Here is a 139,669-nt window from a genome sequence, read left to right as displayed (position 1 = left end):
GATAGTTGAAGTTCTGATGAAGGTCACAGAACAAACTGATCTTCAGGAGGAAGAACGGCAGAACCTGTGACTGATGGAGACGTCATGGCCTCTGTTCTCCAGTTGAGTATTCACTGCCCTGCAGCTTTACTTCTGTTTATGACAACAAGAGACTTTAGGGTTAAAAATTAATCACTCAAGAAAAACATAAATATGATACACTTTTATTATTTTACAATACATACAGACTACAGATTAGAGGTTCTGAATTATTTTACATTTCATACAATAGCAGATCTATATATTAATTGTATGTACAAAGACGTACAGAGTCGTGCTACAAAGCGGAGGGTTACAAAGCGTTGCTGTCATTAACTGAGCTTTTTTTCCTTTGGACCTGCTGTTCCATGTTTATCTCCACGACGATTCCCGGGATGTCAGGACTGCAAGACACAAAAAAAGGTGGGGATGATCTTCCCTTTGTTTGGGGGAAAAAGACACATCGCCTGGATAACTGGCACACACCACCAGACACGCTCCAGGAGGTTTTTAATGAAGGCACTGCGATGTCTTTAGCCAAGACAACAGCTTATGACCTGAAGGGACACTCCACACTCCATGTACTCCACAAAACCAAAGGACTTGTGCCACTTTGATCCGTCAGTTCGAAATGGGAGGATCATGGAAAAACAGCATGAGGGCTTTAATCTAGTGATTACTGATTCAGGTGGCGTGGATATCATCTGTGGACAATTATTTACAGATTAGGGCACATAGTGTCCAGCTGGCAGGTCGGGTGACTGGTGACGAGAAAAGAACAAAATGCATGATCCCAGAAGAGGAAGAGACAAGCAAAGTAGGTATGAAATACCTGCTGAAGGGGGGGCAGACTTTTTGAAAAAACACAGAGCAACTCACAGAGCAATCCCAATGTCATTCCTTGGAATACAGACAGACAGCCGGCATTGATTGGTTATTGGTTTCTAGGGACGGCCGCTTTTGACTGAGACTTGGGAAAAGAGTTAGCACCATTTCCCACTAACAAAAGAGGAAAACTAAGAGTCACACAAAACCCAAATAATCCCCAGAGAATTAAAGCAAAGAGGGACGAAAGAATCTCAGCAGAAGACTTAGATAAAAATCTTCCAATGGAAAATACAAGGCAAGTGGGCGTGGCACCCAGGGTTGGACAGCAGGGTCTCACACATACACACCCTCAGGGTTGAGACTGGACACTAGAGGGTTTTGCAGGTTTCTCGGGTGTCCCAGAAACTGTTTAGCGGTGGGGCGAGGTGGACTCTCCCCTGGAGTTACACTCTGACCTGGGAGATGAAGACAGATATCTTTTGAGAGAGGGTCGACTTAGCGGCGTTCCGGGAGAAAACAGTTGTGGTCTCAACATTACCATCTTGGAGGCTGTCCTGCAGAAGGTGTGTTAGTTCCAGTTGCTCCTGCAGGTCTGAGCGAGCCTGAGATGGTAGCACCCCGGTCTGCTGGATAAACTGCTGCAGGTTACACTGTCTCAGCTCCTTGTTTAATTCCTCCACCTCCTCATTTTTTGCCTGAAATGCAGAAAACATTGATGGGTCCATCAACCAGTGATTATGAGCCAGACTCCAGAGCATCGACTCGCTGAAGAGTAATGCTCAGGTTAGACGACTGATCCTTTTTTAATCCATGCATATTTTGGATTAGTATGATTACATTAATAGCTTTATACTAGTCATTACACACACCACAAGGGGGCAGTAGAGTCAAGTGTAAAATGGTTCAAAGTGTTATAAAGCCATTTTAAAGTGTTATAAAGCCATTTTAAAGTGTTGTAAAGCCATTTTAAAGTGTTAAAAAGCCGTTTTAAAGTGTTAAAAAGCATTTTCTAAGTGTCATACAGCCATTTCTAAGTGTTATGAAGTAGTTTTAATGTGTTATAAAGCCGTTTTAATGTGTTTTAAAGCCGTTTCTAAGTGTGGTTTTTGTGTGGTTCTACACCGTAGTGAGGTGAACAGGCTCTTGTCTGCCCCCCAATAGGACAGAGGCTGGTGTCCCTGATCCCCGTCTTACCTGCAGGACAGACTCCGCCTTCCCCAGAGCCTTCTCGGTTTCAGAGAGCTGCTCTCCCAGTTCTATCACACGTTTCTCTTGGCTTCGTAGTTTAGCCTTCACAGCTTCGACGGTGTCTTGTGGTCCGTGGCTTTTGTCTTTGGCCTGACTCTCCTGCTGGACCTCTTTCTCCAGCTGAGCAGACCTGACAGACAGTTCGTGGAGCTGCCGCCCACAGTCGTCCAGTTGGGCTTGGAGCTGCCCCAGTTTGTGCCTCATTTCCTGATCTTTCTCCACCTCTGACTGAAGTTCATCCTCCCAGTATTTCTCAAAGGCAAGCTCGTCCTGTTTTTTTTGCATTTCTTGCTCCAAAAAATGGATCTCTTCTGTCAATTGTCCATTAGAGACTGGGGAGGGACACGGGGATGGATAGGAGCACTTCCAGGTGTGCGAATCCTTCTCAACAGATTCCAGCTGGGCCTCAATGGCCCTCAGTCTCTCCTGCTGCTGAAGAACTTTCTTGAAGACCTCGTTTTTGGAAGGTCTAACGGAGGGTGAATGACCGGGCTTTGTCCCGTGAGGGGACTCAGGGTGGGGTGAAGGGGAGCTTCTTTGCTCTGGAGAGTCCCGGGGAGACCTGCTAACCTGTTTGGGCGTGCTTTTTGGTGAAGTGGATGGTCCTAAGTTAAAGGTCAGCGCTTTCTTAGGCTGGTTGCGTTTTAAAGGCTCTGGCTCGGGATGTTTGGGCAGCGAGTTTTGAGCTGTTTTGTCGTTCTTTGAACTACATCCATCGCTGCTGCTGGGGCCTGTACGGCGCAGGAAGAACTGCACTTCACCGCCATGTTGGCCTAACTTGGCCAAAGACTCCAGAGGCCTCTCTGTGGCCAGCAGCTGCCGTTCCGTGTCCCGCAGGCGCTGGATGAGAACATATCGGCCTGTCTGACCTAGGGTTCAAAACCATCAATGATTACAGACCTAAAACTCAAACACCCAAGCTATTATTTGCATTTTTATTTTATTACAGTTCTATTGCCGATGAATACAAAATGGAGGGAGTTCAGCACAGTTAGGAATATTTTAACAGATTTTTCTGATGATCTTCTCAGTGCAGTACTCACCGATGGCCTGAGCCAGAGCAATGACCACATCCTGACAAGACGTTTCCTCAGACAGGCCACACACCACCCGCACCGCTCCATCTACCCATACTTTGAGCTCCATCAAGCCCGAAGGGGTGAGAGTCTTCTGAACACAGCAGCCGAGCCGACCGAACAGTCACCGGGCCTCAGCTCACCGCAGCATGACCGAGCCTCCAGAGCACTTCAGCTGCAGAGAGAAAGCAGAAGCATTTCTGAGCAGGATGATGATAATAATAATTATACATTTTAAAATGTAAAAAGCGCCTTTCGGAACACCCAAAGACAGTGTAAAGATTCAAAAGAAAACAAAATAAAATCACATGTTAAAAACAATAAATAAGGGAAAATCATTAATAAAGCAGATGAAAAATAGTGATCTAAAATTGAATCTCAAATTTAAACAGGTTTCAATTCTGTATTTAAAAATTAAAAAGGATTCAATGTTACGGAGGTCTGGGGGGAGAGAGTTCCAGAGTTGAGGAGCCGAGCGGCTGAAGGCACGGCTCCCCATGGTGACCATACGGGCCGGAGGGACGCAAAGCTGAAGGGAGGAAGAAGACCGAAGAGAGCGAGAGGGAGTGTTAATGTGAGGAGATTAGAGGCGGCCAGGTGGAGGACTTTGAACGTGTAGAGAAGGAGTTTAAATTGAATCCTGAAAGCTACTGGAAGCCAGTGCAGCTGCTGGAGAACGGGAGTGATGTGATGGAAGGAGGGGGTTCTGGTGATGATGTGGGCTGCTGAGTTCTGGACCAACTGAAGCTTATTCAGAGTTTTATTGGGAAGACCAGAGAGAAGTGGACATTTTATCAAGTAGAACTTCATCTCTGATAGCTGGGTGGTACATATATATGAAGCACAGAAAACAGTGGAAGGGGATTTTTAAAGCTGTCAAAATAAAAGAAAATAGCTAAAGAACACAAAGGAATATATACATATATAGGATATGTGTAACCCAGGTGATTTTCAGCCGTTTTCTTTTTCTCCTGCCCTCCCTCTGTCCGTCCTACTATCGACATATGAGTTATCAGGAGACTTGCATGCTCCCGAGATTTCCCACGAGACTTCATGGCTCTGCCCCTTTAAAAATGGCGCGGTTCGGTCTGTCATGGGTACTTGTGGGGAAGCTAGAAAGAGCAGCGGCTAAGGTACGCTATTTTCGCTGTCTCAAACCATACTTTGACCTTTTGCTGAGACTGATATGGTTTCAACTAGGGATGGGAATTGAAGCCCCATGAAGCTTCCTTTGGGGTTCATGTAATTGTGCCAGAAAAATGAACCACCCATTCAGTGCTTTGAAACTACACAGAACAGCGGCATCTGGTGGTGGACTGGACATATATCATATGCTTCAACTAAGCTCCTTGTAACAACTCAATGTGGAAATGATGATGAAAAAACGTGAAAACAAAACAACGTTGTTAATGATTATTAAAAAGAACAACGTAAAACAACACAACATGTGACGTTTTCTGTGCTTTCTGTTGCTTGACAGCAAAACACACATCACATGAAGAAAAAAAACGCAAGCAAAAAAAAACTTGTAAATTTCTGGCCTTGAACCCAGGATCCTTGGATGCGACTTCCATCGACCGTTCCACTGAGCTATCGCTGCTGACATTAATTTTGTCTTCCCATCATAAATTTATTGAAGTATTTTTTTATACATGACGTTCATAGTGCATTGTTTTATTAGGAGAAATCGAGTAGAAACGATCTTGAGCCACAGTATGTTTCTTACTAGGAGCCATGGTAAAGTGCAATGAACTGATGCTGATTCTGATACTGGGGAAACACTAAACTGGTCGGGAAACGTTCGGGATTCATTTCGCATTTCTAGAGAATAGCGCCCCCAACTGTTCGAAACGCAAGTGACATCTGAAGCGTGGTTCGACCAAACCAAGCATTTGGCGCGTCATACGTCATCCACCACGTGATCTGCGCTAGTTGACACACGCCCCGAAACATTGTGCCGAAACAGTCTGTTTCACGAAGGTGAAACGCGCGCCAAAGCGCCGTGTCAAACGGGCCATCCCTAGTTTCAACTTTTAGGCACCTCTGTCTGTATGTCCAGACATGACGTAATAAGGATTTATGTGCAACTTCAAGAGGGAACTGCTAATTTCTGTCTTTGTTTACGTTTTTCGGAGCTAGCATGCTAGCGCTAGGCTCCAAGCTTAACCAATGTTGTTTTGTATTTTTTTTTGTGTCAAAGCTTATTTTTGTAAAGTCTGAACTTTATACCGAAATGTTTAAACATTATCATTATTGCATCCAAATTTATGGTGTAGTATTTATTTGAATTATGAGTACTCTGATGAATTATTTAAAATGTACATGTACTGAATGATTTAATAATTGAAACTGGATACTTGAATGAAACTATTTATGTGAACATGACACATGTCTATACTGGTCCTGTCCCCAAACAGGCCAGGTTCCATTTCCATCTCTGTCTTTATCCCTTTCCCTTGATGGCGAGCTGCCCGAACGAAAAGAACCAACTGGAACTTCCAAATAACACCTGTGTGTTGAGAGGCGCAGTAGCCCTGTCCTTTCCCCACTCAACAATCATACATTGCCTTCATCAAAGGCACAGTGCCTTTGTTTCTTCCTGGACAATCCAACCCGGAAGAAATCTTGAAAGTACAGCGACGTGCTGTTAGGAAATCATGAAATATTCATCTTGCAGTCTTTGTAAATGTGTATATATTGTAAATGTCTTTGTTTGGGGTTAAATACATAAATATTCACTTCTTGCACCATAGCCTTTGTCTTTGTGTGTTGTTTAAGCTCTTCACCTCCCTCCCTGAGACAAACCCTAGATCTTCGAACACTAGGCTAAACTCAAAAATCTCCTAATTAAATTAATTAAATAAAATCTGTGTGTGTTTATTTACTCAGCCACCAATTGTGCAAATTCTCAGCATTCTTTCTCCTCCAAACACGACGAGTAGAGTTCTATTGTGATTTCATCTGACCATAGGACATTCTCCCAATCCTCTTCTGGATCCTCCAAATGCTCTCTAGCAGACTGTAGACGGACCTGCACATGTACCGGCTTTAGCAGGGGGACACGTCTGGCCCTGCAGGGTTTGAGTCCCTGGTGGTGTAGTGTGTTACTGATGGTAGCCTTTGTTACTTTGGTCCCCGTTCTCTGCAGGTTATTCACTAGGTCCCCCGTGGAATTCTGGGATTTTTGCTCACCGTTCTTGGGATCATTGTGACCCCACGGGGTGAGATCTTGGGGGGAGCCCCAGATGGAGGGAGATCATCAGTGGTCTTGTATGTCTTCCATTTCCTAATAATTGATTTATTCACTCCAAGCGGCTCACCTGTTGCAGATTCAGTCTCCCAATCTGGTGCAGGTCAACAATCTGGTTTCTGGTGTCCTCAGACAGCTCTTTGGTCTCCATAATGGAGTTTAGAGTGTTACTGTCTGAGGTTGTGGACAGGTGTCTTTCTATAGATGACCAGTTCAAACAGGTGACATTAATACAGGTAAGGAGTGGAGGACAGAGGATCCTCTACAGAAGAAGTTACAGGTCTGGCTTGTTTGCAGGAGACCAAATATTTATTTTCCACCATAAGTTACAAATAAATTCTTTAAAAATCAGACAATTTTCTGATTTTTTTTCTCATTCAGTCTCATGGTTGAAGTTTACCTGTGATATAAATTACAGGCCTCTCATCTTTTTAAGAGGGAGAACTGGCACAGATGGTGGCTGATTGAATACTTATTTCCCCTACTGTACATATGCACACACACAAAAAGCTGCTAAATTCTGCTTCACTCACAAAGCTTCTAAGAATATTTTTGGTCTTTAGTGGAGTTTGGAGTGTGGGTAAAAGCCCCCCCCCAGCCTGAACCACCATGCCTCCGTCACTCCCTCCTCAGAGCCCAAACACCAACATCGCTGGAGGACGAGTGTCTGATTTGGCAACAACGTGGTACAGACCATCTTGGATGTGAGCGTTGTCCCGGGAAACAAGTGGGAGGTCATGAGCGATGACCTCATGCTGCAGGAATGCGGCGTCTCCTGAGGCCGACACTGCCGTGCTTTTCCAAACCAAAGTTCAGCTGAAGAGTTGAAGGATTATGTCCGCCATGCCACTAAAAACGAAAATATGATCAACTATGAAGCTCACAGTGGACGTAAGATCCAGATAATATTCAAGAACAGACTTTTGTTTAGCATTAAATGCCCTCTTCGGACCTTTGGTTTGGTTTCTTTGGTCTTTTGTTTTCGGGCTGGTCTCGTGTCAGTTTTGCTCTCAGAGAAGTTCAGCGACTGCTCGCCGCTTCCCTGTCAGCACGTCGCTTTTATCTCCCATTTTGTGCTTCCTGGTTTTATGAGTTTGTTGTGTTCAAGTTCATTAAAGTTTCTGCCAAAAGCCGGAGCCATGATAGCCAGAAGGCCACACCCCAAAACTAGAGCTCAACCACAGCTGGCCTTTATATACCCCCCCCCCAAGAGTTTCAGCTAAGACTCCACCCCTTAGAAATGTCCAGGTAAGACAAAAAAAATTAGGGATCTATAGAGGGGAAGTAGGGTGGACATGCCAGCCCCTCACCCCTTCCTCTCCGTCATCACCCTCCATCTCCCCTCAGGGTCCGTGGTGATAGTGTCAAAGGTGGTGTTGGGTGGTTGTGTTGTGCTGTTGTGTTTTTCTGACGCGTGCATGCGGTTTAATTGTTTGGATCATGGACCTGGTTGCACACACCTGGACCTCATTGGGCAGAACTCCTCACCACTGCTTAAATCAGAGGTGGGCACTGAGGGCCGCATTCCTGCATGTTTTCCAGCATACCCTGCTCTGGCATGTTCTGATTGGCTGGACACACCTGAACCAGGTAATCAGCCATGAGTAGGGCAAGGATGTCTGGAAATCATGCAGACACACCGGCCCTCGAGGCCTGGAATTGCCCACCCCTGGCTTAAATGGAACTCTGAGCCGTTGCCCTGGAGTCAAACGAACAAGAACCTGAGGCAGACGCGCACAGCGCAGCTGAAGCGTGCCGTAAGGAAGGAAACTCCGGGTGAGAGCAGAGGAAGGGCGGACCAGCTGATCGCCAGCCCGACGCCGATATTGTGGACGCAGGGGGAGCCTTGTGAGACGGGGGCGTTGACCGTGCGGAGGAACGCCGGGGCCGACCGGAAAGCTGCATGCGGGACCTGAAGGCATGACAATGGGTGAATAAAGGAAGGTCTGCTCTCCTGATCTGCCTGGATGCGTGTGGCTGAGGTCAGTGCAGCACCCTGAAGCATGCTGGTCTTCCCCCTCCACGGCCGGTTTCAACGGTGGACCTTTGGGGGGCGGCTTTGGACTGGACTTTTTTTAACCTGTTGATACTGTCTTTAGATTACCATTTATTACATCCATTTTTAAACGTTTAATTGTTTTTAGTAATTTTTGCACAGTATTTTATTGAGCTGATTCAATCATCAGTGCGACAATGGGATGGTCCATCATGCATGGGGGGCACAATAAGCCTGTGCTGTCCGAGCTGCAAGGTGACCAAACCTTTTGGAGTATCTTATGTGAAACAGTAACACAGACTGTTGGGAGATGGGGGGGGGGCACTTCTCAAAAGAAGGGAGCCTTTTGGTCTGACAGGCCTCGAACCTTGAACCTCCTTTCTGAGGGTTAATCTGAGTTCTTCATAAAGGCCGTCCTCGGCGCCTCACCTGCCTGTTGAAATGCTCAAACTGTCTTTGTCTGAGGATGTCCTCAGCAACAGAGGCCAGGGACGTCTTGCAGGGAGATCAAGTATCCTAGCAACGAGGCTAACAAACAGCCGTTCTGATAGTTAGCCTGACGTCAGCGAAGACCCCACTGTAGCTGCAGAATAAGCAGCATCTGTTCCACACAGACGTGTCCGTGTCAGGCTGGCACCAAGCATGCTCCACTCATCTGCACAAACACGGATTGTCTTTTCATTTGTCTTCGTGGCTGAAACGTTCTCAGCAGGGCGGCTCTGCAGATTCCTGATGGTCCATCTCTGGAAATGCCAGCTAAAGGGCCAACAGACACCTGAGATTTACCTGCCTAGTCACCTGTTTGATTCTTGACCAAACCTCCTTCCTGTTTCCCTGTTGAGTCATGTTTCCTCTTGATCTCAGTACCAAAGTTTTCAGGAAATAAGATAAGCTCCCACATTAATGCTTTAACTTCACTACAGATTTCCTGATGTTTTTAAGGTTCGGTTGTTTGCTTCCTGCTGTTCCTAAAAGATCTTTGAAGTCCAGTTATTCCTGTTCTCTCACTGCTGCAATAATAAACTCATTTTTCTGCCCTGAAACAATGTTCTAAGGGTTCGGAAGCGGTTCCATTCTCTTTTAGTAAGGTTGCTTTCAATGCTTTCGTGTGCTCATGCTGTAGCCATCTTATTTCTTTTTTTATTTTTTTATTTTTTATTTTTATTTTTTTTAACTTGTCCTGTCCAACAGCTAGCCAAACAGATGAGAGCTGAGGGCCTCTCATCTTATTTCTAATGCTTTTATATAGATTTATTCTTGTTTTTAATGCTGTTTATAATCCTATTGTTGTTGTCAATGCTTTTGTTGTGTTGTTTTCATGCTTTTCCAGTGTTTTGATTATGATTTAGTCATATTGTTGACAAATGATTCCAAAGGTGTTGTGTGTAGTTGTGTTGCTGCAGCAGCCTGGTGCTTGAATGTTCTCAGTGTGCGTTTTGAGCAGATTCGGTCGGGCTGACTACACCTACAGCGGACACGATCGCCTCCAAACCAGATTAGGTTACGAAGGACGCGTGACAAGCTTTGGACAGTGTGACTGAAGGGGGGGTTTTTCCTCCACACGTGACGATGCCTCAGAGGTCTAAGGGGCTTTTTAGTTGTAGAAAGCCAACCAGTACACACCAATGATCACCGGGGGGATGGTTGGCATGGAAACACAAACACTACTGATTGAATGACGATGCTGCGTTTACATGCGGGGCTGTGTTGCACCCCCCCCCCCCCCCCCAAGAGGATGCATATAGATACAGGTCAGGCTTTCTCAAAGGAACCTGCATTGATCTGGATCCTGGAAAAGCCAGGAGTCCAAACGCTGCCACAGGCAACCCGATGTCATAAAAGGAAGACAGAAACGCTGACAACAGATGAAATGAAAACCAGATGAGATTTTGAGGTGGAGGGAAAAATATTCCACCCGAAAACAGAATTTGATCCGAAGAAACAACAAAACAAAGACGTCCTCTCAGAACATCCACCTGTCTGCTCCATCTGTAAGGTGGGGAGGGTCCTAAGCACATCTGAATCACTTCCTGTTTGGTGTCCTGACCCTGCCGGCTCTGTTGGGCCTCTTAACGCACAACAGTCCCAGAAAAGCATGGAACGTCTTCAGGTGGGGGAAGGAACGTTGCAGTGATGCGTGAATAAAGACCCCCAAGTGTTTTCTCCTGAGATCAAGCCAGAAACAGTACGAAAAATGACAAGACCCCCCCCATCCCCCCAGAGACATAACTCTAACCCTAACCCCACACACACACACACACCACCACTGCTAAGTAATTATAGTCTGTGAGCTGCAAACCTACAGCATGTTGTCTTCTCAGATGAGACAAGTGGCGGTTCGCTGGGCTGCATGCCAGTCTGGGACTGGTTTAGCAAGCTTGGTAAATACTGACAAAAGAGGCAAACTAAAGACTGCTCTTCTGTGTGTGGGGGGGTGGGGGTGGGGTGGGGGGTCTGTTTCAACACTTTGATAAAAGTCAGGTGATGTGGGAGGAAGTTATGAGGGACATGAATGTGATGCGGAGGACTGGGTGGAGCTTTGATTACGCTCTCCTGCCAGCTTTCATCCCTGATGACCCTGGCAGGAGCGCGGCGTCACTTCCCTTCTCGTCGTGCTCAGACCCAGCACGGCCATAAAAGTGACCAATGGTCAGTGGGAGCTGCTAGATTAGACCACTGGTTACTGACTGAGACGATGCCAGACAAAAATGACCAGAAACAACAGAAACGAGCTCAAGAAGAACTGGAGCTGAGCTGATCCAGGTTTGGTTATCTTCTGATGGTCCTTTATCAGAGGTGGGACCAAGTCATTGTTTTGCAAGTTTCAAGTAACTCTCAAGTCTTTGTCCAAGCCAAGTCCCATGTCAAGACCAACAACGGCTGGGTAGCTCAGTTGGTAAGGTGAAAGATTACCACGCAGGAAACCAGGGTTTGTTTCCCGCAGGGGAATAAACAATGGTAATGGGGCAATTACCATATCACTGTGTGACAGATAGTCAAACTTTAACTTTTTAACAAGTCTCAAGTCAAGTCCAATATCTGTAGTTGAATGTTTCAATTCCTTCAATATTATTTACCCAGACCAATGTGGGCTTTAGAACCTGTATTTATTGATCAAATGTTTGCCAGCATATTAGATCATTTGCCTTTGAACACATGCTACCCACTTGAAAAATCCAAAACGATTTCTCTACATCCAAATCCCAGTTTACCACGTTCATAACCCAGAGATAGAGTTAAAGTTCCACTATCTGTTACACAGCTAGGTGTGTGATTTGTTCTCCACATTTGACACCCCCCCCCCCCCCCCCCCCCCCCCCCCATGGGGAGCGGCGAGCTGCAAACAGAGCTGCACTTGGGAATGCTGAGTGCCAGGCAGGGAGGGATCGGGTCCCATATTTACAGTCTTTGCTATGACTCGGCCTGGATTTGAACCAGTCACAGGGCGGACACTCTCCCACATGGCCACGAGCTGGAGAAGAACCAGGCTAAAGGTAAAAATCCCATCACTACAGACCAGTGATGGGCAGTTACGTTTGTGACCGATGAGGCTCTGGCTCTTTTAGAGTCCGATTTACAAACACATGAGCCCAAATAAATTAACCAACCACTGGTAGTGTTTCATGTCAGCATCCTTTTACAAACATAGCAGATACTCATTGGACCGAGGGAGAATGTAAAATATGTAGCAGCTCAGTGTGATTCCAAAAAACAAAAAAGGCAAATACGTTTCATTTTAGGTATAACCTTTCTGTTGTGAATACGACTTTTCTTTGTCTTGAATATGAAATTTCTTGAAGCTAACTGTCTAATATACATTACAAGCAAATATATATTTTTGACAGTAAGTGAACACTGAAATATATTGTTGTTGTTTCTCTGTCGGCTTTTCCCATCAGGGGTCGCCACAGCGAATGAGTCGCATGGTAAACTTGGCAATGTTTTACGCCGGATGCCCTTCCTGACGCAACCCTCTCAAAGCAACCAGGCTTGGGACCGGCACAGAAGTAGAGAAGGGAACAGGGAGCAGCCCGGATTTGAACCCTGGTTTCACAGACGGAAGGTGCCGCAAACCAGCACGAGCTAAACCAGCTCCGAACACTGAAATATATTATTGGTGATAAAAAAAAAGTCATGTTCAAACAGAAATGTTAAACAAAATGTTGTTTTTTTGCAAAGTTGTGTACAAAGTATTACTTTATGCTTTTCCAGAGGCTCAAAGTTCCTCCAATGTGTCCATCATTCATTCATACTTGGTGACGGTAACTACTGTTGTACCACAGCTGTCCTGGGGCAGAATGACAGGGGCGTGGATACCAGTTGGCGCCTACTGCCGCTCTGACCATCACCAGGACATTTAAGCATATTCACACCAGTTGAGCCACACTGGAGGCAGGAGGGGGTAGTGTTTTGCCCAAGGACACAACAACAATTGACTGGGGGGGAACAGGGATTGAATCACTGCCGCTTTGATTAATTGGCCGACCTGCTCGACCGCCTGAGCCACTGCCACCCAAACACACCACCACAAAGCAAAATGAGCACAAAAAAGCTCCACCCACAAGCCGCCGAGACTGAACAAGGAAACAACAATAATTTACAATACATAGAACAATGTCCCAATGATTCCAGGGGGTGTGGGGGAAATAAAACTAAAACTAAAGAAATAAAATACAACTAAAGAAAATAAAGAAATAAAACTAAAGCCTAGCTTTAGTCTGGCCGCCCTGCTAACAGCCCTGCCAGTGGTCCTGAATGCATCCTGTGTTCCTGTCCCGCCGTGATCGCTAGCGTCCGTTCTCCAGTCAATGCCCACATCGTTGAGACTCTATGAGAAGAGCCAGACCCTTACCTACCGCAGGTAACGGTCTGGGCGGTGGAAATGTCTAAATCACCTGAGGCTTGGCTGCGAGTACACCGAGCTGCCTGCACACCCACAGAACGTAACAGAGAGTTTATGGTCTCATTCATTTAACTGTAGCTAGCGGTTAGCCAATACATTAGCGTCACTCTTTCATTCAGAACTTTCGGGTCTTTGTGTAACTTCAAGAGTTGGATAAAGGTGGTTGTTGTTGAGTCTCTGGTAGTCATCCTTTTATCCGCATGCTCTGCAAACTGCAAACCGCTTTTGTTGACAACCTCATTACTACAATACGGTAAACCCTCGTTTTTCGCGGGGGTTACGTTCCAAAAAGAACCCGTGATAGGCAAAATCCGTGAAGTAGAAACCTTTTTTTTTCTTACAATTAATATACAATTAAATACTCTATTATACATTGAAAAGAAACAACAAACCATTTTACAGGCTCAAGCATTTGTTTCACAAATAAAAGTACTTTAGAAACAAATAACTTCTGTACTGTACTGTCAAATAATAATTTTAATCATCGATGTGAACAGAAGGCTTCAAATTGCGGAGATTAGCCCCGCCCACCGCGACCCGAGTAATTGGATTAAACGGGAGAAAATTTAAAATGATTATGAAAAAAATACAAAGTACAGTTGGACAAATAGTGACTCAGGTGTATTTTACTGCTCTTCAGACTGAGCCGCTGCATCCTGACTCCGCTCTGCAGTGTTTTCTTCTTTTGAAGCCCGCAGTGCAGCTGTGTTTGTTCTGGAGAAGAACATAGTGATTGGCAGTTGCTGTCGCTCTTTTTTCTACGGGTTTTAGAGAAACTCGAAATTGCAAGAAAATTTGCACGTACGTAATGTAAATTTGGCAAGCTGTTTTACGTACGTGTACATATTAAACTGCAACATTATTGACGCACAGGTAGAGAAGAAGCGGAGTGACTTTTTAGCCAATCAGAATGCAGAACACAATGCACGATGCAAATCCGTGAAGTAGCGAAACCGTGAAAAGTAAATCGCGTTATGGCAAAGGATCACTGTACCGCAACTAATAACTCTGGCAAACAGGAACTGGTGCTTTGGCTGACAGATTGCCTACATTGGAGTTTGATTGGTTGTGTTGTCGGATTAAACCAACGTGGACCTAATTTGATTGGACGTTGTGCCGACAAATACACACACAGACGCACAAACACAGAGACAGTCTAAAGTAGTCTGAAGTCATCATATTCACGACTCGACTCTGGTTCAAGCAGTGATGTGCGGTGAGGTTGATGGCTGGTGAGGCACCGACTCCTCTGGAGACAGATTTACCATGAAATAACTAAATATTTCAGCATCCATCCAACAGCAGCTAACAGCTTATACAATACACACAAGAACACATTTGTCCAACAGAGAATATTTCTGTCATAGACATGAATAGAACACTCTTCTTGTGTATAAATTATTCATATGAACTGTAAACAAATTAAAGTATACAGATGTGTTCAGCACACATTTGACCCTCAGGAACAATTTCTGGTATTTTTCCAACTTTAAATTCTGGAGCATTAATCAGTTATCAAATGTTGTCTGTGGAAATGACCATAAAAATAAAATGAATTATTTTACTTACATTTTTTTCACACTTACTCCCATGTTATTTAAAAAAAATAAAACATTGAAAAATACGTTTTACTTTTTGAGTCCATGTGTCGATCCTTCTCCACAAAAATCTCTATGATCTGTTGGAAGGTCTTCCTGGTTTTCCTTTATTTTACATGAGTTTCTGTTTCCACGGTATCAGTGTAGCTACAAAGCAGCGTTCAGCTCACGTCTGCCCCCCGCTGGTGAGGCATGTCTCTGTTAACATCGAGTCCTGCCGTCAGACATGAGGCAAAGCGCTTCAGAGCCTCACCAGGAGTTTCAGCTCAGTATGTGATCGCAACACTCAAATTCAACGATTTTAACCCCAGAAACTGTGGAAAACGTGTTGAGTCGACTGAAAATGTATATTTAACACAGATCACTGGAAAATAATATTAACTTAATTTACTTTTTTCTATTTTATCACGATTATGACAGGTAAGGCTCACTTGCCTCACCTGACCGCGCGTCACTGGGCTCAAGTCCAAGTCATGTGACTTGAGTCCACACCTTTGTCCTCTTGGTTCTGCAGGTGTGAAAGACCACCTGAACTCTGGTTTTGGACCAAACAAGAAAACTCTACAGAACAATGGTCTCTGTTGACTTGGAGCTGACCTGTAGTGTGGACCTGGTCTGTTCTAAACAAGTCAATGGAACTGTCCCAGCAAGGAAGAGGCGGTACTAGAACAGCTTCCTATCCTGACTGACCTTCATGGAAACCAGTTCAAACAGACATGTAACCCTTTGGTAAACAGAAAGAGTTCACGTTCTACAAAGGAGGGCTTTTGGTCACAGTCTTATATAAGAACGGAGTCCGGAGAAGCTCCAAACTTGGACTGTTCAGTGGTTAGTCCGTACTTATAAGCGTTGAAAAGGACATCAAACACAGCAGGAGCGTTTATCTTTGCTTTGGAACATTTGAATAAATTAACCTTTAACTTTCATGACTAAGCAGACCTGCTGCTTGTATGGCTGAGGTCAAAATGAACAGAGAACCTGATCTGAGAATGGAGATGTTACAGAGTCAAGTTCCCCTCAAACAGGTTTGGTCGTTTCAGACTGTGCTGCAGGAAAGGTCTTGCTTCAACAGGTACAGACAGTTCAGATTAGCAGCAGCGTCTCAGCACAGCCACAGAGGACTCCCAAAACAGCTCTTACTCACCATCGGGGGGCTCTCGGCTCCTGAAACTCTACCCCTTCTGCCTTTTCTCTTCCTTGGGGAGCGGGGCCCGGCGTGGGGCTCGAGCGGGGGTCAGAACCAGTCCAATTCAAAGGTGCTCAGGCAGTGTTCCTGCCGTTGTGCCGGCTCAGCACTGCCGTCCGCCCCGTCCGTCTCTGCACCACTTCTCCTTTCTGCCTCCCTCCCCCACACAAACACACCCTTCCAGTTGCTCTTCTGCCCCCCCACCCACCCCCGCTGCTGTAATGACAGATCAGCTCTTGTGAAAGCAGCTCTTCTTTTCTATCTCCATTTTTTAGGTTTTCTATGTTTACTGTCAATGAAAGAAAATGAGCTGCAATGTGTGAAAAGACATGCAGCGGCTGAGCAGATGATTAAACAAATGAGTCTGTCGGGTGACTCTGTTCCTTTTCCTGGAATGAGCTCATAGTCCAGGTTCACCTGGTAGGAGGGCTGGACACCGCCCTTCTCCTAAAGCTCTTTGTTCAGTCCACAGAGGCAGATCTGTGTCAGACTAAAAACTCTAAACGAAGTTTACATCCTCATGGTCAAATCTGTGTGGATTTGATGCTAGCATAGCAATGAGGCAAAGGAAACGCATGAGCGTCAGTCAAGAACTGAAACTTCCACTGAAGTTGATAACAACTGTACATCAACGAAGGAGCACCTCCCCCCTGTGCGTGGATGTTGCCCCTCACGTGGTGCGACTGTCTACCCCTAGCCCTCCACTTGCTGCTCACACTGCGACTCTCCCCTCTTTTCATTTTTCAAGGAGGTTCTCGCCAGAATCGGGTTTTCAATAATCATGTGATGTTTGCATCTGAGCTTAGAGGATGAGTTTGTTTCAGCATTTATGTGAACGTATAAACTCCGGAGGAAGGAAAAAAGAACGAAATAAAGAACAAGTCTATTCCCGTTGTTCACATTACTGAGCCGTTCCAAAGATTCAATTCGTTCATGAACATCACATCATAACTGCATTGTGCCAAATGTGAAATTTGGTGGACTTGGACTTGACCCCTTAGTTCCAGTGACAGGAACTCTGAATGCTTCAGGATACCAAAACATTTTGGACTATGCTCCCAACCTTGTGGGAACAGTTTGGAGCGACCCCTTCCTCTTCCAACACGGTCCATGAAGACATGGAGGACATAGCCTGGTGTGATGACCTGGATGGCCTGCAGAGAGTCCTGACCTGAACCCCATAGAACACCTTTGGGATGAATTAGAGCAGAGACTGAGAGCCAGGCCTTCTCCACCAACATCAGAGTGTGACCTCACCAATGACCTTCTGGAAGAACGGTCAGAAATTCCTAGAAACACTCCTGAACCTCGAGGACAGCCTTCCCAGAAGTGTTGAAGCGGTAAAAGCTGCAGAAGGTGGATCCACATCGTACTGAACTCTGCAGGTTAGGAATGGGACGGACCTTCACTTCCAATGTGAGTCAAGGCAGGTGAGTGAATACTTTGGTAATATCGAGTTGGAAGAGTGAACAATAGAATATACATCTCAGAATAACAAACAAATGCCAGCAGGCAGTAAGATGGACATATCATTCAAAATCAGCCAGCGGGAAAATGTCAGACATAAGGCGACTGAGATGAAACCATTCAGAAATTATTCTCTAGTCTTGGACTGAAGTTCCGGAGGAAGAGCAGCTTACAGGTTTGTTTTCTGTGGCTTCACTGCATCATAGCAAAGCAGCTTCATTATGGCAAAAATTGAATGTGTGCACAGACAAACCCCCCCCCCCCCCCCCCCTGCATGATGGTGTTGGAATCTACCAATCAACAGCAACATCATCATAAAGACAAATGAGTTGAACCGAACTTGAAGTACTGCAGATGTCCTGAATTTGAATGTGGAGGATGGGACCATCGTCCTCGTCTCATCTCAGGTTCAAGAGTGTGTGAGTGTGCAGTGAAGGGATCGTATGCATGAGTCTGAATTAATCATGTCTTTGTGTGAGGATGTGCCAGATTATTCATCAGCTCTCAGACAAGGCCACATTTATGCAAACTCCTGCCCACATGGCTGCAGAAGAATCCTCTCAGTAAGGATGTCTACGTTATTGGCTCAGCCATGGTGGTGTGGCTGCAACGACCAGGACTGTGCAGCAGTGGCTGCAGCATCAGCAGCAGCAACCCTGAGAACTTAGAACCCTGTTTAAACAATCCAGAGTCCCTCTGAGCTCATCTTGGTGCTCCATGGCTACAGTTTTCTAGACTGAGTTAATGATGCGCAATGACTCGGCACTGTTAAGAATATGTCACTTTTTCAGCAGCAGCGCCGTTCCAGCAAACAATCAGGCTAAAGTTGGAAGCAAGCAGGTCATGGGGAACTTCTTCCAGCATCTTTACTGCAGACCCGTTAAATAACGTCAACAAGTGATGAGGCGGAACATTGGCTGAACTCTGATAGTTCTGCTGGAACGCTGGAGTTTTTCTGTCTTAACAAAAACAACAGCAGCCAGACGAACGCTCAGATCCCAGAAAACAGCAACTAGTTGCTCTTACCTTCACCGTGACAGAGCTGCCGTGTTCACATGATACCTGATCTGCCTGAGTCAGGAGGGAGGAGCCGTCGCCCGGGAAACCAGCACTCTGTCAGACTACCAACAGCACGCCGCCACAATTGTGATCAGACAAAAGGTCACATGATCTCCCCTCCCCCCATCCACATGGGAAAAAGGAGAACGAAGGAAGGGTGATGGTGGGAGGCGGAGAGGGAAAAAAGTACAGAACATTTTAGACATGGATTTTATTCAAGCAGATCAAACCTTACAAGGACTTTTCTACTTTCTTGGAAGTCAGTACTTTCAAATAAAATGCATCTGAAGGAAACGCCAAGAACGTCTTGTGTGACGTCCTGGTGATTTAGTTCAGACTGGAAATGTATTTCTGTCACCATGTAGCAGAGATTTACTACCATTTATAAATTGTTTGAATTGGGCCCCCAACAGGACTAATCTGGAACAAAATGATCGACGAATTACATTCTCAACTTTAAAATTTGATAGTCTAACATGCTCCCACTCCCCAGTAAACCAAACCCTGAACACCTCAACCCTTCGTTTCCGATTGGACTGAGCTCCACTTTGTTCTGACTTTCCTCAGTCTGAATAGGCTCCACGCTCTGAGTGGAACAACTCAGCGTTCCTTCTTAGCCGTCATCTCCTCAGTAACCGTCGTGCAGCATGACTCCGCTGTATCAAAGGAAAAAGTGCTGCACCTGACGTTGATACAGACGTTCAAATTGGTCAGTGAATTATCAAGTTTGAATCAGTAAACCATCCCGACAAGGACTGCTAAGCACAGGACTGCCATTATTCCTTGTTTTGAAACAGAAATGTCCAATAGACAGCTGTCTGAGCACAGACCAAGTAAGGTTCAGGACTCGGTCCGGACCAATGGACTTTTCCAGTCTGAATACACCCTTAATCATAGAAAAAAAAAGTCCTAAGTAAGTATATGACATATACCATTTTACTTTTGAGTAAATAAATAAAAATCAAAATAAATTTTACAAATAAACTCCGCCCAGAAAAACACATTTCCACCAAAGTGAGTTATATACATTTTTTTTTACTTGTCCTGTCCAACAGCTAGGCAGGCAGATGAGAGCTGAGGGCCTCTTGTGTTGGACATATTTTACTTTAACAAGAGGGGTTATTAATCTTCAGACAAACCAAAGGTATGTCTGAATAAACCCCTTTTGGAATTGAGGCCAAACTTTATTAATTTCAATCATGTTTGAAAATCTTTGGTGTTGGACCGGACGGAAAAGGAAAGAGGGGAAGAAGAGAGAGGGATGTTAGAGAGAGGGGGGGGGGTAGGAGGGTGATAATAGGAGGGGAAGGGGGGTAAGACCATGAAGCAGCATACAGCAGACAGGTTTACTGGTTGTTTATCATTACGGTACGGTTCAAATGTAGTACAAAAAGGGCGGGGCCTATCCACACACACACTCAAATGTTATCAACACACCTGCTAGCTGCAAAAATGTCCACATGTCAACATGTACACAAAACAGATAGTGTTCACGAACGCATACTTATGCCTTTAAACCAACTAGTGTGAAATCTTTCATTCATTCAATCATGCAAACTATTAGTGCAAAGGTGAGCTAACACCTGTGCTCAGGTGAGTGTTTATGTTCTTCTAAAATGGATGGTGGAATGTGAAAAGAAGGAGGAGGAGCGCCCAGCCACCCCCACACCAAGACCCCCGCCCCAGGAGAGCTCTGGTCAGGCCTCGACGGGACCGAGGCAGCCAACCAGCCGGGGCAACCGACGTTGTGAGTTATATTTTAATGAACTTTCTTCTTTATTTAGGCAGTAATGAAGAGAAAACAACAGAGACAAAGTAAACTTAACAGAAGGTGGTTTGTAGAGCTAGTTGATTCTTTATAACACAACATAAAGGCTTAGGGTTCATTTAATTACAAAGACAGAAAAATTGGCTGTTTTTACTCAAACTGTGCTCCAACACAAAACACTTTTGTCACCCTTAAAGGTACTAGCTGAGGAAAGATGGTGCTGCGGTCTTCCGTGGACAAGCACCAAAGACTATTGATGGCTCCGGTTCTTCCTCTGGGTGGTGGACCTAAAGGGAAGGGTATACCACAAAGTCATTTTGGGCAGTCTGGTAACGTCCAATGAGACGAGGCCTCAGCTTCAGTTTTATTTTCCAAAGTAACTGCTCATAGCCTGTTTTGTCGGATTGGACCTGTCTACCATGGGAGACCCTCAAGGCCAGAGCCCCAAGGACCAGTCAAATTCTCACACCCCCACTACGAGAAAGTTGCAGTTCATAGAGAGGTGTAGCTCAGAATGAAAAAGAATTTCTAACCATCATGAAGGACCTTCTGAACCTCATCAGATAAAAACTTCATCATTAAAACTAAAACCATAAGAAGAATAAAAAACACAAAAAAGTTATTATTTCCAACCAAGTTAGACAAACTTTTCATATCAAAGAATAACTTCTTACAGTGTGTTAGGTTAAAAGTCATTTAACCTAAACCTAACCTAAACAAAGCCAACCCTTGGTATCAAGCTTATGGAAGATGACTGGATCATGTTTTATGAACTAACTGAAAGCTCTATGTACAAATAAAGAACATCTACTGCATTACACTACAGAAAGAGAAGCCAGGAAGTTTTTTGAATTAAGGTGATGCTGAATCAAGCAGAAGTTACAGAAATATGACAGTTCAGTGTTCAAGGCAAACATGTATTCACTCCTTCAGGGTTTGGCTTAGGAGAAAGAACTGGAAAGATCGATCTGATGAGGCAGAATTCTAACTTCACATTCATCCGGTTTCCTGCCAGCAGTTCTCTGCAGCACAGCGCCTGATTTTTATCAGTACAAAAGGCAAACCAGGAAAAAAGAGGAAGGCACATCACAACGAGGAACTAAAAGAGAACTGTAACATTAGGCTGAAGAATGGAGGAAGATAAAGAAAATGATCAGGAGGAAATATACAACTTCTCGAAAACAGCAAAAAGCTGAACAGCAGATTATTATATGTCTGTTTGGAATCATGAAAAGTATTTTGAGCTCACATTGAGGGAACATGGGAAAGAACCAGTTTATTTACCAAGAAAGAAATCTGGTCCCATGGTAAAAGGTACATTCCTGGTAAAAGGTATGTTCCTACGATAAAAGGTACATTCTGATGGTAAAAAGTATGTTTTTATGGTAGAAAGTGTGTGATAGATTGATGTGTGTGCAGGTGTCACATGTTTTTGAGTGGAAAAACAGATGTTTTGTTCCTTTTTTATGGAGTTAATTCAGTTTCAATCAGAAATACACACAACCTGTTTCACAAATACACACACTCTGATTCACAACTGTAATTTTATGCAAACGTGCAATATTAATTTGGAAATGCACACGTTGTGTTTCACAAACACACACTAAATGAAAATTATGCCTTCAGAAAAACAAACTGCTGAGCACATGAACAATTGTTAGAACAATAGCCCGGCGCGGCGACCACCTCAGCCCGGCGTTCACCAAAGCCCGGCGCGGTGTCCACCTCAGCCCGGCGCGGTGTCCACCTCAGCCCGGCGCCGCGTCCACCTCAGCCCGGCGCCGCGTTCACCAAAGCCCGGCGCGGCATGTGGATTACACTGATCACACTTTACAGAACATGGAATATGACATTGACCCAATCAACCATTTCATCTCTGCTGTCACAGATAATTGCAGTTACTACACTGAAGAGCATTATAACGTCAACATTAAATGTAAAGATAAGTTTTCACTTGTTCATTTCAATAGCAGGAGCATGTATGCAAATTTTGATAACATTAAGGAATACTTATGCAATTTTTCACAACGATTTAGTGTGATAGCAATTTCAGAAACATGGTTCAATGCAGAGAAGGGAGTTGAAAACTTTAATTTGGAGGGTTATGAACTCAGATACTGTAATAGACTAAACAAAGGTGGTGGAGGAGTTGCTCTATATGTGGATAAAACTTTGCATTTCAGAGTAGTGACTAGCATGACAGCTGTTGTTTACAATATGCTTGAATGTTTAACGAAATCTCTCAAGAATATCAAAAAAATATAGTTGTCAGTTGTATTTACAGAACACCTGGCTCTAATATGGATATGTTTACAGGCTGGATGGAGAAAATGTTTGTGAATAAAAATAAGGTAATGTTTTGTATGTTGGGATTTTAACATTGACCTTTTGAAATCTCATAAGATTAAAGCAGTTGAATAATTTATTAATACCATGTACAGCATTAGCTTATTTCCAAAAATTACAAAACCAAGTAGGTTAACTGCAAGTTGTGCAACATCAATTGATAATATATTCTCCAATGACATTGAAAATAAAACGGGTACCTAATTTCCACAAATACTTTCTTGCAAATAGATTACAATACATCTTAAAATGGTTAAAAAATAATCCAGAAACCAACTCATGGTTAGACTTGGAACAGGTGTTATGTGGAAAGATCAACCTGTCAGATCTTCCATTTATTAGCCAAACAGTTAAAAAACAGGATTGTTTCAAAAGTATTAATATAAATGCCACTTTAACAGCCTGGTGGGAATTTCTCAAAATATCAAAATCATCAATTCAACCGTGCAAAATGACACCCATCTGGAACAACCCAGACATCCTTATTAACAAAAAAATGATTCACTTCCCAGCTTGGCAAGCAGGGGCATAAAACAACTAGAGCACATAATTATTGATAGAAGATTCATAACTCCCCAGGAACTTCAAGACAAACATGAAATAAATAACTTGTTGGAATATCAGCAACTTAAATCAAGTATTACTAAAAAGTTTAAATATAAAGAAGACGATTTAAAGCTACCAGATGTAGTTACCACTCTGATTAATTTTTCAATGAATAGAACTCTCTCCAAAATATACAAACTTTTATGTAATTTAGATAATAATATTTCACTTCCAACAATAAAATGGGATGCAGATTTGAGCATCAGCACAGATGAAAGCTTCTGGTCAGAACTTTGTCTAAACACCTTTAAACTGACAAAAAGTCAAAATCTGCAGCTAATCCATCTCAAAACTCTACACAGAATTTACTACACTGGACCCTTCTGCCGTGTTTGGGGTGGGAGTCAGGGCCTCCGGTGCCTGGCGGGGGCGGTGGGGGCTCCGTTGGTCGGGGGGTCGGGTCCGGTGCCTGGGTGGGGTGGGCTGGGGCGCGGCGTGGTCCTCTGGGCTTGGGTGTGGGGGGGCAGTGGCGCTGGGCGGGCTGACCATCTACACCTGGGGCTGGGATCGGCCCTTCCCTGGTTCTGGGACGGGACGGGACAACCCTCTTGGGGCCCCCGGTCGCTCTGGGGGTCATCCGCTTCGGCTGCGGGGTCTGGGGTGGGGGCTTGTCGGCCCTGTCCTGTGGGGGGGCGTTCTGGGGGGGGAGGCCCAGTATTGGTACGGGTCCCGTCGAGGCCTGACCAGAGCTCTTCTAGGGCCGGCGCTTGGGGGGGGGGGTTCCTGGGCTTGCTCCGGGGGGGGCGGTGCTTTCTGGCTACTCTATCTCTGTGTGGGGTGGGTGGTGCTGGGCCTGGGGTGTCGGCGCTGGCCCCTGTGCTGGGGGGGGGGGGGGGGGGGGGGGGGGCTGGGGGACGGCTGTTTGACCACCGGGGGGACAGTCTACCAGCTGTCCCCAACCTACCCCCTTCCTCATATAACCTCATATTAGGGTGAAGGGGTGGGGGTTAAGCCTGCGATGCGCCTTGGGGGGGAGCTACTTGGCAGTGGTACCCCTCCCATGGTTGCCGTATGGAGTGGGCCCCCCCTCTTTCGGTTTTATTTGCACCTTAGACATGTAGGGCCCTTGGTAGGGGGGGTGGCCGTATTTGGTTTTGGTTTGTTCTGTTTGTTCTGTCTTTTGTGTATTATTTCTTTATTAGAGTGGGACTTCTGTGTTTTGTGGATCTTTGTTTGTATGTCTGTGATTATTTACAGGTGTAGTGCATGAAGGTGTGCCCTCAATTTGGACCAGCTGGTGGAGGCAACTTTAAAAGCACCATTTGGACATCCAGCCGGTGGGAAGGGAGCCTTGCTGCAACAGTTTCCACTGCAGCTTGGCCCTCTTCTCCATTTTGGTTTTGATTTCACCTTTTGTTTAGTTGTGTGTTGCACTTTAGTATTTTGTATTCATAGTTCTTCGTAGTTTGTATTTTTGTGCCCACTCTGATTAGTCTTTTGGTTTATAGTTATTTAAGTGAAGCTGTAGGGGTGAACTGCCATTTTGTTTAGTACATGTTTTCTCCTGTTTTTGTTAGGTTAGGGAGGTCAGAGTTTTGTCATTTATTTCCCTTTCCTTTCATTTACAGGTAAGATTACATGTTTCAGTTAGTTGGGGTTTTGTTTGTTATTTTGGCCTTGGTTCACCCTGAAGCCTTTTAGCTTCACTTTTAGTTATTGTTGGATTGTTTGTTTATTTGTAAATAAATTTGGTTATTTTATGGAGACATTCGTTTGGTGCTTTTTTTGTTGCAGTTAATTTATTAGCCAAAAAATTACTTTTTTTATGTTATGCCCCCCTAGCACCCCTAGACATAGAAGGGGGCGTAACAGGGGGTGGTTGGACATCACTGCCAGCAAGCAGCAGATGTCCTCCTGGCACCCTACCTGCCAATTTTAACCGCCCCTTAGACATTTAGGGCCCCTTGGTGGGGAGGGTGAGGGGACATCACTGTGAGTAATCAGGAGATGTCCCCTCAGTGCCCTACCCGCCAATTTTAACTGCACCCCCCTTAGTACACGCACCCCTTCCCCCTCAAAATATACACTCCAACACATAACACACACACATGCACACACACACCCTCACAAACACACATACACGCACACACACGTTTTGCAAGGAAGGTGGGACCTAGGACCATCTGTCCCCTACCCCTTCCCTGGTGGGGGGTACAGGTCCCTTGGCGGCGGCTGCCGTGTCCCCTGGGTGCCGGTCTCCTGGGCCCGGCGGTACTCTCTCCGCTCGGGCGGGGGGGGGGTCACATTACACCTGAGCCGGGGGTGCTGGTCCTTGCCCCTGGGCGCTGGGCCCCGCCAAACTTCCAACAGTGGCCGAGCCTGGTCGGGCCATGTTTACAACACCCCTAGTGGGCCCCCCTTTTTCCCCGGGGTGCTCCCCTCATGGGTGGGGGTGGCTGGCCCCTGCCTTGCTCCTCCCTGGACCAACCGTGGGCCAGGTGGGTGGCTGCCTGGAGCACGGAGCCGGTCTCCCTTGGGGGGTCCTGGCTCGTACCTGGGGTTGGGGCGGGGGGATGCCCGGAACTCCTGGGTGGTGATGGGGTGCTCGTCTGGGGCTGTGGGTGCCCTTCTCGGGTGGGGCCCTGCGTTGGGCTCTTCCGGCGCGGCAGGGGGCTGCTCTCTTTCCCCCGTGCTTCCCTGCTCTCTGGCTCTGGGGGCCTCGCGGCGGTCCTGCTGGCCCTGGCCTGGATGGCGGATTTGGTCGCCCGGGGGGCGGTTGTCCCCTGCCTGCTGCCGTGTGGCGTTGGGGGGTTCCGGCTGCCGCTGCGGCGGGGGTCTTGGTGTGGGGATGGCTGGGCGCTCTCCTTCCTTCTTTTCACGTTCCACCATCCATTTTAGAAGAACATAAACACTCACCTGAGCACAGGTGTTAGCTCACCTTTGCACTAATAGTTTACATGATTGAATGAATAAAAGATTTCACACTAGTTGGTTTGAAGGCATAAGTATGCGTGTGAACACTATCTGTATTGTGTACATGTTGACATGTGGACATTTTTGCAGCTAGCAGGTGTGTTGATAATATTTGAGTGTGTGTGAACAGGCCCCGCCCTTTTTGTACTCTATCTGAACCTTCTTATCCCCCCCTCCCACCATTACCCTCCCACCCCCCCTCTCTCTAACATCCCTCTCTCTTCTTCCCTTCTTTCCTTTTCCGTCCGGTCCAACACCAAAGATTTTCAAACATGATTGAAATTAATAAAGTTTGGCCTCAATTACAAAAGGGGTTTATTCAGACATACCTTTGGTTTGTCTGAAGATTAATAACCCCTCTTGTTAAAGTAAAATATGTCCAACACAAGAGGCCCTCCGCTCTCATCTGTCTGCCCAGCTGTTGGACATGACAAGTTAAAATAAATAAATAAATAAATAAATAAATAAATAAATAAATAAATAAATAAATAAATAAATAAAACGGTTAATGGGTTGCTAATTAATGAAATCAGTGACCATCTTCCAGTTTTCACAGTATATGATAGTAGTTATGTCAACCCCAGGTTGCATTTCTCAATGGGATACAGAAGAATTAAAACAGAAACCTCCATCAATGCATTTATAGCTGAGCTACTTGAGCATAATTGGGATGTTATTTATCAATAAGAAACAGTTGATGAGGCTTATGAGTATTTTTTACAGTATTATAAACATTGTCCAGTTAAAAAATTCAAGAAAAAAATTAAGTATTTCAATTGTCCATGGATTACAAAATGATTGCAGAAAGCATGGACGAAAAAGAATACTCTTTAGAAAAACTACTTAAAAAAGAGAACAAAAAAAGGCAGAAATTAAATATGAAAAATACAAAAATAAGTTAACGCAGATCATAAGAACATGCAAGAAGGAATATTATGGAAAACTTTTAGAGGAAAACAGAAGTAATATCCAAAAAACATGGAGAATACTTACTACTATTCTGAGAAGGGGTAACAAGGAAGACTCCCATCCAAAGTACTTCATTAGTAAGGGTAAAGAAATAGATCAAAGGGAAGAGATTGCTAAAAGATTCAATGATTTTTTTGTAAACGTGGGACCTGAATTAGAAAAAACAATTCCCGGATCCAGGAACATTTGGAAAGGAAGTGCAAATATTAATTGACAGAAATCCCAGTTCAAGTCTTCTTAACCCAGTAACTGAAAATGAAATATTAAAGACAGTGAGAGGAATGAAGGGTAAACTCTTTACTGATGTTAATAGCATTGATATGGCTTTGGTGAAAACAGTAATCAGTGGAATTCTGAAACCATTAGAATATATTTTTCATTTATCATTCCAAACAGGTTCATTTCTAATTTCAATCAAATGAAAATAATTAAAGTTATACCGGGAACAAGCATAGGGAGTACTGGGTTACTTTAGTGGATTGTTCACCCACTAATAGGGAACGTGAGCTGGGATTAGACCGTCGTGAGACAGGTTAGTTTTACCCTACTGATGACCCCCTTTACCTTAAGTAAGGACTTAAGGTAAAGGGGGTGAGAGTTTATAAGATTTTTCTTCTTCTCACTCCCTTTTGGACTTGTGTTTATATAATTTTGTCTTGTCTTGTTTTTGTCTTATTTTGTTATTTTACACTTGTTTTCACTTGTCTAAAATAAAAAGGTTTCTACTACTAAATGTTTCACAAATGCACAATAAGTGTTTCTCACAAATGTGGACGCTGTGTTTCACAAAAACACAACACATTTTTCAGAAATGCACAATAGACACTTGTAATATGAACTCACACATCGTTCAATTTCACAAACCTGCTCTCATTTGTGAATCTCCCCACATTTGTGAGAGATTTTTCTACTGTGAATATTCAGACTCTCTTTATGCTCCAGGTCAACTAATGTCACCATTGGCTAGTGAATCTGTCAATCAAACTCATCATCAAAGCAGGTGTGCTCGCTTTCAGCCAATTGAATGGCCTCTTAGACTTTCTCTACACTTCCACACAGGTAAAAGAAGCCCCGCCCACCTTTGATTCTGTACCGGTTGGTCGTTAGCGTGTTAGCTTTAGCATGGCTCGTAGGTTCATTGCCTTCGGTTGTTATAAATTACCGGCTTGTGAAACTTTCCAGTGGACCTGGAAGCAATGCAACAGTGGTTGAATGCAGTTGGCATTGAATCCAGAGAACTGTGTCCTGGTGATGAGATTAGCAATCAATGTTTCACTCAGGATAGTTTGCTAATACTTTCTCCTTATTAGCTATGAGGCTAGCGACCTTTTAGCACTCAGACACCGGGTCCCTTCGGTCTGGATCCTGAGGAGGTGGAGGAGAAAAGTCTTCCACAGAAAGATCTGTGGAGAAACTGGCATCACTTTGTACCACTCTCCATATTAAAAATGCAACGTGATTATGTTACCTCAAGCTAACCTCCATGTCAATCACAGATCAATTCACCCCCCCTCCCTGTTTTTTCTCCATTCTTCAAATGTGGGCTGAGAGTAGAGTCAGCCTCCAACTGTCCTGTTGCGTTACCTCTAAAGTTAGAACAGAGTTACAATACTGACTCTAATCATAATGAATGGTTTGATGTGGTTACTCCTAGCTAGCGGGCTTTGCATCTCCTGGACTTTATAACTTTTCTGCCATGCTTGTGTGCTGTGCCCCTTCAGTTCTGACATCAGTGTGGAAGCTGGAGAACTGTCAGTTCATTTTACAAATGTCTGTTGTCTATTGTGAATTTCTGAAAAATGTATTGTGCGTTTGTGAAACACGAGTGCATTTCCAAATTCATATTTCACGCTTGCGTAAAATTATAGTTGTGAATCAGAGCGTGTGTATTTGTGAAACAGGTTGTGTGTATTTCTGATTATTGAGACTGAATTAACTCCATTCTTTTTTCATTAACTGGCCCACTGTCATGCTCTGTAATTACAACATCCAAACTGTGAACATGCAAATTTCGAGTTTACATAAACTGATCTTCATATTTATTCAAACACAAAATGTTTCTTTTAAAATCCAATCCTTTTGGAAAATGTCATTATGTTATTGTTAAGCTGAAGATGCTCCGTCACAACTGTCCTGACCAAAACTGAAATGCCCTCAAACATGCTTTCAGTCTGGGTACTTTGTGTTAACAAACCTGCCCTATTGCTTGAGTGGTTCTTTCTATGAAGGAGGATCAAAACAGAATTCTTGTTTTCAAATTTGGACCTGAGTCAAAATTCTGTCAGACAGAAAACCAGTGAAAAAATTCTGTGGGTCCTGCAGGGGTTGGGGGTTAAACTGTCAGAAAAAGGTTGGGCTGCTCGTGGTGTGTCCTTCAGCTGTTTTTCTGTTTATTCATAGCGTTTAGAAATGCTTTTTTCTGGATGAAACCTTGTTATCATGTGAGGAAACAGAAACACACAGAAGTGAGGCTCCATCAGACGTGGTCCTGAATCAGAGCTGAAGACGTCTTCTCCTGGAGGGGGAGGACGCATGCGGCGTTCAGGGCTAAAAGTTCCTCTGGATGAAATTCCTGAAATGCTCCTGCGGGGAGACTGGAGCAAACACTTGTCTGAACTCATTCTCCACTCATTAGCGCCAACAAAATGCAACAAAGGCTCCTCAACTGTTTTATGACTGAAATTGTACTAAAAAGGATCTGTTGTGCTTCTTTGCTTTAGCCAATTATCCAGCAGTTACAGCCAATAATCTTTATGGTGTTTGCAGATGTCAGATGTCACAGCAGGGGTGTACAGTGGGCTCACCTTTGGTTCCTAATTCTGGCTGAGTCCCTGTTTGCATACGAGGGTTTTCTCGGAGCACTTCCTTCCACAGTCCATTGATGCGCCTTATAGGGTCATTGGTGACTAAACTGCCCTTTGAATGTGAGAGTGTAGTTGTGGGACTCTGGTGGACCAGCAAATCGTCTGGGGTACCCCCCCCCCTTCCTTCACCTAATAACTGGGTAGGCTCCAGCTTCCTGTGACCCTGACCATGACAAAGCAGGTTGAAAATATGGATCTGTTATGATTTAACTCCAGCTAGAAATATTTAGATGGTGACTTACAGAGATGGGACATCTTCATGGGGATGCATGCCCGACGAAACTACTGTGATAAAGACTTTTAGACAAAGATCAAACTAAAAGCTCTGAAAGGGTTTTCTCTGACATCTGAGACTTTAGAGAAAGATTTCTTAATCCACTTTGGAATCATTTTATGTCTTAACCTCCTTAAAGCTTACAATAATTACACTGACAGGTGACTCCTTTGCCCTCATAGAGCTTCACACCTGAAGGCATGAACAACAGCAGTTCTTTTTTGTTCTGCTTCACTGCCTCCAGTTATGTAAGGCAACAGCAGAGAACTGGTTTGTTTATGTCAGGCATTAGTGTGGACGCTTCCATCTGCCAATCATGTCTATTCCATAAAACGAGACTAAACAAACACCACCAGGTTCCGTCAGACGTCCTTGACGGCCAGAAGACAGTATCCGTTCTTCTCTTGGGAAAAATGTCTCCATCAAAGTATTGAAAGTGCAAATATGGAGAGGCGAGGTTCAGTGAGTAATGTTTTCAGACAAACACCTGAATGCTGAGCCCGCAACCCTTGTGCTATCCTAGGCACTTTAACGTTGGGAGGTGGGTCATCTAGACCCACTAGACAGAACTCTGAACCTTTTTTCTTCAATGATTTGTGATCTTCACTGGTGTCCATGGATTACATGAAATCTTTCCACCTTTATCCACCTTTGTCATGGTAGGGAGAACACGTCCATGGAAGGGGGGGGTCATCTAAGATAGCACAAGGGTTAAATGAAGGTCATTAAGGTCAAATTGATCTGAACTATTTTTCCCTTACCCGTTTTTCTATGAAGGCTAGCTAGTGACCCCAAGTGGTAAGAAGAGGTAATTACAGCAGAAATCATAAATTCATTCTATCTTTTGTCTAAAAAAAAGAAACTCAAGAGCAATGGTTCATCTTCATCCTGTTTGAGCAGCTCTGAAGTATTCATGCATGTTTGTACATGGTCCTTCAGCTGAAGGCTCCAAAGGGCCCAAAGGACGGAAGGTTCCAGAGAACACAAGGGACCAGAGGCTCCAGAGGACCCCAATTTATTGTAAAAAAAGGGAAACGTCACAGTGATTTCAAGCTCCCTCTGCAGCACTGCTGATGCTGCTGGGGGGGGGTCTGCAGAAGCACTAGTCCGGTGTGGGGACGGCTCGTTGCTGGTCTCCTGAAGATGTTGTTGCTTTGAACAGAAGACAAGTCCAAAGTCCGTCTGAAACAGAGAACATTCCCCTTTAGATCAAGGATGAAGATCCCAGAATTCATGTTTAGATGGTGCTGAAGGAGCAGAACTTCAGAGCTCCGAGAGCTAAAAGGATGAAAACCAAAACCTCAGTGACGTTTGTGACGTCGATGCAGACATTTTTGCAGATTTTCATGATTGACAGTTTTCTTCATTATCTGCTGGAACTTTGCTGATGTTTTAAGTTCAGACGAACTTGCTTTCAACAAAATGCCTCGTTCTAAAAAAGGAACGCCGACTCGTGTGTCTCACCTGTCTCACACCTGTCAGAAAGTTTGAGGCTTTATGAAATAAACCTAGTCCTCCTACCCCGAGTTGACTCTGCGTGTTGGGGGTGGGTGGGGCCGGTGAACACACTGGGGCCCTGCGATGGTCTGCACTACCCTGTTGATGGGGGGGAAATGCTCTGAGGTGGTCTCAATGGGACGCAGACAGCGCAAACGGACACCTGCGACCCCCCCTTTGGGAGCGGGACCCGTGTCACTCTGACGCACATCTGAAAATGAGAGAAAATGTTTTTTACCTGAACAGCAGCCACCCTGCAGATGGACTGTTCCAAACCTGACCTGACGGGGAGCACTGGACAGAAGAATGTGCTCCATCAGCATTTTGGACGCTGGAGTCTTTGCCCCCTCCTTCTTTATGTCTTAGATTTAGAGGTGACCCTTTCTTCTGGAAGGCCTGAAGACGTCTGATGGGTGAAAGTGTGATGTTCAGAGAAAGCAGAGGCCTCAAACATCTGTGAGGAAGAGCTGTTTCTGCAGAAACCTGCTGTGCTGCGCCCTCCAAGCACGCAGTTCAGAGAGCACATCCGCAGAGTCCAGGGTGTCCACCGCTTGATGGACGGCCGGGTGCTGCGTGGATCTGGCGGGAGCAGACTGCGTCACCACAGGGGGGCGAGAAACGGGACATGAACAATCGGATCTTCTCCCCCCGAGGAGATCATGATCTGTTGGACACTCACCCCTAATCTTTGTCTGCTGGCCCGAACAGCCTTCACTGGGTTTCCACAGAACAACACGCTGTTGGATCCTGACAACGAAAGAGGGAGAAGCGGTTGTGGCCTGCAGGTGGCGCTGTTCAGCAGAAATGCTTCAGAGATGCCTTACTGTGCAAAAGGATGCTGGATGCTGCCGGTACGCTTTCTGAAGAACCACAACCGGAAAAAGAAGGTGGTTGGGGGCCTCCTGATGGGGCAGGGGCAGCAGAGCTGGGAGAAGGGCCCCCAGGTGAATGGTAGCGGGAGGCTCCACCCACCTCACCACCTGCACGCAATCAGAGCATGTGAGAAGTGTTCTATTTAAAATGACAACACTTGTGGACAAACCTTCATTGCTGGATCCAAACTCATTTCCAGGAACGCCCAGGATGTCTGTCAGTCGGTCCTGCACCTTTACATTGTCCAGGTAACACACCTGGGGGAGGAGCTCCTGCACAGCAGCTCTGTAGCTGTAATCAGTCACCTGCAGAAGGGAAAAGTTTTAATGGTATGGTTTCAAAAATCACAACCAAACACCAGACCCAGGCTCATGATTGGTGGACACAAACAAAAGAAGGCTCACCTGAGGACAGGTGGTGTCTGGGCGAACACAAACAGGGTTTCCCCTCAGGGTCAGAGTCTGGAGTTTGATACACGCTTGCAAACACTGCACATGAACCAAGTCATCCACATCGTTTCCTTCCAGATCCAGAAGCTGCAGCTTTTGCAGAAAGCTGACATTAAAAAGGTCAGACAGGCGGTTAAAGGCTGCATGGAGCTCCTGTGAAAAGACCGGAAATGAGAAAATTTCACAGCAAGTCATAAACCTGCCAAAGAAAACACTGAGAATGCTCCTTTTAACCCACCATTTCTTTATGTCTGTTTAACCCTTGTGCTATCTTAGATGACCCCCCCCCCCCCCCTTCCATTGAGGTGTTCTCCCTACCATGACAAAGGTGGATAAAGGTGGAAAGATTTCATGTAATCCATGGACACCAGTGAAGATCACAAATCATTGAAGAAAAAAGGTTCAGAGCTCTGTCTAGTGGGTCTAGATGACCCCACTGTCTAGTGGGTCTAGATGACCCCAATCCCAAGTGCCTAGGATAGAACAAGGGTTACATCTTCCTTTAACCCCTTGAGATCTGAGCTCTTGTTAGATGTGTCTGTTTTTATTTTGTAGCCCCAGCCAATCAGAGTTAGCTACAGTGCTAATAAACCCCCCAATGTGATGTCCTTGTATGTGGACGCCAGGTCTCAGGAGGTTGAATCCTCCCCCTCCCCAGGTGGTTTCTCCCCCAAGCTGGGGTCCTCTACCAGAGGCCTGGGAGCTTGAGGGTCCTGCAGTATCTTAGCTGTTCCTGTTCTTTTCTGGACTGAGAGGTCTGAGGTCTTTCCAGGTATCTGTTGTAGCCACTCCTCCAGCTTGGGGGTTACTGCCCCCAGTGCTCCAATTACCACAGACACCACTGTCACCTTCACTTTCCAGGCTTTCTCCAGTTCTTCTCTGAGTCCCTGGTATTTCTCCAGTTTCTCGTGTCCCTTATTCCTGATGTTCCCATCGCTGGCACTGCCACATCCACCACAACGGCTTCATTTTATGAGAGAAAGTTGAGTCTCAAAAAGATTAAAATTGTATCTTCAGATGGGAACTGCCTTCTCCTTTTTTTGGTTCTGATTGGTTTTTGGTGAAATCCCAAAGTTGACATTTTAAAGGTTTTTGGACAAATTTGACTCATCTTTATTAAATGAACACAAAGGTTTAAATATCAGTATGGCTGATACACAGCCCAGCCCAACACCAATCATCCCTAAAGCCCACCTTAAGAAAAGGGAAAGAAGAAATGCCCTCAAGGTCCTGGAGACCACATCCAGACATCCACAGCCTCTCCAGGTTAGGAGAGTTCAAACCCAGGTCCCTGGAGAGACAGAGACAGCAAGTCAGGAGGATGGAGGGAGGAGTTACAAGAGCAAGAAGTCATGAAGTCAGACCCGCAAAAACTTCTGCCTTTCAAAGAGATCTCTCAGGGTCTCCACGGACCAGGAGGTTCTCTACTCAGGTTTAAGCACAAACAGATGTTTTCTCCAGAACAAGGACCGAGCTCCCAAACTTGTGCGGAAGTTTGTAAAAGATCTTATAAAGGAAAAACCTGGAAGATGTTAAGAAACTCACCTGACGGATGCAATCTTGCTGTTGTTCACTCTGAGCTCCACTAATCTGGGCAAGGAGGAACCTGCAGGAATGACAGCAGAACCAGAGTTTTCTGTTTTGCTGAGATCCATCGAGACCGACAGCAGAACCATGTTTCCTCTCTGTTCTGCGATGGCTAAACAAGTTCTCTGTTGACAGTTATACCTTTGCACGTTCTGCTGCTGAAGCTCCTACTGACTGACAGTAGGATTTGAAATCACGGCGTGATGCAGGCAGACCTTACCAACGTGTTCCAGGAGGTCGTGGTGAGCGTCCACACAGAGTTCAAGTGAGGTCACATGACAGAGGTCCCATGTCCCACCAAGCAAGCCCTGCAGGGTACAAAATGACCCACCGCCCCAAAGTGTTGTTATAAAGTGGTAGGCCTCAGGTATCACATTTTCAGTAATGAGATACTAATTACAAATGCTGTAACAGTCACTGAACGCCTTTACCGTTACTAAACAGCTTTACCGTTACCAAACGCCTTTACCGTTACTAAACCACTTTACCGTTACTAAACCACTTTACCGTTACTAAACAGCTTTACCGTTACCAAACGCCTTTACCGTTACTAAACAGCTTTACCGTTACCAAACGCCTTTACCGTTACCAAACGCCTTTACCGTTACCAAACCGCTTTACCGTTACTAAACGCCTTTACCATTACAGAATGCCTTTACCGTTACCAAACCGCTTTACCGTTACTAAACAGCTTTACCGTTACCAAATGCCTTTACCGTTACTAAACGCCTTTACCATTACAGAATGCCTTTACCGTTACCAAACGCCTTTACCGTTACTAAACCGCTTTACCGTTACTAAATGCCTTTACCGTTACTAAACGCCTTTACCGTTACTAAACAACTTTACCGTTACTAAACGCCTTTACCGTTACAAAACGCCCTCTACCGTTTCTAAAGCCTTTTAACGTTACAGAACGCCTTTACCGTTACTAAACGCCTTTACTATTACAGGACCCCTTTACCGTTACTAAACCCTTTTACCGTTACTAAACAGCTTTACCGTTACCAAACGCCTTTACCGTTACCAAACGCCTTTACCGTTACTAAACCACTTTACCTTTACTAAACAGCTTTACCGTTACTAAACGCCTTTACCATTACAGAATGCCTTTACCGTTACTAAACCGCTTTACCTTTACTAAACAGCTTTACCGTTACCAAACGCCTTTACCGTTACCAAACGCCTTTACGGTTACTAAACCGCTTTACCGTTACTAAACGCCTTTACCATTACAGAATGCCTTTACCGTTACTAAACCGCTTTACCTTTACTAAACAGCTTTACCGTTACTAAACGCCTTTACCATTACAGAATGCCTTTACCGTTACTAAACCGCTTTACCTTTACTAAACAGCTTTACCGTTACCAAACGCCTTTACCGTTACCAAACGCCTTTACGGTTACTAAACCGCTTTACCGTTACTAAACGCCTTTACCATTACAGAATGCCTTTACCGTTACTAAACCGCTTTACCTTTACTAAACAGCTTTACCGTTACCAAACGCCTTTACCGTTACCAAACGCCTTTACCGTTACTAAACCGCTTTACCGTTACTAAACGCCTTTACCATTACAGAATGCCTTTACCGTTACTAAACCGCTTTACCGTTACTAAACGCCTTTACCATTACAGAATGCCTTTACCGTTACTAAACCGCTTTACCTTTACTAAACAGCTTTACCGTTACCAAACGCCTTTACCGTTACTAAACAGCTTTACCGTTACCAAACGCCTTTACCGTTACCAAACGCCTTTACCGTTACTAAACAGCTTTACCGTTACCAAACGCCTTTACCGTTACCAAACGCCTTTACCGTTACAGAATGCCTTTACCGTTACTAAACGCCTTTACCGTTACTAAACCGCTTTACCGTTACTAAACGCCTTTACCGTTACAGAACGCCCTCTACCGTTTCTAAAGCCTTTTAACGTTACAGAACGCCTTTACCATTAATAAACGCCTTTACCATTACAGAATGCCTTTACCATTACTAAACCCTTTTACCGTTACTAAACACCTTTACCGTTACTAAACGCCTTTACCATTACAGAATGCCTTTACCATTACTAAACGCCTTTATCGTTACCAAACGCCTTTACCGTTACCAAACGCCTTTACCGTTACTAAACCGCTTTACCGTTACTAAACGCCTTTACCATTACAGAATGCCTTTACCGTTACTAAACGCCTTTACCGTTACTAAACAACTTTACCGTTACTAAACGCCTTTACCGTTACAAAACGCCTTTACCGTTACAAAACGCCCTCTACCGTTTCTAAAGCCTTTTAACGTTACAGAACGCCTTTACCGTTACTAAACGCCTTTACTATTACAGGACCCCTTTACCGTTACTAAACCCTTTTACCGTTACTAAACAGCTTTACCGTTACCAAACGCCTTTACCGTTACCAAACGCCTTTACCGTTAACAAACGCCTTTACCGTTACTAAATGCCTTTACCGTTACTAAACGCCTTTACCGTTACTAAACCGCTTTACCGTTACTAAACGCCTTTACCGTTACAAAACGCCCTCTACCGTTTCTAAAGCCTTCTAAGGTTACAGAACGCCTTTACCGTTACTAAACGCTTTTACCGTAACGTTTTTTTTTTTTGTGAGGGCGTGTCTTTTTTTGTTTAATGTGGTTGGACCCATTAGATCTCCAGACTGTACCTTATCCCACCTTAATGATCTTTTCAGATCGCTGATGAGATGGGTGGAGCGGCTGACCTACTGCATGTCTCCTGTCAGAATGGTCAATACAGTAATCCCCCGCCCATTCGCGGTTTAATATTTGCGCCCCCTGCCCATTCCCGGGGGGCCGCATATGATGTCACAAGCATGAGGCGCAGAACAGCGCTCATTCCGCGAATTTTGAAAAACGATTTACTCTGTACTTTACTGTAAAGTATTGTTTACGCGTTTAAGATGCCATCCAAACGCCCTGCATCATCTCCAGCTTCTGGAAGTGAACCCAAACAGCAGAAAAAGGTTCTGACTCTGCAGAGGCTCCGGCGTCAATTATTCGCACATTTTCGTTATTCGCGGGGGGGGGGGGGGTAAGCCCCGCGAATACGGGGGGATTACAGGCCTGATGATAGTTTTGTAGAGACCTGGGGTTAGCCCCGCCTTCAGCCCCTAAGACTCATGGGAAGTCGGGAATCTTGGTGTGAAAACCTTGAGTGAGAGGGCTGGAAACCAGACTCCAGACTCCAGTTGGCTCATCCGTGCTCCAGTTCCTGACCGTTTACCTCGTCTCTGCTCCTGCTCCTACACCTGGCTGTAGATCCTGTCTCCGGCTCGACTCGCGCCTTTGACTGTCCCCACAACCACGGCTGGATGAAGCTCGTCTGCTGGACTTTTATATTTGTAGTTGTAGATTTAGATAAGTTAATTCTTCTCTAAGATTTCTGGTAAATCGCCTGTCCGTCCTGGGGGAGGATCCCTCCTTCATGTGGGCACCCCTGAGGTTTCTTCGTTTTTTCCGGAATCCGTTTTTTTTGGGAGTTTTTCCTTACCGTGAAGGGGGGTCTAAGGGCAGAGATGCCAGTATAGCTTAGTCAGTTTGTTAGTTCATTTTAGTATTTTTCTATTGAACTCTTTGTATTCATGATCCTTTTGATTTCATGTTTTACTTCGAAGCCCATCGAGACGACTGTTGTTGTGATTTTGGGCTATACAAATAAAATTGAATTGAATTGAAACAGAAGGCACATCCTCGCTGCTTGTGTGCGTTCAACATGAATGGGCTTTGATTCTGGAAAGTGGATCCTCTCTTTGCTTCTCTCTCTCTCTGAGACTGTTCGAGTCATGCGGTTATTGGGTCACGGACAGTCCGGCTAGGTCGTTACAGTATGTCGTGTTGAACATGCTTAAAGGAAAAATAGGACAGATTGAAATACTTATATGTATCCAAGAAATATCTGAATGAGGGTGAGACTTAAAAGCTTCACAAATTCCATCACGCACACGCGCGCACACAGCCACACACAGGGGTTTTAACAGGTGGCGTTTTGATGGATAGTTGATGGTTGAATTTCCTTCCAGTGTTCTGGTTCCACACAAGTTTTTGTTGATGGCAGACTAACGGTCCGTGAGTGTGCAGACAGGTGAGTGAGTGTAGAGCCCTCGCGCCTCTCATCTCACCTGCCTCCGCGCGGGTTCCATACTGAATGAACCCCCATCATCGAGCCGTAAGACCCCCGGCGGTCCGGACCGAGCTTCCCGGACGGCGCGTCCGCGACAGCCGCCGGAAGCGGACATCAGTTCCCCCAAACTCCCGGTGACGGCTACATAAACCGGCTACAACCGAGGCCCGGGCGGAGGAGGTCCGGCTGGTCCACAGGAACAGTTTATTTAAAAACGAACAGCCGGCTCCATGGAGACGGTTGCATTGCACGCTGGGAAATGTAGTGCAGTAACACAGTTTCGTTGACCTGATTTTTTTTTAAATTTGATGGATCTTTTAATGTAAAAATAAAATTAATCTGTGTGTTTGACGAACATAAAGACCCCCCCCCCCTCCTCAACGCTGTTTTTCCCGAGACTCCACGAACATCTAAACCTGAAATTTCATTAAAAGACAAATATTTTGTCTGAAACACAAACAGTAAATCCACTGACACCAGTTTGTAAAGACTTTAATGTCCCTGTAGACATGAATGCAGAACTTGGACCCAGCATGCCCCGCTGCTGCCTTCACGGACTCTCTGGGTTTCTGGCTTCACGTGTAGAGTTCGGCCGGATTTTCTTTGATTCTTTGAGGTTGAGTTGGTGCCTCTCTGCTGTTTTTAGTGAAAGTTATTTCTAAAGATTTAGTAGTTCTTCTTTTTCATGATTATCACTCTCACCAGTTCGTTTGGGTTTGGTTTGGTTAAATGTGTCTCTCGGAACCGGGACGTTAGAGTCATCACAAAGGCATCATTAGCGCCGCGTGCGCTGAGTGGCGGGATTTCCGGGCGGACCCTGAATGCAGCAGCAGCGTGTTTTCGGAGCTGGGCGTGGGGGCTCGCGCTCTGCTGATTGTGGAGGCTCGGTGTTCGGCGTGCGGGGCAGCGCTGCTCTGGCGGGAAAACAGGGACGCGGGACCGACGGGCCGTTTCTTCGAGCGGGAAACACCGTCGTTGTCGGTAAGCAGAGCCCCCCCCCCGCGGGAGCGCGTCTTTGTAGGGGCAGCCTCGGTGCTGGGGGGGCTTTCGGCTCCAGCTCGATGCCGTCACGCCTGAAGACGCGCTGCGGGATTGCAGCATTTCCGTGAACGTTGCGGTTCTCCTGCCGAATGAAGCGAAGCCGGTACCGGCGCCGGGAGACGCCCCTGCCCGGCGGGGCGGAAGTCCGAGGAGAGATGAAGGGGAAGTTACGGGGGGGTGTCATCCTAACGAGCCCCCCCCCGAACCGTTAACAGGATGTGTTCGAAGGTCCCGTTTTACCGTCAAATGTTTAATTAGGTTCTGGAGAACCGGGTTTTCCGCAGAACCCGGTCTGCATATATCCGCTTCAGGACCGTTCGGTTCTTCTGAGGAGAACCACCGGGATCCATGTTTGTTGTTCCGTCGTGGGGGGGTCAGCTGGCTGTCTCAGTGTCTGCGGCCCCCACCTCTGCCAAACGGAGAGGGGTCTGGACTTTTACCTGGTTTGAGGGGGAGATCAAAGGAAACATCTGTGACCCCCCCCCCCCCATGAAAGCCTTTTGTTGTTGCAGCGGCGGCCTTTTGAAGAGATGACGTGATTGGAGGAGGTGTGGGTTAGCATCTGACACCTCCCTGGAGGAGGTCTGCCCCCCACCATCGATTTTTAAAATCCTTTATGGTCTGTAATGGGGGGGACGAGCGGCTGTGGGAACCTCGGTAAGAACTGCATGGAGGTGGTGGGGGGGGGGGGGGGTCATGTTTGTAATGTCTTTATAGAGGCTGTGGTGGTGCCCCCCCCCCCCCCACACACACACACACACTCTGTCTATAAGGTTCTCTTTGGAGTTTCAGAATAAAGCGTTCTTCTGCAGACTGGAGGTGCAGCCCTGACCATGGAAGGCTGGGTCAGCATGCCGAGGGCGGGGGCGCAGGTTCAATTCCTCAAAAACCGCTTTATGAGAATGACGGCCCATAAACGCCTTCCTGTCCACCCGCTCCACCTAAGACCAGCCTGCTTAAATGAGCCCCCCCACCCACCCACACAGCGAGTGTCCCGAGGAGCCCCCATCTTCACGGGTGGTAGTGGATGATGCCCCCTTCAGTCTGAGAGCAGAGACAGAACATGTTGGTTCTGGTCCTCCGGGTTCTACCTGCTGGTGTCTGACATGCAGACGTTTCCTGTCTGGACAGAAATGATGACATCACCTCCTTTTAGGTTGTACCGCCACGCTGGATGGAACTCAGAAAACTTGCTATTTGTGATGTTAGTGATCAATGTTGCGATGACTGTATCACTTACGATACACGAACAAATAACCAAACAACCAAAAACATAAATTCCATTTCACTGCAACTGATGAAATCAGTCAACATAAGTTATTCTCCAAATGAGCCTCGTCTACATAGGAGGCGAGCATCTAACAGAAAAGGCCTCCGTCTGATTGGTCAGATGCATACATGCATTTATTTGATTGGGTAAATACTTCAAGCTGCCATAAGTACGGGTTAATGGCCTTTGAAGTGTGCGTTATCAGACTTATGGTCACTTTACTCTGGTTATTTTTCGGTATGGATCTCTTTTTCACAAAAAGCAGACTATTTGTTAGGTGGTGTGGCGTTGTCACGATAACGTGACCACGCCTGGGCCTGGGCTGAGCCGTAGATCTGGACTGCAGCGATAGGAAAACGATATCTACGCTGAAGGTCACGATGGGAAAATAAAGTATGGGTTCAGAGAGAAAGTTCACGTCTCGTTTTTGTCCAGAGGATGAAGCTGGAGGTTGTTCTTAAGAAGCCGGCGCAGTGATACATTTAAGCTAAGTGACCGGAACTTCTGCTTTCGGCGTGTGTTAACTCTGTGGATTACCACTTTTTAATCCACACCCAGCAGCCAATCAGAATCGAGAATCCACCCGGACCGTGGTATAAGACTGTTTTAGCACATTCAATGTTACCATTATCGCAATTTTTGCCGACTTTTGCGATATGCATATCGCACAGCTAGCTATCACGATAACGATAGTTAGCGATTTATTGTGCAAACTCATCATCTCCAACGTAACACTTGGTGCATCCTGAGGGGGTCGGTTCTTTCAGTTCGGTTTCCTGGTGTCTAAACTTACCTTCCGTAACAGGAAGTCCCCGTTGGAGGCGGACCTTAGGAGGAGCCTGAACCGTGGAGTGATGGCCCCCTCCGGTCCTAAGATGGAGCGGACCATGCGTGTTCCTGTGGTCAGCTGGTTTGATCAACATTAAAGGTGGCGTTTGAACACAGACATCAAATGTGTGAGAACAGAAGACTGGAAGGTCTTTGTGTATTGAGCAACCACAGGGCGACGGTGTGGGGGGGGGCAGCAAAAGCTCAGCTGATTGGCCGATGTGGCATGGAGGCAGGACATGGCGAACATCCAACAATAACGAGCGTTACAATGGCGGTGCCGGTCACAGCGTATATAAATAAAAGCATCATCTATGAGAGAAATTACCCCCCCCCCCCCCCCCCCCCCCCCCGAAATACATGCTAGTGCTGAAGGGTTCATGGCTGACGATGATGGTGATGGTTGTACCCGTGTCTATGACATCAGTATTTTTATGTATTGATGCTCTTAGTGAGTTGAATGCATCATCTCAGCTGTCAATCACCTGAATTCTGTCTCCCTCACAAAAACAAACACAATTTCAAATGAAAGGGTTTTCTTCGCCTCCCGGTCCAGTTTCCCATTCTAGCTCCAACGTTCTGAAACCTTCAGCCTGGGGGGCGGTGGGGGCCAGACTGCAGCTTTCCTGATGCGTTTGGGACCTGTTCATGACCAGCACCTGTTCTCCTCTCGCAGCGGTGAGCAGCAGACATGACGGAGTACAAGCTGGTGGTGGTTGGAGCCGGAGGTGTGGGGAAGAGCGCGCTCACCATCCAGCTCATCCAGAACCACTTTGTTGACGAATACGACCCCACTATAGAGGTACGAGTCTCCGCCCTCTCTGCCCTTTGCTGTCAGACTCAGACATCCGACCGTCGGTGGCTGTGAGCAGATGCAGCAACACCAAAGGTGCTCAGACTTTACTGGGTGTCTCGATTGAAAACGCCAGTGCACAAACTAGAACGGCCTGTTTCTGGCAGGACTGCTCCCCCCTCTACCCTCCATACCTGCCTCAGGACAATGTCCTTTTGTGCGATTGCATTCCTGGGCTCTAACAAAGGGGCGGCCATGTTTTTATGGACAGCAGGTTGATTCCCCAGTAGGGATGAGTATCGGCAGTGATGAAAGTCTTCCGGGAATTACCGGAAATCCGGGTTTTTGAGCAAACCGAACGTACTTTCCGGGAAATAAAGACCTGATCTCTACGGACAAATCGCTTTCCGGATCAAAAAATGGTCTGAAATCAGCTAATTTTAGCTTTATTTTCTATATTTCTCCGCAGATCGCTTCCTCTATGGTCGTGGCCATCTCTCGTCTTCCCGGCCTAATTGACCAATGACGGGACGTTTTAGTTGCTTTCGGATGCGTCGACGGGTCTGATTGGCTCTGTCTGCACCACGTGGTCAGCGTGACTTGCTTCCCTAGAGACCAAAACTGGCGGACCCACGCTAAACTTTCACAAACACATCTGAAGAGTTTGCGATCAAATTTGTGTTAAAATAATGGCAGGCATCGTCATTATTGAGCGTGGTCACGACCTCAGTTGTGAGAAGACGATAAAAAACAAATTGAAGTGGTCTTGGCTGGAAAAAAAAGATTTTTAAGGTAGTGTAGGTCAAATACTTTTTTGTGTAAAATAATCTCAAAACCACATTTTGAAATAATTTCAATTTTAGTTTTGAGTTTCAGTTTTTATTTTGAATAAATTTCTCTATCTAATTTATTTGTATTTCCTAATTACCATGATTTAGTTCAGTATAGTTGACATTAATTATAAGTATTTGATGGTTTGGACTAGGGTTGTGCCGATGGACGATATCATCGTCCATCGTGATGGGTGACTGACATCCCGATGGAGAGACCACCATCGTGATGCCACGCCCCCGCCACGTTGCGCGTCGACACCATTAGCCGCGGTTACACGTACAAAATATCTTGATGGGATCAATGGTCGGATTAGAATCCAACCGTGTAGATGGGCCCAGAAAAATGTTTTCAGAATATAAAAACGTTCACTAAGGTCACAATTTCGGTCGGAATAAATCATTCGCAGACGCGCAGTTTGAAAACCGGAAGAGGATACAACTTCCGCCGAGCGGCTTTTTTTCCAAACTTTATTGAATGTTACGATTCAATACAAAACGATAACAGCGCCGAGCGGCTATATACATTGACATGTCAGCTCGGTAAAATACGAGATGATCTTCTAAACGTGCTTTTAATAATGTTACGGTTATTATGAAACACCTGTTCGCTCATCATTTGAATTTTAATCCGTGTGGTCAGTGCTTTTTCTGAACGAAGCCAGGATTAGCAGTATGCTAACATGGGCTAACAACATTAGCTTTGGGTGGTGCTGCTTGCTGGCTGCACGTAAACATGTAAGAATAACATCAGCCTTTATTTAGTCGGGACACGACTGGAAACACAAATCCGCGTGATTGTTTGAATGTTTTCTAAGGACTGAGCGACATTTCTGCTTTGAAGCTCAAACCGCTGTGTGTGCTGACGATCCGAGCTGTGCTCAGACACACGTTTAAACCCGGTTCTGAGTTCGGTTGTTTGTACCCCTAGAGCTGCGGGACGGATCGCAGTCTTAAATCTCCCACACATACCGCTCATGTACCCCCCCCCCCCCCTTCCCATCAAACACAAAGCTGTAAGTCCGCACTCCCCCGGAACTTGTGCGGGAGTGGACTACTTCTTTTCTATTTTGTTTGTTACTTTTTTTGTTAAAGTCACTTCCCTCAGTTTATACTGGATCATCGCGGATAAGTCATCAGTTGGGAAATAAAATGAAAAAAGCAAAAAAACGAATAGCAGTTATATAAGAACGAAAAATGTAAAAAATACCCCCCCCCCCGACGATGTCATCGTCCATCCCGATGGTTGACAGCAAACATCGTCAACGGCCAATTTAAGGGACATCGCCCAACCCTAGTTTGGACCCGCACTCCCTTAAAAAATAATGTTTACAATGTTTAGCTTAGTTTGTATGTTTGTTTTGATATTTCCCAGATTACTTAGTATTGGTGTTAAAGAATTGATGTATTATGTTATAGAATTATAGTTTAAAGCAGATCCCATATTTTGATGTAATTATAGTTTGAGAAAACAGTGCAAGTGAATGTTGTACATCAGTCATTTCTAAAGCAGAAATAATGTATAAATAACTGAGGTATTTTCATAGAATATCATAGTTACTGGTGTTCTTTTTGCCATTTGGGGCTTTGATGTTACTATATTTTAGCAATTGTATGTTTTGCAGCTTTAAGGAAAAGCGTAGATTGTAGGATTGTGTTACTTTGAGCAATTTTCCAAATTCTTTTTTGGGACCAGCAAGTCCTTAATGGAGAGTCAAACTAGGGGTTTGAATGACAAATCATGATGCTCCAATTAGTCTTAGTTTCTTGATAAAGAAGTGAATAACTAGCTGCCAGAATGCATCTAAGACCACGTATTTTTCCAAAATTTCGCTCTGTGCCCGCCATATCGCTCAAAGAAAAGTTCAGGGATTTTTTCCTTGCCTGACTTTCATCACTGATCGGTAAGGTTTTACCGGTACTACTACTCTTAGTGATTCTGCTAATCGACTCGGTATTTTAACGATACTTTTGAGGACGAAAAACAAATAAATCAACAAATAAATTAAGAACATAAAGTGTTTTATTTCCTCATTATGCAACAACATTGTTTTTTTTACAAAAGATTTTACTTTATACATCATAAGGTTACAGTACAAACCTGGAATGCACGTGGATGTGCTAGAGGTTCAGGCAACCTATTTAATTCATTTTACCAAGAAACGGGGGGTTTTAGTCTACTAAAAACTTTCCATCCCATAACAGACTCTGGTCGGCGTTCACAGCTGCAGACACGCCCCCTCCGCGTTCACGCTGCTCTCTCGCTCTACCTGACGGTGTAAAAGGCTCCACGACCATCTGAGAACGTGACGGTTATTTTAAAAAAACCACCGAGCCGCAGCTCAGGGAGGAAAGAGCCGCATTTTGGACCGTTTAGCTCTGTCCGCCATCGCATATCTTTGGTAGCGTTCCTGTGTGCGCACGCCGCTTACTGTCTGAACAACAGCCCCGCCCCCCGTGCACACAAATAACCAGTCATACCTCTCCTCTTCAGCGAGAATAGCTAAATTAATATCATCATTAATCAACAAAAAATTGACTGAATTGGTGGATTAAATATGGCAGATAACGTTTATTCTTTGTGGGACACAAAAAAAGTGACGTCTCCAGAACTGATAGCAGAACCGTTGAGGTCAGATCTTAACGATACTGCGGTCTTGAAGAATGTTGCCCCGGGGCTCGTTCAATACCGGAGCTCAATACCCGTCCCTATTCACCAGCAGCTGTCTATGTGATGCCGTTGCTCGCCGTGTCTCTGAATGCCTCCTGTGTGATGTTTGGAAAGGACTCCTACCGGAAGCAGGTGGTGATCGACGGCGAGACGTGTCTGCTGGACATCCTGGACACTGCAGGTCAGGAGGAGTACAGCGCCATGCGGGACCAGTACATGCGGACGGGGGAGGGCTTCCTCTGCGTCTTTGCCATCAACAACACCAAGTCTTTTGAGGACATCCACCAGTACAGGTGTGTTGGAGTGCACAGGTGTAGTTCTACTGAATGACCAACATGATTAGGAGGACTATGGACTGTAAATGAGAACTGGACTGAGTGACCCCTCACGTTCCAAACAGGAAGTACCAGCTGGCTCCAAGAAGCTAAAATCCCATAGACGTCTACAGAGAAATGAACTGCTGGAACTCAGTCATTGTATTGGTCAGAACAACCATTCTGGATCTGATACATTTTTTAATATCCTCTCGATAATCTTCATTATGTTCATGATATTCTTTCTTTATTGCAAGTTATTGAAGGGGTGGCTAGATAGCTCAGTTGGTTGGGCGTAGAACTGTTGCGCAGGAAACCTGGGCTTGCCCTCCAGGGTGCAATGAGCCAAAAGAGGTCAGGGTAAGATCCAAAGGTTTAGGTAAAAGCCTCCACACTGCTGCCTATCTGGGTCTAACTTGTGCCGTGAAAATATAAGATTGTGTCAGGAAGAGTATCCGTTTTTAAAGACTCTCTGCCAGACCAACCACTGTTTACTTACATCGTCTGTTGACGTTCGTATTGCAGAAAAATAGATAGATATTCCTTTATTAGTCCCACAATGGGGAAATGTCCTTATTGCGGCAGCAGTACAGGAACAGAGAGCAGTATAAAAAGAAAAAGACTATGGAATAAGTATAACTCACACAAATGGCGACTAAATTGGCTCCATTTGGCTGGAGGTTAGGGTGACGTCATAACTGTCCAGTTCTCTGATCCAGTCAGTGGGAGTTCATCCCAAGTTTGGCTCTGATTTGCGGGCGGGACTGTTGGCACAGAGTGACCCTGCTTTTATTTCCTATCATGCCGGTGTTTACACCCTCTCCTGCTAGCTTACAGCCCCTCACACCCGCAACCTAACATTAGCGGTGCAACAGAAATATCAGATCCATCCGTCCGTCCCCTTCTGATCCAGATTCCAGCTCAGACCAGGAAAACAAAGACGTCCAGGGATCCATTGGTCTGACAGTGGATGATCAGAAAGGGGCGGAGCCAGGAGGCTTTGACCCGCTGATTGTAGTTTGTGCGCAACTACCATATTTTTCAAACTGCATTTTTCATCAGCTCCTGATTCACTAATATGTCTTTTTCATCGGAAAAATCCAATCCACTTTAGTAATGTAGCACATCTCTCAAACAGGCAGTTTCCAAAGTGCTGTACAGTGACCAAAAACCAGACAAAAGATTACCAAACAAAATAAAAACAAAGTACACCAGTAAAGTGGATAAAAATAAAATAAGAACAAGATAAAAACACAGATAAATATAGATTAAAAAATAATACGGATAAAAACACAGAGGACCACACAACTCATGCGGCGTTAAAAGCTAGAGGGTAAAAATGTGTTTTAAGACGGTACTTAAAACCCTCCACAGAGGGCGCTGTTCTGACATGCGATGGCAGAGCGTTCCACAGCTTAGGGCCAACAACAGAGAACGCTCTGTCTCCCCTCGTTTTGAGCCTCGTCATGGGCTCCACATGGAGCTGACCTGTGACCTCAGAGCACGAGCTGGTTTATAAATCTGAATGAGGTCAGAGATGTATTTTGGAGCCAGTCCATGTAGAGCTTTAAAAACAAACAAAACTATGTTAAAATGAATCCTAAAATTAACAGGAAGCCAGTGCAAAGACGCAAGAATAGCTGTGATGTGTTCATATTTGTTTGCTACAAGAAAATGTTACAAACAGCAAAACCAACACAGTTTACATCAGAGTGGGTGTTCAGTGTTTATGAACACACTGCTCTGCGCCTCCTCACGCTTCAGCTGTAGTGATGAGGTAATGCTGCCCCCCTCCCCTTGGCAGTGCTGAGCTGCAGACGTGCTCCTCCCCAGGGTCCTAGACACCCTGGCGAGAGCTGCTGCATCTCTGCGAGGACGAGGTGTGGGCTCCTGCAGACGGTGTCTTGTGCTTGCAGGGAGCAGATCAAGCGGGTGAAGGACTCTGACGACGTCCCCATGGTGCTGGTGGGGAACAAGTGTGACCTTCCGGTGCGCACGGTAGAAACCCGGCAAGCCCAGGAATTGGCCCGGTCCTACGGTATCCCTTACATCGAGACCTCTGCTAAAACCCGGCAGGTGGGGGCAGACCTGCATCCCTTTTGTTTGATATCCCCCCCGCCCTGACTGCCATGCTGTGTAACCTCTTGCAGGGGGTGGAAGATGCTTTCTACACTCTGGTCAGGGAGATCCGGCAACATAAGCTACGGAAGCTGAACCCCCCCGATGACAGCGGTCAGGACTGCATGAGCTGTCGCTGCGTGGTCTCCTGATCCAGGTGAGCGTCTGCGGCCAACGTTCCCTTCTCATCCAGAACCCACGGCTGCATTTTCCCGTGTTTGGAGCTCCGGAGGCTGCAGCGCTGGGAAAACTGGACTCAGCAGAAGAACGTCAGACGCCACAGACTCTGGAGGACGGGGGCTTTGTGCTCCACCGCTCTCCCCTTACCCCCCACCTGTCAGTTCTTGTAACCAACATCCCTAAAGGCTCCGCCTCCACGTTTCTGCTAACTTATTGTTTACAGTCTCAACACTGTTTATTGCAAGTTCTTGCTGGAAGTCGGACGGGGGTCCTCCTGAATCCACCGAGTTTTCTTCAATGAATGTAGACGTGGAGACGGAGGGCAGCGGCCCACCTGTGAAAGACAGAAACTGTTTCATTTATCTGCAGAGGGTTGATCCGAAAGCCGGTGAGGAAGGAGGCGTGGCTCCACCGCGCCGCCTCCACCATGAAAAGCCGGGATGCAGCCGCTGCTGCAGCTTCATGTTGCCTTCACGCAGCAGCTGTGGAATCACTGTGGATGCAGCTTCTGGGACAGAAAAGGTTGGGAATCAAACGTCCGTCATGACCCCCGGGTTCGCTCTTCTTCCCATGTGCTCCCCGCCTTCGTTCGCTAAGACTCAGGAATCTGGGATCTGAACCCGGCTGTCTCAGGGTTCTTCTTCTTTGGTTCCTTTGTGCTCCACAGAATGATGGAGTTGCTGCCTGTTACAGACCCCGCCCCATTTAGCCTTTAACGTGTCTTGGCCTGCAGTAAGCTCCGCCCACATGATTGTTATGTAAACTGGCTTCAGTACTGTGCTGCACAGGACCAGAGGGCTGCTGCATGGGCTGGATGAGAGTCCACAGAAGATCTGAAGACGGGTCAAAGTCTGCTCAGTACCGTCTGATGGATTTCTCCAGGTCGGACCTTCCTGTGACCTCAGACTGAACGGGTGGTTTGTGACGGCTGCACCGGGCCACTGACCCATCAGCGGACAGGAACTGAATGTTTTGGAAATGTGTTCTTTTTTTGATTTCACTCTGGTGTTCAGAGGTTTTTTTCTGGAGGTTGAACATATGTGCTGTGTTTGTGGCCCCCGCATGAATACTTGAACTCTCCACACTCAAACCCCTCTGTGTTGCAGAAGCATCAGCTTTGGGGTCTCATGCTGGGGTGTGAAGGCCTCAGGCTGAGCAGAGCTAAAGGTACTTGATGCTTTCTCTTGTAATAACCCTTTGATGTGGCCGGACAGGAATAAAGATGTCATGAAGAAAAACCCGAGTTCCTCCTTTAATGTGAGACCCGTTGGGATTGTCCGACATGTCCTGATCTGCAGAAATGAGCATTTATCTGTAAAGGTTCCTGTGCTCAACTGGATTCAAAGTTGACCCGTTTTTGGCTGGTGCTGCTTTCAGCGTACAGAGGGCCGTCTGTAAATCTGTGTTCACGTTCAAGTTAATAGTCCAACCCAGACCTGTGGCTGGAGATGAGAAACAAACTTTTTGGACCTAAAAAAAAAACAAAAAAGGAAATCCAGAAAAAGATTCCAGGTTGAGTCCGTATTTTCAGACCGGGCCTCACCTTTTCTGTGGAGGGTAATAAAATGTGGGCGGTTCTCCTGAACGGGTCCAAAGTTGAAGGAGACCGGAGGACTGGAAACTGGTTTCTTTTTTCTCAGAGAAACTTTTATTTATCATGACTTTGACTGAAAACAGCATCAAGAAAATGCTCCCTACGGTAAGAAGCAGCTCCTGGTTGGGTTCTGACAGAATCTCCAGGTTCTGACAGATCCTCACGTCTGCGGCTTACCTGCCTTAAATCCTTAAATCCTTCTGTGTTCAGACCTATGTCCGCAGTTACGTGGCTCATGAAATATTTGTGGCAACGACCTACTTTAAAAACCTGAGGCCTGCCATGGACCGCTTCGGTAAGTCACAGCCTGACGGCCCTCAGTGATCCCTGCAGAGATGCAGCCTGAGCTCGGTTCTGTCCAGTTTCCAGAGCCGGGGCAGCAAAGACCCTGATGAGCCTGACGGGAACCATACCTGTGACGTTTGCAGGTAAGCGGCTGTTTGCACCTTTAGGTGAAGCGTTGCTATGACGCGTTTCCTGTGACATCCAGGTAAGATTTACAACATCCCGGTGTGCGTGTGGATTGAGGAGCGCTACCCCCATGCCCCCCCCATCTGCTACGTCCAGCCCACAGCGGAGATGATGCTGGTCAAGAGGGTGTTTCTGTCCGCAGACGGTCAGATCCTTCTGCCCTACCTGAAGGAATGGAAGAAGGTGGGTCTGCATGCTGTCTGTGAGGAGGCGCCGCAGAGGCCTTCAGTCATAAGGATCATGAATGCATAGAATTCAATAGGAAAAGACTAAACTAAACTGGACATCCCTGCCCTTAGACCCCCCTTCATGGTAAGGAAAAAAACGGATTCTGAAAAAAACGAAGAAACCTCAGGGGTGCCCACATGAAGGAGGGATCCTCCCCCAGGACGGACAGGCGATTTACCAGAACTCTTAGAGAAGAATTAATTTATCTAAATCTATAACCACATGTATAAAGTCCAGCAGACGAGCTTCATCCAGATGGAGTTGGGGGACGGCTGGGGGTGCCAGACGATGCAGAACAGGATCCACAGCCAGGTGTAGGAGCAGTAGTAGATGCAAGCCAGAGACACGGTCCCTCTGATTCCTCAGACGGTCAGGAACAGGAGCACGGATGAGCCAACTGGAGTCTGGAAGCACTCCCACTCCCCAGGAGGGGAGAGGGAAAGAGGGACAATACATGAATCACTGCACCAAACAGAGGCATGGAGAACTAAATGATGAATAATGATCAAGAATAGAGGAGAGGAAGGGTAGAAGTAGAGAAAAGAGGACAGAACCCCAGAGCACCATAGTTACCCCAGCTTCAACTTCTAGCAGCCTTTTAAAACAGTTATTATTAAGTTTAATTTAAACACATTAACATTAAGTTAAATCTCTGAATACTAACTAGTCTGACAATAAGCCTGTCCAAAAAGGAATGTTTTCAGTCTAACTTTGAATGTAGAAACTGAGTCGGCATCTGTTTCAGGGCGACTGCATCGGCTTAAGGGCGACTGCATCGGTTTTAGGGCGACTGTATTGATTCAGGGCGACTGTATCGGTTTTAGGGCGACTGCAACGGTTTCAGGGTGACTGCAGCAGTTTGTGGGCGACTGCAAAGGTTTCAGGGCAACTGCATCGGTTTCAGGGTGACTCCATCTGTCTCAGGGCCACTGCAACGGTTTTAGGGCGACTGCAACGGTTTCAGGGCGACTGCATCTGATACAGGGCGACTGCATCGGTTTTAGGGCGACTGCATTGGTTTTAGGGCGACTGCAATGGTTTCAGGGCGACTGCAACAGTTTCAGGGCAACTGCATCGGTTTCAGGGTGACTGCAACGGTTTCAGGGCGACTGCAGCAGTTTCTGGGTGACTGCAACTGTTTCAGGGCGACTGCAGCAGTTTGTGGGTGACTGCAACAGTTTCAGGGCAACTGCATCGGTTTCAGGGTGACTCCATCTGTCTCAGGGCCACTGCATCGGTTTTAGGGCGACTGCAACGGTTTCAGGGCGACTGCAGCAGTTTCTGGGTGACTGCAACTGTTTCAGGGCGACTGCAGCAGTTTGTGGGTGACTGCAACAGTTTCAGGGCAACTGCATCGGTTTCAGGGTGACTCCATCTGTCTCAGGGCCACTGCATCGGTATTAGGGCAACTGCAACGGTTTCAGGGCGACTGCATCTGATTCAGGGCGACTGCATCTGTTTTAGGGCGACTGCAACGGTTTCAGGGCGACTGCAACAGTTTCAGGGCGACTGCATCGGTTTCAGGGTGACTCCATCTGTTTAAGGGCCACTGCATCGGTTTTAGGGCGACTGCAACGGTTTCAGCGTGACTGCAGCAGTTTCTGGGTGAATGCAACGGTTTTAGGGCGACTGCAGCAGTTTGTGGGCGACTGCAGCAGTTTCTGGGCGACTGCAACGGTATCAGGCCGACTGCAGCAGTTTCTGGGATACTGCAGCAGTTTCAGGGCGACTGCAACAGTTTCAGGGCGACTGCATGGGTTTCAGGGTGACTGCATCTGTTTCAGTGGCTCTGCATCTGTTTTAGGGCGACTGCCTCGGTTTCAGTGCGACTGCAACAGTTTCAGGGCGACTGCAACACTTTTAGGGTGACTGCAACAGTTTCAGGGCCACTGCATCGGTTTCAGGGCCACTGCATTGGTTTCAGGGAGACTGCAACAGTTTCAGGGCGACTGCATCTGTTTCAGAGCCACTGCAGCAGTTTCTGGGTGACTGCAACTGTTTCAGGGCGACTGCAGCAGTTTGTGGGTGACTGCAACAGTTTCAGGGCAACTGCATCGGTTTCAGGGTGACTCCATCTGTCTCAGGGCCACTGCATCGGTTTTAGGGCGACTGCAACGGTTTCAGGGCGACTGCAGCAGTTTCTGGGTGACTGCAACTGTTTCAGGGCGACTGCAGCAGTTTGTGGGTGACTGCAACAGTTTCAGGGCGACTGCATCGGTTTCAGGGTGACTCCATCTGTCTCAGGGCCACTGCATCGGTTTTAGGGCGACTGCATCGGTTTTAGGGCGACTGCAACGGTTTCAGGGCGACTGCAGCAGTTTGTGGGTGACTGCAACTGTTTCAGGGCAACTGCAGCAGTTTGTGGGTAACTGCAACAGTTTCAGGGCAACTCCATCAGTTTCAGGGCAACTGCATCGGTTTCAGGGTGACTCCATTTGTCTAAGGGCCACTGCATCGGTTTTAGGGCGACTGCAACAGTTTCAGGGTGACTGCAGCAGTTTCTGGGTGACTGCAACTGTTTCAGGGCGACTGCAGTAGTTTGTGGGTGACTGCAACAGTTTCAGGGCAACTGCATCGGTTTCAGGGTGACTCCATCTGTCTCAGGGCGACTGCATCGGTATTAGGGCGACTGCAACGGTTTCAGGGCGACTGCATCTGATTCAGGGCGACTGCATCTGTTTTAGGGCGACTGCAACGGTTTCAGGGCGACTGCAACAGTTTCAGGGCGACTGCATCGGTTTCAGGGTGACTCCATCTGTTTAAGGACCACTGCATCGGTTTTAGGGCGACTGCAACGGTTTCACCATGACTGCAGCAGTTTCTGGGTGAATGCAACGGTTTTAGGGCGACTGCAGCAGTTTGTGGGCGACTGCAGCAGTTTCTGGGCGACTGCAACGGTATCAGGGCGACTGCAGCAGTTTCTGGGATACTGCAGCAGTTTCAGGGCGACTGCAACAGTTTCAGGGCGACTGCATGGGTTTTTGGGTGACTGCATCTGTTTCAGTGGCTCTGCATCTGTTTTAGGGCCACTGCATCGGTTTCAGGGCCACTGCATCGGTTTCAGGGCGACTGCAACAGTTTCAGGGCGACTGCATCTGTTTCAGAGCCACTGCAGCAGTTTCAGGGCAACTGCAACCCTTTCAGGGAGACTGCAACAGTTTCAGGGCCACTGCATCGGTTTCAGGGCGACTGCAACAGTTTCAGGGCGACTGCAACAGTTTCAGGGCGACTGCAGCAGTTTTAGGGCGACTGCAACAGTTTCAGAGCGACTGCAACGGTTTCAGGGTGACTGCATCTGTTTCAGGGTGACTGTGACCTCATCGGCCTCCTGCAGGTGATGGCGGCGGTTTTTGGAGAGTTCCCCCCTGTAAGCATGCGGCCCCCTCCAGAGCAGGAGCTAGGCTCATGTAAGAGCAGACAGCGGGTCATGCCGCCTGTGATTGACTTCAGCTTTGTTTTCCAGGCTTTTCAGGGCGACTGCAACAGTTTCAGAGCAACTGCAGCAGTTTCAGGGTGACTGCATCGGTTTTAGGGCGACTGCAACGGTTTCAGGGCGACTGCATCTGATTTAGGGTGACTGCATCGGTTTAAGGGCGACTGCAACGGTTTCAGGGCTACTGCATCTGATTCAGGGCGACTGCATCGGTTTCAGGGCGACTGCATTGGTTTTTGGGCGACTGCAACAGTTTCAGGGCGACTGCAACGGTTTCAGGGCGAATGCATTGGTTTCAGAGCCACTGCAACAGTTTAAGGGTGACTGCATCGGTTTTAGGGCGACTGCATTGGTTTTAGGGCGACTGCAAAAGTTTCAGGGCGACTGCATCGGTTTTAGGGCGACTGCATTGGTTTTAGCGCGACTGCAACGGTTTCAGGGTGACTGCAACGGTTTCAGGGCGAATGCATTGGTTTCAGAGCCACTGCAACAGTTTAAGGGTGACTGTATCGGTTTCAGGGTGACTGCATCTGTTTCAGGGTGACTGTGACCTCATCAGCCTCCTGCAGGTGATGGCGGCGGTTTTTGGAGAGTTCCCCCCTGTAAGCATGCGGCCCCCTCCAGAGCAGGAGCTAGGCTCATGTAAGAGCAGACAGCGGGTCACGTGACCATCCAAACGCCGCCTGTGATTGACTTCATCTTTATTTTCCAGGCTGGACGGATGCAGACGGGAATTCTGTTCTGTCTTTGCCCAGAGAAGATGGTCAACCTTTCCAACGGAAAAATGAAACTGACTGTTGAGGGTTTTGTAAAACTTCTGTACTGATGGCATCCATCCCCTCTGAAAAAAACTTTTAATATATAATATGTCAATAATAAATTGAAAAAAAACTTTAAATATATAATATGTGAATAATAATAATGTTTCTTCTGGGAAGTGAAAACGTCTCCTGCTGCGTGTTTGTGCTTTGGGACGTTTCCATTCAACTTAAGTCCGTTTACAAAATAAAAACTTTATATATAACTGTCAGGTAGAATTATTTATTCGGTTTCCTTTGATCTGTAAAGTTCTGAAAATGTATATATGAATTGACAAAGCCTTTTGGATAAGAGGTGAAAACGTCTTCAACTTTAAAAACCAAGTCCAGATGACAACCTTTAAACCTACTACTATGATGGAATCAACCTGGATGAATGAGAGTCTTCATAGACATATGTATGTATGTTTATTTATATACAGTAAACCCTTGTTTTTCGCGGGGGTTACGTTCCAGAAAGAGCCCGTGATAGTCAAAAACCGTGAAGTAGAAACCTCTATTTTTTTTTTCAATTATGATACAATTAAATACTCTATTATACATTGAAAAGAAAGAACAACCCATTTTATAGGCTCAAGCATTTGTTTCACAAATCAAAGTACTTTAGAAACGTTTTTTAACAAATAACTTCTGTACTGTACTGTCAAATAATAATTTTAATCATCAATGTGAACAGAAGGCGTCAAATCGCGGAGATTAGCCCCGCCCACCGCGACCCGCGTAATTGGATTAAACGGGAGAAAATATAAAATGATGATTATGAAAAAATACAAAGTACAGTCGCACAAATAGTGACTCGGGTGTATTTAACTGCTCTAAGTTCAGACTGAGCCGCTGCATCCTGACTCCGCTCTGCAGATTTTTCTTCTTTTAAAGCCCCCGGTGCAGCTGCAGGTGTGTTTGTTCGGGAGAAGAACATTGTGATCGGCAGTTGGTGTCGCTCTTTTTTTCTTCTTCGCAAAAACATCCTTATACATAGACATTGCCAACATCAAGAGAATTTGCAAGTACATAATGTAAATTTGGCAAGCTGTTTTACGTACGTGTACATATTAAACTGCAACATTATTGACGCACAGGTAGAGAAGAAGCAGAGTGACTTTTTAGCCAATCAGAATGCAGAACACAATGCACGATGCAAATCCGTGAAGTAGCGAAACCGTGAAAAGTAAACCGTGTTATAGCGAGGGATCACTGTATATATATATATTTTTTTTCAGACAGAAATAAACCTGCAGCTAAAGAGCAACCGTGAGCAGGTGAAGGTTTCCTGACGAGCCTGGCCCCGCCCCCACAGACTCCTGTGCAGATAAACATCTGCGTCAAACGTAAACCGGAAGCTGTCACTGGAGCCGGAAGTAACATTGTGTTGACTAGCCCTCCAGGTCAAATAATTCGGTTTATGTCGGTGTTCTTGCCTTTATATTGATCAAGGACTGACTTGAAAACCGTTATTTTGTATTTTAGTGGAGCTGAACCTTCAGGAGAAAAACTTTGTGCGGAACGAGCCGCGAGGCTAACGCTAGCTTAGCATCTGAGCTTCTGTTAGCCGTTTGTTTGTTTGCTTGTTTCCTCCATATAACATCACAACATGTCGGTGGTCAACGAAGTAACGCTGAAGAAAATGCTGAAGGTAAGCTGCCCGACGAACCAGTTAATCTCGGATCATTTTCGGGACCGTGACTGAGGACGAACACCGGGACACCGGAACGGAAAAACGGCGCCGTTTTCATAAATGTTTTCCTTCGATTAGGATCCAATAACTTCCAGAAGGACCAGCTTTTATTTCAGGATCTGTTTGTGTTCGTTAATGATGTGTTCATAGTTTATAATCGGTTTTCCGGGTTGATTGTTGTTTTTCTTAGATTCCCAAAGTGGTTTATATAACCTGAATGTAGTAGGTGACGTATGTGAACCTGAGGATCACGATGACGTCACCGGAAGTCAGTTCAATCTCTGCTTTGTGTTTTCTGTGCTTCAGCAATACAAATACCGAGACCTGACGGTCCGGGAGATCACCTACGTCATCTCCCAGTACAAAGACCTGAAGCCGGTCATGGACGCCTACGGTAGGAAGCCTGGCCTCCACCTGTGGGCCGTCTCCCCGCCGTGCGACACTCACAGGTGGTGTTTGTGTTTCAGTGTTTAATGACGGCTCCTCCAGAGATCTGATGAGTTTGACGGGAACGGTTCCGGTCAGCTACAGAGGTAAACTTGCTAAAGTCAACACACAGTTAGAGCCTGTTGTCTGTCAGTAAAACGCCGCCGTGTTTGGGTGGCGCTCTCACTGGGATCAGGATGCTCTGCATGTTCCGGTCTGTGTCTCCTATAGGAAATACCTATAACATCCCGGTGTGTCTGTGGTTGCTGGACACCTATCCCTACAACCCCCCCATTTGCTTCGTCAAGCCCACCAGCGCCATGATGATCAAAACCGGGAAGCACATTGACGCCAACGGCAAAATCTACCTGCCTTACCTGCACGAGTGGAAGCATGTATGTTTGCGCTTCTGAGTCGTGTTCCTCTGCTGGAATGATGAGAAGGGTTCCTCCTGAAGAACCGTTCATGATGACCCACTCTGTCAGTAAACCCCGCCTTTCTTTTGTAGCCGCAGTCAGACCTGATTGGTCTGATCCAGGTGATGATCGTTGTGTTTGGAGAAGAGCCCCCAGTGTTTTCCCGTCCCACAACACAACCCCCCTTCCCAGCCTTTCAAGCTGCCGGACCACCAAACAGTAAGCCGCGTTCCTGTGGTAGAGCGTTCATCGCACATGAGTCACGTGACCTCACATGACCTTTCATCTGTGTCTGTTGGTTTGAGCCTTCAAAGGCCAGGATTTCCTGTTTTCAACTCTTTTAGTTTTTCTCTTTTTACCAAATACCTTATGGCGCGGGGCCTTTCATTGGAGACCTACACTCTAAAACCGTCTGTAGTCAGTTTTGAACCAGTAATCCCGCGTCGATCTGCATGCTCCTGTGTTTTGTTGCACCCTGAGATAAAAAGTCATCTTCATATCAGTGACGGTGGAAGCTGCTGGAGGACTATCAGGTGAGGATAGCGAGGCTCGGCCTCAACTGTCATTGTGATCAAATAGAAAAAGTCTATCTATCTACCCACCCAGGCTGTGTCCCACCAAGGTGGGGTAGCCTAGACAGGGCACACAATTTTAACTCCCTCCTTCTCTTCCCCAAACCCTCCTCCTTCAGTGTGTGTGTGTGTGTGTGGGGGTGTGGGTGTGGGTGTGGGGGTGTGGGTGTGTGTGTGTGGGGGTGTGTGTGGTTGGGTGGGTGTGTGTGTGTGTGTGTGTGTGACTGGTCTAAAGCCTGGTCTAAGCCACACCACACTGCACCAGGGTCAGCTGCACACTCCAGTGTGGGCACCTCCACAGCAGGGCCTCAGCCAAGGCTGGTTTCCCCTTACCGCTTCATCCCAAGACCTGGGGCCTCATTTCTAAAACTTTGCGTAGGATTTGCGTCAGAAGTGGCGTACGGATGAAACATAGAACGTGCGTACGCACAGAAATATTCGGATTTATAAAACCGTGCGCACGCACATCCTACGCATCTTTCCCTTTATAAATCACAACCAATTCTAAATGCAGCGCAGCTTTTGCGGCTTCATGACACGCCCATAGTTGCCCATAAATAGTCCGTGAAACGCCCACAAATGAATATTCATGGCTTGCTAAATCATGGCACACACAGAGAGGAAATCAAAAAAACGTAACTTCACTCAATGTGAAGTAGAAGTTATCGTTGGCGAGGTGGAAAAGAGGAGAAAAGTGTTGTTTGGAGGGCACAGTGTGGGCATTACTAATGCCAAAAAGGCACGTGAGTGGCAAACGGTGGCAGACGCCGTAAATGCTGCAGCCTCACAACCTCAGACCGTGGCCGAAATAAAAAAGAAATGAAAGAAATGATCGGACATCAAAGTCGAGGCAAAAAAACGTCTAGCGCTGCATCGGCAGAGTGTGTCCGCCACGGGGGGGGGACACCGGAGCTGACCCCTCTTGATGAGAAACTGGCCGCTATTATTGGGGAATCCCTATTAAGTCCCCCTTATCGGCGTCCTCCTCCGCCTCAGTCAGGTGACTGAGACGGAGGGGACGCCGACGCGCCAGGGTCAGGGTGACACAGGAAAGAGAAATAATTCAAATGAATGCAGTCAAGTCACATGTATGCAGGCTACACAATTACAGATTATTAATATAGAACAATTTTATTTTAGTTGCTGGGTGTTCCAGCGGGGCCAGTGGTTACGATGCTGCAGCTGAGCAGCCGTCTGGCCCCAGCGTCTCCACGGCACGCGGCTCTCAACCTCCAGCAGTGGGCGTGTCCTCACCGATGCAGTCCTTGAAATGCAGAGGGAAGTCAGTAGTTCAATCAGAGAGGTGGCCAAGGAGTTGGGCGAAATCAAGATCGCCCTGACTGAAATAAACTGCACGATGAGGGAATTCTTAAATAAATCATATTTTCCACACCTCTTTTTCTTTATAAGCGACGCATCACTTCCAAACGCTGGCGCACAGCAGCAGCGTTTGGCTCAAATGCGTGGGGATGGGGTTCAGGGTCGGGGCCAACACAGCAATCAGCGTCCAGGGGGTAGAGGCACGTTTTTAAGCTGTGCCACATTGTGTAGCACAGCACATGCCAGCACGATTTGGCGCACACTGTCACTTTCACGTGTTTCTTCCATCTGCCGACGGCGTCGCCGTTTCTCATTTCACCCGTTTTTGTGCGCACGCCTGGGTCAGAGCGTGGAGGACCGCACATTTTCCCGTCAAGTTTGCTTTTTATAAATCTCAACTATTGCGTAGAGAGTGGCGTACGCCTTCTTTTGTGCGTACGCAACCTTTAGAAATGAGGCCCCAGACCTCTACCACACCCATCCATTCATCCATACACAAGCTCTCTCCACCCATCCCTGTCCTGAGCAGCCTCTCTCCCCTGCACCACAGTCATCCCTCTTGCATTCAACGCTCTTCTTACCCCCTCTGTTCATCCCATTCGCGGTCTTCCTCTCATTCTCACTCCACTCACATCAGATTCATATACCCTTTTCACCAAACGCTCCCTTTCCATTCTTTCAACATGTCCAAACCATCCCAGTGCCTTTTGCTCTGCTCTATAGACCAACTCTGGCATCACACCAGTTCTCTCTTGGATAACTTCATTTCTCACACGATCCATACGCGTCACACCACACATAGTCCTCAAACATCTCATCTCAACTACATTCAGCTTCCAGGTTTTTCACAATTTCATGATCTTTTTATATATTTATGAGAGATTTATTGGTTGGTTGTGTATTTGCACGAGGTCATATTTATTTATTTAATTATGAACAGTATAGGACTCCATACATACGGAGCAGGAACTCCAGGTGAGGCTCCGGAGCTTTGTGCCGTCAGAGCGCCGCCGTGAGGGCGGAGAAAAGGCTGCTGGTGGGGCGAGCCTCGCCAGCAGGGGGCAGACGTGAGCTGTGTAGCTACACTGGTGCCACAGAAACAGGACAGAGGAAGTCTGTCTCCATTGAGGAGAGACTCAGTAAACTAAAGGAAATCAGGAAGACTTTCCAACAGATCTTAGAGCTTTTAATGGAAAAGGATCGGAGCACCGACCCAAACAGTTCGGCCAAACATGGTTTGTTCTTTAGAAATAACATGGGAGTAAGTGGAAAAAAATGTAAGTATTTAAAAACTAAAAGAAATATTTTCAAAGATATTTGATAACTGACAAAGCACCAGAATCTGAAGTTACTGAGGGTCAAATGTGTGCTGAACACAGCTGTATACTTTAATTGGTTTACAGTATTTGAATAGTTTCTACACGGGAAGAGTGTTCTGTCCATGTCTATGACAGAAACATCCTCTGAGGACAAACATGTTCTTGTGTGGATCTTCTAAGCCGTTTCCTGCTGTTGGATGGATGCTGAAATATTCAGTTGTTGTAAATCTCCAGAGGAGTCGGTGCCTCACCAGCCATCAAGCTCACCGCAGCCACTGCTTCACATCTATGCCATCATTTCACGCTGCTTTGGACCGCTTTCCTTTGGGTCTGAAACGGCTTTTTCACCTTTGGTGTGACAGTTCCTTTTCCCAAAACCCCCCATCCTGAAAACCCTCTTTAGAATCTGTGACCTTCCGTCCAGGAAGGGATCATTTGTGGGCGTGACTAAATGAAGCTGATTTGCTCAGCCCTCCAGCAGCTTCCTTTGGCTGCAGTTGCAACCTGGCGAGCTTTTCCAACCAAATGTTCGCCGTGTCGGTGAGTTAGACATTTTCCGTGTCCACGCCGCGGCTGTTAAGGTTTGTGTTTAGCGTGACTAAATGCGGTCTCTGTTGTCCGTCAACATTTACTGTACTGTGGTTGATAATGTATGCATACGTGCTGATCTGGAGGAATCTGTAGAAGTCTTTACTGTTCAGGCCACGCCTCCTCCATAGCATGCAGTCAGGCCCAGAGTCTCCGCCCCCCCATCTCACAATCCGCCTCTTTCTGTGAGAGGTCACCTGTGGGATTATATCACCTGGCAGCAGGTTTGGGCGGGGCTTCCTGTTCTGTCAGCAGCAGGTGGCGCTCTTGTCTCACCCTGACTTTGCATTGACTCTTCCTCATTGTCTTCCTCAGCCTCGTACATGGCCGGCATGCCGGCGGCCTCCCCCTACAACCAGAACCCGGGGTAAGACTCCAGCCTGGGGGGGCTCACCGCCGGCTGACTGATGGTTAAACGTCTGTTTTTCTGCAGGGGGTACCCAGCTTTTCAGTTCCAGGGGGGCAGTTCCTACCCTGCAGGGCCCTACCCCCTCCAGACTGCCGTCTCCACTGTGGGTGCGTCTTATCATGTGTTTCTGCCCCCCCCTTTTAAACTTTGTGTAGATGAAACCAAAAACTCTACCTGATCTTTATGTAACCCCCCCACCCCACCCCCCCAGAGCAACTTTGTTGGAATGTGGAGACCCCTTTGAAAGGCCAGTGCTGTAACTGGAGTGGGGGGGCCTTAAAGGCCAAAGGCTACATCAGGCCCTCCTAAACCCAGACTGTAAGGGGGGTGGGGGGCTGGTTTTAGTCTGATGGTTCATGAAAACCCCCCCCCCCCCCACACACACACACTTGAAGATGGACTATGTGTTCTCTGAAATGTCTGCCAGACTTGTAGAGCAAAAGTTCAGACCCCCCCTCAGGTTTCAGGTTGAACGTTCAAACCCCCCCCCCCCCCCAGGTGGAAGGTTCAGACCCCCCCCCCCCCCCTCAGGTGGAAGGTTCAGACCCCCCCCCCCCCTCAGGTGGAAGGTTCAGACCCCCCTCCCCCCTCAGGTGGAAGGTTCAGACCCCCCCCCCCCCCCCCCCCCTCAGGTGGAAGGTTCAGACCCCCCTTCAGAGCAGCTCCTCCTTGGTTCCCGTCCCCTCCTCCTGACAGTGGTTGCAGAAGCTCTGAGATGACCCCCCAACCTTTTCCGTCATCGTGGCCCCCCAGGTCCCAGCAGAGACGGGACCATCGGGGAGGACACCATCCGGGCGTCTCTGATTTCCGCCGTGAGCGACAAGCTGCGCTGGAGGATGAAGGAGGAGATGGACCGCGCCCAGGCAGAGCTGGACGCCCTGAAGCGGACCGAGGAGGACCTGAAGAAAGGCCACCAGAAGCTGGAGGAGATGATCTCCAAACTGGACCAGGAAGTGGTGAGAAACGCCGACGGCGCCGAGCTGCGGTTGCGGCGGCCTCTGACTCACGGTGTGGTTGGTCCAGGCGGAGGTGGACAGGAACATCGAGCTGCTGAAGAAGAAGGACGAGGAGCTGAGCGAGGCTTTGGAGAAGATGGAGAACCAGACGGAGAACAACGACATCGATGACGTCATCGTTCCCACGGCGCCGCTGTACAAGCAGATCCTCAACCTGTACGCCGAGGAGAACGCCATCGAGGACACCATCTTCTACCTGGGGGAGGCGCTCCGCAGAGGAGTCATCGATCTGGAAGTTTTCCTAAAGGTAAGCAGCTGGAGCTCCTGTCCCGCAGGGCGGAGGAGGTCCGTGGTCACATGACTGAGCGCCTGTCTCCTTGCAGCACGTGCGCCTCCTCTCCAGGAAGCAGTTCCAGCTCCGAGCTCTGATGCAGAAAGCTCGCAAGACGGCGGGCCTGAGCGACCTGTACTGACCTGAGCCTCCTCGTCCTCCAGAGGAGCAACCTGTTTGTTAGGAAGCAGAGACTCGCCATCTCACCATCAACCCCCCCGTCCGCCTCCACAGACGCTGAGGAACCTCAGCCGCCGTTCATGTTCCTGCTCAGTCCTGCAGTGGGCGGAGCCTAACCCTCTGAATTCAGCCTTTGACTACGAGCACTTTGAACTGTTTTTGTTTGTTTGTTTGTGTAAACAAATAAAACCAGAGTCTAGACCTTCTGGACAACCCCCCCTCGTGTGTTTCTCCTCTGTTCTTCTGCCCCCCCCAGGCGGATGAGGAAACAGACGGATGTCAGGAGTGATGTCACCAAACGCCTTTATGTGGCAGAAGATGGATACACACATCATTTCTTCCAGGAGCCCCCTCCTCACAGGATGAGCTCCTTCTGCACCCCCCACAGGGTCTCGGCGCTCTTCCTCAGCTGCTCCTCCTCCTCAGGCTTCAGGGTCATGTGGACCACGTCCGTCAGGCCGCCGCTGCCCAGAATGCACGGGACGCTGAGGAAGACCTCGTCCTTCACGCCGTGCAGGCCCTGCCCCACGCAGACAGGGTTAGGGTGGCGGCCCCCCCTCCCCTCAGCCCGGCGGAGGTCGGCGCCTCACCTGGACCAGCGTGGACACGGGGTGGACCCTGTGCAGGTTCTTCAGGAGGCTCTCCACCAGGTCAGCCACCGACATGCCGATGGCCCAGGACGTGTAGCCCTTCAGCCGGATCACCTCGTACGCTCTGAGGGGACAGTTAGAGTCCCGTCATCTGTTCTCCGCATTTGACCCCTCCCCTGGGGGGCCGGTGAGCTGCAGACACAGCAGGAACCGTTTGGTGGTTCAAGCCCCCCCCCCCCCCCCCCCAATCAAACCCTTTATCCTGAGAGTCAAGCAGGAAGGCTTTGGGCCCAGTCATAGGGCGGACACTCTACCACAGTGCCACTGAGCTGGTAGGCGGAACAAGCAGGCGGAGACTGGTCATTCCTGGGGGGGGGGGACCTGTGTGTGAACCTGCAGGTATCTTTGAGCAAACAGCTGATAGCTGCGTCTATTCTGAAGGTCACGTCGCTGCGTGACGGAATCAGCATTGGGCAACACCCCCAGAAAGACCTGAGACTGACCCCCCCCCCCCCAGAAAGACCTGAGACTGACCCCCCCTCCAGATAGACCTGAGACTGACACCCCCCCCCCCCCCCCAGAAAGACCTGAGACTGACACCCCCCCCCCCAGAAAGACCTGAGACTGACCCCCCCTCCAGATAGACCTGAGACTGACACCCCCCCCCCCCCCAGAAAGACCTGAGACTGACCCCCCCCCCCCAGAAAGACCTGAGACTGACCCCCCCTCCAGATAGACCTGAGACTGACCCCCCCCCCCCCCCCCCCCGAAAGACCTCAGACTGACCCCCCCAGAGGGCGCATCCTGCCTCACCCGTCCACCACCTTCTTGTGGACATCCTTCCAGCGCTCGCCATCGTCCTCGGCGCCCATCTTGGGGTTGAGCTTCTGCAGGGACACCCCCGCGACGTTCACGCCGCTCCACACGGCCACTGCCAGGAGAAAGGCGTAAGGGCACGGGCTGGTCAGGGGGGGGTCCTATTTTTAGTAGGGGGGGCATACCGCTGGAGTCTCCGTGCTCTCCGATGATCCAGCCGTGGCAGCTGGAGGGGTGGAGCTGAAACTTCTCCCCCATCAGGTGGCGGAAGCGGGCGGAGTCCAGGTTGGTGCCGGAGCCGATGACGCGGTGCCGCGGGAAGCCGCTCAGCTTCCACGCCACGTAGGTCAGGATGTCCACTGGGGGGGGGCACAGGGAGAACAGGTCAGCATGCAGCAAGGTCCCTTCAGAGCCCCCCACCCCACCCACCAGGGTTGGAGACCACCAGCAGGATGCAGTGGGGGCTGTACTTGACGATGTTGGGGATGATGAACTTGAAGATGTTGACGTTGCGCTGCACCAGGTTCAGGCGGCTCTCGCCCTCCTGCTGGCGGGCGCCGGCGGTCACCACCACCACCTTGGAGTTGGCGGTCACGCTGTAGTCTGGAAGAACACGGCAGAGGTTGGGGGCGGTTCCAGAGGATCGCCTGAGCGCCGCTCACCTTTGTCCGCTACGATCCTGGGCGTCTTCAGGAACAGGGCGCCGTGCTGCAGATCCATGGCCTCCCCCCTCAGCTTGTCCTCCATCACGTCCACCAGGGCCAGCTCGTCACACAGGTCCTGGGGGGGACACGCCACCGATCAGCCCACCTTCACGCTCTGATGCCATTCCTGCGTCATATAGCCCCGCCCCCTGAAACCGCCAGGAACCCGGAGGAGCTGGAGCTTCACTTGTGAAAGAAGGAGCGACCCACCTTCAGCAGAACACTGACGGCGGACGCCATGCCCACCATTCCGACCCCCACCACCGTCACCTTGCTCCTGCTGCCCACAGGCTCCGCCTCCATCACACGGCTGAGGAGTTTCTCAGTGGACATCTGAGGAGCACAGAAGACGCTGTCATCCAGAACCAGAACCAGACCTGACGGTTCTGACTCATCACAGAGTTCTGCTTTGCTGACGTTCTTTCACACTGTCGAACCAGCAGAACCTGAATGGACCTGCAGAACACTGTAGAACCAGCAGAACCGTGGACGTTTACATGGGGGGGTCAGGGAGGTGTGAAGCTGTGGTCCTCAGACACCCAAACATCAGGTCTCCAGGATCCACCAGATCTCCAGGATCCACCAGGGTCCCTTGAAAGCCCAAACTGTCCAAAGGGAATTTCTGAACGATGGTTCACCAGAAACTGAAAGATCTGGTTTGTGACGGCTTATGGCAGAACTTAACCCCCCACCCCCCACCCCACACGAGGCAGGGGCATTAAAACCCACAGACCTACAAACCCCCCTCAGACCCTCTCGCGTCTGTGCACGCGCGCAGACGCAGTGTCTCCGTGAAAGGCATTCAGACGCGCGGGGGGGTGGGGGCAGCGGAACCGGTCTGTGCAGCAGTCATCAGAACCGGATCCTCTTCCCAGAACCTACTGCCTGACAAGCGTTAGAGGATGAAGAGCGGCGGGACCGTCTTACCTTAGCAGCCTCTCCTCACGTCTGCAGCCGAACCGGGACCGACTCTATTTAAACGCAAGCCGGGAGGGGAGGGGGGGGGGCGTTCTCTGCGCAGGCGCAGCTGAGGAACCAGAAGAACATGAACATGTGGAACATTTGGACAGAAAAGAACTGAGAACTTTTCCCTTTCACCCGTGGAAACATGACCAGACGAACTTAGGGGTCACGTGATGAGGGTCTCCTGTAGAAAGAGACCCGGATCTTCATTTATTAAACTCAATAGAAACGGCTTGAATAAAAGTAAATAAACACACAAAAAACATCATTTATGAACAGATTTAGTGAATTTAAACGATAGTATTTAGCGCAAAGTTCCGGTTCGAGTCCCGGATCGGGATCTTTCTGTGTGGAGTTAGTCCAAAAGCTGGGCGTCCCCACGTTTGCAAGTGTATGTGCGCGCGCGCGTGTGTGCATGGGGGGGGGGGGGGGGGGATCAGTACAGACACAGAGACGGTTAGATTCTGGTACCGGGGGTCCAGTTCTGAACATTTAATGACCGTCAGGCTCGGTTCTAAGTCTGACTCAGTTTCTTTCTGCATTAAAGCAAAAACACTTTTTCTTTTCCACAAAACATCAAAACCTAAAGATTTTCCATAAATTCCAGGAGAAATTAAAGTTCAGAGTTTTTGGAATCTGCCAAATAGAATAAAACCATAGAAATCAATATTTACATAAATGTAAAGTATCTAAACTCTTTTTAGAACCTTCCACTGTCTCACCACCAGAGGGCGCCATCCTACTGACATCGACCAGAGTTCAAGTTTTCAAGTTTTCAAGAAGTCAATGAAGGCAGACGCCGTGTCTCCTGGAGTTAGTTTTCCTGCAGCCTCCTCCTCCTGACTCTACAGACTTTCATATTATGGTCTGCTTCAACACCAGCCTCCAGACCTCCGGGTTCCTGCTCACACAGCCCCCCCTGCAGGCTAAAGAGAACTGATCGGGCTCTGTTGTGTCCCTGATCTGGGCTGAGGGAACATAGAGGTTCTGGGTGACGGAGGGAGTCAGATCTCCTCCTTCTTCTGATTGTGATGAAGAGTCTGGTGAGGATTCATCATCTTCTCAGCTCCCATCCAACCAGAGATTCAAGCAGCTCGGGACAACCGAGACATCAGCGTTTAAACAGAAGGAGGTGGAGGGAAACCGGATCAGGAGACCCGATGGAGCAACGAAAACGTTCAGGAGATGAAGAGGAAAAGGTTTGATAAGAAGAAAAAAGGTGGAAGAAAAAAGGTGGAGGTTAGGTGAGGTGGGAGAAGTTCAGCAAAGGGGGATGAGGCCGTGTGGACCAGGCTGAACATACAGGGGGGCTCCTCCCTTCATGTCGGGTCAAAGCCTTTTCTTTCTGTCAATGTTTGCAGACAACATTCAGACAGACATTTTCTCTGTGGGGCAAAGACAGCTCGGTGACCCGAGTCCGGCTCGGTGACCCGAGTCCGGCTCGGTGACCCGAGTCCGGCTCGGTTTGTGATTCTGCTTCAGGCGGTGGCAGTTTGTTCAGCCCTGATGACGGCAGGTGAAGGTGTTGGAGGGCGGACTCAGACTGAGGCTGTTCATTATGGGATGTCGGTGAAGACCGTCACTGTCTGAACGTTAATGGAACAGCTGAGTCCTGGACTCTGAGATCAAACCAAAGAGGTTCTTGGCTTTCTACAGACACACAGATGGAGACCAGAAGCAGAAACGACACGTTTGGCCTCAGGCTGCATGTAAACAACACTGATAAATAAGGGGAGGGGGGGGGGGGGCTCTCAGGGGTCTTCCACAGCATTTTCTGTCCCCGCGGAGGTCAGACTGGCTTTTCATCATTTCAGCCGGAACGGAATCTGAAAATCAGACTGATCCAAATAAACTCTAATCCTTTTTTTCAACCGGACGATCCCAAAAAGGCTGAAAAATGAAGTCTAAATCAAACCGAGCAGCGCTTTAGCGTGAGGGCGGGGCCATGGCCGTTCCCGCCCTTTCGATTGGCTGGATTAGCCGTCATTCAAAGCTCAGCGCTCAGCAGCGCCCCCGCAGGCGCGCGGCGCCCCTGCAGTTTCATCCTTGGAGCTACTGCGCGTGTGCGGCGAGAGGAGGACCGGAGGAGCCGCGAGCCCATCCGCTGCAGCCGCGAGGCTCGGACGCGCGGAGGTACCGGACAGGCGGCGGCGGCTCATGAGCGCACGTGATCGGAGGGAGTCATGTCATCGTCCGGTAAAGAGAGCGGGAGCTCGTACGTGGGACCGTACCGGCTGGAGAAGACTCTAGGGAAGGGACAGACCGGTAAGGACAGCGCGCGCGCGTCGTGATGGCTAATTGCTTGGAAACACCTGCCGGGTTTCTGTTCAAATTGCTTCTGTGTGTGTGTTTTTTCGTGCGCCCGCCCGCGTGTCTGGGGGTGGGGGGTTTCGTTCCGCGGGCACACTCACGGGGGATTTGGAGCCGTGCGCGTGCGTGAAGGTGAATGCGGGGTTTTAGAAAATGAACTTTTTTGCTCGCGTATGTTGGGGGGGGGGGGGGTAGTTATTATGGGGATCCATAACTTGTTGAAGATGATGATGATGAAGATGATGATGATGATGATGAAGCTGCACGAGCTGCGAAACGTTTTGAGAGAAGAAGTTCCTTAGAAGTTCTGGATCGGTTCTGAACCTGTAGGTCTGGACTCATCATGTGTGTGCGTGCGTGCGTGGGGGTGGGTGGGGGGGGGCGTCTGGGTGTGTCCCTCGGTGGTGCCTACTTTATTGGGGGGGGGGGCTTTGCTCTCCTGTTCCTTGAGGGTGGGGGTCCTTGTGATGGCCCCTGGATGATGTTGAGTCCTCTGGGGGCCGGAGCTTTCTGGCTCCTACTCCATGGGGGGGTCGGCTGCCTGTGGCCCCCAGCTGTGGGAGGTGTTGGGAGGGGTCTGGCTGTGAGCAGACAGCAGTGTGTGTGTGTGTTCTTGTGGTTATTTGTGTGGATGTTCTGCAGAAACTATGTTACATATTTTGGCTAAAAACAAAAGAATCGTCATGAAGATGACGCCCCCCCCCCCGGTTCTGCAGGACGTTGCCCCGCAGCAACAAAAGTCCTAAATAAACATCGGGAGGATTTGGTTATCGTTCCTTAGAGAACGTAGTTGGAGGAGCGAGAAACACAAAACTAACACATCAATTACACAACCAATCATTAGTGTGGATGTTTGAGTGTGTAGATGTGTGTTGTTGTGGGCGGGACCGTTGGCACAGAGTAAGCCTCCTCCCAGTTCCCATCATCTCCTGCTAGCTTACAGCCCCTCACATTATCAAGCTAACGTCAGCGGTGTAACAAAAAGGAGAGCGACATCGTAGCCATCCAGCCGTCCGGTTCTGATCCAGATTCCAGCTCAGACGTTCGTGGTTCTGTCTGTCTGCAGGGGGAGGATCAGGCGTCTGTTGATCTACGTAGTTCAGTAACGCGTTAACGCACGATTAGCTCTAGGGGGTACAGATCTACTCCTAAAGAGTTGAACAGAAGCCCAATGGTCAAATGAGAGCAGCTCAGCTGCCCCGCCCCCATAATGACGTGCACATTGACATGTTGGAGTGCTCGCTTGGACGGCGTCCACCTGGTTTCCTACCGTCTGTGTTTTACCTTTAGCTGCTACACGTTCGTCTGTGGGCCATTGGTGCAGCGGAAAGCCCTGTAATTGTTGGAGTGACTAGCAGGAGCCGTGAAGACGCTGGCTCAGCGGTTCTGCAGACGGCTCTGCAGACGGCTCTGCGCAGCCGTTCATTTGTGGAGATGAAGGTCTGCAGACGTGTAATCACACGTTTGGGTCGGTTCAGAAAAGACTTCAGATGAAAATGAGGACTCCATGTTTTTACTGCTTTGTGTCTGGCTTCTGCCAGGCCAGGGGGCGGGGCTAACATGGCATTGGCTATGTTTGGCTTGAGGTGAGGGAGGGGCTAAAGGAGCTGTGAAGTTTTTTTTTTACAGGAAGTCTGATCTGCCCGTCCAGTTCAGCGGCCTCTGTGCTCATTAAGTGATTAGGTCTTATCCTGACGCACACATGCGCATGCTCACGTGCACGCGTTCACATGGCAGCTGCAGTGGTTGTGATTTGGTTCCTGATCTAATCCACAGTCAGCTCTGGCTCACACGTGGCCGAAGGTGGCGGGCGCTGTCCGCTCCAGGCTTAGCAGATTAGCACTTTAGCGTGCGGCTGGGCCTCCTCGCCGTTTCAGCTCAAGGAGCGCCGCGTTCGTCATGCTTGGCAGCGTCCTGCTGTACGTCACGGCGCCTTTTTGCAGCAGCTTCAGGTTGTCCTGGTCTGGCCGGGGAGGGGGGTGCTCCTTCAATGATCTTGAGGGGGGGGGGGGGGGTCTGAAACAAGGGGCCTCTTTGTGGAAAGAAAGGTTTCTTAATCCAGCGGGTCATGACAGATTATCTGCAGCAGTGAGATGTTCTTCATCCTCATCGTCTGCAGAGCTTCAGGTCTGTCAGTCACAGTCTGACATGCATGCATCCATGACGCAGAGGGTCCTCTTCAGGGTCCTGGTCAGGGTCCTGGTCAGAGTCCTGGTCAGAGTCCTGGTCAGAGTCCTGGTCAGAGTCCGGGTCAGAGTCCGGGTCAGAGTCCTGCTCCTGGTCAGAGTTCTGGTCCTGGTCAGGGTCCTGGTCAGGGTCCTGGTCAGAGTCCTGGTCAGAGTCCTGGTCAGAGTCCTGGTCAGAGTCCTGGTCAGGGTCCTGGTCAGAGTCCTGGTCAGAGTCCTGGTCAGAGTCCGGGTCAGAGTCCGGGTCAGAGTCCGGGTCAGAGTCCGGGTCAGAGTCCTGGTCAGAGTCCGGGTCAGAGTCCTGGTCCTGGTCAGAGTCCTGCTCCTGGTCAGAGTCCTGGGGCCTCATTTCTTTTTTTTTTTTTTTTTTTTTTTTTTTTTTTAACTTGTCCTGTCCAACAGCTAGGCAGACAGATGAGAGCTGAGGGCCTCTTGGGTTGGACATATTTTACTTTAACAAGAGGGGTTATTAATCTTCAGACAAACCAAAGGTATGTCTGAATAAACCCCTTTTGTAATTGAGGCCAAACTTTATTAATTTCAATCATGTCTGAAAATCTTTGGTGTTGGACCGGACGGAAAAGGAAAGAGGGGAAGAAGAGAGAGGGACGTTAGAGAGAGGGGGGGGTAGGAGGGTGATAATAGGAGGGGAAAGGGGATAAGACCATGAAGCAGCATAAAGCAGCAAGTTTACTGGTTGTTAATCATTATGGTAAGGTTCAAATGAAAAAAAAAACAAAAAAAAAAAAAGGGCGGAGCCTGTCCACACACACACTCAAAAGTTATAAACACACCTGTTAGTTGCAAAAATGTCCACCTGTCGACATGTACACAAAACAGATAGTGTTCACACGCATACTTATGCCTTAAAACCAACTAGTGTGAAATATTTCAGTCATTCAGTCTGTTGAGCTAACACCTGTGCTCAGGTGAGTGTTTATGTTCTTCTAAAATGGATGGTGGAACGTGAAAAGAAGGAGGGAGAGTGCCCAGCCATCCCCACCCCAAGACCCCCACCGCACCAGCAGCGGCAGCCGGAATCCCCCCAACGCCACACGGGAACCGGCAGGGAACAACCGCCGCCCGGGCGACCAAGCCCGCCACCCAGGCCAGGGCCAGCAGGGCCGCCGCAAGGCCCCCAGAGCCAGAGAGCAGGGAGGCACGGAGGGAAAGAGGGCGCCGCCCCAGCCCAACCAGGAGAGCAGCCCCCCCGCCGCGCCGGGAGAACCCAACGCAGGGCCCCACCGGAGAAGGACGCCCACAGCCCCAGACGAGCACCCCACCACCACCCAGGAGTTCCGGGCATCCCCCCGCCCCAACCCCAGGTACGAGCCAGGACCCCCCAAGGGAGACCCACTCCGCACTCCAGGCAGCCATCCGCCCGGCCCACGGTTGGTCCAGGGAGGAGCGAGGCAGGGGCCCGCCGCCCCCGCCCAGAAGGGGGGAACCCCGGGGAAAAAAGAGGGCCCACAAGGGGTGTTGTAAATATGGCCCGACCAGGCTCGGCCACAGTTGGAAATTTGGCGGGGCCCAGCACTCAGGAGCAAGGACCAGAACCCACCCCCCAGGGACACGAACACCCCCGGCTCAGATGTAATGTGAACCCCCCCACCGCGCGGAGAGAGCACCGCCGGGCCCAGGAGGCCAGCACCCCGGGGACACAGCCGCCGTTGCAAAGGGGCCCGTACCCCCCACCAGGGAAGAGGCAGGGGACAGATGGTCCTAGGTCCCACCTTCCTTGCAAAATGTGTGTGCGTGTATGTGTGTTTGAGAGAGTGTGTGTGTGCATGTGTGTGTGTTTATGTTGGGATGTATATATTGAGGGGGGAGGGGTGTGTGTACTAAGGGGGGTGCAGTTAAAATTGGCGGGTAGGGCACTAAGGGGACGTCTCCTGATTACTCACAGTGACGTCCCCTCACCCTCCCCACCAAGGGGCCCTAAATGTCTAAGGTGCGGTTAAAATTGGCGGGTAGGGTGCTAGGAGGACATCCGCTGCTTGCTGGCAGTGATGTCCAAGCACCCCCCCTACCAAGGGCCCTACATGTCTAAGGTGCAAATAAAACCGAAAGAGGGGGGGCCCACTCCATACGGCAACCACAGGAGGGGGGTCACTGCCTAGTAAACCCCCCCCCCAAGGCTCATCGCAGGCTAAGCCCCCCACCCCCTCACCCTATTATGAGGTTATATGAGGAAGGGGGTAAGTTGGGGACAGATGATAGACTATCCCCCGGTGGTCAAACAGCCGTCCCCCGCCCCCCCCCCCAGCAAGGGGGCCAGGCCCACCCAGCCCCGGGGCCCCACCCCCGGAGGCGCAGACACCCCAGGCCCAGCACCACCACCCCCACACAGAGAGAGGGGAGCCAGAAAGCGCCGCCCCCCCCCGGAGCAAGCCCAGGCCCCCACCCCCAAACGCCGGCCCTAGAAGAGCTCTGGTCAGGCCTCGACGGGACCGAGGCAGCCAACCGGCCGGGGAAACCGCCGATGGCCTCAGCGGAGACCCCGACCCGTCAACCCCCCCTGCCCCGTACCAATAGTGGCCCCCCCCCTCCCCCAGAATGCCCCCCCACAGGACAGGGCCGACAAGACCCCCACCCCACCCCACCCCCAGACCCCGCAGCCGAAGCGGATGACACCCAGAGCGACCGGGGGCCCCAAGAGGGTTGTCCCGTCCCGCCCCAGAGCCAGGGAAGGGCCGATCCCAGCCCCAGGTGTAGACGGGAAGCCCATCCAGCGCCGCTGGGCCCCCCCCCCCCCGAGCAGCGCCCCCCGCCAACCCCCCCCAGCACAGGCAAAGGGACCACCCCCCCAAGCCAATCCAGACCACCTCCCCACCCCCCACCCCGCACCCCCACACCCAAGCCCAGAGGAGTGGGGGCCTCTTTGTGGAAAGAAAGGTTTCTTAATCCAGCGGGTCATGACAGATTATCTGCAGCAGTGAGATGTTCTTCATCCTCATCGTCTGCAGAGCTTCAGGTCTGTCAGTCACAGTCTGACATGCATGCATCCATGACGCAGAGGGTCCTCTTCAGGGTCCTGGTCAGGGTCCTGGTCAGAGTCCTGGTCAGAGTCCTGGTCAGAGTCCTGGTCAGAGTCCTGGTCAGAGTCCGGGTCAGAGTCCGGGTCAGAGTCCTGCTCCTGGTCAGAGTTCTGGTACTGGTCAGGGTCCTGGTCAGGGTCCTGGTCAGGGTCCTGGTCAGAGTCCTGGTCAGAGTCCTGGTCAGAGTCCTGGTCAGAGTCCTGGTCAGGGTCCTGGTCAGAGTCCTGGTCAGAGTCCTGGTCAGAGTCCGGGTCAGAGTCCGGGTCAGAGTCCTGGTCAGAGTCCTGGTCAGAGTCCGGGTCAGAGGCCTGGTCCTGGTCAGAGTCCTGCTCCTGGTCAGAGTCCTGGGGCCTCATTTCTAAAGGTTGCGTACGCACAAAAGAAGGCGTACGCCACTCTCTACGCAATAGTTGATATTTATAAAAAGCAAACTTGACGGGAAAATGTGCGGTCCTCCACGCTCTGACCCAGGCGTGCGCACAAAAACGGGTGAAATGAGAAACGGCGACACCGTCGGCAGATGGAAGAAACACGTGAAAGTGACAGTGTGCGCCAAATCGTGCTGGCATGTGCTGTGCTACACAATGTGGCACAGCTTAAAAACGTGCCTCTACCCCCTGGACGCTGATTGCTGTGTTGGCCCCGACCCTGAACCCCATCCCCACGCATTTGAGCCAAACGCTGCTGCTGTGCGCCAGCGTTTGGAAGTGATGCGTCGCTTATAAAGAAAAAGAGGTGTGGAAAATATGATTTATTTAAGAATTCCCTCATCGTGCAGTTTATTTCAGTCAGGGCGATCTTGATTTCGCCCAACTCCTTGGCCACCTCTCTGATTGAACTACTGACTTCCCTCTGCATTTCAAGGACTGCATCGGTGAGGACACGCCCACTGCTGGAGGTTGAGAGCCGCGTGCCGTGGAGACGCTGGGGCCAGACGGCTGCTCAGCTGCAGCATCGTAACCACTGGCCCCGCTGGAACACCCAGCAACTAAAATAAAATTGTTCTATATTAATAATCTGTAATTGTGTAGCCTGCATACATGTGACTTGACTGCATTCATTTGAATTATTTCTCTTTCCTGTGTCACCCTGACCCTGGCGCGTCGGCGTCCCCTCCGTCTCAGTCACCTGACTGAGGCGGAGGAGGACGCCGATAAGGGGGACTTAATAGGGATTCCCCAATAATAGCGGCCAGTTTCTCATCAAGAGGGGTCAGCTCCGGTGTCCCCCCCCCGTGGCGGACACACTCTGCCGATGCAGCGCTAGACGTTTTTTTGCCTCGACTTTGATGTCCGATCATTTCTTTCATTTCTTTTTTATTTCGGCCACGGTCTGAGGTTGTGAGGCTGCAGCATTTACGGCGTCTGCCACCGTTTGCCACTCACGTGCCTTTTTGGCATTAGTAATGCCCACACTGTGCCCTCCAAACAACACTTTTCTCCTCTTTTCCACCTCGCCAACGATAACTTCTACTTCACATTGAGTGAAGTTACGTTTTTTTGATTTCCTCTCGGTGTGTGCCATGATTTAGCAAGCCATGAATATTAATTTGTGGGCGTTTCACGGACTATTTATGGGCAACTATGGGCGTGTCATGAAGCCGCAAAAGCTGCGCAGCATTTAGAATTGGTTGTGATTTATTAAGGGAAAGATGCGTAGGATGTGCGTGCGCACGGTTTTATAACTCCAAATATTTCTGTGCGTACGCACGTCCTATGTTTCATCCGTACGCCACTTCTGACGCAAATCCTACGCAAAGTTTTATAAATGAGGCCCCTGGTCCTGGTTAGGGTCCTGGTCAGCGTCCTGGTCCTGGTCAGAGTCCTGGTCCTGCTCAGGGTCCTGGTCAGAGGCCTGGTCAGAGTCCTGGTCCTGCTCAGGGTCCTGGTCAGAGTCCTGCTCCTGGTCAGAGTCCTGGTCCTGGTCAGGGTCCTGGTCAGAGGCCTGGTCAGGGTCCTGGTCAGAGTCCTGCTCCTGGTCAGAGTCCTGCTCCTGGTCAGAGTCCTGGTCCTGGTCAGGGTCTTGGTCAGAGTCCTGCTCCTGGTCAGAGTCCTGGCCCTGGTTAGGGTCCTGGTCCTGGTCAGAGTCCTGGTCCTTGTCAGGGTCCTGGTCAGAGTCCTGGTCCTTGTCAGAGTCCTGGTCAGAGTCCTGCTCCTGGTCAGAGTCCTGGTCCTGGTTAGGGTCCTGGTCAGCGTCCTGGTCAGAGTCCTGGTCCTGGTCCTGGTCAGTGTGCTGGTCAGAGTCCTGGTCAGCGTCCTGGTCCTGGTCAGAGTCCTGGTCAGAGTCCTGATCAGAGTCCTGGTCCTGGTCTTGGTCCTGGTCAGAGTGCTGGTCCTGGTTGGGGTCGTGGTCAGAGTCTTGGTCCTGGTCTTGGTCAGAGTGCTGGTCCTGGTCAGAGTCCTGGTCCAGGTCTTGGTCCTGGTCAGAGTGCTGGTCCTGGTCAGAGTCCTTGTCCTGGTTGGGGTCCTGGTCAGAGTCCTGGTCAGAGTCTTGGTCCTGGTCTTGGTCAGGGTCCTGGTCCAGGTCAGGGTCCTAGCCCTTATCAGAGTCCTGGGGCCTCATTTATAAAACTTTGCGTAGGATTTGCGTCAGAAGTGGCGTACGGATGAAACATAGGACGTGCGTACGCAGAGAAATATTCGGATTTATGAAACCGTGCGCACGCACATCCTACGCATCTTTCCCTTTATAAATCACAACCGATTCTAAATGCAGCACAGCTTTTGCGGCTTCATGACACGCCCATAGTTGCCCATAAATAGTCCGTGAAACGCCCACAAATGAATATTCATTGATTGCAAAATCATGGCACACACAGAGAGGAAATCAAAAAAACGTAACTTCACTCAATGTGAAGTAGAAGTTATCGTTGGCGAGGTGGAAAAGAGGAGGAAAGTGTTGTTTGGAGGGCACAGTGTGGGCATTACTAATGCCAAAAAGGCACGTGAGAAAATGCTGCAGCCTCACAACGTTGGACCGTGGCCGAAATAAAAAAGAAAAGGTCGGACATCAAAGTCGCGGCAAAAAAGCCGCCAGAGTGTGTCTGCCACGGGGGGGGGGGGGGACACCGGAGCTGACCCCTCTTGAGAGACTGGCGGCAATTATTGGGGAATCCCTTAGTGGAGCGGTGACTGAGGCGGAGGAGGACGCCGACGCGCCAGATGCACCGGGTGACACCCCCCCAAAAGCTCCAACAGGACGGCTGGAGGAAGTGGGAACCGGCTCATGAGCCAGTCGTCCTCGTTTGCCAGCAAGTCTTATTGCTGTCTAAAGATGCGTTCACTCTGAATTCTTCCATTTGCCACATCTTCTAAGAGCGCCAGATCAGCCATTGTGTGTCATTACGCATTGTGATGGGGCATTTTATTTCCCTCCATTTAATTACATCTGACAAGCTACAGATGTCGGTAATAATCCACGTGGAAATGGGAAATTGTTCTGCGTAAATGTAATTTCTTGTTGCTTTCTGAATGGTTGAGACATACGCCATACATTGTTTTATCAAAAATAAAACAAACTAAAGGCATATGCATGAATACCATAATTCCATAGCTTATGAAGAAATGTTTTACTATGAAAACAACTTTCCCCAGTGGACAATTAATACGTCTGTCCGTCCGTCCGTCTGTCTGATTCGCACGCATCTGGCGGCGCGTGCACACGCAGCGGCTCCTCTCTCCCCTACCTTCAGTGTTTTTTGGCTTTTTTTTGGCTTTATCTTTTTGGGTTTCAAGGATTTATTGTTTTTAAAAGAATGTATTTTAAGTCGTAAGTCGTTTATTTATTATTGTACATGCTGCTTGCACTGTGGGGTGGGAGGAAAGCAATTTCATCTGTGCTGTATGTCTTACGGATGCAGCATATTTGACAATAAAGCTGACTTTGACTATATCTGCTCCACCAGACGGACACATTAACGAGAATATCAGTTTTATACATTATTTCGTTCTGTTAACTATATTATTTATGAGGATGAATTGCACAACATGCCAATATTGCAGAACATATTTCACTTTTCTTTCTGCAAATATGTGTTCATTTGAATTTCTGTTGTAATTTTCGTTTGATTTTTTTCTTTGTTTCATTGCTGATCGATCAAACGGGTGTTGGTGTAGCTGTTAATTGTCAGACTTGCTTTGTGAAGTCTTCATGTTATTTCTGAGAGGCAGGATTGTCATTTTCACTTTCACGTGTTTCTTCCATCTGCCGACGGTGTCGCCGTTTCTCATTTCACCCGTTTTTGTGCGTACGCCTGGGTCAGAGCGTGAAGGACCGCACGTTTTCCCGTCAAGTTTGCTTTTTATAAATATCAACTATTGCGTAGAGAGTGGCGTACGCCTTCTTTTGTGCGTACGCAACGTTTATAAATGAGGCCCCTGGTCTCGGTCAGAGTCCTGGTCAGGGTCCTGGTCAGAGTCTTGGTCCTGGTCTTGGTCAGGGTCCTGGTCCCGCTCCCAGTCAGGGTCCTGGTCCAGGTCAGGGTCCTAGTCCTTGTCAGAGTCCTGGTCAGAGTCCTGGTCCTGGTCAGAGTCCTGGTCCTGGGCATTTGTGACCAAAAAATGGAAAATGTCCTGATAAGACTGGACTTGGAAAAAGAGGCTTTAGATCATCTAGTTGCTGAAGCAGGAACTGCAGAGGTCATTGATGATTGGGCGAGGCTTTAGAAACATCTGGGGGGGTCTCTCTGGAACCGACCCGGTTTAGCCGGACGCTCCACTCAGCCGGGATTAAGCCCTCACTGAGTCGCCCGCCTGGCCCCGATGAAGAACGCTGCGCTGGTTGTCATGGTTTCCTGCGTCTTCCTGGCTCACATTAGTGATGAAGGTGAAGAAGAGGCTGGTCTGGCCTTTTTTTCCTGAACACGCTGCTGCGTCTTTGTGTGTGTGTGTGTGTGGGGGGGGGGGGTTCACGTGTTGTCGTGCGAGCCGTGTGCTCAGACCTTTGGTCATGGATCAGACTGCTCTGCATCTGTGCTGCTCCCATCTAAATCTGGAGATTAGCACATGTGGGGGCCTTGGCTTTAACTCTGAGCTCAGTGAGCTTTGGCAGGCTGTCCTTAGAACGGGGGGGGGGCTCAATGCTCCGCCCCCACCGGTGGCTGTGCTGCTGTGGCCTTAGGAGACGGAGCTGTGACCTTGACACGGCTGCAGGTTTCTCATGTTTGTATTCTAGAGGAAGCCTCTTCCATCAGCCCAGATAAAATACGGAGTCGTGGCGCCAAGGGCGGGAAGGGTGCGCAGGGCGTCCGGCGTCAAACCCTCGGCCAAACCACCTGGGAGAATCAGTGAAAGCTGATTGGCTGTGGCGAGCCCTGGAGGGATTCGCCAAAAAGTCACCAGCAACTAAATCCATTTGTACGTCTGAGCTTTCAGCTAAAGTGTGTTCTTGATGTTCCTTTTTTGAAGCTTTGTTCTAACGTTCCATGCTGGCACCACACGCTTTTTTACTAACATGAAGTGATAAAGAAAAAATATGAAAAAAATGAGGATGAAGATGTTAAAAAATGTATCAAATCCAGAACGGTTCCTCTGAGGAACAGCTGATTATTTCTCTATAGAAGTCTGTGGGATTTTGGCTTCTTGAAGCCAGCAGGTACAGTTAAGTCACTTTTAACTGTACCTGCTTTACATAAGCTCTCATTTTTATTTATTTTATGTTTTTAGTGTTAACATTTTTATTGTAAATGTCATTTATTGTTTCCCCCTAGCCAGGACTCCCTTCAAAAAGAGATCTTTAATCTCAATGAGACAATTCCTGGATAAATAAAGGTTAAATAACTAAAAAATACTTCCTGTTTGGAACGCCAGGGGGGTGGAGTAACTCAGTCCAGGTCTCCTTCACAGTCAGTGATTTGAACCATAAATATTTCTACCCATTATTCAATTTTATGTCTATCGCCCAACATTTACACCAACAGTTGTCTCAATGGGTTTCATACCTGTGATTGTGTAATAAACATGAATCAGAAAGAACATGAAGTCATAGAATTCAACAGGCAATGGCTAAACTAAACTAAACAGACTAAACTAAACCAACATCCCTGCCCTAAGACCCTCCTTCTCTGTAAGGAAAAACCTTAAAAAAACCTCAGGGGGGTCCACATGAAGGAGGGATCCTCCCCCAGGACGGACAGGTGATGTACCAGAACTCTGAGAGAGAATTAGCTTATCTAACTCTACAACTACATATTTAAATAGTCCAGCAGACGAGCTTCATCCAGATGGATTTGGGGGACGAGCCGGGGGCTCCAGACGAGCCGGAGACAAGATCCACAACCAGATGTAGGAGCAGAGAGATGGCAACTGCCTACCTCCAACTGTACTTTGACTAATTCTAGGAACCACAAGCAGTCCTGCATTTAGTGAGTGAAGTGTTCTGATTGGATGGTAAGGGACTATGAGGTCCTTAATATAGGACGGGGCCATTCCTTGTAAGGCCTTCTAGGTTAACAGGATGATCTTGAACTTGATTCTGGAATCAACTGGGAGTCAATGGAGTGAAACCAACACAGGAGTGATGTGATCTCTTCTGCTAGTTCCAGCTAACAATCTAGCTGCTGCGTTCTGAACAAGCTGGAGACTTCTTAAGGAACTCTTAGGACACGCTGCTAACAAGGAGTTACAGTAATCCAGCCTCCACGTAACAAATGCATGGATGAGTTTTTCAGCATCACTCTTAGAAAGTAGATTTCTAGCCACAGAGGTCGATGTGTGCTCTTCAAAGCCTTTAACGGCAGCTGTAGGAGACCGAGCACGTCTGCAGATCGACGCCGATAGAAATGCGCTGCCCGAGATGCAGCAGTGGATGGGGGGGGTGCAGGAACAGTGATGGGGCATGAGAGACCGCTGGGAAGGAGAAGGAAACAGAAAGAACGTTTTAAATTAAGATCTAGCCACAGGGGTTGCAAGCCAGTAACTTCTGTGCCGGTCCCAAGCCCGGATAAATAGAGAGGGTTGCGTCAGGAAGGGCATCCGGCGTAAAAATTGCCAAAATAACCATGCGAATCATCCACAACACTTTAGACATACCGGATCGGTCGAGGCCCGGGTTAACAACGACCGCCACCGATGCTGTTAACCTACAGGGTGTCGGTGGAAATTTGACTACTGTTGGTGGAAGAAAGAGGGGAGGCAGAAGGGTCCGTGGCCAGAGAGAGAAGGGAAAAGGCAGGAACATAGGTTTGAGAATAGGGACTCTTAACGTTGGCACAATGACAGGGAAAGGCAGAGAGCTGGCAGACATGATGGAGAGAAGGAAGGTAGATGTACTGTGTGTGCAGGAGACAAGGTGGAAGGGCAGCAAGGCACGTAGTATTGGAGGAGGATACAAACTGTTCTATCATGGTGTTGATAGGAAGAGAAACGGGGTAGGAGTGATTCTGAAGGGGGAGTTTGTAAACAGTGTTCTAGAGGTGAAAAGAGTCTCAGACAGGATGATGAGCTTAAAGTTAGAAATCGAAGGGGTGATGGTGAATGTAGTCAGTGGGTATGCGCCACAGGTTGGCTGTGAGTTAGAAGTGAAGGAGAGATTCTGGAGTGAGTTGGATGAGGTCATACAGAGTTTTCCCAGAGGAGAGAGAGTTGTTATTGGAGCAGACTTTAATGGGCATGTTGGTGAGGGCAACAGAGGTGATGAGGAGGTGATGGGCAGGTTTGGTGTGAAGGAAAGGAATCTGGAGGGACAGATGGTGGTGGACTTTGCGAAGAGGATGGAAATGGCTGTAGTCAACACTTACTTCCAGAAGAGAGAGGAACATAGAGTGACATACAGAAGTGGAGGTAGGAGTACTCAGGTGGACTACATCCTAGGGCTGGGCGATATGGCCTAAAAATAAAATCTCCGATTTTATTTTTTTAATTCGATTTCCGATTTTTTCCCGACCCCCCCCCCCCCCCCCCCTTACTTAAGGAAAGCAATAAGTACAAACGGCAGACAACTTAAAGCAAATGTTGCTTTTACCTATTCAAACCCAAGACAAATGCCATTTCTGGTATGAATAATAAATAAATGAACACGCTCTTGGAATCAAAGTTAAGTATAAGATTTTTCTTCTTACTCCCTTTTTGGACTTGTGTTTAAAGAATTTTGTCCTGTTTTATATAACTTTCGTCTTTTTTTTGTCTAATTTCGTTATTCTAAACTTGTTTTCACTTATCCAAAATAAAAAGGTTACTTCTTTACTAAAAGTCCCAGCTGTGTTTTCAGTCACACTTTGTAGTCTGGACTAGAAGGAGACAAACATTCACCTTGACAGTAGCAGCATTTTCTAAAGGATTAACAATACAGCTCATATCTGGGCTCTAAGGTTTGAATTCAATTAAGAAACCGCGTCTTCTCCACGGAGATGATGATGAAGCAGCAGCAGGAGTCACGGTCAACACCCCCCCCCCCCCCCCCTCGCGGCCGCCTCCTCCGAAAACAAAATCCTAAAGCGGCCGCGTCGCAAATGAATATACCGGTACAAGTAATAATTACAACGCAGTATTCCTTAGCAGTATTCTTAATTAATCTTAGTATTATTAACAAATAACAGTAACAAGTAACTGTCTAACTAATGAAGCAACTATACAGGCGTTGTAGAATGAGTATGTGTGTGTGTCAGGGCGCGTGCGTGTTTGAGAGGACTGAGCGCGTGCCACGAGAGCGCGCGTGAGAGCCTTTGACTTCGATGGGCTTTAGGCAGCGTGGGGTCTCTTCCTCCAGGTCTGTGGCAGTAAACCCAGACCAGTTCCAAACAACAATCTTCCCTCTGTCACCAGTAGCCATGCTGTCGCTAGCTGCTTCGTGTGTCGATTGTCGCGTGTCGCCATCTGAAACTAACGCTACGGAAGCTCTGGGGAGCCAAAAATGCGCCACATAAAAACTCGATTTCGTTATTTTTTAAATCGCCCGTAACAAAAAATTTGAATTAATTAATTTGATCGATTTATCGCCCAGGCCTTCTACATCGTATGTAGACAAGGTCATTTGAGAGAGGTTAATGACTGCAAAGTGGTGGTAGGAGAGAGTGTAGCCAGACAGCACCGCATGGTGGTGTGTAAGATGACTCTGGAGGTCAGGAAGAAGAAGAGAGGGAAAACAGAAAAGAAGACCAAGTGGTGGAAGCTACAGAATGAAGAAACTTGTGAGGAATTTAGGCAGAAGTTGAGGCAGGTCCTGGGTGGTCAGGATGAGCTTCCAGAGGACTGGGAAACTACAGCAGAGATTATCAGGGAAACAGGTAGGAAGGTGCTAGGTGTGTCATCTGGAAAGAGGAAAGACGGTAAAGAGACTTGGTGGTGGAATGAGGAAGTACAGGAATGCGTCCAGAGGAAGAGGTTGGCTAAAAGGAAGTGGGATGTAGAAAGGACTGAGGAAGGTAGACAGGAGTACAAGGAAGCGCAGCGTAGAGTGAAGAGAGAGGTGGCAAAGGCCAAACAGAAAGCTTACGATGAGCTATATGACAGGCTAGACACAAAGGAAGGAGAGAAGGACTTGTACAGGCTAGCCAGACAGAGAGACAGAGATGGGAAGGACGTGCAACAGATAAGGGTGATTAAGGACAGAGATGGAAAGGTGCTAACAACCCAAGAGAGTGTACAGAAAAGATGGAAAGAGTATTTTGAGGAGCTGATGAACGAGGAAAATGACAGGGAAAGAAGGGAGGAAGATGTGGTTGTTGTGGAGCAGGAAGTAGCAGAGATTGGAAAGGATGAGGTTAGGAAGGCTCTGAAAAGGATGAAGAGCGGAAAGGCCGTTGGTCCTGATGACGTACCTGTGGAGGTATGGAAGTGCTTAGGAGAGACAGCAGTGGAATTTCTAACGAGGTTGTTCAATAGGATTCTAGAGAGTGAGAAGATGCCCGAGGAATGGAGGAGAAGCGTTCTGGTCCCGATCTTTAAGAACAAGGGTGACACGCAGAACTGCAGCAACTATAGAGGAATAAAGTTGATGAGCCACACAATGAAGCTGTGGGAAAGAGTAGTGGAAGCCAGGCTTAGGAAGAAGGTGGAGATTTGTGAGCAGCAGTATGGTTTCATGCCCCGTAAGAGCACCACTGATGCCATTTTTGCTTTGAGAATGTTGATGGAAAAGTACAGAGAAGGTCAGAAGGAGCTGCATTGTGTGTTCGTAGATTTAGAGAAGGCGTATGACAGGGTGCCGAGGGAGGAGCTGTGGTACTGTATGAGGTCGTCTGGAGTGGCAGAGAAGTATGTCAGAGTAGTTCAGGACATGTATGAGAGAAGTATGACGGTGGTGAGATGTGCTGTAGGTCAGACAGAGGAGTTCAAGGTGGAGGTGGGACTACACCAAGGATCAGCTTTGAGTCCTTTTTTGTTTGCTATGCTGATGGACAGGCTGACAGATGAGGTAAGACAGAATACATGTGTCTGAACGAGAGGGATCAAGGTAGAAGCGTTAGGTTACAGGGGGCTGAGGTGAAGAAGGTGCAGGAGTTTAAGTACTTGGGGTCAACAGTTCAGTGTGATGGGGATTGTGGAAAAGAGGTGAAGAGGCGAGTGCAGGCAGGTTGGAGCGGGTGGAGGAAAGTGTCAGGAGTGTTGTGTGACAGAAGAGTGTCAGCAAGACTCAAAGGAAAGGTGTACAAGACAGTGGTGAGACCAGCTCTGCTCTATGGGTTAGAGACGGTAGCAGTGAGACAGAGACAAGAGGCTGATATGGAGGTAGCGGAGATGAAGATGTTGAGGTTCTCCTTAGGAGTGACCAGGTTAGACAGGATAAGGAACGAATACATCAGAGGGACGGCAGTGGCTCAGGTGGTTGAGCGGGTCGTCCAATGATCGAAGGGTTGGCGGTTCGATTCCCCGCTCCTACCAGCCAACTGTCGTTGTGTCCTTGGGCAAGACACTTCACCCTCCTTGCCTCCAGTGTGTGTCCACTGGTGTGTGAATGTGTATGAATGATCCCAGTGATGGTCAGAGGGGCCGTAGGCGCGAAATGGCAGCCACGCCTCTGTCAGTCTGCCCCAGGGCAGCTGTGGCTACAACCGTAGTTTACCATCACCAAGTATCAATGAGGAGTGAATGAATAATAAAACACAATGTAAGCGTTTTCAGCATCTGGAAAAGCGCAGATAAATCTAATCCATTATTATTATTATTATTAAAAGACTGTGGCACGTAACCCGTTTCCAGAGAGGTCGTTCATCATTGTTAATATGGAGTTATCGATTAGGGGAAAAGTTTCTTTAATAAGTCTACTGGGAATTGGGTCTAACAGACAAGTTGAGGATTTGGAGGACGTAATAATTGAGGCTATTTCCACTTGTGGCACGTAACCCGTTTCCACAGAGGTATTTATTAGAGTTAATAAAACACTTACCACACAGATGACAATGGTATGTTCCATTTTCATGACATCCTTTGTGGTGGTCGTACAACTTTCCACGGACCCGTACAACCCGAAAACCTACACAACCCGTACAGGTCAGCCCCCCTGTACGGGTGCATGTGACTAAGCCTGTAGAGACTCATTGAATGTGGTTTTCTGTCAGTTATTGTTTTGAGGACAAACAACAGAAATACGGGGAAATTACCGCTCCACTTCCTCCTGAAGGGAATTGGAAGACGTGGAATACTGGTGCGTAAGTCAAGGTTTCTTAGTCCCAGTGTCCAGTTCCAGTTCTGGAGGTCTGGACTCCTTCTTAGACCTTCTGCTGAATGTCAGAGGACCACCACTGAACCACAGCACTGACGGGGGTCGATGAAAATGAAACGGGCCAACGCCTTTCCAAATCTGGGCTCAGGCAGTCCTGTTACTCAAAAACAAACCGTTTTGGGTTTTATTATCATGTATTCTTAACATTTATGTGTCCCCAAAGAACCAGACTAAGGTTCTGATGGAACGATTACCAGTCAATGAAATGATGCTGTTAGTTTCCCTCTACTGCTCCTCAGCTATGGGAAAGATCTTTACATGGAGGAGAACGGTTTTGAATGAAACTGCAGAATAAAAGACAAACATTCAGATTTACAGATGGATCTCAATGAATGCCAAAGTTGACCCTGATGAAGAAAAAAAGTCTGAAGTTCAACGAACCAAAGCTCTCTGCTGGCTCTTTGATTGACAAATAAAAGAGAAACGTTAAAATCAGGATGAACAGACGTCAGCTCGCTCAGGATGGAAAGACACACAGGATTAAATGTCACTCTGCTCCAGCCAGATTACTAACTTCTCCTCTTGAGTGCTTTGAAATAGACATATTCACCCGCATACCCCCATGTGCACAGTCCTACGTGCACATGCATACACCACCAGTGGAGTGGATTAGACCTGGTTACCAACCCACAGTGCCAGCAGATGGCTGGTCTTTTAGTATTACGTAAGCTAAATACACACACACACACTTTGCATGAAACTGAAGCCTGTGTGGAGTCCAGATCCAGCAGAAGGTCTGTCCATGAGTTGGTTCACATGAGACCAGCGTGGCACAGATGGACACTGGTGCTGAACCCTGACCAGAGGACAGGATGTGGTCATACTTCCTGTTTGTAGTCAGGACCTGGACGGCAGCATTCTGGATTAGAAATATGAGAAAGAGCAGAGATGCTGCAGATTTGAAGCATGATCTTACTGTTCTGAGGATGAAACGTACAGATATTGTACATTTCATGTGTCAGATCTTTACAACATCACATTTATTTACATGAACGTTTATTGATGTGTTTTTGTGTGTGACAAAAGACCATCGTATTTACACAATACTTAAATCCAATCTCTCTCATCTTTTTAAGATGTAATTTATATCACAGGTAAACTTCAACTATGAGACTAAATGAGGAAACAGATCCAGAAAATACCATTGTCTGATTTTGAAAGAATTTATTTGTACATTTTGGTGGAAAATAAGTATTTGGCCAATAGGACATTCTCCCAATCCTCTTCTGGATCCTCCAAATGCTCTCTAGCAGACTGTAGACGGGCCTGCACATGTACCGGCTTTAGCAGGGGGACACGTCTGGCCCTGCAGGGTTTGAGTCCCTGGTGGTGTAGTGTGTTACTGATGGTAGCCTTTGTTACTTTGGTCCCAGCTCTCTGCAGGTCATTCACTAGGTCCCCCGTGGAATTCTGGGATTTTTGCTCACCGTTCTTGTGATCATTCTGACCCCACGGGGTGAGATCTTGGGGGGAGCCCCAGATGGAGGGAGATTCTCAGTGGTCTTGTATGTCTTCCATTTCCCAATAATTGATTTATTCACACCAAGCTGGTGTGAATACATCCTGGTTCAGCCTGGTTCAGTCTGGTGCAGGTTTGGTTTCTGGTGTCCTCAGACAGCTCTTTGGTCTCCATAATGGAGTTTAGAGTGTTACTGTCTGAGGTTGTGGACAGGTGTCTTTCTATAGATGACCAGTTCAAACAGGTGACATTAATACAGGTAAGGAGTGGAGGACAGAGGATCCTCTACAGAAGAAGTTACAGGTCTGGCTTGTTTGCAGGAGACCAAATATTTATTTTCCACCATAAGTTACAAATAAATTCTTTAAAAATCAGACAATTTTCTGATTTTTTTTCACATTCAGTCTCATGGTTGAAGTTTACCTGTGATATAAATTACAGGCCTCTCATCTTTTTAAGAGGGAGAACTGGCACAGATGGTGGCTGATTGAATACTTATTTGCCCTACTGTACATGAGGACACAAGAACTTGCCATTCCATAACCTTTTTAGTTGAATTCACTGGTGGTTTTGGAAATGAGTTTTATTTACATTTGTTGGCTCTGCCAAACGAAGCTTTTTGAAAGACTGACTCGCATGAAAACAGTTGCTTTAACATGTTCTTGTATTTTTCTCATGATGGAGGAAGGAATAAAAGAATATCAAAAATGCATTTCTGAGTATTTTTTTGTTTTTGAAGCAAAAGAAGAAGATTTGTAATGTGTAAAATACACTGGGCGGGGCCACTAGCTCCCTGCTCTGCCCCATTCTGATGCATCCACTTGTAAAGGACTCCATGGACCAGCTCAGTGGCCTTTTGGTGAAGTACCTGCCCTAAGAATGGGAGGTTGTCGGTTCAAATCCACAGCAGTCATACCAAAGACTGAAAGTGGGACCCAAAGTCAGGCTGCCAGACTCTCATCATAAAGGGGTTGGGTTGGGGGGGTTAAACCACCAAATGAATCCCAAGTGCAGCTGTATGATGTATGTATGATGGGAAATGAGGGCAGGCTTACTCCACAGCAATCATACCGCCGACAACTGAAAGGGGAATTTCTGCTGAACCCCTGCCACTCTGCAGAAACTATGTCCTGGAAAACAACACAGGTTTTTAGGTTTTGACTATAAAAAGCATCATAATCATGAAAAAACCACCAGGATCACTTTGGAAACAGATCATAAGATGATCGGGGGGACTCTATCTTAAGAAAAAAGTAAAAATAACAACATTTAAAAAAACAGTCATAACTAGAAATGTGCCAATCATAGGATTGAAAACAGCAGCCATGAGCTGATTTTCTTCTCTGAAGTAAAGATCAATATATTATTTATTAAACCGTGTTTGACATCTTTTGTATCAAGTTGACACAGACAAACAAAATTAAGTTGGGGGCTGGGGGGGGGGGGCTGGGGGGGCTGGGGGGGGGGGGAGGGTCTTGCCCGGGGAGTAATTCAAGGTAGAACCTCCACTGGTAGTCAGGGAAGTTTTTTAGAATTTATCTTCAGGAAGGGAAGCTCCAATCAGAAGAACGGACCATCCTATAAGAAAACACCAGGGGGTATTCCAGAAGGCCCGTTTAAACTCCCCTGACTTTAATCCTGAACTCTGGCCAAAATCCGCCTGAACTTGTTTACTCTGGGTATGTCGGTTCCAAAAGACCGGATATGAGTTAGCGTAATTACTCTCCTCTTGGTAACCCTGGGTTAATGCTCGTGCACAGCAGGTACACAAAGACATTCTCAATGGATCACCGATTTACGGAGTCACCATGGAAACGCGTGGAGAAAAAAAGAGAGGCTGTACTTCAGTGAGACGGAGATTTAAATGACGGCGTATGAAGATTATACATCCATCAAAAAAGTAACACGGCTGCATCATCAGCAAAAGGACGAGTTTCTGCTTGGAGAAAAAGAACAGACAAAATAAACGCACGAGTATCTGTTCTCATTTTCCTTGTGACGCATATATATATCACTCATGGTGCAGAGAATTAAGCAAAGTAGGACAAAATAACTCGGTAAAACACAGTAAAACAGCCAAACAACTAAACACATTTGGTCAAAAACCCACACTTAAACCCAAATCTGTCCAGACAGGCAAAGGGAATGGTATCCCACAATTCCTTGCAGTGCCGATCTAACAGCAGCACCAAAGTTACACCTACTTCATTGAATTAATTTGAATGAAAGGAAAATAACTGTCTGATAACTACGTATTATTTTTAAACTGACTTAACAAAAAAATGATTTATCTTAACTGAAGCAAATAATGAAGTTATATCAAAGTATAAAGTTTCTCTTTCCAACATCCATTTGTGGTCTTATCAGCCTCTCACGGTGGAAAAAGTATTATCTGAGCTTCTTCATCCACTAAATCATCTTCAAATGGACACGCCATGCTGCTTCACCTCTCTGAAAACAAACTAACCTTCAACTAAACCTGCTCCAGACCAGGTTATGTTCAGAGCATGAGTTGCTATGGCAACTGGACATACCCTGAAACATACCTCCATTTCTGGAACAGAAAGCTGAGGTTATCAACTTCCTTAGCCTCAAACTTACCGTGGGAGCTAGCATAACCTGCTTTCTGGAAACCCCCCTGTAGGTCAGAGTTGGAGCTTCTCATTGGGAAACCGACGACTCCTTAAGGAGGAAACCAGAGATCCGCCCAAATCACTGTTCGTTATTGGAAACACTAACTCATTCTCAAAGGTCTCTGTCCGTCCCACTCTTTGTCTTCACTGTCTCCTGTGGGACTCGTCATCCGCTCAGAAGCTGAAAGAGCCGGGAGCCGCCCCCATCCCAGTTGCTACAGGCTTTAATCCTGACATTTTTCCCTGTGAGCAGCTGATTCCAGCTAAACAGGGTCAGGTCAGGTCAGGTCAGGGTTAGGGCGAAGGGTTGTAGCCCCCCTTCTGCAGATGTTGGGGGTGCGCGGTCCATCACAAAGCGGGCATCGCTGCTATGTCCCCCCTGATATTTTGGGAAGGTTTGTTTCCTCCCCCTCCGCGGACGGACAAGTGTCCACTCTCCGTCCATTTGATTATATTTTTTCTATTTTTTATTTTCAGGTTTGCCTTTGCTATTCTAATTTAATAAGGCGTGTGTGAAAATATTCTTTTGTTTTTTATGTTTTTTAGGTGTATTTTAAAATGTTTTTGTTAAATGAAAAAATCAAATTAGAGAAGAAAAATGAAAAGAAGAAAAAAAGAGAGACACGTGTTCAAAAGCAAAAAGGCGTGCTATAGCGGCAACGCTTCGATCTATGATAAGGTTTTCTTCAGGCCTATTCAGCACGCAGATCACTGTGGCTAAATTGGCTGACACTTTGGAGATGTTGTCCCTACGACGAGCAGAGCAGAAAGGGTTAAAGCAGGGGTCGGCAACCCAAAATGCTGGAAAACGAAAAAAAACAACGACTGGAGCCTGTCTGGAGCCACAAAATATTAAAAGCCCTATTTAAGCCTCATAATGAAGGCAACATATGCAATATGTATCTATATTAGCCTGCTATCAAAATGACTAAGTTGCTACAAATACATAATGAGCATCAACGATTAAATGTTTATTTGCCCTGCAGTGCATTCTGGGAGAACGACGCGTCACGTGACTGCTCTGTTGAAGTTTAACTTCATTATAATATCAGTGAATTATGTTTCATTGCTTTGATAAAATTAAAGAAATGGAATAAAGAAATCCGATTTTTGATGTCGTTTTTATTTTGAGGATTCAAACAAAAAACAATAAAATGGACGTGCGTGATGTGCCCCCCCTCTGGGAACTAAACAGAGTGCAATACAACGCAGCCTGCGTTTATAAAAAAGAAAACAGCCTTTTGAACAGGTAAAGTATATAAAATCAAATGAATACAGTTAAGTTTGATTTCTGTGCAAATGCCAAGCAAGTGCAAAGGTAAAACAGCAGCAGCATCCTCTTCTTTCGCTGTACATCTCTGGCAAAGACAGCCAGCTGGAATGACAGAACAGCTTCAAGCATTTGTGGTGCCTGCAGACTTTCATCTTTTTACATTTTCTAACATTTTTGAAAACGCTCCAGGGAGCCACTAGGGCAGCGCTAAAGAGCCGCGGGTTGCCGACCCCCGGGTTACGGTCAGGTCAGGGTCAGGGTCTGGTCTGGGTCTGGGTCTGGGTCTGGGTCTGGGTCTGGGTCTGGGTCAGGTCTGGGTCAGGTCAGGGTCTGGGTCTGGGTCTGGGTCTGGTCTGGGTCAGGTCAGGGTCTGGGTTACTGCATGGAGACATAAAGGCTGAGTGCAACACGGCGAAAACTTCAGAACGTTTCAGAAAGTTTTCTGAGTATCGAAATGTTTAGTTTGACAGGAAATTAGACTCGCAGCAGAGTTTCGTCCGGTTCTGTCCGGTCCGGTCCGCTCTGATGGGAGCGGAGCTTTGCTTGCATTTATCCTCTGAAGTTCTGTCACCTCGGTTGTCCATGATCTGCTTTTCAGACACTTTGCCGTGTATTTGTAACCAAAATAAAAGATTTTTTGGGTTTATACCAAATTTATCACAGAAAACTTTACTAGTCAACATAAAGGTTGTTCGGTTTTAACTGAACCGGGATGATGAATGATGTTGCAGAACTGCAGAAAATGAACAAAGGATCAGAAATTCCTCATGAAGACCATGTGATCAAACAGAGTTTTTATGTTATGGCTGTCCTTCGTGTGTCGAAGTTGACTGTCTTGAGTTTGAGGATTAAAAATGACAGGCTCTCATGTGGGCTGCTAGTCCAGCTCGGGATCTGCAGAAGCGATCACATGTCAAGCATTTGAAATCGGTTGAAGTTGCTACGGAGTGACGCCGGTAATGTGCCTGTTGGTGTTCACGTTGGCCCTCAATGGTTATAATGGCTTCTTTTAAAGTTGCACGCCATTTGGATTTTTGTATGGCTTCTTCTTCCCAGTTGTAGTGTGGGATGCCTGCTCTCTTCATGTGTCGCTTTAGCACATCTTTATAGCGTAGTTTCTGTCCACCGCGGCTCCTTTTTCCTTGAGAATGTTCTGAGTAGAATACTGCTTTGGGTAATCTATTGTTGGGCATCCGACACACGTGCCCTGCCCATCGAAGTTGTGCAGATGTTATTAGGGCATCAACGCTAACTGTGTTGGCACGTCTCAAAACCTCAACATCTGGGATACGATCTTGCCACTTGATGTTGAGAATGAAGCGAAGGTGGCGAAGCTGAAGTCGTGTTAGAGCCTTGATATGTCTGCGGTAGAGTGTGGTGCACTCAATGGAGTATAGCAAACAGGGGATGACTGCGGCTGCATATACCTTCACTTTGGTACTAGTACTGATGTCATGGCAACTCCACAGTCTCTTTTGTAGTGCACCATAGGCCTTAGTGGCAGAAAGTATTCTCCGTTCCACTTCCAGATCAGCTGAGTTTGAGTTAGTTAAGGTACTGCCCAGGTAAGAAAAACTCTGTTGACTTCAGTGGTTCATCATGGATCATAATCGTCTCTGGGTGTTTCTTGGATAATGTGGGAGGCTGATACAGTAGTTCGGTCTTAGAGATATTAATCTTCAATCCAAACATCTCAGCTGCAGAGGAAAAGCGATCTACAATCTGTTGCATATCAGATGCGTTACTAGCTACAAGGGCTGAGTCATCAGCATAAAGTAGTTCTCTGACACACATCTCCTGTCTCTTTACTAGTCAACATAAAGGTTGTTCGGTTTTAACTGAACCGGGATGATGAATGATGTTGCAGAACTGCAGAAAAAGAACAAAGGATCAGAAATTCCTCATGAAGACCATGTGATCAAACAGAGTTTTTATGAAATTCTTCTTGTTTGAGCTTTTTTTCTGCAGGAACCTTTTCTGTCTCACATGTTCCGTCTGATGTCCGTGTTCATGCTGCATCTGATGGTCGATCACCTCACGGCGTGTGAAGACGGCGTCCGCGTGTTCATGCTGCATCTGATGGTCGTTTGTGCGTCTCCTCTCTGTCTCCAGGATTGGTCAAGCTTGGCGTCCACTGTGTAACGTGTCAGAAAGTGGCCATAAAGATCGTCAATCGTGAGAAGCTCAGCGAGACCGTCTTGATGAAGGTATGTGTTCAGTCGTCACCTGCACAGGTTCAAGCCCAACAGCTTCTCTGCTACGCCCCCTGTGGGTCAGACAGAACTGCTTAGCTGGTTGCTGCTCTGGTGGAGATGCTGGGCTCCTCTTCCTCCTTCCTCCTTCCTCTTTCTGTCTGTGCTCAGCAGGAACCTCCTTGTCTGAGACTGTCAAGAAAAAAACCCAGGACAGATTCACATCAGAAACATCCGGTTCTGATCCACTGGTCTTTAAGGACTTAATATTTACCTGCAGTTTATCAGAAAACTGTAAACCTTTTCCAGCAGAATAATGAGATTCCAGACAGAAAGCTCCGTCTGAACACATAGACATATATGTAACTATTTGTTTACTCGTCTGTCCAGCAGCTGAGCACATAGATCCCAGCTGAAGGCCTCTTGTGTTGGACGGATGTTACTATTCCAACAGGCGCTTCTGGATCTTCTGACACACTAGGAGTGCTTTTGAATAAACCCCTTTGGTCATTTAGGCTAAACTTTATTTACATTGATCAGATTTTATCCCTTTTTTGTTGGACCGGATGGAAAAGAAGAAGAGGAAAGAAGGGGGGGCAGGGGGTAAGGGCACAGAAGAAAGGGGGAGATAGGGGAGTTAAGGATATCTGGAGGATGATTACGGGGGGGGGGGGGGGGGGGGGGGGTGCTGGAGAATCATCATCATTACTGTCTGGTGTAAATGTTGGTCAAAAGGGGCGGGGCCTGTCCACCCCAACATACATGCTGGCTCCAAAAACATTCACATACAATCATGTCAACATGTACTCAGCACAACTACTGTTCACACACACACACACACACGCACACACACACATGAAGCGTTTCATTCTGTCACACAAACTATAGAGTAAAGGTGGGCCGACACCTGAGCTCAGGTGGGAGTTTATGTTCTGCTGAGGTGGATGATGTGATATAAACAGAGGGAAAGAGGCGTCCCCTCACCAAGACCCCTGCTGAGGCGGTAGCCAGGGCCCCCCATGGTTTGGCACATATAGGGAATCCGCCCGCGGGGCGATCCAAACAGACACCGCCCCACGGCCCCCCAACACCAAAGAGCAGGACCGCCCCACAGCCCCCCAAGGCCAAAGAGCAGGACCGCCCCACAGCCTCAGTAGTGAGGAAGCTGCTGGACAGACGAGTGAGAAAACAGAGAAGGTGGTTCAACCAGGGCTGATTAGCATTTGCCCCCCCCCCCCCCCCCCGTGTCTGGCAGGTGGAGCGGGAAATAGCCATCCTGAAGCTCATAGAACACCCACACGTTCTGAAGCTACACGACGTCTACGAGAACAAAAAGTACCTGTAAGTACGACCGATGAAGGTATTTGTGGTTTCATTTAATCAAATTATCAGCATGTGGAGACAAAAACATTCATTAACGTTCCAATTATTCTCTTTATTCCAAATTCTAATCTAGTGAATATAAAACAGCCCAGAGTATTAACTTTATTGATGCCAAGGAGAGAGTTCAATCATAGGTTATTACACACACGGAGGCTCCGCCCACCCGCTTTTTTACGCACACTTAGAGCCTTTTAGGGTCACCGTCCAGTAAAGGTGGGGTTCACCCTGGACACCTCTGCAATCCATTCCAACCCAGACCAAGGATTAAGAATATGTAGTCGGGTGGAGGAACATGTGCAGAGGTGGATGTTCAATCTGGAAAGACAAGAAATGAAGATCAGCTGCAGAAAGATAAATGAGAGGAAATGAAGATGAAAGGCGAGGTTAAAAGAGCAGAGGTGGAGAAGTGTGTGCAAGCAGGTGGATGAAGGTTTCAGGTGGAGCAGACGGCGGTGAGAGCAGCCGTGTTGTTGGTTCAGAGACAGGAAGGATCTCTGTGGGAGCAGGATGGATCAGGAATGAATCCATCAGAGGATGGGATCCTAGATGTTCAGGAGATCCATGCAGAAGGAGACGTTGGGAGGAGGAAGAGGGATGACGATGATGAAGATTGGAGCTACAGGAAAGGTTCATGGATGAAGGAGGACGTGAGGGTGGAGGATGCAGAGGAGAAGGTTAGATGGAGGCGGATGACACTTGATGTGGTGATCCCTGAAGGCAGCAGCTGAAAGACGATGAAGAAGCATCAGTGGAAACATCCTTGACCTGTTACCATGGCGATTCTTTTATCTGACCTCCATTGACATAAAGTTCTGTTGTCTGTGAGATACTTTCCGACTCTAGTCAGAGTAGATCTAAACCCAAGCGCCTCTCTCTGTCATTTGATGGTTTTCCAAACCTAAACTAAAGCCTCTCATTTCAAAAGCCTTTTTAGATTTCCTCCAGCTTCCATGTCTGCTTTGTGAGGAGCTCCTGTCACCATGGCTGTCTTCTTTCTCAGGTACCTGGTGCTGGAACACGTTTCCGGGGGGGAACTGTTCGACTACCTGGTGAAGAAAGGAAGGCTGACGCCTAAAGAGGCCAGGAGATTCTTCAGGCAGATCATGTCGGCCTTGGATTTCTGCCACAGTCATTCCATTTGGTAAGACGGGAACTCCAGACGAGGAATCGTTTCTGCTCCCCCGTCTGAAGGAGAGATGGTGGTTAACCTTCTCCTCTGCATCCTCCACCCTCACGTCCTCCTTCATCCATGAACCTTTCCTGTAGCTCCAATCTTCATCATCGTCATCCCTCTTCCTCCTCCCAACGTCTCCTTCTGCATGGATCTCCTGAACATCTAGGATCCCATCCTCTGATGGATTCATTCCTGACCCATCCTGCTCCCACAGAGATCCTCAGCATCTTCATCTCTGCTGCCTCCTCCTCTTCCTCTTGTGTCTGAACTAACATGGCTGCTCCACCTTTGCTTTGGTCACACCTGAAACCTTCGTCTTTCCCTTTTTCCTCCTCTTCCTGGAAGCTCACAGTGCTGGAAGAGTCAAACGTCTGTCAGTGTTTTTCAACCTTTTTTGAGCCAACTTACACTTTTTTCTTGACAAAGATCCCGTGGCACACCAGCAACCAAAAACAGAGAGAAACTCTATAGTCGGTATTGATCATTTTTTGGGATAGTTCAGGCACAAAAGTATGACGTTGTGATAGCTTTCAATAATCATTTTTAAACTTAGTTGGAAATTTGCTGAGGAAGTTGATTTTCCCTCCAGTTTATTAAAATGCCATTTCATGTAAACCTCACCAATAAATGACATTCTTTCTAAACAGTCATTTAGTTTGAAATAGTTTTTAATGTTTGTGCTCATTTATAATCACAGCATGTTTACACATGTAAATGTTAACCAACCAACAATATCTTCATCAGTTCAGTTGTAACGACACAAACGTGAAAACGCTGAAGTTTTATCCAAAATGTTTTCTTTCTTTTGTTGATTTCATTGTTTCCGTTGAAATGTGTCTGTGGACCACTTCACCTTAACGCTGCTTCTTTACTTTGTTAGTACGTCTATTTCAACTTAACTTCAACTTTTTCAAAAGTGACTAAAGTCAATCCAGACATTATTAAAAACAGTTCTTTCTTTCATGGAGACGACTTGGATCAAACTCTGGAATCTCCAACTTTCATTTCTTTGTTCTCCGACACAAACCAAGGAAAACTAGACAGTTTTCCTGCTTTCATCCAAACGTTCTGCAGATTGTTAGAGCAGATGTTTGCATTTGTTGAGCTTCATGACGGTTAAGAGAAACTGTCACGTCAACGCAGTGCATCATGGGAGTTGTAGTGAAACCAGTGGCACTGATGTTGGACAGACTCAGGTCTTGGAGTTTCCTTATTTTATTCATGGTTGACACCGGATCCCATGGGAAGCTTCTACGGATCACGGATGCTCCGTGATTCGTGCGGATCACTAGACCCGGTTCTACACAGACTTTTGCCGCTGATAATAATAGTAATAATGGATCAGATTTCTCTGCTTTTCCAGACGCTCAAAGTTCTTCCAATGTGTCTGTTATTCATTCATACTTGGTGATGGTAGCTACAGATGGACCTCAGCTGCCCCGGGGCAGACTGACGGTCGTGGCTGCCAGTTGGCGCCTACGGCCCCTCTGACCATCACCGGGACATTCACACACCAGGGGAGGCAGAGAGGGTAAGGCTCTTGCCCAAGCACACGACAACAGTTGACTGGGGGGAGCGGGGATCGAACTGCCGACCCATCGATCATTGGCCGACCTGCTCAACCGCCTGACCCACTGCCGCTGATTGCACCCCCTCCCTTGTGGAAGGCGATTCGTGCATCAAACAGCCGTCCTCCGTCTGTGTTTGGACGCTTGTACAAAAGTGTGTTTAGAAACCCGCCGCTCCCGCCGCATGTGGGAGGAGCTACCGTCAAGTTTTCTCACCCTCCTTCTGACAGACGGTGCATTTTTTGGAAGAGCTCCTCAAAGCTGTCGGCAAACGTCTCCGTGTGAAACCTGAGCCGTTTTTGATGAACAGAGTCGATATTCTTGTGATGGTAAATGTTTTTAGATCAGTGAAAATAATGATAATGAGCATCTCTAACTAGTTTGCCGCGCCACACCGGATGACAAACACTGATCTAACATACGTTTTAACTATGAGAAAGATGATTCCACTGATCGCTGACGTTTGTGTTGATTTATGTCCAGAAAAACTAAACATGAAACTATGAAACTGAATTGAATTCTCTGAATCACTAGAAGCAGCTTTATGTCAGTTTGACTGTAAATTGCGTTATGGTTATGGTTAGGGCCATTATTTGCATTTTGCTCCTCCGGACACGGAACTCCAATGGGACTCCAGGATCGGTGGTCATCTGTGAGGCGTTCACGTGGAGCTTAGGCGTGGTACGTTTTTGTGGTGTGTGTCACCGGTAGATCGGTTAGTGTGTGCTGAGTCGATCTTGTCGTCTCACGGTGAAGTTTCCTGTATTGGGTGAGGCATACGGCATGAAGGTGCACAGCTAACAGCTGCTGACGTTGCTGTCGTGTGCCGTTCTGTTCATTAGTTACCACCACAGGTTGGTAGTGGAGGAATGATCGTGGGCGGTAACGTTGAGGTTTGTTGTCCTTTCATTCAGGTCCCATGACCGGCGGGCAGGTTGGTACCGCCTTCTCCTGGTGTCTCCATCGCTAGGAAAGTTAGAGCAACTGCGCAGCTCCGCCCCCGCCTGCTGCGGTCTCCCAGCAGTGGGCCGTCCATGCTGCTAGTTGCTGAGTCACTTTCAGGATCCAAGTTCTAATGGTTGTTGGGTTCTGTTGGTTTCTTCATTGACGATTGAGACGAGACGCCACTGAAAGGCGGCTCTGGAGTCTCAGGGACAGGTTGTGATGTGCGATGTGGTGGGCCTGGAACCTAGAATCAGAAGATTCTAGGTTCGACTCCTAGCTAGCTCGCCACTTGTAGCGCTTTCTTAGCTTGCTCTGACCTACAGAAGATTTGTTCGACTCATGGAGCCAGAGTGTGTGGATAGAAAACGCAACACAGGGATAAAGCAATCAATTGACTGTATTTAAACAAAGAAAACAAATAACAAAACAATAATTTGAGACAGTGGAGAAAGGAGTGTCCAGGGATCCACAAGGATATTTTTCAGTCTTTGGTGTTCAAAGTTCCTTTTTCCTTTGGGTATGGCGTCTTTTGCGAAGTTCCTTTTTCCTAGGTTCGTAAATCAAGTTTTTCATTGAGAGTTCGTGGGTAGCTCGCCATGCACCATTCCTATATGGTGCAGATCAAAAAGTTCTTCCAATAAGGATAGAAGTGGGGGTGGAAAAAAAAAACCTGACCGAAGAGTAGTTAGTTCAAGGTGTGGTTGTTCGAAGAACTAGTCCAGTAAGATGTTACAGAGTTTTGTTTCAAGTTTAGATAGCCGACAGCTATAGGAGATGCAGCCAGCCACAGCAGATCAGCAACAGCCAGAGCATGGATGACAGGAAGTGGCTATGTGACCCGGATGTTAATATAGGGAACTGGCCCCACCAAAATAAGAGCGCTCAGGTGTTTCAAATCTGGTAATGCAAGTGGGGCACTGATCCGGGTTACACGCTCCCCCCCTTGTTCACATGTACGTCCCTGTACATGGTTTGTCTTGTGAAATTTCCCCGTCGTCCTGAAGGGCGAATAAAAATGCAGAGCTCAAACCTTGCAGAAGTGTTTGGATGCTTTTCAGAAGTGGTTTCCCAGGATGTGCATATTGAAGGCGATCTGGTTGGGTTCTGGTCTGTAGTGTCCGCCTGAGAGTTGGCTGTTCAGGACTGAGAGGTTCGGACACAGATGGTGAGGGGGGTTCGGCATGGGGTTCGAGTTGAGGTATGGGATCCACAGTCTGTGTAATGGCATCTGGTATCCCAACAGGGTCAATTGGTTCTGATTGAGGCTCTGGTTTCATAATTTCCACAGCCAGTGGTTCTTCTTTGGGTTCTGTCACTTCCTCTTCTGTGTTGGTCGGTACAATTGATTCAGGTGACAGTGCGGCAACAGCAGGTATTGAGACAGCGGGTGACTCGACAGCTTTTAAGTTTTCAGCAGGTAAGGTTGTTTCTGGTGGCTCAACCCCGACATCTGGTTGCTGGATGGCAGGTGTGTCTAGAGTTGTGGAGCTTACTGGTTCAGATGAGACTTGAATGTACACATCATCGTCCGGAAGGTCTTCCTCGATGGTAGGTGTAGGTGCAGATACAGAGGGTGTTCTGGTACGTTGCTTGGAGAGTTTCTCTTGAGGTGAGGGTAGGAATCCACAAGGCAGTAATAGATCCCTGTGTAAGGTACGAAGGGGTTTGGGCTGGTTTTCCGGTCGGACTGTGTAAACAGGGAGGTTTTCTGCTCTCCTTACAACGATGTATACCGTTGACTCCCACTTGTCAGCCAATTTGTGTTTACCCCTCTGGCGCACATTTCTGACGAGGACCCTCTCTCCGATGTCCAGATCTGCAGTCACAACATGTTGGTCAAAGCGGGTTTTGTTGCGTTGCATGATTTTAGCTGCGTTCTCAATTGCTAATCGTTGATTTTCATCCAGGTGTGATCTCAGCTCCTGGACATACTCCCTGTAGGAGGGTGATCGGGCCTCCTTCAGGGGCAAGCCAAAAGCCAAGTCCACAGGCAACCGAGGTTGACGGCCAAAAATCAGTTCGTAGGGAGAGAATCCTGTAACGTCATTTTTGGTACAATTGTATGCATGGACAAGGGGCTTAACAAATTCTTTCCAGTGTTGTTTCTCTTGTGTGGACAAGGTTCCGAGCATGTCTAACAGTGTCCGGTTGAACCTTTCCACTGGGTTGCCTCTTGGGTGATAGGGCGTTGTTCTTACTTTATGAATTCCTGCCACTGCGCAGAGTTCACGGATGGTTCGGCTTTCAAAATCCGTGCCTTGGTCACTGTGAAGCTTCTCCGGGATGCCGTAGTGAACAAAGAAGTTGTCCCACAGACACTTGGCAACAGTACGGGCCTTCTGGTTAGGAGTGGGCACGGCGACAGCATACTTTGTAAAATGGTCTGTAATGACAAGGATGTCCTTCGTCTTTCCATCCGGTTCAAGAGAGAGGAAATCCATGCAGACCAGTTCCAGTGGATGAGTTGTTTTGATGTTCACTAGGGGTGCAGCTCGTTCCATAAGCGACTTGCGCTTGACACATCTTTCACAGGTTTTTATCTTATTTACAACAGCTGCTGTCATCCGGGGCCAGTAAAAACGGGAACGGACTAGGTCTAGCGTCCTTTCAATCCCGAGATGGCCCATCTTGTCATGAAGATGGTATAACACCACAGCTCTGAACTCCTCTGGTAGCACCAGCTGGTAGGTGATGTCCCCTCTGATCTGTCGTCTTCTTACGAGAAGGGTGTTAAGGAGCTCCATTTTGTTTACTTCCCTTAGAAGGAAGGGCAGGTCAGGGAGTTGGTCTTTCACAGCTGGTGGTGGCGTGAGTCCGTGTTCAAGCTGGGCAATGACATGCTGGATTGTAGGGTCAGCACGCTGTTTAGCTGCAAGATCAGATGTGGAAATCTGGGGTAGTGCAATGGTCGTGAACTGAACATCATTTGTAAACCCATCGGGCAAACTGTTCGCATTATGGGAAATGGACAACACAAGAGCTTGGTCTGGAGCTGGTAGAGTACTCAAAATTATATAACGGTCACATATGGCTCTGGTGATGGCTTGATCAATGCTAGACTGGTCACTGTTGACATGTTGGGTGAACCTCTGAATACGCTCTAGCTCTTTGTTGGAGACAGGATCTTCAGAGGGTTCACCATGTGGTCGACGGGACAGTCCATCAGCATCTGTGTTCTGTTTTCCAGCTCTGTACTCAATTTTAAAATCAAAAGTGGACAAAGCAGACAACCATCTATAACTGGTGGCATCAAGCTTTGCACTTGTGAGCAAGTAAGTGAGGGGATTACTATCTGTAACTACCTTGAACGATGCTCCGTACAGGTAGTCATTGAATTTTTCTGATACTGCCCACTTGAGGGCAAGGAATTCCAACTTGTGAGCTGGGTATCTGGATTCACTTTTGGTGAGGCCTCTACTGGCATAGGCCACCACTCTGTTCTTCCCCTCATGCTCCTGATAAAGGACTGCACCCAGGCCGATGGAACATGCATCTGTGTGGAGCAGATAGGGCTTTTGGGGGTCCGCAAATGCCAGGACAGGAGCAGAGGTGAGCTTCTGGATGATGGTGTCGAAGGCTTGTTGACACTCTACCGTCCAACGACCCCCAAATGGTTCTTTTGGATTGTGGTATTCTTGTTTCTTGATCAGGGGTTTCTGTTTCTTTTGAGAAGGTGGGTATCCTGCAGTGAGGTCATGCAACGGCTTAACAATAAAGGAATAACCTTTCACGAATCTCCTGTAGTAACCAGCGAAACCAAGGAAAGAACGTAGCTCCTTTAGGGTTTTGGGTACTGGCCAGCTGGTGAGTGCTGAAATTTTTTCTGGGTCTGTTCTTACGCCGTCTTGGGAAACTATATGACCCAGATATTTGACAGAGGTCTGGAAGAAGATGCATTTATCAATTGAGAGTTTAAGACCATACTCCTTTAGTTTGTTTAAAACTCTCATCGATCTCTCTTCATGTTCTTCGAGGGTTGGAGCAAAAACAATAATATCGTCAATGAAAACAAGTACCTCCCTCAGGTTCAGTTCCCCCATGCACTTTTCCATCAGGCGTTGAAATGTGCTTGGGGCGTTGGTAATACCTTGGGGCATGCGATTGAATTCCCAGAACCCGAGGGGGCACACGAAAGCTGTTTTTTCCTTGTCCTCTTCTTCCATCTCTATCTGGTAATACCCAGACTTTAGATCCAAGACAGTGAACCATTTGGACCCAGAGAGGGCAGTGAATGTGTCCTCCAACTTTGGCAGAGCATATGCATCCTTTATGGTTTGTGAATTTAGTTTTCTGTAGTCGATACAGAGGCGAACACCTCCATCCTTCTTACGCACAACAACAATTGGAGATGCAAATGGTGAGGTGGATTCTCTGATAATTCCGGATCCTAGCAGATCTTGTAAATGGTTTCTGACGCTATCCACATCTTGGGGGTGAATTGGTCTGGGTCTCTGCTTAAACGGCGTTGGATCAGAAAGTTTGATCTTGTGTTTTACCTTTTCAGTTTTTCCAAAGTCGAAATCATGTCTTGAGAAGACTTCAGGGATGCTTTTGAGTTTGTTAATTATTCGTTGTCGCCATTCTGGGCTTATAGGCGAGTCTTTGAAGTTGTATTGTGAAGTTGGTTCTGTTATTGGTCCAGTGCTCTGCTCTTTTGAAATGACATGCTGATAGTTGCTGGCTTCAGCTATTGTGACATCTGCAGGAAGTTGGATGGTATGGCTGGACTCGTTGCTTACCACAACAGGCAGGTGACATGGCCGGTGTCGTGGCAAGTTAACGAGACAGCTTTTAACTATGAGCCCACCGGGTAAAGAGCCAGACTGGGGATGCTCAAGGAGAACAGTTTTTTCGCCTTGCAACCCTTTGACCAGATGTCCATCCAGAACTGTGGTTTGACCTGCCTGGATGATGTGTGGCTGCCCTGACATTAGTGTGACAGAGGCAGTCTGGGCTTCTTTACTGTGGTTGAAACGGTGTTGGAGGATCTTGTAGACAGCAACATAACCAGGTGCAGTTGACTGAGATTTGTCTTCTTTCTTTAGATGCTTTGAGTAAGCGACATCAAGGGTGTTGGTACCAACAAGGATCTGTTGTGGGGACTGGTTGTGATCTGGTACAACCAATGCCAGTGAGTATACATTAATGGCAGAACCAAAAAGGTCAGGTGGGAAAGTCAAATTTAATTCGATGTACCCCAAGTATGGTACAGCTTGTCCATTTGCTCCTTCAATCTCCAATAGGTCAGTGATAGGATAAATTTCAAGGTCTGAAAGGTAAGTGTTGTAGAATGAGTGAGGGACAGTGGTCACTTGTGATCCAGAATCAAGAAGACAGTTAAACAGTTGTCCATTTATTTCAATCTGACCAGTACTTTTGGCTCCAATAAGACCTCTTGGCAGGTGTGGCATCCTCTTCTTGGGACTTTTGTTGTGAGCAGCTCCTGAGTGTCCCACCACAGGAGCAGAGTTTAGTTTAAATGCTTGTATTTGACATCCCATGCCTCTTGTTTTTGACGTAGGCACTTTTTCTTCTGCTGGACCAGAATTGGATTGGATCGGTTACTGCAGGTGGAGGAGACATGACCATCTTCACCACAGTTGAAGCAGTACCATGGCTTTGGCCTGTTGGCGGGTGGTGTTACAGGATTGCTGGGTTTGTGTTGACGCGTTGTGAGTTGGGAGTCAGATGTGGATTTTCTGGATAGGAGCTGTGACATCTGTTGCTGAAGTTTCTTTACTTGTAGCTTCATCTCCTTCAGCTCTTCATTTGCATGAGTGCTGTGGTCACAGGAACAAGTGCTCTGCGACTGTATGGTGACTCTCTGTTTGGATGTGCCAATATGTTGCTTCATGAGAGACTCTTTGGCAGTCTGTCGGTCTTCTTCTGTTCGAAGTTGGAGCAGCAACTCAGGGAATGGTGGAGGGTTGTCCTTGCGTTGCTCCAGTTGTAGCTTGGTTATTAAAGCATTGTCCCAACAGCCACGACAGAACTGCTTCAGGAGATGTTTGTCCACTTCATTTGCTGAAATTCCACCCTGTCTGACAACAGAGCAGATGGTGTGTTGCAGTCTTTGAAGGTATGAGGAAGACCTTTCACCAGAGTTTTGAAGGGTGTTCAGGAACTGGGCAAATAACTCTTCCCCGTCTTGGACCGTTCCAAAGGCTGAGTCAAGCACACTCAAGAAAACAGAGGGCAATGCGTCTGGGATCAGACCTTTTACCACATCAGCAGCAGGTGACATCAAGCTCTCTATGATTCTCCGAGTGACACTGAGTGCTGAAAGAGTAGGATCTGCAAGGAGAAGATTTATTTGAGATCGCCAGGATTCATAGTCCACTTCATTACCTGGTTTTGGACTTCTTCCAGAGAAGGAGCGAAGACGCAGCGAAGTGGCTGTGAGGTCTGCGTATTTTTTTTTTTTTTTTTTTTTTTTTTTTTTTTTAACTTGTCCTGTCCAACAGCTAGGCAGACAGATGAGAGCTGAGGGCCTCTTGGGTTGGACATATTTTACTTTAACAAGAGGGGTTATTAATCTTCAGAAAAACCAAAGGTATGTCTGAATAAACCCCTTTTGTAATTGAGGCCAAACTTTATTAATTTCAAAAATGTCTGAAAATCTTTGGTGTTGGACCGGACGGAAAAGGAAAGAGGGGAAGAAGAGAGAGGGACGTTAGAGAGAGGGGGGGTAGGGGGTGATAATAGGAGGGGAAGGGGGATAAGACCATGAAGCAGCATAGAGCAGACAGGTTTACTGGTTGTTAATCATTATGGTAAGGTTCAAATGTAAAAAAAAACAAAAAAAAGGGCGGAGCCTGTCCACACACACACTCAAATGTTATAAACACACCTGTTAGTTGCAAAAATGTCCACCTGTCGACATGTACACAAAACAAATAGTGTTCACACGCATACTTATGCCTTAAAACCAACTAGTGTGAAATATTTCAGTCATTCAGTCTGTTGAGCTAACACTTGTGCTCAGGTGAGTGTTTATGTTCTTCTAAAATGGATGGTGGAACGTGAAAAGAAGGAGGGAGAGTGCCCAGCCATCCCCACCCCAAGACCCCCACCGCACCAGCAGCGGCAGCCGGAATCCCCCCAACGCCACACGGGAACCGGCAGGGAACAACCGCCGCCCGGGCGACCAAGCCCGCCACCCAGGCCAGGGCCAGCAGGGCCGCCGCAAGGCCCCCAGAGCCAGAGAGCAGGGAGGCACGGAGGGAAAGAGGGCGCCGCCCCAGCCCAACCAGGAGAGCAGCCCCCCCGCCGCGCCGGGAGAACCCAACGCAGGGCCCCACCAGAGAAGGACGCCCACAGCCCCAGACGAGCACCCCACCACCACCCAGGAGTTCCGGGCATCCCCCCGCCCCAACCCCAGGTACGAGCCAGGACCCCCCAAGGGAGACCCACTCCGCACTCCAGGCAGCCATCCGTCCGGCCCACGGTTGGTCCAGGGAGGAGCGAGGCAGGGGCCCGCCGCCCCCGCCCAGAAGGGGGGAACCCCGGGGAAAAAAGAGGGCCCACAAGGGGTGTTGTAAATATGGCCCGACCAGGCTCGGCCACAGTTGGAAATTTGGCGGGGCCCAGCACTCAGGAGCAAGGACCAGAACCCACCCCCCAGGGACACGAACACCCCCGGCTCAGATGTAATGTGAACCCCCCCACCGCGCGGAGAGAGCACCGCCGGGCCCAGGAAGCCGGCACCCCGGGGACACAGCCGCCGTTGCAAAGGGGCCCGTACCCCCCACCAGGGAAGAGGCAGGGGACAGATGGTCCTAGGTCCCACCTTCCTTGCAAAATGTGTGTGCGTGTATGTGTGTTTGAGAGAGTGTGTGTGTGCATGTGTGTGTGTTTATGTTGGGATGTATATATTGAGGGGGGAGGGGTGTGTGTACTAAGGGGGGTGCGGTTAAAATTGGCGGGTAGGGCACTAAGGGGACGTCTCCTGATTACTCACAGTGACGTCCCCTCACCCTCCCCACCAAGGGGCCCTAAATGTCTAAGGTGCGGTTAAAATTGGCGGGTAGGGTGCTAGGAGGACATCCGCTGCTTGCTGGCGGTGATGTCCAAGCACCCCCCCTACCAAGGGCCCTACATGTCTAAGGTGCAAATAAAACCGAAAGAGGGGGGGCCCACTCCATACGGCAACCACAGGAGGGGGGTCACTGCCTAGTAAACCCCCCCCCCCCAAGGCTCATCGCAGGCTAAGCCCCCCACCCCCTCACCCTATTATGAGGTTATATGAGGAAGGGGGTAAGTTGGGGACAGATGATAGACTGTCCCCCGGTGGTCAAACAGCCGTCCCCCGCCCCCCCCCCCAGCCAGGGGGCCAGGCCCACCCAGCCCCGGGGCCCCACCCCCGGAGGCGCAGACACCCCAGGCCCAGCACCACCACCCCCACACAGAGAGAGGGGAGCCAGAAAGCGCCGGCCCCCCCCGGAGCAAGCCCAGGCCCCCACCCCCAAACGCCGGCCCTAGAAGAGCTCTGGTCAGGCCTCGACGGGACCGAGGCAGCCAACCGGCCGGGGATACCGCCGATGGCCTCAGCGGAGACCCCGACCCGTCAACCCCCCCTGCCCCGTACCAATAGTGCCCCCCCCCCCTCCCCCAGAATGCCCCCCCACAGGACAGGGCCGACAAGACCCCCACCCCACCCCACCCCCAGACCCCGCAGCCGAAGCGGATGACACCCAGAGCGACCGGGGGCCCCAAGAGGGTTGTCCCGTCCCAGAGCCAGGGAAGGGCCGATCCCAGCCCCAGGTGTAGACGGGAAGCCCATCCAGCGCCGCTGGGCCCCCCCCCCCGAGCAGCGCCCCCCGCCAACCCCCCCCAGCACAGGCAAAGGGACCACCCCCCCAAGCCAAGCCAGACCACCACCCCACCCCCCCACCACGCACCCCCACACCCAAGCCCAGAGGACCACGCAGCGCCCCAGGCCGCCCCACCCAGGCGCCGGACCCGACCCCCCGACCAACGGAGCCCCCACCACCCCCGGCCAGGCACCGGAGGCCCCGACCCCCACCCCGGCCCACGGCAGAAGGGCAAGGAGCAGCGACGACCATGCCCCCCCCACCCCCTAAGTCACGGAGTTAGCTATGGGAGACCAGAGAGACCGAATTCTTTCAAAGTTACTTGAACTTTGGGCTGACATTTTTTCCAAGCTGATATGATCAAGCAGCAGATTTCTGTGTTGACTTATATTTATATTTTTTTTGCTTTTCCAATTTATTAAAATAGTTTTTTTAGCAATGCAAAGAGTTATGAAAATGATAGAGCCTAATCCTCCTTCTACATCGATGGCACTCATGTCACCAAGCACACAAAGTGACGGTGAAGCTGTGATTGAAACCTTAAGCCAGACTGATAGATCGGCACATACCTGCTGCCAGAGAGCCTGGACAGGCGTGCAGAACCATAGTGCATGCATGTAATTGTCGGGTAGATTACTGTCACAGGTCTGCGAGGTCTGCGTTTTTGACGACATGCTCAACAATAACCTTCTGGACTGCTGGTGGGTTTAATTGATTTGTTGACAAGGAGATGCGTTGTGATGTTCTACTTTGATGAGGGCGTGGCCCCTGCAGACCAGCATTTAAAGTGGGTAAAGGTGGGGAGGATGCTGGCATTGACCGGGCTGATGCACCATCCTCTTCCTCTTCCTCTTCAGTATTGAGTGTGGTTCTGGAGTAGCTTTTGAGAGTTGTACTTGCTGCATCCAGGTGCTGGCCGATCTGGGTCATCACTGTTCTTAGAACCTCTTCAAAACTGCAGCCGCTCCGGTCTGCGAGTCTTTTTAATTCGACTAGGTAATCAGGGGGTTGACTGCTGCTGTCCACTGTGGCGGCGCACTCTGAGGCTAATGCGGTCACATGGCACACAAGGTTAGTAGTAGCTGAAGTGTAAGTGTATGGTAGCAATGGTTTTAAGGCAGAAAACGCGGCTGTGTCTGTAAACTCTGCGACCAGGTTTTTATCAAAAGAACTATTGGGATCATTAACGTAAAAAGTGCGATTTAATTTTCCATAAGTACGCAACCAATCAAGCACCTCATCATGTAATGTGGTTGCGGTGCCCGAGATTACAACAGAAACAGAAACGTCAACACCAGATTGAGTTATAAAATCCATGGTGTCGGGAAAAAAAAAAGAGAAAACAGAAAAATTGATATCCACACACTCAGGCTCCTAGCTAGCTCGCCACTTGTAGCGCTTTCTTAGCTTGCTCTGACCTACAGAAGATTTGTTCGACTCATGGAGCCAGAGTGTGTGGATAGAAAACGCAACACAGGGATAAAGCAATCAATTGACTGTATTTAAACAAAGAAAACAAATAACAAAACAATAATTTGAGACAGTGGAGAAAGGAGTGTCCAGGGATCCACAAGGATATTTTTCAGTCTTTGGTGTTCAAAGTTCCTTTTTCCTTTGGGTATGGCGTCTTTTGCGAAGTTCCTTTTTCCTAGGTTCGTAAATCAAGTTTTTCATTGAGAGTTCGTGGGTAGCTCGCCATGCACCATTCCTATATGGTGCAGATCAAAAAGTTCTTCCAATAAGGATAGAAGTGGGGGTGGAAAAAAAAAACCTGACCGAAGAGTAGTTAGTTCAAGGTGTGGTTGTTCGAAGAACTAGTCCAGTAAGATGTTACAGAGTTTTGTTTCAAGTTTAGATAGCCGACAGCTATAGGAGATGCAGCCAGCCACAGCAGATCAGCAACAGCCAGAGCATGGATGACAGGAAGTGGCTATGTGACCCGGATGTTAATATAGGGAACTGGCCCCACCAAAATAAGAGCGCTCAGGTGTTTCAAATCTGGTAATGCAAGTGGGGCACTGATCCGGGTTACATTTCTCTAATGTTTCTGGTCTCGGTTCTGTCTCTTCTGTCGCTCTTTCAGCCACAGAGATCTGAAACCAGAGAACCTGCTGTTGGACGAGAAGAACAACATCAGGATTGCAGACTTTGGCATGGCGTCTCTTCAGGTTGGAGATAGTCTGCTGGAAACCAGCTGTGGGTGAGCAGTCCGAAGCCATTTCCGTGGCTGTGAGTGGGATGACATCACCCCGGGGGAGGGGCTTGTGGGGCTGACGTGACATAAACGGAAGAATATCAGTGCCACGGTTCCTGAGCAGCTTCATCGTCCAGTGAGGACATATTTTGGGATAAGTGGAGGTTTTTTAGGGTTTGAAACCTTCTGCTCATCGTCCCGTCACACCTAACCCATCCAGTGAAGGTGGCGTGTATGCTCACCCCCCCCAGTGACTGTGAAATGACCTCCCTCTTGAGCCTGCAGGCCTTCCTCATGTGCTTACCGCTCTCTGTGACCTTCCTGCCCTCAGGTCTCCTCACTACGCCTGTCCAGAGGTCATCCGGGTAAGAACCGTCAGCGCTCTGCCAGAACGCCGCTGTCTGCTGCTCTCCTCACCACCTTTTCTCCTCACCTCTGTGGTCTTCAGGGAGAGAAGTACGACGGGCGGAAAGCCGACGTCTGGAGCTGCGGGGTCATTCTCTTCGCTCTTTTGGTGGTGAGTCGTCTACGGTCTTAATGCGGTTCTTCTCATTGTCGTCAGGATGTTCAGCTCTAGAACTGTTGTTCCAGCACGGAGCTCCTGGACACGAGCAGAACCAGGAATCCACTGGAATTCTTGGTTATTGTCATTGGGTAAAAGTTCTACAGCCCTTCAGAACCGAGCCTGTTAGTGGGTTCCTTCCTGCAGCCGCCTTGTGGTTCTCTGCAGCTTTGACTCATCCGTGTAACGGGGATAATTCACCCGTCTGATGGAAATGCCAGCGCTGACTCAGCAGTTTTCTCCAAAGCCCCTCCCCCAGCGTCATAAACCTGACGAGCAGCGACAGGTTCCTCCGGTGCCCCGCCTCCCTGCTGTCCACATACAGGATGGTTGTTCCCCCCAGGGAGGCTGGACTCCCCTCCTCATCTTTATTCTGCCTCCACTCCTGTGTGATCCTCTTCTCCTCTTCTCGTGTGAAAGAAAAAGATCCACAAATCTGAGCGGTTCTGTGCACGTGCACATGCTCATAGACACACGCACATACGTGCACACTAGGGCTGCACGATATGAGGAAAACTCACGATATGCGATATTGGTGATTAATATTGCGATAACGATATAATTTGCGGTATATAAACAAATAGAACAACAACCAAAAACATCATTTCCATTTCACTGCAACAGTTTAAAAAAATTATACTCCAAATGCCCCTCGTCAACGTAGGAGGCAAACATCAAACATAAAAGGGCTCATCTGATTGATCAACGACGTAAACGGGTCATTCCGATTGGTTAAATGCATAAAGGGATTTATTTCATTTGTTCAATATTTCAAGCTGCCATGAGTTTGTTTTAGCACATTTAAGGTAACCACTTATTGCGATTTTCGGCATGTTTTGCGGTATGCATATTGCACAGCTTAATGTTGCAATAACGATAAATTAAATTAAATTAAATTAAATTTGCGGTTTATTGTGCAGGCCTAGTGCACACATACGTGCACATGCTCACAGACACACACACATGCACATGCTAACACACATACGTGCACACACTTACATGCACATGCTCATAGAGGCACACACATACATGCACACATACGTGCACATGCTCACAGACACACACACCACATGCTAACACACACATACGTGCACACACATGCACACATACAAGCACATGCTCATAGAGACACACACATACGTGCACACACATGCACATACACGTGCACCTGCTCACAGACACACGTGCACACATACGTGCACCTGCTCACAGACACACACATGCACACATACATGCACACCCTCACAGACACACACATGCACATGTTAACACACACACACACATGCACACATATATGCACATGCTCATAGAGACATACACATACGTGCACATGCTCTTGGAGACACACACATACATGCACACACATGCAGACACACGTCCACATACGTGCACCTGCTCACAGACACACACATGCACACATACATGCACACCCTCACAGACACACACATGCACATGTTAACACACACACACACATGCACACATATATGCACATGCTCATAGAGACATACACATACGTGCACATGCTCTTGGAGACACACACATACATGCACACACATGCAGACACACGTCCACATACGTGCACCTGCTCACAGACACACACATGCACACATACGTGCACACGCTCACAGACACACACATGCACACATACGTGCACACCCTCACAGACACACACATGCACACGTATGCACACATACCTGCACACGCTCATAGACAAACACACATGCACACATACGTGCACCCGCTTACAGACACACACATGCACACATACGTGCACACGCTAATAGACACACACACATGCACACTTACGTTCACAGGCTCATAAACACACACACATGCACACTCACACTCATTTTTTGATGCATTGATTTTAGTGAAGAAGGTTGTCGGTTCAGCTGCTGTGTCTTCAGACCTTCTGTTCTGTGTCTGAACTCAGGGGGCCCTTCCCTTTGATGACGACAACCTGAGGAACCTTCTGGAGAAGGTGAAGCTGGGAGTATTTCATATGCCACACTTCATCCCTCCGGACTGTCAGAACCTTCTTCGTGGCATGATTGAAGTGGATTCATCCAAAAGGTTGACGGTCAGTCCGGTGTTGGGGTTCTCCGTGTCTTATTCTTCGATGTTTACTAATGGAAGTTTTAGCTGGAACCACTGCAGGTGGAACCACTGCATGTGGAACCACTGCAGGTGGAACCACTGCAGCTGGAACCACTGCAGGTGGAACCACTGCAGGTGGAAACACTGCAGCTGGAACCACTGCAGGTGGAACCACTGCAAGTGGAACCACTGCAGGTGGAACCACTGCAGCTGGAACCACTGCAGGTGGAACCACTGCAGGTGGAAACACTGCAGCTGGAACCACTGCAGGTGAAACCAACGCAAGTGGAACCACTGCATGTGGAACCACTGCAGGTGGAACCACTGCAGGTGGAACCACTGCAGGTGGAACCACTGCAGGTGGAAACACTGCAGCTGGAACCACTGCAGGTGAAACCACTGCAAGTGGAACCACTGCATGTGGAACCACTGCATGTGGAACCACTGCAGGTGGAACCACTGCAGCTGGAGCCACTACAGGTGGAATCACTGAAAGTGGAACCACTGCAGGTGGAACCACTGCAAGTGGAACCACTGCAGGTGGAAACACTGCAGCTGGAACCACTGCAGCTGGAACCACTGCAGCTGGAACCACAGCAGGTGAAACCACTGCAAGTGGAACCACTGCAGGTGGAACCACTGCATGTGGAACCACTGCATGTGGAACCACTGCAGGTGGAACCACTGCAGCTGGAACCACTGCAGGTGGAATCACTGAAAGTGGAACCACTGCAGCTGGAACCACTGCATCTGGAACCACTGCAGCTGGAACCACTGCAGCTGGAACCACTGCAGGAGGAACCACTGCAGCTGGAACCACTGCATCTGGAACCATTGCAGGTGGAACCACTGCATCTGGAACCACTGCAGGTGGAACCACTGCAAGTGGAACTACTGCAGCTTCCCTCCAATGGAGCGTTCTGTTTCAGTGACTTCTCAGATGAGTCGGACAGAAGTTAAAATAACTTAGGTTCATGAGAAAACCCCCTTTTTCCCTTCTTCTGTTTCCTTCCTTTTGTTATTTTCTGTCCCCTTTTCCACGTCCCTCCAACCGCCGATCCCCGTCAGGATGAGGGAATGTAACAAAGAGATAGTCTAAAACATGGCAAGGGATGGAGCCGGACTTCATCCGTGTTCTGCTTTTGGGATTCAGATAGAGGAACCCCCCTGTAGCACTTCCTCAGGAAGTTCCTTTCAGAATAAAAGCTGCTGCTTTCCTGGAGTGGGCGGGTCTAAGGGGGGGAACTTGTTCTGGTCTTCAGGACTCCAGACTCTGGGATCTACTGCATGTCATGAAGAATTAGTCAGTCACAGATTCTTAATGTTGATGATCTGGCATGAGCATAAAAAGATTTTCAGCCTGTGGAGGATCAGATCTGCTTATTCCATGTTAGAACTTGTTCTACACGTTGGAACATGCATGTTCTAATGTGTACAACGTGTTCTAAAGTGTTCTAACGGGTTCCAATGTGTTCCAACATGTTGTAATGTGTTCCAATGTGTTCTAATGTGTTCTAATGTGTTCTAACGTGTTCTAATGTGTTCTAACGTGTTCTAACGGATTCTAACGGGTTCCAATGTGTTCTAACGTGTTCCAATGTGTTCTAATGTGTTCTAATGTGTTCTAATGTGTTCTAACGTGTTCTAACGGATTCTAACGGGTTCCAATGTGTTCTAACGTGTTCCAACGTGTTCTAAAGTGTTCTAACGGGTTCCAATGTGTTCCAACATGTTGTAATGTGTTCCAATGTGTTCTAATGTGTTCTAACGTGTTCTAATGTGTTCTAATGTGTTCTAACGTGTTCTAACGGATTCTAACGGGTTCCAATGTGTTCTAACGTGTTCCAATGTGTTCTAATGTGTTCTAATGTGTTCTAATGTGTTCTAACGTGTTCTAACGGATTCTAACGGGTTCCAATGTGTTCTAACGTGTTCCAACGTGTTCCAACGTGTTCCAACGTGTTCTAATGTGTTCTAATGTGTTCTAACGTGTTCTAATGGATTCTAACGGGTTCCAATGTGTTCTAACGTGTTCCAACGTGTTCTAATGTGTTTTAACGTGTTCTAACGAGTTGTAATGTGTTCTAACATGTTCTAACGTGTTCTAACGTGCTCCAACGTGTTCTAATGTGTTTTAACGTGTTCTAACGTGTTGTAATGTGTTCTTTTTTTTTTTTTTTTTTTTTTTTAAACTTGTCCTGTCCAACAGCTGGGCAGGCAGATGAGAGCTGAGGGCCTCTTGTGTTAGACATATTTTACTTTAACAATAGGGGTTATTAATCTTCAGACAAACCAAAGGTATGTCTGAATAAACCCCTTTTGTAATTGAGGCCAAACTTTATTCATTTCAACCATGATTGAAAATCTTTGGTGTTGGACCGGACGGAAAAGGAAAGAAGGGAAGAAGAGGGAGGGATGTCAGGGGGGGGGGTGGTGATAGTGAGAGGGGGGGGTAAGACCATGAAGCAGCATAGAGCAGACAGGTTTACTGGTTGTTTATCGTTACGGTACAGTTCAAATGTAGTACAAACAGGGCGGGGCCTGTTCACACACACTCAAATATTATCAACACACCTGCTAGCTGCAAGAAATGTTCACATGTCAACATGTACACAAAACAGATAGTGTTCACGAACGCATACCTATGCCTTTAAACCAACTAGTGTGAAATCTTTCATTCATTCAATCATGCAAACTGTTAGTGCAAAGGTGAGCTAACACCTTTGCTCAAGTGAGTGTTTATGTTCTTCTAAAATGGATGGTGGAATGTGAAAAGAAGGAGGAGGAGCGCCCAGCCACCCCCACACCCAGACCCCCACCGCAGCAGCAGCGGCAGCCGGAATTCCCCCAACGCCACAAGGGAACAGGCAGGGAACAACCGCCCACCGGGCGACCAAGACCGCCACCCAGGCCAGGGCCAGCAGGACCGCCGCGAGGCCCCCAGAGGCAGAGAGCAGGGAGGCGCGGAGGGAAAGAAGGCGCAGCCCCAGCCCAGCCAGGAAAGCAGCCCCCCCGCTGCGCTGGAAGAGCCCAACGCAGGGCCCCACCGGAGAAGGACGCCCATAGCCCCAGACGAGCACCCCACCACCACCCAGGAGTTCCGGGCATCCCCCCGCCCCAACCCCAGGTACGAGCCAGGACCCCCCAAGGGAGACCCGCTCCGCACTCCAGGCAGCCACCCACCCGGCCCACGGTTGGTCCAGGGAGGAGCAAGGCAGGGGCCCGCCGCCCCCGCCCAGGAGGGGGGAACCCCGGGGAAAAAAGGGTGGCCCACAAGGGGTGTTATAAATATGGCCCGACCAGGCTCGGCCATGTTGGAAGTTTGGCGGGGCCCAGCGCTCACGGTCAAGGACCAGGACCCACCCCCCAGGGACACGAACACCCCCGGCTCAGGTGTAATATGAACCCCCCCACCGTGCGGAGAGAGCACCGCCGGGCCCAGGGAGCCGGCACCCAAGGGACACGGCCGCCATCGCCAAGGGGCCCGCACCCCCCACCAGGGAAGGGGTAGGGGACAGATGGACCCAGGTCCCCCCCTTCCTTGCAAAATGTGTGTGCGTGTATGTGTGTTTGAGAGGGTGTGTGTGTGCATGTGTGTGTGTTTATGTTGGAATGTATATATTGAAGGGGGAGGGGTGTGTGTACTAAGGGGGGTGCAGTTAAAATTGGCGGATAGGGCACTAAGGGGACATCTCCTGATTACTCACAGTGATGTCCCCCCACCCTCCCCACCAAGGGGCCCTAAATTTCTAAGGTGCAGTTAAAATTGGCGGGTAGGGTGCCAGGAAGACATCTGCTGCTTGCTTGCAGTGATGTCCAAGCACCCCCCCTACCAAGGACCCTACATGTCTAACGTGAAATAAAACCGAAAGAGGGGGGGCCCACTCCATACGGCAACCATAGGAGGGGGGCCACTGCCAAGTAACCCCCCCCATGGCGCATCGCAGGCTAGACCCCCCACCCCCTCACCCTAATATGAGGTTATATGAGGAAGGGGGTAAGTTGGGGACAGCTGTTCGACTGTGCCCCGGTGGTCAAACAGCTGTCCCCCAGCCCCCCCCCCCAGCAAAGGGGCCAGGGCCACCCAGCCCAGGGGCCCCACCCCCGGAGGCGCCGACACCCCAAGCCCGGTACCACCCACCCCACACAGAGAGAGAGGAGCCAGAAAGCGTCGCCCCCCCCCCGGAGCAAGCCCAGGCCCCCACCCCCAGACGCCGGCCCTAGAGGAGCTCTGGTCAGGCCTTGACGGGGCCGAGGAGGCCAACCGGCCGAGGCAACCACTGATTGCCTCAGCGGAGACCCCGACCCGTTAGCCCCCCCGACCCGTACCAATAATGGCCCCCCCTTCCCCCCCAGAACGCCCCCCCACAGGACAGGGCCGACAAGCCCCCCACCCCACACCACCCCAGACCCCGCAGCCGAAGCGGATGACACCCAGAGCGACCGGGGGCCCCGAGAGGGTTGTCCCATCCCGTCCCAGAGCCAGGGAAGGGCCGATCCCAGCCTCAGGTGCAGATGGGCAGCCCATCCGGCCCCGCTGCCCCCCCCCCCCCCCCCGAGCAGGGCCCCCCGCCAACCCCCCCCAGCGCAGGCAAAGGGACCACCCCCCCAAGCCAAGCCAGACCACACCCCCACCCCCCCACCACGCACCCCCACACCCAAGCCCAGAGGACCACGCAGCGCCCCAGCCCGCCCCACCCAGGCACCGGACCCGACCCCCCGACCAACGGAGCCCCCACCGCCCCCGCCAGGCACCGGAGGCCCCGACCCACCCCAAACCACGGCAGAAAGGCAAGGAGCAGCGACGACCAAGCCCCCCACCCCCTAAGTCATGGAGTCAACCACAGGAGACCAGAGAGACCGAATTCTTTCAAAGTTACTTGAACTTTGGGCTGACATTTTTTCCAAGCTGATATGATCAAGCAGCAGATTTCTGTGTTGACTTATATTTATATTTTTCTTGTTTTTCCAATTTAGTAAAATAGCTTTTTTGGCAATACAAAGAGTTATGAAAATGATAGAGCCTAATCCTCCTTCTACATCGATGGCACTCATGTCACCAAGCACACAAAGTGACGGTGAGGCAGTGATTGAAACCTTAAGCCAGACTGATAAATCGGCACATACCTGCTGCCAGAGAGCCTGGACAGGAGTGCAGAACCACAGTGCGTGCATGTAGCTGTCGGGTAGATTATTATCACAGTGCTCGCAAATGTCTGAGTTACTGAGACCCATCTTGAACATCCTCTGTCCAGTGTAGTAAATTCTGTGAAGGGTTTTGAGATGGATTAGCTGCAGATTTGGACTTTTTGTCAGTTTAAAGGTGTTTAGACAGAGTTCTGACCAGAAGCTTTCATCTGTGCTGATGCTCAAATCTACATCCCATTTTTTTGTTGGAAGAGCAATATTGTAGTTGTAATGTGTTCTAACGTGTTCCAACGTGTTTTCCAACGTGTTCTAACGTGTTGTAACGTGTTGTAACGTGTTCTAACATGTTGTAACGTGTTCTAACGTGTTCCAACGTGTTTTCCAACGTGTTCTAACGTGTTGTAACGTGTTTTAACATGTTGTAACGTGTTCTAACGTGTTCTAACGTGTTCCAACGTGTTCCAACGTGTTTTCCAACGTGTTCCAACGTGTTCCAACGTGTTCTAACGTGTTCTAACGTGTTCTAACGGGTTTTTTTGTCACCTGAAGATGCTGGGAACGTCTTCTCCTGATGTGTGTTTGTTTCCATGTCTTCACAGTTGGAGCAGATCCAGAAGCACTCCTGGTTTATGTGAGTCTTCCCTCTGGATGCCGTGTAGACCAGGGTGGGGGGTGGGGGGCATTTGACAGTCATTTATCAGACTCCGCCTCCCTTAGCTGATGTACGAATGTAAACTGCATGGGGGTGTGGTCGTGTTTGGCTCAGACATGGGGGGGTTATTGAAAACCAGCCGATTTTGGAAAAGTAACATTAATCGTTTTAATTGCAACAAACTCTGATTGGTCTGTTTTTGTGCTAACAAGACCCCGCCCCCACTCCCCTCATTCTTCATGGCTAAACGTGGAAATGAATTCCTAGTGGAGGAGAACCCCAGACCAACTCCAGAACAAACATGTTTCCTTCTGGGTCTGTTTTCTGTTTGGTCTCCACTCCCAGAGGCGGGAAGAATGAACCGGAGCCGGAGCAACCGGTTCCCAGAAAGGTCGGCATGCGCAGACTCCCGTCGGTAGAGGCCATCGACCCGGACGTCCTGGACAGCATGAACTCCCTGGGATGCTTCAGGGACAAGAACAAACTGCTGAAGGACCTGCTGACTGAAGAGTGAGTGAAGCAGAAACAGAACCAGAGAAAACCACCAGAACTCATAATGCCTCCTCCCTGCAGCCAGAACCAAGAGAAGATGATCTACTTCCTGTTACTGGACCGCAAGGAGAGGTACCCCAGTCAAGAGGACCAGAACTTGCCCCCCCGCAACGACAATGGTGAGACCTGAAAAAAGGTTCACACGAAAGAAAAAAGGAATGAAACAAACAGAACCTTTCATGGGGATCCAAACCCTGTTCTGATCAAACCCTGTCCTGACCCAACCCTGTCCTGATCCAAAACCCTGTCCCGAACCGTGTCCTGACCACGACCCTGTCCTGACCCTAACCCTTAACTGATCTAAACCATGTCCTGATCCAAAACCCTATCCAGGCCCTGTCCTGATCCAAACCCTATCCAGGCACTGTCCTGATCCAAACCCTGTTCTGATCCAAAACCCTGTGCCGAACCCTGTCCTGACCACGACCCTGTCCTTACCCAAACCCTGTCCTGATCTAAACCTTGTCCCGGCCCAAACCCTGTCCTGACCCAAACCCTGTCCTGATCTAAACCCTGTCCCGGCCCTGTCCTGACCCCGACCCTGTCCTGATCTAAACCCTGTCCTGATCCAAACCCTGTTCCGGCCCTATCCTGATCCAAACCCTGTCCCGGCCCTGTCCTGATCCAAACCCTGTCCTCGCCCTGGCCCTGTCCTGATCCAAACCCTGTCCTCACCCTGGCCCTGTCCTGATCTAAACCCTGTCCCGACCCAAACCCTGTCCTGACCCCAGCCCTTTCCTGATCCAAACCCTGTTCTGGCCCTGTCCTGATCCAAACCCTGTCCTGACCCAAACCCTGTCCTGACCCAAACCCTGTCCTGACCTAAACCCTGTCCTGACCACGACCCTATCCTGACCCCGACCCTGTCCTGACCACGACCCTGTCCTGACCCAAACCCGGTCCTGACCCCGACCCTGTCCTGACCCCGACCCCGATCCCGATCCTGTCCCGACCCAAACCCTGTCCCGACCCAAACCCTGTCTTGACCCAAACCCTGTCCTGACCCAGACCCTGTCCTGATTTAAAACCTGTCCCAACCCAAACCTTGTCCTGATCTAAACCCTGTCCCGGCCCTGTCCTGACCCCGGCTCTGTCCTGATCCAAACCCTGTTCCGGCCCTGTCCTGATCCAAACCCTGTCCCGGCCCTGTCCTGATCCAAACCCTTTCCCGGCCCTATCCTGATCCAAACCCTGCCCGGCCCTGTCCTGATCCAAACCGTGTCCTCACCCTGGCCCTGTCCTGATCTAAACCCTGTCCCGACCCAAACCCTGTCCTGATCCAAACCCTGTTCCGGCCCTATCCTGATCCAAACCCTGTCCCGGCCCTGTCCTGATCCAAACCCTGTCCTGGCCCTGTCCTGACCCAAACCCTGTCCTGACCCAAACCCTGTCCTGATCTAAACCCTGTCCTGACCCAAACCCTGTCCTGATCCAAACCCTGTCCCGACCCAAACCCTGTCCCGACCCAAACCCTGTCCCGACCCAAACCCTGTCCTGATCCAAAACCCTAACAGCATCTGTGTTCTCCTCCTTGACACAGATCCTCCAAAGAAGAGAGTCGACTCCCCCATGCTGAACCGACATGGGAAGAGGAGACCGGAGAGGAAGTCTCTGGAAGTCCTGAGCGTCACAGACGGAGGCTCACCTGTACCAGCCAGGAGGGCGATAGACATGACGCAACCCGGACAGAGGTGTGAGGGTCTTGATGTTCAGTGGTTCTGACCCCAGAACCAGAACCTGAAAGCTGCTCTGTGACTCTGCCTGCTCTCTCTTGTTCTTTAGTAAATCAGTGTACAGTAAAAGTTTGGACATTCCCGAAGCCAGAGCAAAATGCAGCAAAGAGGAAAGGTATTGACCCCCCCCAAATAAAGGTCAAGAAAAAGATGCAGACTAAAATAACATTGTTGGATCCAGAAATTCCACCTCTCATAAACCAAAGAGCATCTGTGCCCCCCCCATCTGTGACATCATAAACTGATAAAACTTCAGTTATTACTTACTCTGACCAACTTTCTTTCATTTTCTTTTAAAAAACATCTGCATCTTTCTCCTGACCCCCCCCCCCCCCCCCCCCCCCCCCCCCCCCCCGTGGCTCCCACTAGTTTATACCATAAAGCTTCCTAATAGCCGTCACGACTTTAAGGGAATGAGGTGTGGTCTCCTCACACCTGCTGTCAGGAAGCAGCACGCTCCTGCAGAAACAAGCGGGAAGCCGCTCGCCCTTTCCTGAAAGAGATTTTAGCATGAAGCGGCTCGGCCTTTCCTGATAGAAGCTGAAGCATGAAGCGGGAAGCAGAGGTGCCTGGAGTTGAATCTGGTGACCGCTTTCTTTGTCTCATACACCTTTCAGCAAACACAAAAACAGTTCTGGGATTTTTTATAAAGACTCATTTCCTGAAGCTTTTCTGAAGCAGACTCGAAAATCTTTCGATGATTGAGCCATAAACGTTAAAGACATCAGTCCTGGGGGGCATCCAGAGGATGAACTTCCATGAACTTCTCTGCTGGCTCAAACAGTGACCATAGCAGAACCTGAAAGGACTTCACTGGTGCTCCTCTTCACATGGTTTTCATTCATTCTCTCTTAGTTTCTTACAGCTGATTGGCAGAACCTGCTCTGTTTTCTGTAAATGAAGGCGGAGTCTGAGCTCCACAGGTTCAGCAGGGACTCCAAACCTGCAGCAGATTCCCAACCTAAGTAAAAAGCAGCAAAGCTTGTAGGTTAGTCTGGTTTGGAGATGTGCAGTGGTCCAGACCCCTGAGAGAACTGATGTTTGTGTAGAACCTCACAGCTGCTGCTGTGCTTTGTCACTGAAACCTGCAGCACAGCCTCAGATCGATGATCTCCTCTTTTTCTTTCCTTCAGGTCCCAATCCATAAGTGGCGCTTCTTCTGGCGTCCCCACCAGCCCCCTCAGCAGCCCCCGGGTAAGCCATGCAGCCGTAGAGAGGCTGGATCCCAGCAGTCATGTTTTGTTAGAGAGCTCTATAAGCCCGAGTCAGAGGTCGAGGTGAAAACAAATCTCCAAAAGTCCTCCAAAAGCCTCCTGTTGGCCGTGGAATCCAAACGGAGAACTTGGAGCGAAAGCTTTTCATAGAATCACCTGGAAGGTCTGAAGGTTCTTCTGTCCGGATGACCATCCTCCCATCTGTGTGGGTTTTTCTGGTGCAGACTGTGACCGTCTGTCGTCCTTCTGACCTCCTGTTTGTGCGTCTGTCTCACGTTTTTGTCTGCAGTTCTGCTGTCGGCGTGGTGACTCAGCTTCACGTCTTCACAAATTTCTGTTTTTTCTTTTCTCCTCTGATTCTGTGCGGATGTTTGATTCTCCCATCCTGCTGCTGTCTGACATCACTGTGTTTGTGTGTCTGCATGTTTGTGTGTCTCCGTGTGTCTGTGTGTGTCGCTGTATGTGCGTGTTTGTGTGTGTGTATCTGTGTGTGTCGCTGTATGTGTGTGTTTGTGTCTTTTTGGGTGTGTATGTTTGTGTGTGTGTCTTTTGTTTCTCCATGTTTGTTTGTGTGTGTTGCTTTGTGCGTGTCTGTTTTTGTGTCTGTTTGGTTTGTTTGGATGTGTGTGTGTGTCTGCATGTTTGTGTGTTTGCATGTTTGTGTGTTTGCATGTTTGTGTGTCTGCATGTTTGTGTGTATCTGTGTGTGTCGCTGTATGTGTGTGTCTGTGCCTTTTTGGGTGTGTATGTTTGTGTGTGTATGTTTGTGTGTGTCTGTGTGTGTTTCTTTGTGTCTGTTTGGTTTGTGTTTTTGTTTGGATGTGTGTGTGTCTTTTGTGTGTCCGTGTTTGTGTGTTTGTTTGGATGTGTGTGTGTCTTTTGTGTGTCCGTGTTTGTGTGTTTGTTTGGATGTGTTTGTGTCTTTTGTGTGTCCTTGTTTGTGTGTTTGTTTGGATGTGTGTGTGTCTTTTGTGTGTCCTTGTTTGTGTGTTTGTTTGGATGTGTGTGTGTCTTTTGTGTGTCCGTGTTTGTGTGTTTGTTTGGATGTGTTTGTGTCTTTTGTGTGTCCGTGTTTGTTTGGATGTGTGTGTATCTTTTGTGTGTCCGTGTTTGTCATTTCCAGCCCGTTAGAAAGTTTTGCGTCCCGCTGCAGTCTCCGGACTCGTCGGTGTCCGTCAACAGCAGTCCCTGTCCCTCCCCAGAACCCGTCCAGAACCACACCGGTCCTCGTATTTCGACCCCTAATTCCCTCTCCCCCCACGTTGAGCCCCCACCGGAGTCTCTTAACAAAACCCAGACGCTTCCGGCCAAACCCAACGTCCCGCCAAAGTCCCTCCACGCCACACGGTCGAACCCCCTCCCTGAAAGCTCCCCAGACCCAACCCCTGCAGCCAAATCAGAACCCTCCACCCCCTCACAGCCCCCCGCTACCTCTACGCCAACATCCCCTCTGACCCCACCCCCCTTTTCCTCTTCCTCTAACAGTCGTACTGCCCTCCCTAATGGCCCCAAGGTCTGCCGCCCCCATTTTACAGCCAAACCCCAACTATGTGCACCCTTCAGCCCCATGGCCCCCCCACCAATACGGCTTCACCATTTCCACCCCGTGGCTCCAGTTCCTTCTCCACCTAATGACCCCCCCCCCAAATCTATCCCCCTCATACAGGTTACCCCTCATCCCTCCCCGCGAGGAAGCCCCCTCCCCACCCCAAAGGGCACTCCAGTGCACACCCCCAAGGACAGCCCAGCAGGGACCCCGACTCCAACTCCGCCCCCGAGCCCCTCCCTTGGAGGTCTGCCCTGGAGGACACGCCTGAACTCCATCAGGAACAGCTTCCTGGGATCGCCACGATTCCACCGCCGGAAACTGCAAGGTGCTGCTGTAACCCCGCCCCCAAAGGCAGACAGACAGACAGACACACACACACACACACACACACACACACACACAGACAGACAGACACACACACACAGACACACACACACCGACAGACAGACACACACAGACACACACACACCGACACACACACACCGACAGACAGACACACACAGACACACACACACACACACACACACACAGACACACACACACCGACAGACAGACACACACACACACACACAGACAGACAGACACACACACACACACACACACACACACACACACACGCACAGACACACACACACCGACAGACAGACACACACACACACACACACAGACAGACACACACACACACACAGACACACACACACACACAGACTTTGTCGATGCTGTCCTCATGCATCCATTGTGTTGTTGTTGTGTCTCTGTCTCTCCTTCAGTTCCATCTCAGGAGGAGACGTCCAGCCTGACTCCAGAGTCTTCCCCAGAGTGAGTAATGGGCACCCCCCCTCCACCCCCCGCACAGGTGACAGCGCTTTGAAGCTGCAGCCTACCGCTGACATCATGAGTGTTTGGGGCGGAGCAGCTGTGATCATCTGCTGACACCCCCCCACGGGCCTGATTAAGCTGTGATGGCGTCCGCTCCCCGCCTGTCAGGTGTGGGGAGGCGGCCCCTCACAGACCTCCAGGTTCCTCCTGCATTCATGATCTGAACGTGAGCAAAGATTCATGGCGTTTGTTCGTCTCATTCCGTGGTGTTTCCAGCCACAGTTTGACGTGATGTTTGGATGTAAATATAGAATAAAGGCAAGGCAAGTTTATTAGTATAGCACAATTCGTTCACAAAGTAATTCAAGGTGCTTCACAAAACAGAAAAATGCATTAAAATCACAATTCATCATAGAAATAATCAACGTAAAATTTACTTTAAAAGAAAAGAAAAAAAATTGAAAATTGATTTAAAAATAAAGGAAGGAAAGGAAAGAAAAGTGCATATAGGACCTTTCAGTCATATACACGGCTAAACAGAAATGTTTTAAGTCTAGATTTGAACATGAACACAGAAGAGGCCTGTCTTACGCCTTCAGGGAGGCTGTTCCAGATTTTAGCTGCAGAATATTGAAACGCTGATTCCCCTTGTTTAGTTCTGACTCTGGGAATCAACAGGAGGCCGGCCCCTGAGGTCCTCAGAGTACGAGATGGTTCATATGGCACTAACATGTCAGAGATGTACGTTGGTGCTCGGCCATGGAGAGACTTGTACACAAGCAGAGCTGCTTTGAAGTCTATTCTTTGAGGTACAGGGAGCCAGTGCAGAGACCTGAGCACAGGACTAATGTGATCATACTTCCTGGTTCTGGTCAGGACTCGAGCAGCAGCATTCTGGATGTACTGAAGCTGTTTTACAGCTCGTTTGGACAGGCCGGTGAGCAGGCCGTTACAGTAGTCTAACCTACTGGAGACAAATGCATGAATAAGTATCTCCAGGTCTGGCTTTGACACTATGTTTTTGATTTTGGCAATGTTTTTCAGATGGTAAAATGCCGCTGATGTTACTGACTTGATATGGCTGTTAAAGTTCAGGTCAGAGTCCATGATTACCCCTAGATTTCTGACTTGATTTGAGGGTTTTAGAGACAGAGAATGAAGGTAGCTGCTGAGACTTTCTCTTTGTTTCTGTGGGCCAAAAATAATAACTTCGGTCTTGTCTGAGTTTAGCTGGAGAAAGTTGTTCTGCATCCACGCACTGATCTGTTGGAGGCAGTGGCTGAGTGAATCCACCGGCCCATATTCACCTGTTGTCAGTGACACATAGATCTGAGCATCATCTGCATAGTTGTGATAAGATATGTTATTACTGCGTATTAACTGCCCTAGTGGCAGCATGTAGAGGTTGAACAGAAGGGGTCCCAGGATCGATCCCTGGGGCACACCACAAGTCAAGGCCATGTAGTCTGAGACACAACTCCCAATTTCAACAAAGTATTTCCTGTCTTCCATATAAGACTTGAGCCAACTTAGGGCAGATCCAGAGATGCCAACCCAGTCTTGTAGTCTGTGCAAAAGGATCCCATGATCAACAGTATCAAAGGCAGCACTCAGGTCTAGCAGGATTAAGACAGTGACTTTGCCATCATCAGTGTTCAGGCGGATGTCATTGGTTACCTTGATAAGAGCAGTTTCTGTGCTATGATGGGGTCTAAAACCTGACTGGAAAACATCAAATGAATTGTTTAATAAGAGAAAGTCAGTGAGCTGTTGGTAGACAACTTTTTCAAGGACTTTTCCTAAAAATGGCAGATTAGAGATAGGTCTGTAATTATTCAGTACAGTGGGATCAAGACCGCTCTTTTTCAGGAGAGGTTTAATGACTGCAGTTTTTAAGGCCTCTGGAAATATTCCAGATTGAAGAGACATGTTAACTATTTGAGTAATTGATGGCAACACACTGTTCAGGACAGACTTTAGAAATCTAGTGGGTAACACATCAAGGCAGCATGTAGACGAGCTCAGACGGGTGATGGTCTCTTGGACAGTTTGGTCAGTGACAGGTACAAAGTGAGTCAGCTTAGAGTGAGTAGGTGGCCGTTCGATAGTTATATGTGTTGTGGAGTTGATGGCTTTTTTAATGCCCTGAACCTTGTCATTAAAAAATACAGCAAACTCATTACATTTAGGTGTGCAAACCAGTTCTATTGGTAGCTGGGTTGGAGGGTTAGTTAATCTGTTTACTGTTGTGAACAGGACACGAGAGTTGCTGCTGCAACTTCCAATGATTTCAGAGAAGTACCTTTCCCTTGTTCTGCATAAGATCTGGTTGTAAGCGTACAACTCCCCCTTATATATTCCATAATGAACCTGGAGTTTTGACTTGCGCCACTTTCGCTCAGCTCTGCGGCACTGTTGTTTCTGTGCCCTGACTAGATCATCGTTCCTCCAGGGAGCTTTCTGTCTATGTTTTCTCAATTTAACCTTCATAGGGGCAATGGCATCCAGAACATTCAAGATGCTAGAAGTAACAGAATTCAGCATTTCATCAACATTGGCACCAGAGGCGTTTTCAGGGTTTATCATTTCTACAAACTGTGCCCTAGTGCTCTCATTTATTTGTCTCCTTTGGACAACTGCAGGGCCAGGCGGTGGTTTGGGAGCAACAGACAGGTCAAAGAATACACAGAAATGATCAGAGAGGGCGACATCAACCACACTGACATTGTAAATAGTAACCCCCTTTGTGATGAGCAGGTCCAGAGTGTGCCCTCTGCTGTGGGTGGGGCAACTTACATGCTGAATTAGACTAAAGGTTTCAAGGACAGCATTGAGCTCTTTTGCATTTCTGTCATTGACATTATCAACATGAACATTAAAATCACCTGTAATGACTAGACCATCAAAGTCTGTGCACACAACTGAGAGCATTTCAGTGAAATCATCAATGAAACTTTGGCTGTGCTGAGGAGGTTTGTACATAACTATGCAGAGTAAGGGAGGAGTTTGTTTTAGCTCAATCTTAAAGGACACATACTCAAATGATGAAAACACACCAAATGATAGTCTGCGGGTTGCAATATTATCTCTAAACAGTGCAGAAACGCCTCCACCCTTTTTATTTTCTCGTATTTCCGATACATGTTTGTAGTTGGGGGGAGTTGATTCAACTAGAACTATGTTTCCTGTGTTTTTGTCAAGCCATGTTTCAGTTAAAAACATAAAATCAAGATTAAAAGAAGAGATAAGATTATTGATTAAAAATGATTTGTTGCATAAAGATCTGACATTGAGTGCAGCAAGTTTGAGCTTAGTTTCCTTGGGACTGGTCAAAACCTTCTTGCAAGGGATGTGAACTAGATTTCTTTGATTGGACAGTCTAACTGCCCTTTTTTGCATTCTACGTGGTGCAACTACAGGTATAGCACCAGAAGGAAGCTGTTCATCACAGGGCCCCAGTTTGACATAACCTTTCCTAGGACACTGGGGGCCCGTTTCATCCTAGCTCTGGGGGATAGCACGTCTAGAGGCGCGCAGGAGAGGTTGAGTTGAGGGTAGTTTGGGTGTTGGACCAGGAGGAGCGGGAGCTGGACGGGATTTGGGTGAACGACGGAGGGAGCGTGTTGGAGGGACTTTGGGTGAAGGATAAGGAGGGGGCGCTGGAGGGGTAGGAGAGCTCCTGTGTGGTGTGAGGCTCACAGGTGTTAGGGGAGCCATCTTAATTCCTGACTTAATGAGGCTATGGGTGAAAGTGGGGGGGACGAAAAGGAAAGTGAGTCTTCACTGGGAGTAGATGTAGCAGGGGGCGCCCACAGCTGGTCAGACGGTGGTATTTCTGGGGCCAAATCTGGTGGTTGTTGTTGTGGTTCTGCGGTTGGGTCCTTAGCTGGCGGTGGTTGTTGTGATGCTGGTGCAGCTGAGTCCTTAGATGGAGGTGGTTGTGGTGCTGGTGCTGCCGGATCCAAGTCTTTGACCAATGGTGGTGGTGGAGGTAGTTGTTGTTGCCGTTGTGCTGTGGTTCCTGGGACACTGGCTCGGTCCTTCCTTACTGCCTTTTCAGGGCCTTGGCCTCTATGCCCCAGAGCGTGGAGGAGGTTCTTCACTAACTCTCTTGCTCCACCTCTGTTCAGGTGTGGGCCTCTTCCCATGAATAGGTCCTTTCGTTTCCAGAATGTATTGAAGTTCTCAATGTAATAGAATCCTCTGGAAGCACACTCTCTGGAGAGCCAATTGTTCAGCTGAAACAGACGGCTGAACTTGAGTGACACCCCATCGATGTTAGGAAGAGGTCCACTGATGAAGGCTTCAACCTCTACTTTGTCGATCTCTTCAAATAACTTGATGAAGTCTTTTTTCAAACGTTCAGATTGTTCTTTTTTGATATCGACAGCACCTACATGGATGATTATTCGTTTGACTCCTTGGTACAAGACTTTAGAAAAGAGTCCTGTAATCACTGGAACAGTAGAACTTGGGCAACATAAAGTTTGCATTCTTCTGTGGCTGACTCCACTGATAGCGCCATCTCCAAGCAGCAGCGTATCTCTGACCTTGACATTTGGCACAGATTTTCTTTCTGCCTGTGCTTTGTTTCCAACATTATGACTCCTATTCTGTGGTCCAATTTCACTTTGTTCTTTAATATCACATTGTGTTAGGGGTAAAAATCTGTTTGTGAGCTTTATTTCGGATGTTCTGTCATCTTTACGCTTTGGCTTGACACAGAGTTCCTCCGCACAAAGTTTTGGAAAGGACACAACATCACTCAGGTCTATGTCACTGTTATTCTTCTCGTTTGTAGTAAGAGTGGGCTTCTTACCACCCGATGTTACTGGAAGGGTCTTGTGAAGTCCATTTTCAGTTTCCAAAGTAAATATCCCTGTTTGTAGCTCTTTTATTTCTTGTTGGTAGATCCGACAGCGTTCACAGTGGGAGTTTGTTTTTCTTCCTCTTCCGGACATGTCTCTGGCTTGTCAGACGTAAAAATATTGATTTGTATAGGTGGAAGTCACAAAAAAGGACCAGTCTGATATTCCAGGAGTTGTGGATGAAGTAAAATAATTAAAAATGATTAATTAAATGATTAAAAAGCAAATAAAGCAGGAAGCGGCAGGAGCAGGGGAAAAAGCGTCTGCACTGTTTTGCAGGGGGAGGAGATATCTCAATATCTAATCTAATAATGATAAAAGATTTAAGGCAGAATCTGCTGGTTAGGATCTGCACTTTACATGTTTTAGATCTTGGACTCTGATCCTCTTCTGATCAGTTTCCCAGTCTTTTCATGGTGATGATGCAGTTTTTAGCCAAAATCCCAAAACCTGTACTGTTTTCTAGGACATAGTTTCTGCAGAGTAACCCGACCCTCATTTCCCATCATCCATCTCAGACCAGGAAAACAAAGAGGATCCCGGATCTATAAGTCTGCAGGTGGATGATCAGAATGGGGCGGAGCTTGGTGCATCACAGCGAAGAGCTTTTTCTGATCTTCATGTTCCACCAAACGACCGTAATGCGGCTTTCACACCCAACACTGCCTCTCACCAAAAGTCAGAAATTTGACCTCTGAACAGGCCAAGTCGCTTTCCACGACCTCAGATCATGTCGGTAACGTTGACTGAACATTGAAACTCAGCGCCTCTGCAGCACGAACCGCGTTCGGTGTGAAGGCAGCTTGAAAGAACATTTATGGTGGCAGAGACGACCGACTGGGTTTCTGACGTCTGCCTGAGCCGGTTCTGCCTGAGCTTCTGTAAAGAGCTCAGTTGATGCTGCTGAACAGCAGCACCTTGTTTCAGATCGTCCTGAACATTTGGAACCGTTCCTTGGATGCAGTTCTCAGTACATCAGAAAGGGCTTTGTGGTTAAACTGAAGATGTGGCGAATCTGCATTTGGACATTGAGTTTGACAGGTGGAAACGAGGAGCTTCCGGACGTCTCCATGGTGGCAGGAATCCTCAGGTTTGGGTGGATGGCTGGTTTGCTGCTCTCAGAGGGAGGGCTTGTCCTGTCGGGACGTGGAGGTGTTTGGAGGGGGGCTGAGAGGATCGTCAGTAACTTCTCTGCTTTTCCCTGCAGACTCGCCAAAAAATCCTGGTTTGGTAACTTCATCAGCCTAGAGAAGGAGGAGCAGATCTTCATTGTGATCAGAGACAAGCCTCTGAGCTCCATCAAAGCCGACGTCGTTCAAGCCTTTCTATCGGTATGTCCCCCCCCCCCCCCCCCACTAGACCCCAGCGGTCAGCCTCCCAAAAACTGTCCGATTCTGGACTTTAATACAGCAAAATGTCTGGAGGAAGACCTCTGAGGACAGCAGACAGACAGACCGCTTTCAGAACCTACCAGATCTTCATGAAGCTCCCACCGGGGGAGGGGGAGGTTCCAGTAGCCCCAATGCTCATGGGGGGGGGGGGGGGGGCTGCTTGCGCCTCATGAGTCTCCGTCAGGCCTGCAGATCCTCCAGCCGTTGGTCTCCTCTGCGTGACGTCAGTCATTCATTTCAGGGCGTCTCCCACATTCGGGGGGGCCAAAAGTGCCGATAACCATGTCAATAATATTACAACCATGAAACAAAGGATAGAGTGCAGTAAATAAGAGTTAAGAACGTTAGCGGCAGGAACTCTCCTAGAGTCCCGCCTCCAACAGCCAGTGGTGGTTGGTTCCAGAGTCATTCCAGGTGATCCTGAATCCATTTCTTCTGTGATTCTCCGGGTCCTCAGATCCCCAGCCTGAGCCACAGCGTCATCTCTCAGACCAGTTTCCGGGCGGAGTACAAGTCCACCGCCAGCCCCACCGTCTTCCAGAAGCCCGTCAAGTTCCAGGTGGACATCAGCTACACGGGGGGCTCAGCTGCCGCCAAAGAGAACGCCGTCTACTCCGTCAGCTTCACGCTGCTCTCAGGTGGGACCGTCGGGTTCTGTCCTGTCCCTCCCTAAAGGTGGATGTCATGTGACCTGCAGGCGGGAACGCCTCAAACAAGACGAACACCAACCTGAGAGACCGAAACGCATCCCTGATGGCGTTTCCCTTTTTCCTTCAGCTTGGTCTATTATTTAAGGGGGGGGGGGTAGAAAAGCTTTTGTAGGACTAGATTTGTGATCAATGTGTGGGGGGGTGGAGGGGGGGTGCAGGCTTCTTGACTGCTGCTTCGTTCTGCTGAGGCTCAAGCTCGACTCGTTTTCCCGTCCAGGTCCGAGTCGGCGTTTCAAGCGGGTGGTGGAGACGATCCAGAACCAGTTACTGAGCACCCACGACCAGCCGGGGGTCCAGCAGCTGACGGGTGAGAACACCTCCCCCTCTCACTACGAACAGTCCCTTCCCACCCCTCAAACCTGCCCCGCTGAGTGTTGGCTGAATGACTTCTACAGAGTAATCCATGACTTTACTCGGTTACTGCATCAAAATAGTCATTAAATGACTTTATTACTATTTTGAAAAAGTAATCCACTACTCATTACTTTGCTTGTTTCCTCTCATACAGATTTTCACAGGAAAAACTAGCTCCTCTTGTCTTTGGTTGAACTTGATTTTAAAGCGATGACCTCATTTGACCCCGTTTTTTTCATTTAACTGAGAGAAAAAGTCAAAGCCGACAAAACGGAGGTAACGAGCGTCCCCCCCCCCCCATCTCTCTATGCTGGACACAACAGGAAACACGGCAGGCTGGTTTTTGTGCTGCCCCCTCCCATCAGAACAGCTTCTGGTTGGTGGGGGGAGTGTTTGGGGGGGCAGTCGACCACATGTTTGGTTTGATGCTGTTGAATGGCAGCAAAGCTTCCTGTTGTTTCGTTGTGTGATGTCTCATTAACTCAGCGAGGGGGTGGGGGGGGCAGGTGGGAGGCCAGAGACCCCCATGAAGTTGTTGTTCAGCATCAGGCGGCGTCTCCTTCGGGTTTTGTTAAGGCGGGGGCTGCTCGGTGTGTGGCCCCATCCTTCAGCCTCTGTCCCGCCGTCCTCCCCCTCCTTCCTGTGGTTGTAGGTGGGCGGCTCCTTAACTTTGACCTAACGACTTTTTTCAGACGAGAAGAACGGACAGGTGTCGCACGCCGCCTCACCTGCGCACATCCGGAGGCCCGGCTCCGGACAGAATGACGCCAAATTCCGGGCTGCCGGCCCGGACGCAGCCAGGCTGTCGCTGGCGTCGGTGGGCTTCCAGGAGGAGTTTTAGTGTGAACAATATCTCCACCCCACTTAGACAGTTGTCTGCCCCCCCCCCTCGACCTTGATGCTGACCGACTTGTTTTTGATCCAAGGAATTATTCAGAAATCCTTTTAGTCCTCCTGAGCCCCCGTCTTATGCCCCCCGCCTCACCCCCACCCCTTCAGCATGTCAGGAGGACGAGTGGACAAGGTGGTTACCATGGAAACCCAACCTCAGTGCTGATGTCTACCTTCATCTTCCCCCCACCTCACCTTTGGCTAACCCCCTCCCACTCTACTGAGAAACAGACTGCTATAAGCACCTGCACGCACATATGCATCCAGGAGGGGGAGCAATGCATTCTGGGAGTGAAAGAATCTGTCAGAATTCTTCCTGCATCGTCACAAAACAAAGAATGTGTCTTTTTGCGTTTCTGCAACCCATTGTGCTGCTGAGCTACAAAACACACCTGAGCACAGGTGTGATGTCATTCTGACCCCCCCAGGGCATTTCTATCGCTACTTATTACCCGAATCCAGCTTTTATTTTGAAGGACTAATTTCACCAAACACACACACAGATTCTGTCTGCAGAAGAAACTCTGGGACGACACACAACCTCCAGGGTGAAGACGCGTCCGGATGTGGCTATTTGCTGGGTTGTATTTGGTTTTTAATGTAGCTCTTTATGTTTTAAGAGACTTGACATTTTTGCTGAGATGGGAGTTTCAGGGGGGTGGGAAAAAGACTGGGGGTACGTCTGATGAAAGGGTGGGGGGTGTATTTAAAGGAATAATTGGTTCTGCTGTACAGACTGCTATGATTAATGTGATGTAATGATGAACATGGTTAGACGCTGGAGAACCTGCATCTGTAAGCCCTCCGCTCTTCTCATGAACATATATGTCCCGCTAAAACTCCCCTTTTCTGCTTACCCCCCCCCCCCCCCCCACCGAAACACCAGCAGACGAGGAACAAAAAACTGACATAAATGCAATTATAGATATTTTTATACTGTTCCTATTTATTGATGACTTCCATATTTCTATGCTGAAAGCTGTCGGCTCCGCTGAATGTTCTTTATGCCCTCGTTTATTCATAAAAGGGACATTTGACACAGAAAAAATGAACTTTGCTTTGACTTCAACCCAAGTCTGTGAAGTTTCTGCCTTTAATGAAGACAAGAAGAGAAGTTGTGGAAAAAAAGAATGTAGTTGGCCTCTAAGCGTGCTCTCCAGACATTAGTCTATTACCTCGTTCTGGGGGACTCGGCTGGAGGAGAAGGTCTACTGCAGGGGCCTTCAGGGCCGGTGTCCTACATGTCTCCAACCTACCGCTCACTGAAGCTCCTCATTGGCTGAACACACCTGATCCAGGTGATCAGCAGCAGTGACCCGTCACGTCCCGCCACGACCTGTCACGATCCGTCACCTCCTGTCCCGTTACGACCCGTCACGTTCTGTTACGTCTGGTCCCCTCAGGGGAAATGTCCCCTCGCCTGGGTGTTTGGGCTTGGGGCTGAGGGATGGCTCATCCACCCGCCCCTCCACACCGGAACAGGCAATCTGATCTACTGACAACTGTTTCCTGTTTTAAGGGCGTGACTCGGCTTTGTGGACTGAAAGTTTCTGCTCTGGTTTCTGGTGTGTGCACTACAGTCAGGAGCATCAATATTTGGACGGACACACATTCTGTCTAATGTAGTTTCTGTACATTACCACAATGAATGTTAAATCAAACAACTCAGATGCCATTGAAGGGCAGACCTTCAGCTTTTATTCCATGGGTTGAACAAAAAGATTACATAAAAATGTGAAAAACTAAAGCATTTTTAAACACAATCCCTTCATTTCATGGGCTCCTAAGTCATTGGACAATTGACTTCTATGCTATTGCATGGGCAGGTGTGGACAATTCCCTTGTTCTGTCATGAGTGAAGCAGATAAAAGGCCTGGAGTTGATTAGAGGACTCGTGCTGCATTTGGAAGATTCTGCCGTAAACAGACAACATGCGGTCAAAGGAGCTCTCCATGCAAAGTGAAAGGAGCCATCATTAAGCTGAGAAAACAGAAAAAACATGAAACCAGAAACTGCTACAGTATTAGGAGAAGCAACACCAACAGTGTGGTTCATCCTGAGAAAGAAAGAAAGCACTGGTGAACTCAGCAAAAAGACCTGGACGTCCACGGAAGACAACAGTGGTGGATGATGGCAGAATCATTTCCATGGTGAAGAGGAACCCGTTCACAACAGCCAACCAAGTGAACAACACTCTCCAGGAGGTAGGCGGATCAATATCCAAGTCTACCATCAAAAGAAGACTGCATGAAGGTAGATCCAGAGGGAACACTGCAAGATGCAAGCCACTCAGAAGCCTCAAAGGTGAATGAAAGGTGAATCAGAAGGTGAATGCAGCCCTGTCTGCGCAGATCCAGGTGAATGCAGCCCTGTCTGCGCAGATCCAGGTGAATGCAGCCCTGTCTGCGCAGATCCAGTTGAATGCAGCCCCGTCTGCGCAGATCCAGGTGAATGCAGCCAAACTGATTCATAATCCAGATGGACAACAACCCAAAACATCCAGCCAAAGCAACTCAGGAGTTTATTAAAGCAAAGAAGTGGCATATTCTAGAATGGCCAAGTCAGTCACCTGATCTGAACTCAACTGAGCAGCATTTCACTTGTTGAAGACTAAACTTCAGACAGAAAGGCCCACAAACAAACAGCAACTGTTTGCCGCTGCAGTAAAGGCCTGGCAGAGCATTCAGAAGGAGAAAACCAGCATCTGCTGATGTCCATGAGTTCAAGACTTCAGGCTGTCATTGCTACCAGAAAGGCTTTTCAACCAAATATTAGGAATGAACATTTGGTTTTCAGTTATTTCATTTGTCCAATGACTTACCAGTACATGAAATGAAGGGATTGTGTTTAAAAATGTTTTAGTTTTTCACATTTTTATGTAATCTTTTTGTTCAACCCATGGAATAAAAACTGAAAATCTGCACTTTAATGGCATCTGAGTTGTTTGATTTAACATTCATTGAGCAATCAGAAAACATGTCCCAAAAATATGTAAACCGGGTTTTTCTTTTAATTTTTATTTTGGGGGGGGGGGGGGGGGTTACCTGATGCCTCATTAACCCTTGTGCTATCTTAGATGACCCCCCCTTCCATTGAGGTGTTCCCCCCACCACGACAAAGGTGGATAAAGGTGGAAAGATTTCATGTAATCCATGGACACCAGTGAAGATCACAAATCATTGAAGAAAAAAGGTTCAGAGCACTGTCTAGTGGGTCTAGATGACCCAACTGTCTAGTGGGTCTAGATGACCCCACTCCCAACGTTAAAGTGCCTAGGATAGCGCAAAGGTTACAACCATGAGACTTTTCTCTGAGCCAAAGCCCAGGAGGAACGGGGGGGGGGGGGGGGGGGGCACATTTTAGATTTGTCAGTGCTTCCCCATACTTGTCCTCCAAAGTCAGCATGGAGGATTGACTGGGAGGTGCAATAGCGCCTCCATGTGGTCAAACCACGAACTGAACCATTTTTCATTTCTACTGATGGAGGCCTGTGAGGCTATGGAGTCCTACACTGTTCATAATTAAATAAATAAATATTTAATTCAATAAATAAATATGACCTCATGCAAATACACAATCAACCAATAAATCTCTCATAAATATATAAAAAGATCATGAAATGGTGAAAAAGCTGCACACTGATTTTAAATTAGCCATTATATTCAATATATTTCATTTTGCTTTAAAAACCTGTTGAATATTTTAAAACGGCACTTTAAAATGTTCATTTTATTCATGTGGAATATTATTATAATTCTCCGTCTTTTTTCAGAACCTTTGATTTTAAAATCAATATTTTCCAAAGTAGCTTTGTTTTTATTTCATGTTGCTGTTTTTCACAATGGCTTATTTATTTCATGAAGAGCTTTTTCAGAAGAATGTCTCTGTCTGTCAATCAAACTAGACAAGGCGGAGACACTTTTGTGATTGGCTACTCCCTAACTCAGACATGAGCAGCAGCACCCCGACTACATCGATCGAAGATGCTTCACCAAACTCTCCTCAACACTAGGGGGAGTATGCACCTCAACACATCCACAGTGTTACCAGTTTTGCTTCTAAATTTGCGGATAAAAGTGGCTTTGGGCGAGTGTGCATAATTCGGGTGATTTTGTGGTCGGTTTGGCAATTTTCATTTTCTCATGAACATCTAGTAGTGGCCTAAGTTAGGCTGAGTGGTTGTTGGAGTTCCACAAAACTTCTATGGACTGTAGTTCAATAAACACACCTGGCCGCATGTGGGAGGAGCTAGCAGCTAATGCTTTTAGCCTTATAGCCACATGGAGCTGTGGCTGTGTTAATCTCATTTAAAATGCATGGATGCACAATGCACACGGAGTGTTAAAAGATCAGGTTTATTATTTTGAATAGTTTCACATGATAACAATGTTTCCATGTTTGAGTTCATGAGATCATCCCAGAGAGTCTCTTCTTCAGCTCCTGCAGTCAAACGTCTTAAATTACGTGTAAATCAGAGCGCCCAGTGCAAGTGTGTGTGTGTGTGTGTGTGTGTGTGAGCGCAAGTTAAGGGTCTGTTGTTCAGTTCGCCAGAAAAGTAATAATAAAAAAGTGTATCCAAAGCATAGAGACTGAATCTTTTAATAACCCAATCTGAGAGGTCTGAACGGGGAAGTGATCCCCAAATCAAACCCCGGATCTCCGCTGCGTTTTACAACCAGAAAGAGAAACTTTCGCAGGAAATGTTCAACATTTTCCCAGAGAGGGAAAAATAAAATCAGAGGACCTGATTTATAATCATTGTCTCAATGAAAATAGAAAACATATCATAAGGTTCAGGAGGCCTGAGCAGGCTTGTTCCGCTATCCGCTGCTGCCTGGTCTGACTCTGTCGGTCCGCCAGCTCGCCTCCTGCGAGCCGACATCAGGCACGATGACGTCAGACTGGATCTGTGAGCTCAGACAGCAGAGCTGTTAGCTGCAGAGCAAAGGAGAGCTGAGTGAAGGGCGTAAGAGTCAGGAGTGTTTCACGGGGGACTTCGAGACGTGGACGACCGGAGCTCCTTTGGTCCACACAAACCCTCAAACTACAAAAACAGAGTCGTCCATGTTTGCATATTTTGCTGCAGACAGATAGTTTGTATCAAATGTCAGCAAAGCCGCACGGATATCGCTGAAATACGCCATCTATCTGACTGGAACACCTCAGAGCGGGTATCGAGGAATATGAGTCGATTTCCAAGGATGAGCCAATGAGCGTTTAGATCCCGCCCACATTCACTGATTGACAGACAGAGACATTCTCCCGAAAAAGCTCTTCATGAAATAAATAAGCCATTGTGAAAAACAGCAACATGAAATAAAAAAAAAGCTACTTTGGAAAATCTTGATTTGGAAATATGAGGTTCTGAAAAAAGAAGTAGAATTATAATAATATTCCAAATGATTAAAAAGAATATTTTAAAATGCTTTTTTAAATTAATGAACAGGTTTTTAAAGCAAAATGAAATATATTGAATAATATAATGGCTAATTTAAAATCAGTGTGCAGCTTTTTCACAATTTCATGATCTTTTTATATATTTATGAGAGAGTTATTGGTTGATTGTGTATTTGCATGAGGTCATATTTATTTATTGAATTAAATATTTATTTATTTAATTATGAACAGTGTAGGACTCCATATGAGGCCCAACATGCAGAAAATCAAGTGAGGGCGTGACCTCGCTCTAACACCCCCCCCCCCCCCCCATTCGCGTGGACGTGGTTCATTTAACCTTCACAGAAGCGCACCCTTGTGGTCGCAGCAGCAAAGAGCACCTGGTAGTCCCGGATGGTTCCTCATCCAGTGGGGGGGCTGGTCTTGAACCGGATCAGGATCATGTCTGCAGGTGTTTCTGATCCGGTCGTTCATGGCTGGTCGCTGCATCGTCCGTCTGCTCCTTTCTCTGGACCATCAGAGATGGAAGAAACATCACAGAACCGGGCTTTTCATGGAGGTCAGAACCAGACCATTCAAGCATTTGGACTGAAAATGACAGTTTCAGTTTAAGCTTCAAATTTTATTTGAAAAAGAAACATCAAATCAAGGTACAGTACATTCTGAAAACCATCTCTACAAAACAATTTCACAGAAATTACTCTGGAATGTGAGAAACCCAGAATTCCTAGTTTGGGTCGTCGTGCGGCGTTCTCGCTCGTGTTCCAGCTGAAGAAACGGATATGAGATGCTGACCATCGTTCAGAAACACGCTGGAGCTTCTTCCAGGCGAAATAATTTAAATAACGTCACATGAAGACATTCCTGCTCCCCAGCCGCAAATCAGAGGGGGGGGGGTCCTGTCAGAGTGAAGCTGAACTTCTATCAGTACAAATCCACTACATGGACTTTCTGAACGGGGAACATTTTCAAACCCTGTGACTAAATATCTGAATCTCCAATGACACGAGGATGACGATGAAGGTTGTTGTCTGGCCCCGCCCTCTGTGGTTGCTTTAGAAGGTCAAACTCTGAGAAAGGCACACATTTGTGAAGCAGCGCTGCCTCGCAGCGGCCTGTGAACAGCACATTGTTTGACCCTGAAGCATTGTTGTCTGTGGGCTGTTACCGTGGAAACGCCTCCTCTGACCTTTGACTGTATCAGAGAACGGGACTGAGCATGCGTGACGTCATCCATAGAGAAAGGAGGCCAATTCAGCCGCCATTTTTCCACGCCGTCATTTTGAGCCAGACGACAACGATTGGTCCGAGTCACGTTGCTATGGCAACTACTGTCATTTAGGAGGGAGCTTGTTGGAAGTCCACACCCCCTCCACTGTGAGAATCTGTCAATCAAACATTGAGGTGGGGGCCAGTGGGCACCTCATGCTTTGACTGAGGCGTCTGATTGGTCAGTTTGGAGCTTGAATGACTTCCGATAACGAAAAAATATGTTCAAGATGTAAAAAAAGGAATCAGATCCAGAACGGTTCTTCTGACCAACAGAGTGACGGCTGCTCATTTCTTAGTAGAAGCCAGCAGGTACTTCCTGTTTGGAACACCAGGGGGGCGGGGCCACTCAGTCCAGTTCTCTGATACAGTCAAAGCCTCTGACCTGGTTTGTGCAACAAGAACCTCATGGATCAGGGGTGGGCAATTCCAGGCCTCGAGGGCCGGTGTGTCTGCATGATTTCCAGATAGTCTTGCCCTACTCATGGCTGATTACCTGGTTCAGGTGTGTCCAGCCAATCAGAACATGCCAGAGCATGGTATGCTGGAAAACATGCAGGAATGCGGCCCTCAGTGCCCACCTCTGTCATGGATGCTGGACGAGGACAGACCTGCATTCAAGTCTTTCTGATGTGAAGGATTCATTTGACGTGAACATTGTCCAACAGACCAGGCTGCAGGCGGACAGACAGAAAGGTCGGTCATCAGTTTGGAAAAGAGTTTCTGCGTTCCTTCATCCACTTCAGACGAGCACCGTTGGAGTCCGGAAAAGTCCAAGAAACCGCAAAAAAACACAAAAGTTTTCAACTTTAGAAAGAAATCTGCTACAAACTTTAGACAAAGTGGATGTCTGA

The 139,669-nt window shown here is 48.2% G+C and overlaps 7 protein-coding genes and 1 long non-coding RNA gene across 20 annotated transcripts in view; 5 read left to right on the top strand and 3 right to left on the bottom strand.

Moving 5' to 3' along the window:
• Positions 1 to 1,081, top strand: part of LOC110013528 — a 1,509-nt gene extending 428 nt beyond the window's left edge. Inside the window, exons 1-2 of the long non-coding RNA XR_002288676.2 lie at positions 1 to 101; positions 421 to 1,081. The exon at positions 1 to 101 is cut by the window's left edge and continues 428 nt beyond it. This is a non-coding gene — a long non-coding RNA (uncharacterized LOC110013528). The remainder of the gene's footprint in view (positions 102 to 420) is intronic.
• On the bottom strand, positions 188 to 18,681 carry LOC101164772 (ras association domain-containing protein 8). Of its 5 annotated transcripts, XM_011492719.3 has the most exons (7): positions 16,062 to 16,257; positions 7,115 to 7,269; positions 3,138 to 3,345; positions 2,041 to 2,963; positions 1,385 to 1,541; positions 1,194 to 1,301; positions 188 to 422 (listed from the first exon to the last, which is right to left on the bottom strand). In XM_011492719.3, exons 3-7 carry the CDS (start codon positions 3,238 to 3,240, stop codon positions 391 to 393), a joined length of 1,323 nt encoding a protein of 440 aa, XP_011491021.1. In that variant the 5' UTR covers positions 3,241 to 3,345; positions 7,115 to 7,269; positions 16,062 to 16,257; the 3' UTR covers positions 188 to 390. The 5 variants fall into 5 exon arrangements, with proteins under 5 accessions (XP_011491021.1, XP_020555541.1, XP_004084526.1 ...); XM_020699882.2 differs by lacking the exons at positions 7,115 to 7,269; positions 16,062 to 16,257 and adding an exon at positions 18,597 to 18,681; XM_004084478.3 differs by lacking the exon at positions 7,115 to 7,269 and having other exon boundaries at positions 16,062 to 16,286.
• Positions 18,682 to 31,368: 12,687 nt separating this feature from the next.
• lrrc56 (leucine rich repeat containing 56) lies at positions 31,369 to 39,154 on the bottom strand. 2 transcript variants are annotated; one of them, XM_004084479.3, is made up of 12 exons: positions 38,928 to 39,154; positions 34,996 to 35,083; positions 34,734 to 34,794; positions 34,383 to 34,479; positions 33,144 to 33,341; positions 32,909 to 33,044; positions 32,691 to 32,846; positions 32,546 to 32,613; positions 32,350 to 32,459; positions 32,148 to 32,272; positions 31,891 to 32,077; positions 31,369 to 31,551 (listed from the first exon to the last, which is right to left on the bottom strand). In XM_004084479.3, the coding sequence occupies exons 1-12, from the start codon at positions 39,042 to 39,044 to the stop codon at positions 31,407 to 31,409; spliced, it is 1,488 nt and encodes a 495-aa protein (XP_004084527.1). In that variant the 5' UTR covers positions 39,045 to 39,154; the 3' UTR covers positions 31,369 to 31,406. The 2 variants fall into 2 exon arrangements, with proteins under 2 accessions (XP_004084527.1, XP_023811969.1); XM_023956201.1 differs by lacking the exon at positions 38,928 to 39,154 and adding an exon at positions 37,465 to 37,759.
• A 568-nt stretch (positions 39,155 to 39,722) lies between these two features.
• hras (HRas proto-oncogene, GTPase) lies at positions 39,723 to 50,212 on the top strand. Of its 4 annotated transcripts, none has more exons than XM_023956200.1 (6): positions 39,723 to 39,910; positions 42,745 to 42,870; positions 46,477 to 46,655; positions 48,593 to 48,752; positions 48,827 to 48,951; positions 49,344 to 50,212. In XM_023956200.1, the coding sequence occupies exons 2-5, from the start codon at positions 42,760 to 42,762 to the stop codon at positions 48,944 to 48,946; spliced, it is 570 nt and encodes a 189-aa protein (XP_023811968.1). In that variant the 5' UTR covers positions 39,723 to 39,910; positions 42,745 to 42,759; the 3' UTR covers positions 48,947 to 48,951; positions 49,344 to 50,212. The 4 variants fall into 4 exon arrangements, with proteins under 4 accessions (XP_023811968.1, XP_023811966.1, XP_023811965.1 ...); XM_023956198.1 differs by adding an exon at positions 42,046 to 42,168 and having other exon boundaries at positions 48,827 to 50,212; XM_023956197.1 differs by having other exon boundaries at positions 48,827 to 50,212.
• Positions 50,213 to 50,319: 107 nt separating this feature from the next.
• LOC101166028 (tumor susceptibility gene 101 protein) lies at positions 50,320 to 55,730 on the top strand. 3 transcript variants are annotated; one of them, XM_011492721.2, is made up of 6 exons: positions 50,320 to 50,673; positions 50,779 to 50,863; positions 50,931 to 50,996; positions 51,059 to 51,222; positions 55,240 to 55,342; positions 55,413 to 55,730. In XM_011492721.2, exons 1-6 carry the CDS (start codon positions 50,632 to 50,634, stop codon positions 55,499 to 55,501), a joined length of 549 nt encoding a protein of 182 aa, XP_011491023.1. In that variant the 5' UTR covers positions 50,320 to 50,631; the 3' UTR covers positions 55,502 to 55,730. The 3 variants fall into 3 exon arrangements, with proteins under 3 accessions (XP_011491023.1, XP_011491024.1, XP_020555542.1); XM_011492722.2 differs by lacking the exon at positions 55,240 to 55,342 and adding an exon at positions 54,572 to 54,674; XM_020699883.1 differs by lacking the exon at positions 55,240 to 55,342.
• A 1,086-nt stretch (positions 55,731 to 56,816) lies between these two features.
• Positions 56,817 to 63,927, top strand: tsg101 (tumor susceptibility 101). Its single transcript, XM_023956194.1, has 10 exons — positions 56,817 to 57,151; positions 57,500 to 57,587; positions 57,661 to 57,726; positions 57,851 to 58,014; positions 58,128 to 58,254; positions 62,150 to 62,201; positions 62,268 to 62,350; positions 62,997 to 63,199; positions 63,267 to 63,506; positions 63,583 to 63,927. The coding sequence occupies exons 1-10, from the start codon at positions 57,110 to 57,112 to the stop codon at positions 63,670 to 63,672; spliced, it is 1,155 nt and encodes a 384-aa protein (XP_023811962.1). The 5' UTR covers positions 56,817 to 57,109; the 3' UTR covers positions 63,673 to 63,927.
• A 69-nt stretch (positions 63,928 to 63,996) lies between these two features.
• On the bottom strand, positions 63,997 to 66,849 carry LOC101163391 (L-lactate dehydrogenase A chain). The gene is made up of 8 exons (XM_023956195.1): positions 66,748 to 66,849; positions 66,031 to 66,153; positions 65,779 to 65,896; positions 65,546 to 65,719; positions 65,302 to 65,475; positions 65,114 to 65,231; positions 64,301 to 64,424; positions 63,997 to 64,230 (listed from the first exon to the last, which is right to left on the bottom strand). Exons 2-8 carry the CDS (start codon positions 66,151 to 66,153, stop codon positions 64,066 to 64,068), a joined length of 996 nt encoding a protein of 331 aa, XP_023811963.1. The 5' UTR covers positions 66,748 to 66,849; the 3' UTR covers positions 63,997 to 64,065.
• Positions 66,850 to 68,569: 1,720 nt separating this feature from the next.
• On the top strand, positions 68,570 to 133,824 carry LOC105357421 (serine/threonine-protein kinase BRSK2-like). Of its 3 annotated transcripts, XM_023956191.1 has the most exons (20): positions 68,572 to 69,048; positions 93,453 to 93,547; positions 94,788 to 94,873; positions 95,916 to 96,056; positions 109,499 to 109,615; positions 109,941 to 109,974; positions 110,058 to 110,126; positions 112,105 to 112,251; positions 118,016 to 118,047; positions 118,414 to 118,578; positions 118,642 to 118,739; positions 120,161 to 120,311; positions 120,403 to 120,468; positions 121,487 to 121,547; positions 123,234 to 123,441; positions 123,887 to 123,935; positions 130,011 to 130,134; positions 130,652 to 130,832; positions 131,122 to 131,211; positions 131,951 to 133,824. In XM_023956191.1, the coding sequence occupies exons 1-20, from the start codon at positions 68,967 to 68,969 to the stop codon at positions 132,097 to 132,099; spliced, it is 2,145 nt and encodes a 714-aa protein (XP_023811959.1). In that variant the 5' UTR covers positions 68,572 to 68,966; the 3' UTR covers positions 132,100 to 133,824. The 3 variants fall into 3 exon arrangements, with proteins under 3 accessions (XP_023811961.1, XP_023811959.1, XP_023811960.1); XM_023956193.1 differs by lacking the exon at positions 95,916 to 96,056 and having other exon boundaries at positions 68,570 to 69,048; XM_023956192.1 differs by lacking the exon at positions 120,403 to 120,468 and having other exon boundaries at positions 68,574 to 69,048.
• Positions 133,825 to 139,669: the final 5,845 nt, after the last annotated feature.

The sequence above is a fragment of the Oryzias latipes genome, chromosome 6, assembly GCF_002234675.1.
Source record: "Oryzias latipes chromosome 6, ASM223467v1".
Classification (NCBI taxonomy): domain Eukaryota; kingdom Metazoa; phylum Chordata; class Actinopteri; order Beloniformes; family Adrianichthyidae; genus Oryzias; species Oryzias latipes.
The sequence above is the reverse complement of the archived record's forward strand: the minus strand, read 5'-3'. Positions and strand labels throughout refer to the sequence as shown.

Coding starts and splice junctions, on each gene's coding strand:
- LOC101164772 (XM_020699882.2), bottom strand. CDS start 3,240: ATGGAGCTCAAAGTATGGGTAGATGGAGCGGTGCGGGTGGTGTGTGGC. Junction 2,964..3,137: donor TGCTCTGGCTCAGGCCATCG/GTGAGTACTGCA, acceptor TTTGAACCCTAG/GTCAGACAGGCCGATATGTT. Junction 1,542..2,040: donor AGGCGGAGTCTGTCCTGCAG/GTAAGACGGGGA, acceptor TCTGCATTTCAG/GCAAAAAATGAGGAGGTGGA.
- lrrc56 (XM_023956201.1), bottom strand. CDS start 37,608: ATGCGGCCCCCCGGGAATGGGCAGGGGGCGCAAATATTAAACCGCGAA. Junction 35,084..37,464: donor GATCTGAAAAGATCATTAAG/GTGGGATAAGGT, acceptor TGTACCCTGCAG/GGCTTGCTTGGTGGGACATG. Junction 34,480..34,733: donor AGCAAGATTGCATCCGTCAG/GTGAGTTTCTTA, acceptor CTGTCTCTCCAG/GGACCTGGGTTTGAACTCTC.
- hras (XM_023956200.1), top strand. CDS start 42,760: ATGACGGAGTACAAGCTGGTGGTGGTTGGAGCCGGAGGTGTGGGGAAG. Junction 42,871..46,476: donor AATACGACCCCACTATAGAG/GTACGAGTCTCC, acceptor ATGTTTGGAAAG/GACTCCTACCGGAAGCAGGT. Junction 48,753..48,826: donor CCTCTGCTAAAACCCGGCAG/GTGGGGGCAGAC, acceptor AACCTCTTGCAG/GGGGTGGAAGATGCTTTCTA.
- LOC101166028 (XM_011492721.2), top strand. CDS start 50,632: ATGACTTTGACTGAAAACAGCATCAAGAAAATGCTCCCTACG. Junction 50,864..50,930: donor GCCTGCCATGGACCGCTTCG/GTAAGTCACAGC, acceptor GGTTCTGTCCAG/TTTCCAGAGCCGGGGCAGCA. Junction 55,343..55,412: donor AGAGCAGGAGCTAGGCTCAT/GTAAGAGCAGAC, acceptor TTTATTTTCCAG/GCTGGACGGATGCAGACGGG.
- tsg101 (XM_023956194.1), top strand. CDS start 57,110: ATGTCGGTGGTCAACGAAGTAACGCTGAAGAAAATGCTGAAG. Junction 57,727..57,850: donor GGTTCCGGTCAGCTACAGAG/GTAAACTTGCTA, acceptor TGTCTCCTATAG/GAAATACCTATAACATCCCG. Junction 62,351..62,996: donor GACTGCCGTCTCCACTGTGG/GTGCGTCTTATC, acceptor GTGGCCCCCCAG/GTCCCAGCAGAGACGGGACC.
- LOC101163391 (XM_023956195.1), bottom strand. CDS start 66,153: ATGTCCACTGAGAAACTCCTCAGCCGTGTGATGGAGGCGGAGCCTGTG. Junction 65,897..66,030: donor CCGTCAGTGTTCTGCTGAAG/GTGGGTCGCTCC, acceptor TGTCCCCCCCAG/GACCTGTGTGACGAGCTGGC. Junction 64,425..65,113: donor CACAAGAAGGTGGTGGACGG/GTGAGGCAGGAT, acceptor CTGTCCCCTCAG/AGCGTACGAGGTGATCCGGC.
- LOC105357421 (XM_023956191.1), top strand. CDS start 68,967: ATGTCATCGTCCGGTAAAGAGAGCGGGAGCTCGTACGTGGGACCGTAC. Junction 94,874..95,915: donor TACGAGAACAAAAAGTACCT/GTAAGTACGACC, acceptor CTTCTTTCTCAG/GTACCTGGTGCTGGAACACG. Junction 118,579..118,641: donor AAGGACCTGCTGACTGAAGA/GTGAGTGAAGCA, acceptor TCCTCCCTGCAG/CCAGAACCAAGAGAAGATGA.